The sequence below is a fragment of the Carcharhinus amblyrhynchos genome, chromosome 7 (genome assembly GCF_965287045.1).
Source record: "Carcharhinus amblyrhynchos chromosome 7, sCarAmb.v2.hapA, whole genome shotgun sequence".
Classification (NCBI taxonomy): Eukaryota; Metazoa; Chordata; class Chondrichthyes; order Carcharhiniformes; family Carcharhinidae; genus Carcharhinus; species Carcharhinus amblyrhynchos.
In genome coordinates, this window is record NC_137330.1 from 56,532,310 (window position 1) to 56,673,992 (window position 141,683).

Here is a 141,683-nt window from a genome sequence, read left to right on the forward strand (position 1 = left end):
CTCAAAATGTTAACACTGTTTCTCTCTCCACACAAGCTGCCACACCCATGGAGTTTTTCCCGCAGTTTCTGTTTCAATTTCAAATTTCCAGCATTCACATTGTTTTTGCTTTTTTGATTTGCAATATGTTGGGTAGATCGAAGCATGCAATGATGGCTTCCAACTATCCAGGTATTTTAAAGAATCTAATTAATTGTACAATTCTAAGCACCTTAATGCTATATGATCATACCTGAAAATTGCAAAGTAGTATAAAAAGTAAAAATCCATATTTCTGAATAGAAAAAAAACAAAGTCACCTCCACCAGCATTAGTCATGGGTTAAAGGAAATGTGTAATAATTGAAGGGAGGTTAAGGATAGTGCATTTATTTTTTCAGTGGCTGGTACATTAAAGTATTAGGATCAAGTACAGAATTCCCAGTCTCCACAAATTTAGAAGAATAGTGTGAAGTTGCAGGACTAAGAGTGCTTGTAACACTGTAAGTGATCCCAGGCATAACTGCCATAACTTCTGCAACCTTCTGTTTGAGTTCTTCAATTTCCTGATCTTGTTGGATTATATGTCCTAACAAAAAACAGATAAAAAGAATGATGTTAAATCTTTGACAGGTCTTATATACCCTCTCATGCACTAAACCCTTAGGCCTGGAAAGACATCACGATCGGGAGCCTCATCATAATGGCGAAAATGGCAGATGCACCCAAGATACCGTAAATCCCACCACCAAAAACGGCAATTCCCACTTTCACAGGGGTGGGAATGGGGCGTGGGGTGCATTTCACACATGTGTGGTTCACAGAGACCTCTAGCTATTTGAGGCATCAGCTGCCTCCAAATCAAATCAGATTTTGGTAGTCTTTGGAGTGTGGCATGGGACAGTTGAGCCCATTTGTACGCTGCAGCTTCACTATGTGATGTTCTATCAATAAAAATGTATGGCAAAAAGGGTCATGAACCATTCAAGTTACTATTCTCTCACTCACTTTTGTATGCTTACACACACTAATCATTTTCCACACATCATGAAATATTACTATTTGTGGTCTGGTGGAGCGAATGGTTCTGCACAAGTGCCTGGTGCAACGGACACTGTGGCTGTCACTTCAAGGTAGCATGCTTTGTTCCCCAATCACTGACAGGCCTACTTCTTTTCCTGTTATGCCGTGACAGTGTGCAGGTGTGAAGGGCCTGATCAACATGTTGATAGACGGGTAGCAAGAAGGTAAATGAATGGGAAATTAGCATGGCACCGTTCAACATTCATCCACTGACCCCTGACAGCTAACTATATCACTGTAGAACATCTGGGAAGACAATGTCATCTCTGTGGCTATGTCTTGAGAATCCACCCAGTGCTTTCAGTGCTTCAGCGGAGTGCACTTTGAACTGGCAACAACAATGGCAATTCTTCCAAAGGGAAAGCCCAAGATGGGCCATCTGTTCCAAGGCTATCTAACAGCTGGACAAAGTTTACAATATTCACACTCACCTGACAAGGTAATGGTATCTCCTCTGAGACACATGAAGGTATCCATGGACTTCCAACTTCTCAATTGAGCCTATCGGGCAGCCCACATTTTATCTGCACCCGAATCGCCCAGCCTGCACCGGGCCTGCCTCCCAACCCACATACATTTGGGCTTACCCACCCCAACTCTTAATGTAACCCGCCACCCTGGACCAAAAATCAGACCAGCAGCAGGCAGATATTTTTAAAAGTGGGGTTTGTAGAGCCTGGACAAGAAGGAAGGAGCTGGCAAGATGAAACAAATTGTTTGCAATTTCTTTATATCCATTCAGAATGAATAGGCAAGTTGGGTTTCTATACTACAGTCAGTAAATAACTTCAGTGCAGAAATATAAACAATTGTTTTACTTTCACAATGTGCGAATCCCAAGTTTAAAAAATAGGCTGTCCCAGAGGTTGAAAAGGATCAGTGGGGGTGAATCTTTGTGCCATAAATTGCACAATCTTATTGCCAATGGAAAAATATTTTGCCAGCTGGTGGTCTGCAAAAGTGCTGGAGAAGAACATACAAGAAGCAATCTAATGGTGGAAAAGCAGTGGAACTTACTTATCTGATTTATCTGCCACAAAAATATACTTACCTTGATTAAGCACTGGAAATACATCACAAAGCTCACAGAAATTCATGCTCACTGGGCAATAACAATGCAGATTTATAAATACCATTGCCAACCTTGTGCAATCTCTAGTTGTCGCCTGGCATCTCCAAGAGCAGAGAACAGGTCCAGTTTAATCCTAGTCTCTGCACTAAGATTGATTTCTAAGTGTTGGGTTTTGTCCTGCATGGCTGTAAGTGCTGCCATCAGCATTTCAGTGTCCTGTTCATTCTCTTTATATTTACAAAGCTCCTGCAGAAAATTGAAACAAAGGGAAAGACTCAAGCAAATCTACCAGTTGAAAAACATTCAGTGTTACTCCATTAAGCATTAAGATTTTCTCTGGTCCAAGGTTCATCTTAATTTAGAAATTAAAATTATGTTGAATGATAGTTAAGGATTCTAAAAGTTTAATTTCTTGTGTTTTGGTCCTTAAACTTAGAATCATCAACAGGTATTTTATCGCCTCGCCTACCTGAGGCCAACGGAGAATGCCATTCCGCGAGCTTCACCCACCCCGATTCTGAGCAGGCAAGGTGGTAAAATTCCAGCCATAGAGTCATCAAGCAATACATCATGGAAACAGGCCCTTTGGCCCAACTGGTCCATGCCGATCATAGTGCCCATTCAGCTAGTTCCAACTGCCCGCACTTGGCCCATATTCCTCTAATCTTTTTCCACCCATGTACTTGTCGAAATGCTTTTTTAAATGTTGCTATTGTACCTGCCTCAACCACCTTCTGTGGCAGCTCATTCCATGAGCTTTCATCATTTAGGAGCTTCCACAATAGACCTAAAAGGGTTAACTTCTGTATAGCAAATTCTTTATTTCTTTTCTACAGGTGCTGATTCTTCCTGAGCTATGTGAGCTAACCAGCTGTAATACTGCAAGGAATTGCCAGCATTCCCATTGCTTCGGATTGGATAATAAATGCTATTAAGCTATTTGGCAAGGGGAGACATCACAATTGGGCATATTCTGTCATTAACCAAAAAGCACAGATGTACTTTTCAGCAGGCATCATTAGCAACTAATTAAAAAGGGTTACCATGGCCAATTATTCCCCTTCATGAGCCCAGACACACACTGATTTTACATGAAAGTTAATTTTGTCCCAATTTTTCATTTTCAGAACACTTATCAGCTGCAGCAAAAACCAGTTGTGACAGTTTTGTTATTTAATGTAAGAAGTTAAGCCAGCAATGCAAACATATTGCGCTGGTCATGGTGATAATAATGGCAAGGACTTTGGACTTCTCATTCCCAGTTTTAGGATTAAACACCTGCTAAAAGAGCTCAGTTTAGTTAAAAGTGAAGTTCAACAAAAGAAAGATTAAAATGACCAGCTAGGAAGGTTGACATTGTTTGAAAAGTCTTATTCAGTAAACTGTCTGCAGTGAGACAGATAAATCTGTGAGAAGCTGTTGTCAACATCAGGAGCTGCAGCTGCATCAATTTGTTTTAAACCATTGAGAAGTGTGGAGCGTTACCAACGGTGTGCTTCTGCCAAACTCTCTGCAAGGCATTAATAGGTTATTTATTTATGTATCTTTGTATTCATATTATACAAGTGGTGAACACCACTTTTCCACTGCCTCAGTAAAGCAGCCAGCATAATCAAGGACCCTATGCACCCCAGACGTTCTCTCTTCCACCTTCTTCCTTTGGGAAAAAGATACAAAAGTCTGAGGTCACGTATCAACCGCCTCAAGAACAGCTCCTTTCCTGCTGCTGTCAGACTTTTGAATGGACTTATCTTGCATTAAGTTGATCTTTCTCTACACCCTAGCTATGACTGTGATACTATATTCTGCTCACTCTCTCCTTTCTTTCTCTATGCTCTGTCTGTATGGCACACAGAAAACAATGCTTTTCACTGTATCTCAATACATGTGACAATAATAAATCAAATCAAATCAAAACCATTTCAATTCCATGGGATGCTCCTGATCCCTCTGCTGTAATTGTCACAGGAAATCTCTGGAATCACACAGAAATTCAGAGCCTGTATGTGGAACGTTCACTCCCAGTCCATCATATTTCAGATGTCCCACTCTGACCTTGGGACTCTGCTCACCAATCACTCACACATCCTTTGCACCACTGTTTCTCCTGATGGAACTCACTCTGCTACTGCTGCCACAACACCAGGTTAAAGTCCAACACGTTTATTTGGTAGCCACCAAATAAACCTGTTGGATTTTAACGGGTGTTATGAGACTTCTTACTGTGCCTACCCCAGTCCAACGCCGACATCTCCACATCGTGACTGCAGCCACTGAACCAGCTAAAGAACCACAGCGCCATCCAGTAGCCAATCAATGCTATTACACCCAGCCAAAGAACATTTCCCCAATAGCACAGGCATTAAACCTCGGAATCATCCAGCACTCTGAAGCTACCTCTAATGTCAGCACTGGTGATCAACACTGCAGCTTTTGTTCCAATTGTTAAAAAAGATGTGAAATATTTACCTGTACCTCCCGTTCTACTTTTCTTAGGTGTTCATCCTTTATTTTGAGTTCTGTTTGCAGCTGTTTATATTCTGCATCCAATTCTTTCATTTTGTTCTTTAGGGTCTCTGTACATTCTCCCCTGGAAGCAGTAAGCCATAAGAGTGAAAATATTCCGGAATAACAGAAAACACAGAAGTTGAGTCATCCTGATGCCATGGGTTCAAATCCTGGTATCTTCTAATTAACTTACACCAGTACCAAACAGTGTTTCTCAAGTTATTTTCAACATGAAAATAAAATATTTTAGCACTTGAAAATTAACATGATCCCAAATGCCAACAAAAAGAAAATAACAAATAAAACAGTATAGTGACAACGCCCAGTTTTTATAAAAGGTCAATAGATATATATATGAAAATCTGTGCCTTAATGTACTATTAAGAATTTTATATTTTCCTAATATATTTTTAATTTAAATTTGCTAAATTTTGCAACCACACAATCTCTTGGAGTAAACTGACGCTGGGAGGAAAACCATGAAACTTTGTCTCCTTTCAGACAGGATTGTGTCATAATTAGAAAGTTTACTCCCCCATGAACTTTCAGCAGGGGACCCACACATTCTCCACTTCCACCCACATATTCATCAATGTAAGAACTGACACCTTCCCAAGCTCCAGTTAATTTTTTCAGAGAAATCAGTTTCTTAATGAATCTTCCTATTTCTTAGCGCACACAACTCTTCGATATGGGCCAAAAGAACAGGAACTCCCCATGTGTTGAGAAGATTGCACAAGACTTTTTTAAAGTGGTCTTAAGAAGAAGCAAGGAGTCCAGGTGTCAGTACAGAGATCAGATCTAGGGGAAAGACTCAATAGAGAAGAGTGAAATGGAAGAGGAGAAAACCAATAACTCACGTATCAAACTTAATGGTTGTTCATAATATCAACATCAGAAGACTAAGGAAATTTGGCATGTCAGCTTCTACTCTCACCAACTTTTATAGGTCTACCATAGAAGGCATCCTTTCTGGTTGTATCACAGCTTGGTATGGCTCCTGCTCTGCCCAAAACTGCAACCGTGAACGAAGCCCAATCCATCACGCAAACCAGCCTCCCACCCATTGACTCTGTGTACACTTCCTGCTACCTCAGAAAAGCAGCCAGCATAATTAGGGACCCCACGTAGCCCTGACGTACTTTTTCCCACCATTTTCCATTGGGAAATTGGAAAAAAATTCAAAAGTCTGAGCAAATGTTGCAACCGACTCAAGAATAGCTTCTTCCCTGCTGCCATCAGACTTTTGAATGGATCTACCATGCATTATTCGGATTGGCGGATGGTGACTAGTGGAGTGCCCCAGGGGTCGGTGCTGGGACCTCAGCTATTTACCATTTATATAGATGATCTGGAGGAGGGAACCGAGTGTAGGGTGTCAAAATTTGCTGATGACACCAAAATTGGTGGAAAGGCAAATTGTGCGGAGGGTGGGGAGAGTCTACAGAAGAATCTAGATAGGCTGGGCGAATGGGCCAGGAAATGGCAAATGGAATTTAATGTTGGCAAGTGCGAGGTGGTCCACTTTGGTAGGAATAATGGTAGGAAGGATTATTACTTACGTGGAGAAAAACTGCAGCAGGCGACGGTGCAGAGGGACCTCGGGGTCCTTGTGCATGAGTCGCAAAAACCCAGCTTGCAGGTGCAGCAGGTGGTCAGGAAGGCGAATGGGATGCTGGCCTTCATCGCGAGGGGGATTGAATATAAAAGTAGGGAGGTCTTGCTGCGGCTGTATAGGGCATTGGTGAGGCCGCAGCTGGAGTACTGTGTGCAGTTTTGGGCGCCGTACTTACGCAAGGATATTTTGGCCTTGGAGGGAGTGCAGAGGAGGTTTACTAGGCTGATGCCGGAGTTGAGGGGGTTGAGCTATGAGGAGAGGCTGAATAAATTAGGCTTGTACACGTTAGAGTTTAGAAGAATGAGGGGAGATCTCATTGAGACGTATAAGATGATGAATGGGATGGATAGGATAGAGGTGGAGAGACTCTTCCCGCTCAGAAAGGATAGCAGGACTAGGGGGCACAGCCTCAAGATAAAGGGGGGAGCGGTTTAGAACAGAGTTGAGGAGGAACTTCTTCACTCAAAGGGTGGTGAATCTCTGGAATTCTCTGCCCGTTGAAGTGGTGGAGGCTACCTCGCTAAATATTTTTAAGACGCGGGTTGATGGGTTTTTGATAAGAGAGGGGATTAAGGGTTATGGGGAGAGGGCGGGAATGTGGAACTGAGCCACGACAGATCAGCCATGATCTTATTGAATGGCGGGGCAGGCTCGAAGGGCTAGTTGGCCTACTCCTGCTCCTATTTCTTATGTTCTTATGTTCTTATTAAGTTGATCTTTCTCTACACCCTAGCTATGACTGTAGCACTACATTCTGCACTTCTTCTTTCTTTCTCTTTGTATTGTATGCTTGGTCTGTATAGCGCACAAGAAACAATACTTTTCACTGTATGTTAATACATGTGAAAAAAATCAAATCAAATCAAAATCAAAACAAATGGAGTGGTGTTACACTCAGATCAGCCATGATCTGATTGAATGGCAGAGCAGGCTTGAAGGGTCAAATGGCCTACTCCTGTGCCTAATTCATATGTTTGTATGTACGTATGTTCGTATGATCTTAACCCTGCCTGCCCAGACAGTTCTGGCCTGTAATCCCACCTTGTACCTCGTCCAACCAGTATCCAACAATTTTCTATCACTTCCTCCCCCAAATTCCCAGCTGGAGCAGCAAGTCAGAATTTGAATGAGGCTTACAAGTTAAAGTGACTTTAATTTCTGAGCTGCGGTAAGATTCTAACTCACTGTGGTTTATTCACTGAAACTAGCCCACAGTTAAAATCAAACTTCAAATTAGACTATCTCTTGGCTTGGAGTTAATTAATTACGGGATGACAATCCAGGCCAAGCTTATGCTTAGTTTGACTGAAGTATCTATAGATAATATAGTTCAACCAAAGTTCAACCAAATATGAATCCACATCTCATTTTCTTCTTGACTTGGGAGAGATAGATGGTATAATAATGCTACTGCTGACTAGGACTGATCCATACATCTCATATATAGCCAGTACAATATACAAGTCATACACAATACCTGATGGATGCATTGAGTGAGATGGCCCGTGCTATAACTGAGGTTTCATCTGTTTTCCTCCTCTTTGTGTCCATTAGCTGCTTCTCCAGCAGGGCTCGACTCTCCAGTTCTGTTCTAAGCTTTTTCTCTAAGTAGGCAATGTTCTGTTTGTCTTTCTGTTTTGCTTGCAAAGCACAATGCATTCTTAAAGTAAAGTGAAACACAACCATTACACCAATATTGCATCATGCTTACAGTTGTCTACTTAGTCTGAGAAAGACTGCCAACCTTTTAGCATTGTGCATTGACATCACTCATACCTTGTCTGTAAAAGCTCATTCTCCTGTCGAAGCTGGACAAGTTCAGAACGTATTTTCTGTTTGCTGTTGGACAATACATTAACCTGACTGCGGAGCTCCTGCTCACATTGCCTTGAGGTTTGTAAATCTGCCTTTAGCTTCTTTATGTCATTCTCCAACCTAGAGGGAAAAAATATATCCATGATTAACATTGTGGAAAGATTAACTTGTGTTAACATTACTACAGTGAGCCATACAAGTGCCTCAATAACAACCCTGTAACCTTGGACCACACCTATTACAGGAAAACCAATGGAAAATGAAACACATCCTCTCTTCTGCACCATAAACTATTATGCACTCACTGAACACATTTTCACCAGATATTGTTCTGTTTCTTTTTTGCTACAAAATCAGCATATGTTATAGCCTTGTAAATCTTGAATCAAATGTTTCTGGAAAGGAGCAGGTGCCAGTGATAGGTTTTATGACTGATGTCGGCCCAAACTGAGAAAAGCAAAGTCAGTAAAATAAACGAAGTGCTGGCTCTGCCATTGAAGACATTATGCATCAGCAAGAAGGGGTGAGAATAACTCACATTTCTTGCAGTTTTAAAGGCTATAGTGTTTGTCTTGATCTTGGACAATCTTGTTGGAGCCTCTCCTGGGATTACATTCTGCCTGCACCTCTGCAAGGGCAGCTATCATCACCAGGACCTGAAACAAAGCTATGCTCTCTGTCAGAGAGGCCAAGAAGCCGAGGATGAAGAGGGTGTTGCGAGCAGTGTGGGAGCTGCATCCTCCTCTGGCACATCCTCAGGCTTTGTCAGACATTCTTGTTGGCTGGCCAAGTCTGCTGATGGCAGTCAAGAGTCAACCACTTTGCTGAATCGGGTTGGAGCTATAGATAGGCCAGGCCAAGTAAGGATGCAGCTTACTTTCCCTAAGAGACATTAAACCAGATATGTTTGTAACAACCAGCTGTCCATTCAAGAGCTGGAATTCTACTGGCATGTCTGCCCCGATTAAGAGCATGGTCGAGGCTCAGAGAACAGCATTCTCCATTGGCCTCGGGCGGGATCGTACGAACCTCGGGTAGATGTACCAGTAAAATTCCACCCAAGGAATCAGAGTTGCTGTGATGGTAGAGGCTTTCTGTTACATGATATTTCTCCTGCTTTTTCCACATGCCATGGACACATGTTAGAAGGATTTACAAGTTGATACTCGCATACTTGGCAAGGTTATGAACACAACACAAAGCACAAAAGAGATTTTTTTGTTAGTGGCTGTTGTTGTAACTTACAATTTCGAATCAGCATGTCCATAATTGTTTATTTACCGTACCTGGTTGCAATGTGCAATGTAATTTTTATATCAATATTTACAGTAGAACTTCTGCATTGGAATAAATGACTGCGCACTTCATATTGTGCATTGCTTTTTTCCTACAAAGCATTTTGACTCAGTTTGTGCATATGAACAGCAATGCACAGTTCATACCTGGATAGGATTATACGTTTCTTAATGGGTTGAGTAGGAGGTCTTTGTGGTGCAATGGATATTATCACTGCCTCTGAGACAAAAGCTGCAGGTTCAAATCCCACTCCAGGAGCTGCTGGCCAAGGAAGGTGTATTTATAAACTTGCCAAACGGGTTGAGTATCAATTCGTAAATCCTTCTAACATGTGTCCATGGTATGTGGAAAGAGCAGGAGAAATGTCATGTAATAGAAAGGCTCTACCATCACAGCAACTCCAACTCCTTGCTTGGTTGTTATGAACGTATCTGGTTTAATGTCTTTTAGGGAAGGTAATCCATTGCTCTTACTTGGCCTCGCCTATCTATAACTCCAATCCTTTACAGCAAATTAGTTGAGTCTTGACTGCCCTCTGAAATGGCCTAGCAAGCCACTCAGCTGTATTTGAGAAAGTGGTTCACCAGCACCTTTTCAAGGGCAACTAAAGACAGACAACATATGCTGGCCTTAACCAGTGATGCCCATTTCCCTAGAATAAAGGCTAAGTTAGATTCAGAGAAGTTTTGTAATGAATGACTTTGCAAAACACGAAGGTGTAATATATTGAAAAACATTTGCACTGGTTTTGTTAATCTTGTTAAGCCTATATGTTGACAGATTGATTTGATTTGTAACAGTTGTATTTGGCTATTAACCATTTTGTCAGAAACCCTTTTTAATCAAGTTCATCTCATTGACACTTTGCACATTTCTATGGAAGGATATCTTACCTTAACACAGCCTCTGGTTTGCTGTTATGATTGTTCAAAGAGCCATTCTCAAAGATTCCTTTCCGTGTACTTGTGTTCTTGCTTGAACATTTTTGCTTCTTCTCATTCTTGGCAAAGATCATATTGCCATTGGATGCACCGTGTGCCTTTGGTGATACATGCTTGCAAACTTTTAAGGATTCTGCACATATATCATCTTGGGGTAGGTTTTCTGTACTTCCAAATGATTCGTATTCTATAGTCTTGTTGAAATGATTTTCCACACATTCTGTTTCACTCATTCTAGAGTCAGTTGCTTGTAAACAGTTATTTGCTGTAACAGCTTGTTTTGTCACTTCCTTCTCTTTCTCTTTGCTCTTTTCTTTAAACTCTAGTTCTGGTAAGGCTAAAGTGTATTTCTTCCCAGTTGACATGGCTCTAGGTGGATGCTGGTATTGAGAGCACAGCGGAAGCCCTTTAAATGCTAAAAAGAACAGAAATAAACATTTTGTAACATGAGGGTGCCCTGGAATTAGACATCAGGTCCATTAACATCCGTGAGGAGAAAAGGCAGATGTGTAGTTTCAGTATTCACCCTTCAAAAGGAGATGTTTTGATGAAGAATTGTATCTAAATGGTTACATACCTTTATTCCTTCCAGGTGCTAATGGTTTAGACTATCAAATTGGATGACTAAGCTAGTTTATACTCTTTAAATAAAGCCTGGGTTTGGGGGGCGGGGGGCAATGTCATTTAGCTCAGTTGGTTACATTGCCAGAGTGTGGTGCAGCATGGTTCAATCTCCATACCAATGCTGGTAGTGCAGGGAAGCCAGCATCTTTGCCTTGGTGTACGAGTGGGGCCCCTCAAGTTGTACAACCACTTGCGAGAGAGGCCTACAGTCGCTCATCGACAATGGCTAATTAGTTTAACCTACCTCTTTGAATAAAAGAATCCAGTTTGGAACAATGTAGATATGATGATGATTGTTCTTTAACATAACCTGACATCAACAGCAATTCGAAGCTTTTTGCTTTTTAAATTCTTTTTATTCTAATGGGAAGGCTGAATAGTTGTCTGCCCGATGGGTCTAAAGGTCTCTGATAATTGGTTACTCAATTATGGTGGACTGATAAAGAGTTGCGTGCACAAGGTTTACAAGAGACTTTGGGGTGAGTACAACACCACCATAGTACTGTGCTGCTCCTGATACACTGTACACCACTCTGCCGGGCTTACCGCTTCCTGTCCTCCATCTCCATGCTGAGTTGGCCTTCACGGACAGCACCATGCTGCTGAACCCATGGAACCTCTTGCATCACTGAATCAGATCAGTGCTGTGCCTGCAATTGCGGGAGGATAGTGATCTCCTTGCCCCTGGTGCCATACAGCAGTGTCTATCTGGACAGCACTGTGCTATGGGACTCATGCAGCCACAGTAACAGAGGTCCAAAATTTGACTGGGGTGGAGCACGAGGTGAAGCTGGGAGAGCGGGTGTTGGGAAGAATGGTCAGTTGAAGACAAGGGGGGCATTGTGGAAGGAAGGCTGTGAAAGGAGTGTGGGCAAAGGGGAGAGCTCATGATGGCAGACAGAGGGGCAGAGAAGTGGATGGAGAAGACAATCAATGGAAGGCAGATGGTAGACCAAGGGGAGGGAAGCTGGGTCCCGACATGGCTGCATGAAAAGCTCACAAACAAGGAAGTCAAAGGGATACCACATTGGTTACTGGAAGAGGATACACAGAGACTCTGGATGGGATAGATAGAGGTCCAAGTAGGGCATAAACATCTCGGAGGTAATGGGCTCAGTGGAGTGTGGTTGAACTGAGGAACAAACTGCTGTTTGAGGCTGCTATCCTTTTCCCTCTGACATCCTGCATAGTCTGGTGAAGACAGGGGCTGCAATTTTCTGGCTGTTCCCATCCTGTTGCCAGCGAGAATGGAGAATTTGGCGTTCAGTTAAATCTCTGTTCACTGCAGTGGGATTGGAGAATCTTAGTTGTAGATGAGGTTGGAGAATCCAGTCCTGTTGGGTTGGAGTGCGCGATATGAGTGTGTTGGACAAGTATCTAAATAAGGCACCAGGACCACTGAACACGCCAGCTGATGGCAGACTAACCAACTGACTGCCGGCCTGTCAGAGAATTTGGATGGAGCTTGTCTGTGCATAATTAATGAGGTTCTAAAATAGAATGTGGTCCGGAATCCCGGTATTCCAGTCAGCAGGAGAGGTGCTGCCGGAACCGCCGACTTGGTCTCAAATTGGGAGAATCCCACCCATAGTCCTAGCTGAACAAATATATAACAATGATGAAGGCAGTACTAAAGTAAAACAGCAATGAAGGCTGGAATATCTGTTTCAAATACCTTCTTCCAAACTGCAGTCCTGTCTTGTTTGCAGTTGTTGTTCTGAGGGTAAGGCCTGCCGAAGAAGCTGCATGAAGAACTCATTCTGTTTCTGAACTTCTTTTTGTTTCCTTAATTTGAATTTGTAGCAAATGTAACTTTTAAATTCAAAACCTAAAGACACCACTGGATATCCTATGCTAAAATAAGAAAACAAATATTGCTTAATGAAAGGAAGAAAAATAATTGCAACATATATCACCTGAGGTGAAAAAACCATCCCAAGCATTTTACCTCCAAAGAATTACTTATGAAGTGTAGTGTAGGAAAATGTAACAACTAGCTGCACACCATAAGCAATTAAATAAGCGATCAACTAATCTTTTTTTAACAATGAAATTTGAAGGTTAGGCCTTAGCACTTATAATAATAAAATCTGAAAAGGTTTTGAAATAATCGGTGTCCCTTCATGATGAAAAATATTGTTTCTTGCACGCTTTCCAGGCATGCACGCAGAAATCCATGCTGGATGGGCAGGCCTGACAAAAATCTGTGGTCACCATCAAGAAACGTGGAGGAATTTGACGTCAACCTTGCACAGGACTTTGTGCACAGCCTGGAGCCCATCCTTTCTGCCATGGACATGGTGACCAACTGCATAAGGATGCTGGACAGTAAAGGGTTAACTCTAAGAGCCCACTGAGCATGTGCAATAGAGGCTATAAAACAGTTTGTCACACACTGAGGGAGGATGTCTGAGTAGCTTGTCAGAGGGCTGCTCTCATTATATGTTAGTCTTTAACCTTTGCAAATAGTTGGCATGTAAATAAATGCTTTTTGAACACAGACATTGCCTTCAGCGAGTTCCCTTCTAGAATAAAAAGCTAACAAATCCCGAGACAAACCAATCTTAACACAAGTACTTGCACACCCAACCATGGTGCAACACCTGATGGCACTGTCTTAACTTCTAATGAACAGGCAGAAACCCACCGTGTGTCTGAGTGCTACAGTGGAAACATACTGAAAACATGCAAGCTCAACTTGCTGCCACAGATTCAGATTGCTGCTATTATTACTTCAGATATTAGTGCTCAAAGGGTCTTGCAGGATTTCACTGCAGTCAGTAAATCAGCCTTCCAACAGATTACTAGAAACACTGAGATGTTACCCCAGGGAACTGACAATGCATTCATGGAGCACAGGCTGGTTTTCCTCGCCTAGTCTTTGTTCTCACACACACTGCTGGGTGCCCTTGCTGTGACCTGTTATCAGCTAGACCAGACTGCTGTCGCCAGGAAAAGGTGTTGCAATCCAAAATGAGATTGTCTCCTCCACTGAATGTCAGCGGCCATGTTGCAATCGCTGGGGTAGTATTGTTAGCCCAGGAAACGGTACACAGAAGACAGGCACTAAGGTGATTCACTGACTTTTCTATGGATTATTAGATGGTTTGTTTGGTAAGGTTGGTTTTGAATGTTTGGTTTGCTTTTATTTCAGCATTCTGATTAAAAAAATATTATGATAGTAGCAGAGGGAAGGCAAGTTATGTAACTCTTGTTGAATGGGGATTTTGGGGTGCGTACACCGATACCACAATCATGGACAATCCAGCAGATGAGGTGTTAATTAGCTCTTTGCTTTCTCCTCCCTTCTTCTCCTCCTCTGTAGCTGTTTACCACACACCTGTTGGCAAGGATGGCACTTAGGGTGAGGAGGTTGTATAGGATCCTCTAATGCAGTGGAAGAAATGCTCAAAGACCCCAGTGGTCTACTCAGTGGTAATTTGAGTGGCATGGCTTTCAATTTATGCATTCTACTGAATGCGTGTAAGTGTTTTATGACCGTCTTTGCCATGTGGACAATGGATAGCCCTCATGGTTACCCTCAGATCTCTCGTGATGGTTCAAATGCTAATGGTATAGCAGATTGGTGCAGAATAACAGCATCATGATTACTGCCAGGATACCAAGGATTGACAAGCTTGATGTTCTGAGCAGAGTCATATATCAAATGGACACTGGGGAATGGAGTCTTTTGAGGTTGCAGCAGATCCCTGAATATACATGGGGTGCTCGCAAAGCAACATGTGCAGATTTAGTAATGCCATGGAGAAGTCTGCTATCCTGTGAAGCTGTCGGCATGGTCCACCTGCTTCTCTCTGGAATGATTAAAGTGATGCAAAGGAAAGCAGGCAATATAAAGTGGCACAACATTCGAGATCGTCCTTAATTGTCTCACCTATGTCTCATTTAACACACTGGATGGTTTTTTGTATTTCTATCTGCAGCATGATAATGTTACCTTAGCAATAGCATTAAAACAGATCTATTTTTCAAAGCAGATATTAAGTTTAATATAGCTCAAATTAAAAATGCACTTAATTATTTTTAATTGACCAAGTTAATATTAAGAAAAATATATAGTGACATTAATTCCCCTACATGAGCTGCAGGCAATTAATTTAGTTTTAGGCCAATTCATTTTTAAAATAATCCCAATTACAAAACGCATCTGTGGAGTTTGATATAATTTTATCTGTGAAACAGTAAAGCTGGCACGGTAAAGAGAGCTTTATATTTTTATAGGTTTTTTTGATACCTTGGGCAGATGGAGTACTGGGATACTTGCTGAATGGATTTAGCCTCTTTATTTGGTTTTACCGCTCCTAAGTGTTTCAGTTTGGCAGGATGAGAAAAACGTTGTCTGTAGTTACCCCATTTCCATTAAAACAGTAGGTGAAATAGACGTAAAGGTACATAGAGATGATTGATTGAAAATAGGGTGGAGGTGGAGGGGGAGAAGCTAATCTGAGGAGAAGAAAGAGGAACTTGCAACCACTGAAATGGTTTGAAGTGGTTGTAGAAATGGAAGCAATATCAGAGGACTTATGGATAGCCAATGTGATTCCAATGCAAAAACGAACAAAGAGCATTCCCATGGAACAATAAATCAAACAATCTAACACTGGTGAAAGAGAAGATAATGGGATTTTCGCTCAAGATACAATAGGAAAATATCCACAAACAGAAAGTGCAACAAGAAGTAGCACTGACTCCAAAGAGAATGGTCATGCTTGATAATCCTTAATTAATTTTTTGAAGTAATAGAAAAGTTAGATGAGGATAATTCGAAAGACACAATACATTTGGATTCCCAAAAAGCCTCTGATAAGGTACCACATAATCTTCTCATTAGGTCAGAGCATAGGGCTCGGGGATAAGTTGCAGAATGAACTGCAAACTGGCTACAAAGCAGAAAAGAGGGAAAGAGTTCCTCCAGTTGGCAAATGCAGAGAAGTGGGATTTCACAAGGATTGGAAATGTTCACCATAGACACAGTGTGAACTTGTGGATTGGAAGCACCATTTCAAAGTGTCACTGACACCGATTTGAGGGGTATGGTTAATACAGAGGATTGCAACAAATAAAAGGAAGACATAGCAGAATTGGCATGTAATTAGCAAATGAATAGCTCAGTGTGACCTCATATATCTTGGTTGGAAGAATAATGAAGCCACATACTCTCCTGCAAGATAAGCAGATCTATAATCAAAACCAAAGAACAAACAGTGGCAGAGGATGTCTGATCTCAAGACTGCCACCCCTGTTGATAAAGACGCCCTACAGATTTCAAGGGAACAGGGAGGCCAATCCATTGCTGATGGTCAGGCTGGAGTAGCAAGGCATCAGAGTGCGAATACGTCCAACTTGGTGCTACCATAATGAGCACTCAGGACCACGCCAAGCATTGTGCTCTGCTCATAGACCCTGTGAAAAATTAACATGTTTCCTTTTGTTCTCCTTTACAGGTGCCCACAATCCAAACCTCAGGCCTCAGCCACGTCAAGTTACCAAATATTCCACCTCTAACACAATGACACCAGTGGCACCTTTCTCTCCCGCACCCTCCACCAGTTCAGGTACATTCTCCTGGTTCACAGAGGGAACAATGTAGAATTGGGGCTACATTCTGGTGAGTATAGTAGACAGGGTCCAGCAACTGAGAAAAGCTGTGACAACTGAGGTTCCAGATGCTACAGGACTGTTAAAGATCAGACTCCAACTGATTCCACCTGGAGCAGTTTCTATCTACAGGGGCAGCATTTTGCCAGTTGATGGACAGCCACCAATGAGATAGAAACCCCATTCTTCCTACAGACTTAAACCCCATCCCTGCTCACCTTCACCATCTACTCAACCCCCTCACCTGGCCACCAACCCCTCTCCAACCTGTCCATACTCTCTCTGTCCCGCACCCCAGACTTACCTGTTGTCAGGTAGCCAGGGGCTTCTTTCCTCATCCTCCCGCAGTCCCAGCAGTGTCCACTCGTGTGCTCTTGGCGCTGCTGGGACTGATGGAGTTGTCAATGAACGAGATTGGCCAGGAGCTCCCAAGCGCAGGGTTTCCTCCCCGTTGAGAGTTGAAAGTCCCGCTTGGCCCTCTTTTAGCCTGCCTGCAGAATGTTATGGCTGCAGGGTGGGCTGGCATGGAACAGATGAGCTCCACACTGAGTTTGCTTCCTGAAAGTGGAAAGTCATCCTCGCTCCAGTAATATTTAGCCCTGGATTTTAGCAGCGAATGCATAAGTTATACCATAATTCTCAGTGAATAGTCATTTGGATTTTTCTATTTCAATCTGCAAACGTTGACATTGATCAACCAACGTGGGTTAAAGAAAGAATTGGGCAGCACTGAAAACAATTGTCCAGATTTTGTCATCAGTGCTGAAGTAAGGGCTCTCACTGCTGACCTCAAAATAAAGCTGCACTGATAAATTTAGTGATCTAGAATCATAGAATCCTACAGTGCAGAAGGAGGCCATTTGGCCCATCAAACCTGCACCAACTACAACCAGCCCAGAGCCCTATCCCCATAACCCCATGTATTTAACCTGGCTAGTCCCCCTGACACTAAGGGGCAATTTAGTGTCAGGGGGACAATCCACTTAACCCGCACATCTTTGGACTGTGGGAGGAAACCAGAGCACCCAGAGGAAACCCACGCAGATAGAGGGAGAATATTCAGACTCCACACAGACCGTGCCATCCCCTGATGTCTGTGATGGGATTATTAACTCATTTGATGTGTAACCAATTGCAGCACATTTTAATGGGGATTCCCAGCATGGAGCTGCAGTGATGCCAACAAGTTGTTCAAGCAGTCAATCACATTTCACAATTCTTATAGACAGCCAACCAGGAAATGGAAAGCACCAGTAATCAAATAACCTTTAAACAATTTTATAAAGCGTGCAATAAATATAAGGATGTATGTAGGGAGATAAGGTAGGAGCTGAGCCAAAATAAAGGATAAAAAAACAGAAACAATGAAAATTTAAAATCTGGTAACTAATCATAACAGAGAAATGTAACAACAATCCATAAATATTTCTTTTTAGGCTCGTTTTGGTTGTTCAGCTATTATTCAGGTTGTCATTGAATAAGGCTTAACTTCTACAGGGTTTCTAATTGTGATGTGTGAGTGGAAAACAGGAAGATCTTGCCAAATCAATCGATTTTGTACATTGTAGCTCGGGGGAGCAGGGTCCACAGTGCAGCTTATTGTGGAGCAATAAATGACAAAGCATAACTTAAGCATTCCCCCCTTACTTTGTGCTTGCATTGTATTCTAAAGTTGTGGTCAAATTCAGAGGGGCAACAAGAGCAAATTCTGTCAGTTCACCATCAAAATCCCCACTAATTTGAGGCCTACATTGTCAAAGGAGACCTGAACTGTTGCATAAGTCCCAATTCCTGCCATCGGATAAATCCATGGGGAAGTTGCCAGCCCACATCTTTTCAATTCCTTCGAGCAGCAAGAACAGCAGCGCAGGAGAATGAAACCAGCAGAGGGAATACGCAAATTTTAAAACCAAATTCATCTTGTCTAATAAATTCCAAAACTTATTAGATTCTCTGACTTACCAGTGCGCTGCAAATGGGCGACAAAGATCTACATTGAAATTTCTTAAATCCTTAAATCTAATTGTTGCTTCTATATAAATAAAAAGTATCCAAAGAGACAAAGTAGACAAGCAACCACCTTTATCTGCAGAAAAGAAACAGAAAGACAAAGCATTAGAAATCTAAAGAAAGGATTAGAAAGTCTAAGAATTGGGTTGATTGGCCCTGCGAAATTGACTTTACTATCAGGAGGATTAGCAGGATAAATGTGTGGGGTTATGGGAATAGGGTCTGGGTGGGATTGTGGTTGGTACAGACTTGCTGGGCTGAATGGCCTCCTTCTACACTGCAGGGATTCTATGATTCTATGAAATTATAACATTGTTAAGCAGATCTGATCTTATGCAGTTTACAGGAATAATTACAATTGATAGGTAAATTTAGAGCTTGTGGTGACCTTTACTGTGGTGGATCAGAACATTACCTGTGGCACCATTATCCAAAATGTGAACCAATTACCGAGCTAATTTCTAAAATGATTATGTCGAAAGTGACAACTTTTACTGATAATTCACTGGCATTTTTCGAGTCAGGTGCAGCTTCAAATGTTGCTTTTTTTCTACTAAAACCATAAAAACTCCTACCACTGTCTATCCAATCAATCAAAAACAATATCAATTAGTAATTCAAAGAAACTGCTGAAGATCAAGGTTGCATGAGAGGCTTTCATAGAATCTACAATGCTGAAGGAGGCCATTTGGCTCATTGAGCCTGCACCAACAATGATCCCACTCAGGTACTGTCCTACTCCCGTAATCCTACATATTTACCCTCCTGATCCCCCTGACATTAAGGGGCAATTTATCATGGCCAATCAGCCTAACCCACATATCTTTGGATGTGACAAAGAAGAAGTGTGATCAATATTCATGTAGGTTAACCCCCCCGAAAAGGGATAGAAATGCTTCATTTTAGCCAGTAGTGCTGGTAGCTTGTCTGCATTGGCAAAGGTTTGAGCTTCAAGGAAGGATTGGGAAAACAGGGGCTTTAACACCTGGTAGTGGTACACAACATAGTGAACAGTATGGAAAGATAAGTCTGAAATCACTACATTTCAGGCTAGGGTAAGAACTGAGCAGTATTTGGAGTAAATTTCCAGATACAGGCTTGAAATTCCACAGCTATGGAAAGCTCAGCCAAAATGGTGTCAGAGCCCTGACTCTCTACGCCCCTCCCCAGCAAACTTGATACCCTCCATTTCACCAGCGGACAGGTTGTGGTTTATACATCCGCGATTCACAGCTTTGAAACAGATTCAATTTTTGTTATTGGGGTGTCTAAAACACGACTCGTAGACTTCAGGCCTTCGAAGAAGGGTCAGTAGGCCCAACTCCCGACAGAGAATCTGAAGATTCCAGGCATTCTTTTCTGATTTGGGTTTGTGGCATTGGGTATTTTCCTGACTCTGCACTCCAGACTGTTTTTTAAAGTTTATTTATTAGTATCACAAGTAGGCTTGCATTAACACTGTTCAGGCACACTGAGGGAGAATTTAGCATGGCCAATGCACCTAACCAGCACATCTTTTGGTCTGTGGGAGGAAACCAGAGCACCCAGAGAAAACCCAGGCAGATGCAGGGAAAGGAATCGAACCCGGGTTCCTGGCACTGTGAGGCAGCAGTGCTAATCACTGCGCCATTGTGCCATGAAAGTTCAGGCCGGAGTTGGGGAAGTGAAAATCCTGGAATTATTTAAGAAGTAATTACAATGGAAATTTTGTAGGGGCTAAAATGGGCCAATTGATCTTCCTACTCTGTAATTACTGGACTCCACCGTGCAATCCTGTATGATATGGAAACAATATCAGGAAGATTAAAAAGTAGAAAAAATATGAGCTGATAGCATTTGAAATTTTTTTTAAAAATGCCTATTCTGAGAGTATCATAGGGTGATAGAAATCAAGCCGCAGTTAATTCAATCATATACTGTGTGTCTCAATTTTAAAGAACCACTTGTCTTGTTGCCACTGAGCCAGGAATTGGACTCAGCGAACCACCCCAGCATTAATCATTTAATTTGCGACTGGTATGGTATTAGTTAAACACAACTCCCATGTAACGTGGGAGTATCAGCGTGGGAGGTGGGTGGGGTGGGGCGGGGTGATGTTGTAGTGCAGGGGTTTGGGCGGGGGTAGAGATTACAGCTGTAGCTTTTTCACAGCTTTTGGCTGAAGATATGCAGCAGCACAGGGGGTGGGGCAATGGAAGCTTAAGCATCAAATGCTTTGAAGGACTGAGCTAACTGACATCTAAGATTTTGTGGATCTTAAAAAAGATGCCTCCGACTGGAAGGGTTTGCAGAGGTTCCCAATGGAGGGAATGCTGGATTGGAAGGAAACATCAATGAAGAGATGGAAATTTTCATGAAGATGATCTCAGGCATTCTTGCAGAAATGACAGCAAAGAAGAGAAATGTCTCTACTGGAAGAAACTCAGAAAAGTGTTTTGTGTGCCAAGTGGAGCGAGATGCCATTTCTCTCATCACCAGAGCTGCAGACTTGATGACAGAAGGCATGATAACAAACAGATCATTGTACTTTTTAAAAATATTGAGGCACCATGCGAACTAACACACTGCACTTAGGCACTCCCCTTAGGCTCTGCCCCTTGGCACTGTACAGTGCCTAGTGGGCAGTGTCAGGCTGGTGGTGCCAGGGTGTTCAGTGGGCAGTGCCAGGATGACCATCATGGAGGCTTCAATGGCCTCTGGTCCTACTGGCGAGGCCATCACATCAAGTCCCCAGTGATGAGGACCATCTGTAATCCTCGCCGACGAGGATCTTCAACAGTGAGGCCGTTAAGACAGTGAGCCGGAACAATTCAGTTCTAGGCTCACTAATAATATTCAAATTTAAATAATGAAATCAGCCTTGTACCCTTTCTGGGAACAAGGTAGATCAAATCCAGGGCCGGTAAAATTATAAGAAGCGAGAACTGATTTTTTTGCCTATTGTGCCACCTGAGCAGCTCGTCCCACTCATCAACTGGCAGGATGAGCTAGTAAGATTGCCCCCATCGTTGCTTATTGCCACTAATGGTGTGTGGCAGCTTCTGTAATAAAATTATCCCTCGTAAAGCATTAGGTGACCGTCACCTGCACAAAGTATAGACTGCAGTGGGGGACAGCACCCTCTGTGCTGTCCTTTTGTAACTAGGGATTGGATTTTCAGAGTGTTGGGAAGACTATGAACCTTTAAAAATGGTGGGTGTGACCTGGATGTGGAAGTCCTGGTCATTTCGACAGTTCCAATGATCAGATCATCTGTTTCACGTGGTAATGATTACAGGATCAATGTTGTCTCATTCAAAGGACTGCATCATGACATTAGAACACACCCTCAGATCCCTGTATCAGTATTACACTGATCCATAGGCAAAAACCACTGAACCAAGTCTGAGTCCTTTAAAGCCCTGATGGTTCACCGAATGATAATCCTAGTAGAAGCTGAACGCCCAAGGATGACTAAGATAAGTACATTTCTTGCAAATCTGTCATTGATTCAAAGGATTCTCTACACATGTCTGCACCTCATCTGGGTACGCAACGAGTGACACCCTCCTCTATTAAGGAAGCTGATGGGGTTAGCAGGAGATGCTCACAGTGCTATGCGCATACCTTCTATTGCACCAAGAATCAGATCATCTGTTTTGACTAGTGATGGTTACAGGATCGAATCTGTCCAATACACTGTCTCATTCAAAGGACTGCACCATGACATTACAGCATACCCTGTATCGCTGTATTACACTAGTCCATGATTATATGTTGATCCCTTGAAGTTTAAACCCACAGTATTCTGATTCACAAGCAGAATTCAGCCACTGAGTAACACTATCACCTTTTCTGCCTCACTGCAAAAAAGTTGGAAATCACTTCCACAACAACATTGATGTTGGTTCGATTGGGAACTTTTGATCTGAGATTGTAAGTTTTCAGTTGAAACCAAGGTGTTAAGGGATTACGGAGCAAGGAAGTATTGTGTGTTCATGTTATTTCTAGTGTTTCCTCACTAGCAGTTTTTCAGTGGAACAAGGGCACTTTAGGAGACCGATCACTTGATATCCCTGATGACATTGTTGGCCACTTGCATGGGCAAATGGGCAGTCTATGTTAACAGCCTGTAGTGTTAGCATCCTTTCAATAAAGCTCTTCATTCGTTTGAACATTTGGGGCCTGTGGTCCAGTTTTTAAAGCCATCACAAGAAGTTGGGCCTAGATCAGCCAGGACCTCATTGAATGGTAATGGAACAGTCACAGATGGCTAAGTTCTTATGCTACGATGAAGATATCAGTCATTCCTCCAATAAACCGTTGCCTTTTTACATTTCATGTCGGTGAAATGACCTGGAATGTTTTTTCTATGTTAAAATGTTATTTTTAATGCACCCTGTCCCCTAACTTCGCTATAAAGCACATCAGCTATCTGATGTCAACCTGGATGATATTTTGTCGATCACCTGCAGTTTCTTGAAACAAGTAGTGACATAGAAATGATACAAAGCTTCACAGCTATGGGAGATCGGTCCAGACAGATGAATTTTATGGCTTGTAAATTATATAAAAGGAATATCGTGAAGACTATGTCCTCTTCATATATTTTTTCTCTCCTTTCCTCCAACCTATAAGGTTCTTCTCTTCCATTAGAACTGTATGTCAAACTTACAAAAATGAAGATCCAAGACTGACTGGCCAAACAATCTTGTTTATACAGTCATAGTATAAGTTTTACAATCATTGTGGTGTGAGGGTCTGGCATATATAGGGTTTACATGGGACTGAATACAGTACCACCCATATAATGATCTCAGGGAATGCATGGCCCACACCTAGGAACCAGTCTAGCGTTGGACAGAGCTGTGTGCACAAGCAAACATGGAGAGATATGCTCAGTTGAGCCCTTCACTGTTTCTATGTAATCTATGTAGTTAATAACTACAAGAATTAACTAGTTAGGGGCAGCGTGATGGCACAGTGGTTACCATTGCTGCTTCACAGTGTCAGGTTCAATTCCAGCCTTGGGTCAATGCCTGTGTGGAGTTTGCACATTCTCCCAATGTTTGTGTGAGTTTCCTCAGGGTGCTCTGGTTTCCTCCCACAGTCCAAAGATGTGTGGGTTAGGTTGGTTGCCCATGCTAAATTAGCAGGGCAAATATAAGGGATTGTGGGAATAGGGCCTGGGTGGGATTGAGGTCAGTGCTGACTTGATGGGCCGAATGGCCTCCTTCTGCACTGTAGGGATTCTATGATTAAATGCATATAGTTTACCTACTTAAGACTGCAAAGACATCCTACATTGGTAAGACCTACCAATCGGTGTCCAACACGCTACAGCATGGTGGCAGCAAATGGAAAAACCTAAAATCTCACAAAAGATGCAGAGAAAAACTAAAATCCTACAAAGCTAAAAAAAAATTCAAAGAAGTTTCAGATCTGAAGAAAAGCTCAAATCATATTGGGGGGAGTTTTCCCAGATCATGCAAAGGTCCGTTGACCCCGGGTGGGATTTACCGGATTTTGGGGGCAAACACAGCCGGAAAATCCCATCCAATGTATCAGAACCATGGCCTGAAAACAGCCATGACCTCAGCAGGTGGTTCTTGTCCCCCATGAGCCATCCTGGCAGCCTGGGCTGGTCTTCAAAGAGCCCAGGAATGTCTGATCACCTCAGCACATAGCCATATGATTAGCCGATGGTCACGGAGAGTCTGCAAGTTCAGAGACTGGAACCCTTTTCTGTTAATGGTTACCCTTCACCTCGCAGGACCACAAGTCCCATCCACTGTCCCCTGGATATGGGGCATCCTGGCAATGGCAGCGAAGCCTACAGCCCAGACCTCCTGCTGACCCTGACCAACATCAAAACAGATGTATTGACCTGCCCGGACGAACAGCGCATCTGTCACCTGGTGAACACATTTGTGGACTGAGGCCTGTGAGAACCTACAAAGGTCGCCACTGGGTGCCTGAAATGACCCTCTCGCATAGAAATTCAGCGCTGTCATGACCTTAACTTTTACTAGCAGTCCCTGCCCTCAGGTGCCAGGTGTATGAGCACCTCACAGAAGTGCCGGACCATGACCATGGATAGGCAGAGCCAGCGACAGCACATGACCTCCAACAGCCTCTTGAATGATATTTTGGTCTGGTACTGCCTCGGCCTCTGCATCCTGCTTCTCCTGCCCATCTTTTCAGGAGACTGCTCTCCTACCTCATGGCCAACAGTGGCAGCCCCCTGCCCTCCTTCCTGAGGGCCTGCCAGTGGCGTTCACTTCCTGAGCCGCCTTCTCCTCTTCAGCCGCCACCATGATGGCCGGCTCTAGATCAATAAGACTGAGATCCATTCTGCACAGTGGAGGTTAGAGAGAGAGAGATTGATAGATACGTGTCATTACTTGCTACTACCCCAGCACCATGCATGCCCCCCCACAATTCCTCACTGGGACCAGTACCCTCACTTGTGGATGCTGGCAACACAATACAATCTGTGGTGCCATTTGTCACCTGATTAGGTTTCCTGCCTTTGGCACTGTTAACATGGCTGGCTGGGAGAGCATACAGGTTGGTATATGATCATGACCATTGTGTTCCCTTGAGTCATTGCTATGATACAACTGCAGCATTCCCTTCCAGGCATGTGTTGCAGGTCAGGGGCACAAGGCAGGGACAGACTCTTTTTATCACAAGGTGGGTTCCCATTTACTGCAGAGTACATGTAGTATGAGTTTCTATGTTAACCTGAGCACTGCCTGAAATGATGAGCCCTCAAGCAGCACATGGTGCACTTCCGCCCCACCTCCCTAACACCCGCGCACTCAGTGCAGTCCCTCACCACAGCCCACAACACTGGAACAGCCCAGTGGCTGCAGACAGCAGCCTGACCGGCACTCAGTAAAAGAGCACACCCCACCCCACAGAGACAACACGGAACATCCCTGGGCCTGGGGATAGCACTTCCAGCTCTCCAGGAACTCCTCACAGCAAGCAGAAAATTCCCAGGCCTTGCCTCCAACCTCCCCTGTACTCCAGGAGCTGCTGCTCCATAAAATTTACCTTTGTACTCAATGCTACCACACCAACTCCTAACTTTTATACAGCAGTTATAATCCCACCCAGTATAATGTCATGCCACTGTGTGTGTGGGGGGGTGGGGGGGGGGGCGCTAGCAGGGATGGAGATTCTGGTGGTGGATCAACTAATTAGATGATAAGATATAGAACATAGAACATAGAACACTACAGCACAAACAGGCCCTTCGGCCCACGAGTTGCGCCGATCACATCAACACCTACCAACCTACAGACCTATCTATAACCCTCAATCCCATAAAACCCCATATACTCATCCAGAAGTCTTTTAAAAGACCCCAGCGAGTTCGCCTCCACCACCACTGACGGCAGCCGATTCCATTCACTCACCACCCTCTGAGTGAAAAACTTACCCCTAACATCACTTCTGAACTTCCCTCCCCGCACCTTAAATCTGTGTCCTCTCGTAGCGACCATTTCAACCCGGGGAAATAGCCTCTGAGAGTCCACCCTATCTATTCCTCTCAACATTTTGTAAACCTCTATCAGGTCGCCTCTCAACCTTCGTCTCTCCAGGGAAAAGAGTCCCAGCTCCCTCAACCTAACCTATGTAAATACATACTAAAGTCCGTTGTGCTGATTTTCCGTTGACGCCAAAAAATTTAGGCTGGGAGATACACTTAGGATCGGACGCTCACCGTGAATCAGCTGCTGCTTAACTCTCCCGGCCCACTGCACTAAAAAATCAGGGCATCGAGATAGGAGATTCATCCCCCTGAAGTGGGGATATGAGGTACCAATAATGGTGTAAGTACATGGAGTAAACTAGAAAATTTAGAATACATTGAATAAAGATTTGGGGGAGGTGTAGTATAAGGACCTGGCACGTATAAGTTAATGCATATAGTACAGGCCACACAGTGATGTAAGAAAGCACATGACCCACACCTAGGGGTCAGTTTGGTGTTGGACACAGCCATATACACAAGCAAGTATGGAGACAGCTCCTAGTTTGGATCTTGACTGTATCTATGTGTATACTTCTTGTACTTAATAACTACATTGAGTTAACCCATAAAAACCTCATTAAGACCAACTGAAGGGTATCCAACACCCTACATCACATGCATTCCTTCCCTGCAGCTATACGGTCCCATCAGGCCAGTTTAAAAAAGAAATACTAACTTTCAAATAAATTCCATGAAACCACATTGTCTAGATGACACAATTCTCAAGGATCACCTACCCTCTGTTCATGGATATGTTGGCCACTCTCAGGAATTTATTCAGCTCTTTTCTGAATGTTCACAATAAACATACAATCACTGAACCTGCCAGCAACTTATTCCAGAGGTTGATGACTTTCTGTAAAAAGTATCTTTGAACATCTACCTATTTCTATGCTGATGTAATTAGGAACCAGAATTTTGTCCCCAAGTCAGCGATTTCCTTGCTCTGAAAATCGGAACTTTCAAAATGTCCACCTGCAGGTCAGAGTTTTAGTTGGTGGGGATCAACTGACACAGGAGTTGGGATGGACGATCCCAGAATTAATAAGCAGGCTTCCCGGTACGGAGGCGGGCTGGTTGCAAGACCTGCCTGTGTGTTCAGGGGATGTATTGAAATAAAATAAATAAAAGTAAAAAACAATCCTCAGCCCTCACTCTTCACTCTCTTCACCACTCACTGTCTATGGCCCACGCATGCCAACCTATGCTAACTCATTCTCCCGCTCACTAAATGTTTATGCTAACTTAGTGCCCCTCTACCCACACCCATTGCTCCTGTACCCCCTATGCAAATTTAGTGTCAACTCTTGCCAACGCATGTTTCCACCCATCACTATTTATCCCTACCCTCCCCATGCCAATTCACTTTGTATCCTTGCTCCTTTCCTGGAAAACCTTGACAGGTTTGAGACTTCTTTGATATGTTTGACAGCTGAAGAGCTCCTTAACATTTCCTTGTCAGCAGAAAAGTTCTTAATAGCTGAGCAATTCCTTGTCAGCTGAACAGCTCTTTGACAGTATGACTATTCCAATTACCTTTTACGTAGAAAGGGATACATATTCATTTTTAACAATTGCAAAGGTGCCTTACCTCTCCTAGAAGAGTCCCAGGACCTTATTCAAGGAAGTATCTGGACAAATGTGAGGTAATGCGTTTTGGAAGGTCTAATACAGATAGGAAATATACAGTAAATGGCAGAACCTTTAAGAGTATTGCTAGGCAAAGGGATCTGGGTGTACAGGCACTCAGGTCATTGAAAGAGGCAATGTAGATGGAGAAGGTAGTTAAGAAGGCATACGGCATGCTTGCCTTCATCGGCCGGGGTACTGAGTTTAAAAGTTGGCAAATCATGTTGCAGTTTTGTAGAACCTTAGTAAGGCCATATTTGGAATATAGTGTTCATTTCTGTTCGCCACACTACCAGAAGGATGTGGAGGGTGCAGAAAAGATTTACCAGGATGTTGCCTGGTATGGAGGGCATTAGTTATGAGGAGAGGTTGGAGAAACTTGGTTTGTTCTCACTGGAGCGACAGGTTGAGGGGAGACCTGATAGAAGTCTACTAAATTATGAGAGCATGGACAGAGTGGATAGTCAGAGGCTTTTTCCCAGGATGGAAGAATCAATCACTAGGGGGCATAGGTTTAAGGTGCGAGGGGCAAAGTTTAAAGGAGATGTAAGAGGCAGATTTTTTACACAGAGAGTAGTGGGTGCCTGCAACGCGTTGTCAGGGGAGGTAGTGGAAGCAGATATGGTAGTGACTTTTAAAGGCGTCTTGACAAGTACATGAATAGGATGGGAATAGAGGGATATGGTCCCTGGGAGGATAGGGGTTTTAGTTAAGTTGGGCAGCACGGTTGGTGCAGGCTTGGAGGGCTGAAGGGCCTGTTCCTGTGTTGTAATTTTCTTTGTTCTTTGTATCCCAGTTGTCCAAATACACCCACCAAGTTTAGACACCCTCTTGCCTGATCTAGTCTACATACTCCAGAGTCCACACTCCTGGTCTTCCAAAATCCCACTTCAGTGGATGCAGCTGGTAATTTAAATGGCTAGCTGCCTCTGAAAATTACGCATGCGTGAAACCCTGGCTTGGACCCAGTTCCACCCCATGAAGGTGGGAAATGCTGTGCTTGGAGACGGGACTTAGAATTTTTTTACATTTTTGGGATTTTTGCCATGATGGCGAGGTTCTCCACAATGGCAAAAACCCAGGCCTAAGGAGTAAGCCATTCGACCCCTCGAGTCTGCTCTGCCATTCAATAAGACCACAGCAACCTGAACTTTTCTAACCTAGCCAACTTAAATAATGTATCCTTGTAATTGACTAATCCTTTTAAACCTGAATAGAATCTCTGAAAAGATTCTTCAAACTGAAGGAGCACCCATACTTGGTACACAGATCCCCTTACTTTGTTTCAGGAACATGGTCTCACAGGATCTCAGACTTTTCTTGTTATTTGGGTTAGCTCGAACCATATACATGGTCAATAAAAAAATGCTTCTTAAACTTTCAATCTCTTCATGCTACAGGCACTTCCAACACTCAGTTGATGCTGACACCAATTCTATTTTTTTTATCATGGAACATGGGCCTCACTGGCAAGGTCAGCATTTATTGCCCATCGCTAATTACCCTTGTTGGAGCCACTGGCTTTCTGAACTCAAAAGCCATTTCACCATAGCATTTATTCTAATGGTCCTCCAGTAGCAAGTTAAAATGGGATGCTGGGACCACGATGGAAACCACAGCAATGTCTTTGTGGTGGTTCAACTGGCAAACATGGATGCCACCATAGAAATGCTGGGACGCCCATTTTAAAGGCCAAATCTTGTCAGAAACTCAGACTCTGCAAATTCAGTTTTCTGCTTTATAAATCTGCACAATACATTATGCATTTATAAAATGGAAGTAACTGCTCCAGTGGCTGCATTGTAAATGCATTGCCTTGTGTGGAAATGAACTGCACAGACCAGGAGAGTTCAACGTTCAATGTCTGCTCTTTGCTGAAGTAACTAATCTCCAGTTGTGATGGTAGTAGCGGTGCTAAAATGACCCTCAGTCCTCCAGGTAATGAATGAACAATCCTGCTACTTATGGATATCTTAAATGAGATCGTCTGTGAACACATTGGGAGGCTTAGCTGTGAAGCCTCCACAAAGCTGTTAGCCTGCCTATGCTCATTGTTTAGACAGCTATGAAAAGAATATCCAACACAGAATTATTGAATTGTTACAGCGCAGGAGGAGGCCATTTGGCCCATCCTTTCTGCACCAGCTCTCCAAAGGAGCATTATGACTTAGTGCCATTGCACTAACTTTTCCCTGCACATTGTTTCTATTCAAGGAATCATCTAATGCCCTCTTGAATGCCTTGACTGAACCTGCCTCTACCAAACTTCCAGGCAGTGTATTCCAGGCTTGAACCACTCACTATATGAAGAAGTATTTTCTCATATCACAGTTGCTTTTTTGCAAATCATATTAAATCTGTACTGTCCCATTCTTGATCCTTTTATGAGATGGAACAGTGGGCGGCACGGTAGCACAGTGGTTAGCACTGCTGCTTCACAGCTCCAGGGACTGGGTTTGATTCCCGGCTTGGGTCACTGTCTGTGTGGAGTTTGCACATTCTCCTTATGTCTGCATGGGTTTCCTCCGGGTGCTCCGGTTTCGTCCCACAGTCCAAAGACGTGAGGGTTAGGTTGACTGGTCAAGCTAAAATTGCCCCGTTGTGTCTTGAGATGCGTGGGTTAGAGAGATTAATAGGTAAATATGTAGGGATATGGGGATACGGCCTGGGAGGGATTGTGGTCGGTGCAGACGCAATGGGCTGAATGGCCTCTTTCTGTCCTGTAGTGTTTCTATGTTTCTAAAAGAAGTTTCCTCCATCTACTCTGCCCAGCCCCTTTATGATTTTGAACATCTGTATTAAATCTCCTTTTAGCCTCCTTTTTTCCAAGGACAACAGTTTCAACCTCTCAGTGGCACAGTGGTTAGCACTGCTTGCCTCACAGCATCAGGGATCTGGATTCAATTCCAGCCTTGGGCGACTGTGTGGAGTTTGCACATTCTCCCTGTGTCTGCATGGGTTTCCTCTCGGTGCACCTCCCAGAGCCCAGGGATGTGTGGGTTAGAATGATTGGGCATGATAAATTGTCCCTTAGTGTCAGGGAGATTAGCAGGGTAAATACATGGAGTTACAGGGTTCAGGCCTGGGTGAGATTGTTGTCATTGCAGACTCAATGGACCAAATGGGCTCTTTCTTCATTGTAGGGATTCTATGATGATTTTTTCTAATCCATCCTCACAACTGAACTTATAACAGCAAGATAACAAAGGATCGCTGTTACTCAGGGCGCTGTGTGCTGGCATGAATCAGTGCCTCAAGGTCAAAAGGAAAACTTTGGTGAAAGTGAAACGAATTTAAAAAAAATCACACTTAGATTTGTCTCATTCAAGTACTTGTGCATGACAATTGATAATAAACCAACAAGAAAGAAACAAAATCTGCAGAAACCTCACTCTGGTACCAGACATAGTGCCGCCACTAAATGATTTAAATGTACAAATATCCTTTACAGATTGCAGATAAAGTTAGGCCAAACACTAGTTTTGTCAGTTATTTTGTACGGGGTCTCCTCTTCCCTCTTTAAAATCTAAACCATATAATATTCCCAAATGATCCTATAACAGAAAAGTACCCTGCCATACTTCATGAGATTTTCCTTTTAGCCAATTTAAGATATTCATCAGGGTGAGTCTAGATTCAAAGCCTGACAGGGAAAACATTCCTTTAGCTAAATGTGAGTTCAAACATTAGTTTCAAGAGAAAGGTCACTGTAAATCAACACAACAGAATCAGTAGTGTTTTTTAATGATTCTAAAATTAAGCGCATTTCTGAAACAAGCATTACACTTCTGAAATAAACGTGAAATACTGCAGAATCTGAAAACCTGAAATTACACTTTTAATGGACTGCTTATTTTGGACTCACAAATGCAAGATACAAACATAGACACAGAAGAATAATGAAACTGGTCTGTATAATAGAATTGGTAATTAGATGTGTAAGGTATACATTCATGCATATCCTAATACATTAGCAATGATAAGCAAGACTTTCCTTTGGCTTAGTGCCCATTTTCCCATGTTATTCAGGTTGATGCAGGGTAAATAATTAAATATTAAACTGGATTACCAGGTCTTTGCCTATCCTGCCCATTTGTGCAGCAAATATTAATCTTCTGAACAGCATTGTAAAGCGAATTCATTCCTGCATCCAGGTCACCTGAGATGACAGAGGACAAGGTCAAGAAAAGTCCCAGCATAGGAATGTCCTCCCCCAAACCAGACTCTAATGACCATTTGTGTGACAACCAAGCATTCTACCAAAATCAGCCTGAATTCTTGCTCCTCCTGGCTCCATATCAATTGTAAAAGAACCCTACATTTTTTGCTAGTTGGCAGCAACTTTCTGGACTACAATCATTCCTCAGAAATCTGAGCAGACAGGCTCAATACCTGTCGGCTTAGGGCAGCCCAACTGCCCTAACAAGTCTTTTAAAAATACATCTGGCCCCTGTATAGTGTATGTGAGGAGCCTATTGCATGTTTTAGGTAATCACCCAATAACTCAATCCAGTATTGATTTGGATGTTTCTCAGATGTCATTGAGGAGCAGTACATTGATCCCATAAAAGAATGTGGATCAGTTTCTGTGCCTCAAACTTTAGTTTTGTGACTCGACTTTAGTAAGAACTAAGCAAAATAATCAACACTACTATTGAACTTAGGATTGTCTGCATTATAACAAAAATTATATTTGGAGGCTTTGATTAAAATCTGCAATTTTATTTATGTTATAAATACAAGGAGTGGTTATTTTTACAAATCAAGGTCTAAAATATTTAATTGGATATTGCCATTGCCAACTACCCTACTTTCCTTTCATTGTTTAATCTCAACGCAAATATATTTTGTCCTCCATTGGATGGAGACAAAATTTCAAGAGGGGAATCTTGTAGCCTTATCTTTTGTGTGAATGATAGGATGATTTCTGGTTTGGAAACGTACACACATAAGAAATAAGTCTTCCAGTTGCACTTTCCAATTAGAAGCCTGCTTCTAGGACCCCTGTTGAAGTGGGATGGCAGGCAGCATGAGGAGTGGGAATCATGATTGAGCATCAACAGCTCTTCCCAGTGGCTGCATAGACACTTGTGCTGTGGTGATTTGGAGGAACTACTTCTGAAGAAAATGGAAGGGAGACAGAGAAAGTCTGCAGCCCCACTGAGTTGTGAAAGTCTCCTGCAGTAATTGCCAGCAGTTTTCTTACCAAGACCACTATCGTCACCCTTAGCCACAACAACCTGCTTCTGTCATTGTATGGTTGACCTTAGGCTTGCGCCTTTCCCTCTTTGTATTGAGTGCTTGTCAGTTGTAGGCTTCAATGACTTCTCATTGGGCCTCCTCTAAACTATTGTTATCCAGATGCTGCGTACAACACATTCACTATTGACAAATTGTCACTGCAGTCACAAAATATGTCTCAATTGTGTACTTATAGACTTTAATTACCTTCCTATCACTGCTGCATGGGTTGAAGACAAATGAAAGACAGAAAGAGGTGGGAAGATATCAGAATATTGTCCCAGTGGCTTTCTTCCCAATTTTCCCAGTACTCTTGCCTGCTAAATCTGTTTCTAACAGTTTGGAAAAATTTACCCTGAACATTCTGCCACCTCCAGCAAACACGTTAATACTTTTTCCTGGTCAGTCCAGCAGGTGTCATACTTTTGTAAATTACAGAGTAATTTTTCTTAAATGTGAGAACCTTGTCCTAAACTTGTAATAGTGCAAAGAGATAGATGATGTGTGTGTATATGTGTAAGTGTGCATGTATTATATGCAAATATATATATAATACATATAAAGAGATGAGACATATTTCAAGATCTATATGACAATCACACTCATATATATTAAATATATATAACACATGTAGGATTGTAGGTATGTTCAATTCTACATCTGGCTTCGATATATTTTATATTTTTAATTGAAGTACTCCATGTATTATTTAAATCCTAATGAAAGCTGAAATTCTTCTTTGACCATTAGGATTGTGGTTGACATTATTCTTGGAGTCAATCAGTTTAACACTGAGGAGGGCACCTGATTGTTTTTCCTTTCCATTTTAAATCCAAACAATTTTCTATGTGACTTTCTATGCTGGTTGTGATTGGCTGAGATGTGGTTGCTGAGACATTTGTATCTATAAACAATAACTGGTTTATTGGATACGACAGAACAATCTACAAATGTACATGGCTATAGATGTTACCCTACTAAATAAACTAAGGCTATAATTAGAGCTTTAATGTGATTTAGATAAATTGTGTGAGTGGGCAAATACATGGCAGATGCAGCATAATAGTTATCCACTTCGGATGGAGAAACAGAAAAGCAAGGTATTATTTAAATGTGATAGATTCGGAAATGCTGAAGTACAAAGAGACCTGGGTGTCACTGAAAGCAAGCATGCAGGTACAGCAAGCAGTTAGGAAGGCAAATGGTATGTTGGCCTTCATTGCAAGAAATGTTACTGCAGCTCTACAGGAGCTCAGTGAGACTATACCTGGAACACTGTGCGCAGTTTTGGTTTCTATATCTAAGAAAGGATATACTTGCCATACAGGGAGTACAGCAAAGGTTCACCAGTCTGATTCCCGTGATGGCAAGATTGTCGAGTGATTAGTTGGACTGGGCCTATATTCATTGGAATTTAGAAGAATGAGAGGGCATCTCATTGAAATGTATAAAATTCTGACAGGGATGGATAGACTGGATGCAGGGATATATTGTCCTGTAGGGATCTAGAACAAGGAGTCAGAGTCTCAGAGTATGGGATAGGCCATTTAGGACTGGGATGAGGTGAAGCTTCTAAATTTTTAAATAGGAAATAGATAGATTTCTAGTCTCTAAAGATGTCAGGGGAATGGGGAGAAATTGGAGTATGGTGTTAAGATAAATGATCAGCCATGATCATATTGAATGGTGGATGGGCCCATTCCTGCTCTTATTTTCTATATTTTTAAAAGCAATCTCTCTTTCGGCTCTTGGCCATGTGTCCCTTAGATCATCACATAGATGGTACTATTTTCACAGTCCCGCACATTAACCCTTTCAGCCCTAATATTACAGTGAATTATTGTGAAATATTATTCTGCATTTGTTCCTAATCCCTGGTTTAGAATATTTCACCAGTTTCTAACCTGCCGTTTGTGTTGCAAGTATGCTAATTTGATCTTTGGATATGACACTTGCTTCCAGAGCCTTCCTTTACAAATTGTACTGCCATTCCATTGTTAATAGCAATTTGCAATTCGGCTGAAATTCAACTTGTGTGACATTAGTGTACCTTTAAGAGTTTTTTTTTAAATTATGTTTTCTGCAGTTGTAAACAGACCTCTTCGGCTTCAGTTGTTTTTTCATTATGGCACCGGTTTGTTTAGAGGAGTCTTTTTATTGCTGCTTAAACTAGGGATGGGGAGAGAGTTGTTTATTTTTCCTGGGATTTTCATGACTTTGCATTGTCAGGAAAAAATTTGGTTGGCAGGTCAGGTGATAGGATTTTCTTCGTTTTCACTTTCGAGCTGCTAGGTTTAGTTTTAGAAGTGACAGCAAGCTGAAAAGAAGTTTTTCTCTCCCCCTGTTTTATTTGGAAATTCTGCTGGTCATCTGAAAGCAAGGTCTTGCCTTTCTGTAGGAGGGGAATCTGCCTCTGGCAGCTTGCCTATAGTCCCTGCTGTTTTGGAAGCTATATTGACTTCAAACTGTTCGGAGTCTATCCAGAGAACTGCAGACTTCATTCAAAGGACTCAATTCCAGTATCACACAAGCATTAGTCTATATTGTGTTGGACCTATTTAAAGGGTTTTGTCTATGGCAAGGGTTTTGTTTGATTGGGACAGCTCCTATATTTGTTAAGGGTTATACATTATCATGGTTATTTTGTGTTCTTTGTAATTAATAGAAGTTATTCCCAATATTCTTATTTTACATGTTAAGCATATTTTTAAATAAACTTTGTTTGATAAAAGTTACTTATTGGGTCATTTGTATCATACCTGAAGTGAAACCTATCATGCCTATGCTAGCAAAATTCAAGATGCAAAGCAGGCTCCATGAAACACTTTGGAGTTTCTGACCAGAACCATAACACTTGCAACATTAACTGAGTGATTTTGACACAGCAGACTGAGAGCTGTTGCAGTCAATTTATATGTCCATAAAATGTATTAGGAAGATAGACATATTTCTCAACACAAATTATTTTGACAAAGTAGATTCCAAAGAGTTAGGTGACTGATTTTGCGGTTTCTGTACAGACACAGGGTCAGCCATATCTTGATGTATCTCTGGGAGGTTACTTAAAATGTAAATGGTCTTCCCATGTGTTGATGATTGCTGCTGTCCATTTCAACTAAAGAAACTTAAAGTAACAATGACTGCTGGAGTTGCTGGCTCCATGAAGATTCCAAGTCAGGACTTTTTAGAGGCAATGCATGGCTGACGTGTTGATGATATTCCAAATATCCTCCATTGTAATGACAAAGAGTTTAACAAAACAGTCCATTTTGTGGGCAATGGAAAACATTGAAATCATTGTCAAATGACAGAAACAGGTTTGATATAACAAATATCTTATTAATCTCAGAACAGCCCAGAAGAGTCAGCCTGGTACCAAGACCTCAGAGGGAAGACATCTTGCCCAGAAAAGGGAGTGAACCATGGCTCAAAAAAGTCACCTCAGTGCAGCTTTCTTGTACCTGTGATTTCTAACTCTGACTACAGGGACTTGACCATACTTTTTGATGGAAAAGTCAGAAACTTGCTATGGAGCGCCAATGCGAATTCATCATCAGAGATCCCCAGCTTTTATTTTTTCCTTCAGTGAACTGAAAGAGTTTGCAGGCTTACACCATTTTTGGTGACCATCTTGATGAAATAAGTATTGAGCCTCAGGATTATTTATGCATACTACATCTTTAGAACACATCTTTTCTTTACCTGCGTGTATGTCTGTGTGTGTGTGTGTTTGTGTGTGTGTATATGTGTGTGTCAGTCTGTGTGTATGTCTGTGTATATGTGTGTGTGAATGTGTGTGTGTGTGTAGGTCTGTGTGTATGTCTGTGTATATGTGTGTATGAATGTCTGTGTGTATGTGTGTGTGTGTGTGTGTGTGTGTGTATATGTGTGTGTGTAGGTCTGTGTGTGTGTGTTAATGTCTGTGTGTGTGTGTGTGTGTGTGTGAGTAGATGTTTGTTGTGATTACATTTTGGGTGTTGTGAAAATAAGCATTTACAGGTATCTCTTTAAACTTACAAGAAAGCGTGTTTCATGTCTATTATTAAAGGTCACAGCACTCAAAGGGTTAAAACACTTTCTCGTAAAGAGGTCTTTTCGTAGTGAGTTGAGAGGCGGGGAAAAGGATAAATTATCCCACATCTCTCCTTGTCCATAACAGAGCTAGTAATTGAGAACTGCTGAGAGTGAACTGGAAGATTAAGATCTAAGAACAAATATAGAATTACGTTTCAAAATGGAAGAGTAGAACAGAAAATCATTTGGATGTAAAAAATTTACAAGAGAAATACTGACAAAGAAACCCAGTCACCCATCATCAAATAATTCTGCAACACTAATATAACATTTGATTCTGAACAAAGAGGCCAACTTCACTCTCTCATTCACTAATGTCTCTAATCTTAGATCTATCTCACATGGTAAACACTAGAGAATGAATATTTAAAAGAAAAACAATTGATTATATACTGGTAACATGTTCCACTATAATCATGTTAGAATTAGTATTAGGGGGTAATTGTGAAAACACAGAGTACAATTTCCTTCCATTGTGATTTCCTGGCATATATTCCCCGTAAGAACGGCACAGTGGCATAGTGGCACCATGGTGGCACAGTGATTAGTACTGCTGCCTCACAGCACCAGGGATCTGGGTTCAATTCTGGCCTCAGGTGACTGTGTGGAGTTTGCACATTCGCCCCTTGTCTTCGCATGTTCTGATTTCTTCCCACACTCTAACAATGAGAGGGTTAGGTGGATTAGCCATGCTAAATTGCTCCTAAGCGTCAGGGAGATTAGCAGGGTAAATATATGGGGTTATGGGGATGGGGCCTGGGTGGGTGTTGTTGGTGCAGACTCGATTGGCTGAATGCTCTATGAAAATGCTATAATTTTATAACGATTTTCACTGAGATTATCGGGTCATGGAATCATGATACAGTTTCAAACTTCAATTTGAATATTGTTTCCAGGTCTAACTTCATGACATGCCCTTAAAACAAAGGTTAGGGACAGGAGGGAGTGTAATTTTCAGGCAGTTCCGTATTGGCATTTATCTTAATGAACTGACTTTCTACTGCTCAGGTATTGAGCTGAGGAAATGTTCTGTTGTTTTGATAGTTAAACATCCAGATAATTTCAATTAGTTTCCCAGGAATGTAATTTAATTAATGGGTCATAGTCTTGCACATGGACTGGTACTGTAATAACACATTTTACCTTGAATTTATATAGGAACGTAGGAGGAAGACTGGATCATTGTGACCCTCAAACCTTTTCTGCAATTCAGTTAGACTTTAGTTGATCTGTGTCTCAACATCTATTTACCTGCTTTTGATCCTGATCCCTTGATACTGTGATCTTACAAACACTTATTGATCTCAGCCTTGAAAGATCAATTGACCCAGCATTCATGATCTCTTGGGAGATTGAATTTCACATTTTCACTATGCCTCGGATAAAAATGTTCTTGATTTCACTTCAATGGCCCGCTCTAATTTTAGAATTGTTCCCAGGTTCCCCCAGCAGACAAAATAGTTTCTCTGTGTCAGATCCTTTTTCTCATTTACACACCTCTCTTGGATTGCTCATTGACCTTTGGAATTCGAGTCCAAATTTACACAGCCTATCAATATAATTTAACACTTTAAGGGACCCTATAATTCTGACGAATCTGCACCATTCTCAGTGTAATCAATATTTAACAAATTATTAAGAACACAGAGTAATATTAATTAAAGTCTGGAAATACAGTCGAGCAGTACATTTCCCACATTGAAATGGTAATCCTTTTGTGATAGTTGTTGCCGGAACTTTTAAAAAATGTCATAAGAGGGAAGAATAAGAACTTTGGACATTCAACCCATTTTACTCATTTTGGTATTATGATACATGTATAAAGCAGGCCTTCTTTTTAATCTCTCTCTTACCTTCGATTTACTTTACTTTGAATCAGTCAACTGCTCATTTCTATTTTAAATACTTTATCTCATGCAAATGGCATCCAGCTCTGGGTACTCCACTTTTGGAAGGATTAGAGAGATTTATAGGAATAGTTCGAGCAATGAGAAACTTCAGTTACGTAGAAAGAATGGAGAAGTTGGGACTGCTCTCCTTGAAGGAGAGAAAGTTGAGAAGAGATTTGATAGAGATTTTCAAAATCATGAGGACCTAGACAGTGTTGATAGGGAGAAACTGGTCCTATTGATTGAGAACCAGAGGGCACATATTTAAGGAAATTGGCAAAAGAAGTAATAGCGACAGGAGGAAAATCTTTTCCATGCAGTGAGTGTTTAAGATCTGGACTGCACTGTCTGAGAATAAATTGAGACCTTCCAATGGGAATTGGATCATTACCTAAAAGAAAGAAAGTGAAGGGTTTCAGGGAAAAGACAGAGGAATGGCACCTTCTGAAGGCCAGCACAGACATGACAGCCTCTCTTCATGTTGTAACCATACTATGATTCACTTCTTTGCCCAGTTTATTCCAAAAATTATGAAGGTTAATTGACGTGTGATGCAATGGTTGCTCAAGTTACATTTAGTCATTACAAAGTGCAGCACAAAAAGAGACCTTTCAACCCAAAAGGTGTTAATGCTCCACAGAAGCATTTGCCTAGCCTGTAATCAAGGCGACTGGTTTACAAAAAAGAGCAAAGAACAAAGAAAAGTACATATGTGGAGATGCTGGTGTTGGACTGGGGTGGACACAGTAAGAAGTCTCACAACACCAGGTTAAAGTCCAATTATTTATTTAGAATCACAAGTTTTCGGAGTGCTGCTCCTTCATCAGGTGAATGGAGAGATTGGTTTCACAAACACGGCATATATAGACAAATTGCAAGATAATGGTTGGAATGCGAGTCTTTTCAGTAATCAAGTCTTTACAGATACAGACAATGCAAGTGGAGAGAATGATAATCACAGGCTAAAGAGGTGTGAATTGTCTCAAGCCAGGACAGTTAGTATTATTTTGCAAGCCTAAGCCAAATGATGAGGATTACATGTAATGTGACATGAACCCAAGGGCCAGAATTTTACCACCACACCCATCCCAAAATCGGGACAGGCACAGCTCATAGAACAAAATTCCCAATCAGCCTCAGTCATAATCCTCACTTATGACCAAGCGAGGTCATAAAATACCATCGAAAATCCTGGTTGAGACAGTCCTGATAGTGCTGGGAATGATGTGGAGATGCCGGCGTTGGACTGGGATAAACACAGTAAGAAATCTCACTACACCAGGTTCAAGTCCAACAAATTTATTTGTAGCAAACACCACTAGCTTTCGGAACTGGCCGTTCCTTTGTCAGGTGGGTGGGAGTTCTGATCACAAACCGGGTATATAAAGACACAAACTTAATTTACATGAATAATGATTGGAATGTGAGTCTTTATAGCTAATGAAGTCTTAAAGGTACAGACAATGTGAGTGGAGAGAGCATTAAGCACAGATTAAAATGATGGGTATTGTTTCCAGACAGGGAAGTCAGTGAGATTTTGCAAGTCCAAGCAAGTTGTGGAGTTACAAATAGTGTGACATGAAATCAAGATCCCAGTTGAGGCTGTCCTCATGTATGCGGAATTTGGCTATCAGTCTCTGCTCAGCGACTCTGCGCTGTCATGTGTCGGGAAGGCCGCCTTGGAGAATGCTTACCCGAAGATCAGAGGCCTGTGACCACTGAAGTGTTCCCCAACAGGAAGGGAACCACTGTCTTGTCTGCTGATTATCGAATGGTGTTCATTCATCCGTTGTCGTAGCGTCAGCATGGTCTCCCCAATGGACCATGCCTCGGGACATCCTTTCCTGCAGCATATCAGGTTGACAACGTTGGCCGAGTTGCAAGAGTATGTTCCACGTTCCTGGTGGATGGTGTTCTCACGTGAAATGATGGCATCTGCATCGATGATCCGGCACGTCTTGCAGAGGTTGCTGTGGCAGGGTTGTGTGGTGCCGTAGTCATTGTTCTCCTGAAGGCTGGGTAGTTAGCTGTGGACAATGGTCTGTTTGAGATTATGCGATTGTTTGAAGGTAAGAAGTGGGGGTGTGGGGATGGCCTTGGTGAGATGTTCGTCTTCAGCAATGACATGTTGAAGGCTCCGGAGAAGATGTCATAGCCCTCATAAGAACAGGATATACGCTCAACTCATTGATCGACAGTTCTGATGCTCTATAGCCAAAAACCGCACCGACCTCCTCAGAAGACAAACACAGGACACGGTGGACAGAGTACCCTTCATCGTCCAGTACTTCCCCGGAGCAGAGAGGCCACCAGGCAAGATTGTTCGCTTCCTGTTGGAGAACATTTCAGCGGTCATGGGCATTCGGCCTCTGATCTTCGGGTAAGTGTTCTCCAAGGCAGCCTTCACGACAGCGCAGGGTCACTGAGCAGAGACTGATAGCCAAGTTCCACACACATGAGGACGGCCTCATGTGTGTGGGATCCTGGGTTCATGTCACGCTATCTGTAATCCCCACAAATTGCTTGAACTTGCAAAATCTCACTAACTTTCCTGTCTGGATACAATACACATCTCTTTAACCTGTACTTAATGCTCTTTCGGCTCACATTGTCTGTACCTTTAAGACTTCATTAGCTGGAAAGACTCACATTCTAATCATTGTTCATGTAAATTGAGTTTGTGTCTTTACATGCCCTGTTTGTGATCAGAACTCCCACCCACATGACAAAGGAACAGCCAGTTCCGAAAGCTAGTGGCATTTGCTACAAATAATTCTGTTGGACTTTAACCTGGTGTTGCGAGACTTCTTACAGTGCTGGGAATTATCAGATGATACAATAAGATATAGATAGATTGGAGACTTGGGCACAGAAATGTCAGATAGAACTTAATCTGGGCAAATGCAAGCTGATCAAATTTAGGTTTGAATTATAAAGCACAGGAATAGGCCCTTCAGCCCTCCAAGACTGTGCTGATAATGATGCCCTAACTAAATTAAAAAAAACCTTCTGCCTTACTCAGTCTGAATCCCTCTATTCCCTTGTTGTTCATGTACCCATCCAGATGCCTTTTAAATGTTGCTAATGTGCCTGCTTCCACCACTCCTCTGGCAGTGCGTTCCAGGCATCCACCACTCTGCATGAAAAACTTCCTCGCACATCTTCCCTAAACTTTCCCCCTCTCACCTTGAACCTGTGTCCCCTTCTAATTGGTACTTCCACCCTAGGAAAAAGACCCTGTCTATAATTATGTAGACCTCTATCAGGTCTCCCCTCAGCCTCCGTCTTTCTAGCGAAAACAATCCTAGTTTATTCAATCTCTCCTAATAGTCAACACCCTCAAGGCAGGCAACATCCTGGTGAACATTCTTTGCACTCTCTCCAAATCCTCCATGTCCTTCTGGTCATGTGATGACCAGAACTGCACGCAATACTCCAAATGCAACATAACCAACATTTTATATAGCTGCAACATGATTTCCCAACTCTTGTACTCAATGCCCCAGCTGATGAAGGCAAGCATGCCATATGCTTTCTTAATCACGTTGGCTACCTGTTTTGCCACTTGTAGGAAACTATGGACCTCCATGCCCAGATCCCTCTGTATGTTAATGTTCCTAAGGGGTCTGCCATTTACAGTATCATTCACACCTAAGTTTGATCCTCCAAAATGCCACACCTCACATTTGACCAGATTAAATTCCATCTGCCATTTCTGTGCCCAAGCAATGGTCCAGAGGACTGGTGAATGGCCAATGTTGTTCCCTTGTTTAAGAAAGAGAGCAGGGGTAATCTAGGAAATTATAGGCTGGTGAGCCTGACATCGGTGGTGGGGAAGCTTTTGGAGAAGATATCGAGAGACAGGATATATGCACATTTGGAAGAAAATGAACTAGTTAGTGACAGGCAGCATGGTTTTGACATTTGACCAGATTAAATTCCATCTGCCATTTCTGTGTCCAAGTCTCCAATCTATCTATATCTTGTTGTATCCTTTGACGATCCCCGGCATCATCAGCAACCTCACTAATCTTCAGATCATCTGCAAACTTACTAATGAGGCCACCCACATTTTCCTCCAGGTGATTAGTATATACAATAAACAACAGAGGACCCAGCACTGATCCCCATGGGACACCACTACTACAGATGTCCTTTCTGAAAAACATCCTGCCACCACTATTTTCTGTCTTCTATAACTAAACCAGTTCTGAATCCATTTAAGGACATAAGAACATAAGAAATAGGAGCAGGAGTAGGCCATCTAGCCCTTCGAGCCTGCCCTGCCATTCAATAAGATCATGGCTGATCTGTTGTGTCTCAGTTCCACATTCCCGCCCTCTCCCCATAACCCTTAATCCCCTTGCCTATCAAAAACCTATCAACCCGCGTCTTAAATATATTTAGCGAGGCAGCCTCCGCCACTTCAATGGGCAGAGAATTCCAGAGATTCACCACCCTTTGAGTGAAGAAGTTCCTCCTCAACTCCGTTCTAAACCGCCCTCTCTTTATCTTGAGGCTGTGCCAGCACACCCTGAATTCCATGTGATTTTAGTTTTTGTACCAGTCTGTCATGTGGGACCTTGTCAAGCACCTTACTAAAGTCCATATAAACTACATCCACAGCCTTTCCCTTCATCAATTTTCTTTGTCACCTCTTCAAAACACTCAATCAAGCTGGTGAGACTTGATCTAACCCATACAAAACCATGCTGCCTGTCACTAACTAGTTCATTTTCTTCCAAATGTGCATATATCCTGTCTCTTGGTATCTTCTCCAAAAGCTTCCCCACCACCGAAGTCAGGCTCACCAGCCTATAATTTCCTAGATTACCCCTGCTCTCTTTCTTAAACAAGGGAACAACATTGGCTATTCACCAGTCCTCTGGACCATTGCTTGTGGTCACAGAGGATGTGAAGATATCTGTTAAGGCCTCAGCTATTTCTCCCCTCGTCTCCTGCAGTAGCTTGTGTTAGATCCCATATGGCCCCAGGGACTTTTCTACTTTAATGCAATTTATGATACTCAACACTTGCTCCTTCAAAATACTGACATTCTCTAGAACATTCACACACCTATCGCTGACCCCAAATCCATCATGTCCTTCTCCTTGGTAAATACCGATATAAAATACTCATTAAGGATCTCACCCACTCCCTGTGGCTCCATGTACAACTTCTCTCCATTGCCCTTGAGTGGGCCTACTCTTTCTCTTGTTACCATCCTACTCCTAATATATGCATAAGAAGTCTTGGGATTCTCCTTGACCCTGAAGACATTTCAAGCCCCTTTCAGCCCTCCTAATTCTGCATTTAAGTTCCTTCCTACTTTCACTGTACTCCTCAAGGGCTTCATCAGATGCTTAGACCTTTTGTATGCTTCCTTTTGCCTTTTGACTAAGCTTACAATTTACCTTGCCATCCATGGTTCATGAATCTTGACACTTCTATTCTTTAATCAAAGGCCTTTATAAGCCTCTCACATGCCAGATGTGGATTTGCCCTCAAATAGTCACTCCCATTCAACATTCCCTAGTTCCTGTCTAATTTGGATGTAATTGGCCCTCGCCCAATAAAGCACCCTCTCCCGAAGGCCACTCTTGTTAATCCATGATTACCTGAAATCTTATGGAATTATGATTGCTAAACCCAAAATGCTCCCCCACTGAAACATCAATCTTCTGGTCTGGCTTATTCCCCAGTATGAAGTCTGGTAGTTTTTGTCATTCTGATATATTTTAACTAAATTCCAACAAATATAAACAGGATTATTCTTAAATGTTAACTTCTCAACTACTTTAAACTTAGTAATTGCCTCATAAATAGTGAAATTATCATCACTAACAAGAGAGACTAACCATCTCCCCTTGACATTCAATGGCATTACCAAATACCACAACATCAATCAGCTTCGGAATTACCAATGACTTGAATTTCAACTGGACAAGCCATATCAATAACATACCTCCAAGAGCAGGTCAGAAGCTCTGCAATAAATGGCTCACCTCCTAATTCCAAAGTCACTGTATCACCAATAATCCACAAATCAGCTACACAAGGGATTACTCTCCACTTGTCTCAATAGCATCCAGGGCTAAGCAGCTGCTCAACTAGCACTATCTATCTCCTACAATCACCAGAGTACTATGACTGTAAATTGTACTTTCTACATGATGTGCAGAAACTTGCTAAGACACCTTCAATGGCATGTTTCAATCCCATGACCTCCATCACCCAGAAAGGCAAGGACAGATTGGGAACACCACCAAGCTCCTTGTGTCCTTCCAAGCCATACGCTCTCCTGACTTGAACATATAACACCAGTCTTTCATCATCACTGGGGCAAAAATTCTGGAACTTTCTACCTCATAGAATTGTGTAAGCTTCTCCACTATACAGTTCAGGTAAAAGGCCAACCATCACTATCCCAATGGCAAATAAGGATGGGCAATAAATGCCAGCCTTGTCAATGATGCCTATATCCTGAGAATGAGTTAAAAATAACCCTTTTATACATGGAATCATGACTGAACCTTTCTGATTGGCATCTAATTCTTCCTGTTGCAGCTGTCATTCTTAAGCAAGGAGGAAATGCACAACAGATCTTTTGTACATTAGGTTATGAGGCAACACATGCAATGCAACATATTCTTAATGAATGTCAAAATTTTGAAGAACATGAGCTGCCAAAAGTATATTAACAAACCCAATATAATTACATGCAGGAAAGTTGCTATTAGTCTCAAGGACAGCTGCTTTAGGCATGTCAGACAATAATGATGGGGTGCTGTGTGAAAATTAGAAGAGCGTTCAATGGATAAACTTTATCATCTGAGTTGGCAAACAAGAAAATCAGGTAACACGCTAGAGAAAAATGTTTATACAGAAATATTGTTATTATTCCTATAGTTCCATGACTTATTAACCCGTAACTACTTTCAAATGATCTTTCACAAATGCTCTAGAACTCAGCACTCTATTTCTCCAATACGTGGAATATAACTATGGGAATAACTTGGTTAGCATTGAATTCTAGAGAACAAAAAGACAATGGGTGAGATTTTCCCAGGAATCAGCACAGGCTAATAGCAATTGCGCAATGTGGCATTGAAGCCACCAACAGCAACAGCAGCTTTCTCTGCTGTACAGGCCAGCACTTTGGAAACAAAATCAAGGAGCAGGTCCCAAGACATATCGCTTACTATCTCTGATTTGCCCACCCCACCAGCAACTTAGTCTCTCGAGAATTGGGCTGCCATTTTAAAGCCTGCCCCAGCAAAAAGGATTTCACCTTGGAACCACCCTGTACCCCTCTTGGCACTTCCCCCAGCACTGCTTCCTGACACAACCCAGGCACTTGCCCAGAACTACCTAGTCACTGTCCAGGCAGTGTTGCAGTCAGTTCTCCAGCAGTGCTGGATCAGTACCAGGGGAAGGTGCTGGGCATGTTAAAACAGTGCCTCAGTAGGGCCAGGGACCATGTCCTGGCATTGTTGGGGGCAGTGCCTGGGCAATGCTGGGGCAGTGCCGGGGACAGCACTTGTCATGTCAGGGCAATGCCTGGGTGGTGCCAGGGGCTATGTCCTGGCAGTATCAGGGCAATGCCTGGTCAATGCTGAGGCAGCGTGAGCAGACACTGCTTGGCATATCAGGACAATGCCTAGGTAGTGCCAGTGCTACATCCTGCAGTGTCATGGGGAAGTGCCAGGGAAGTGTCAGGGGGCAGTCCCAGGGTAAACTCCTTTGTGCTGAGGCAGTCTTTAAAATTCCCCCTGGTACTACCTGAGCACCGCCCTGGCATGACCTTCTTCCCCTTAAAATTCTGCCCCCACCCCAATTGCAATCAGACAGAAATTACTAAATGGTTGAGAACTTACACAGTTGCTTCACTGTAAAAACCCTTCAATAAATTACACCTTGTTCAATAAAATATGCCTGGGCTTTTAATGACTGTTATAAAATCATGTTTTATATTAGAAATGACTTGGAAGATCCTGAGGGGTCTTGACAAGGTGGATGTGGAGAGGATGTTTCCTCTCATGGGAGAATGTAAAACTAGGGGAGTCACTGATTAAAATTAAGAGGTCCCCCATTAAAATGGAGGTGAAGTGAAATATTTTCACTCAAAGGGTCATGAATCTTTGGAACTCTCTTCCTGAAAAAGTGGTGGAAGCAGAGCCTTTGATTATATTTAAGACAGAGGTGGATAAATATTTGGTAAACCAGGAGTTGATAGTCATTGGGGATAGGCAGGTTGCAGATTTGAGGTTACTATCAGAATAGCCATGATCATATTAAATGGCGAAGCAGGCGCGAAGGACTGAATAACCTACTCCTGCTCCTTGCTCATATGACTTTATTTATTGAGTAGGTTGAAATCACTGAATACGTTTCATAAGACTGAATAACAGCATGGCCGATCATTCACATAGCTGTACCTACCAAATTACAAAGCCATCAGCAAGGTGTCGGGCTGTCTAGAAGTGGTCCACCAGAGACAATCAACTTAGACAGGTGTGAATGACCAATTTTCAGAACCATTCACAAAACATCCAGGCATAACTTATGTATTCAGTTGGGTGTGGACCAAACCATTAGATTCAATCACTTTGGGCAATCAACTCCAACTGAGAAGGGAACTTTACCAGCCATAATCTAATAATTTTTAAACAGTGGACTTGAATCAACTTGCTATGACCATATTTGGGTAACTGCCTAGCTTGTGAGAGGAGATCATGCGATGAGCAAGCTAGCCATCTTTGTGTTTTTAGAAACTGCTTTTCTCCTGGTCAGTCAGAAATGATGTAGAGATGCTGGCATTGAACTGGGATAAACACAGTACTTCAGTCCATCAGAAAGAAGCCAGAAAGGCCCTGAGTTGGCATTCTCCCTCTACAACTATCCTGCAAGTTTTGTGCCCTGCCAGTTTCTTTTTGACCAGCCAGACATCAGAGGCAGCATTTTAAATATTAAGCCAACAGATGCTGCCTCCAGAAGAGGGGAATCAGCCATCAATGTCTTTAAATCATTTCAATGCAGAATCCAAAACAGTCCAAAACCAGTGGTGTCATCCATCTACAGGATCTGTCTATAATTGAATGTTTTTGAACTCTTAAACAAATTAATCTCGTGTGTGTGTGTGTGTGTGTGTGTGTGTGTGTGTGTGTGTGTGTGTGTGTGTGTGTGTGTGTGTGTGTGTGTGTTTGTGTGTGTGTGTGTCCTTAAATGCATGTCTGAGTGAGAGTTGGAGCGTCTTTATTCTTATTTAGATCAGGTGTTATATACAATATATGCTATTCTCATATTTCTAAAACTTACAAGATAATCTGTCTGCTTACAGTCACAACACTTAAAAAGTTAAATGCTATCACTGCGCCACAAGATCTCCCTCCCAGCAGCTCTATACATCATAAGTCTGTCACAGCAATAGAATCACAAAGCATCCAGGCTCCTGGTCAACCTCTGAAGACACAACAAGTTGAAAACCAAGTAATGAAAGTCTGTGCCTCTTTAAAAGAAGTAGTTGCATTATGGGAGGAAAAGGATGAGAAGGGCTGGCAGTGCATCAACTTCTGTGTCTGTTGCAGAAGTGGGTTCCATTAAATTGAGGCATGGTGATCTGAAAAATGAATGAGTTGGAGGCACAAACAACCTGGATTGAGTTGGGAATTCATATTTTAAAAGTTAAAGTCATAGTTCAGATAACCGTATGTTGCTCTCCCCTTCGAGGGTGAGATCTGACGGGTGGTGATTCAACCTGAGGATCACCACACCTCAGGCAAGGGGCAAGATTGAGAAGGTGAGGTTTTCATGAATAATCTCAGCCAGGAAATTGAATCTGCGCATTTGGCATCACTCTACATCACAAACCAGCAATCCAGCTAACTGAGCTGCCAAAATGAGGCAGAACACCATCATACTTTGCCATTTCAATGCTGCTGCCGGTTCGTTTATTGTCACTGTGTCCATTGATTTCTGCTCATTAGATCCCAAACCGCCATGGACATCAATGAAACCCCGGGAAAGATGTGAACTGCAGTAGGTTGAGTGTTCATCAGAGGTAAAAGTCTGACATTACAATTTCTACAGTGGCTGGCTATCAAAGCTCAGGCTTTCAAACCAACTTTTCCACAGAAAAGAAAATCATTTCTCACCTTCAATTATGTCTTCAAAATAAAATGTTTTCTCCCAAGTTGTAAAAAGGTTCCTAGACAAAAGTGTTTAATATGCTAAATGGAAGTTATATGCTGAGAGACAAAATAAAGCAATTTGCCTGATTATTCTGGTAATCACCCAAGACAGACCTCTGGGTGAAATCTTACTGATTTTCATTTTTGTTTCAAAATTGAAGAGTGTTTGGATTGGTCTCCAAATCCATTGTATTTCCTGAATTAACTGATGAGAAATCTTGCAAGACAGGTGAACTTAACGCAAATTAAATTTCTGCCATTTGAATACAGTATTTTAACATATTCATTTTATTCTAATATTTTAGTTTAACAATGAATCATTAATATAAAACGTTGATTTTGTAAAGTTTAAAAAAGAGTAATTTAAATTGAAGTGAAGTAGAGTTTGTTTTCTGCAGACAGCAATGGATTTTTGACATCTGGGGAAAAGCCAATCTGCTCAAAGTTTGGTGTCTTTTTTTTAAAGAGTAAAATGGCCTACCTGAGTTCCAGAGGTACTGAATCCATACGTATGTACTGGCTACAAAGAAAAGCCAGTGCAATGGTATGAAGATAAAACAGAACACATCTGAGGTAAATGCTGCACATACAAAAAGTATGGAAAAAGCCTGTGAAGGAAAAATAAACATTATATCAGAACAGCTTGGCCATGAGAATAGACAGCCATTCCACTATACCTCCATTATACCTTTAGAAGATGTATATAGGAACAGCTGAAGCCAGACCTGGTCTAACATGCAACCTAGTCCAACCTCAAAACAGCTATCCCTCTCCCTCATTGCCTCCAAGTTAGTATCTTGACCATGATGTGAACGTGATGTGCTCTGTCATGACTCTGCAGGTCCCATGGATTGGTTATATCTCCTTTTAATAGCTGAGTGCAGGTTAATTAGAAGAGTCATGTGTACGGAAGATGGCATTGTTTCTAAGTAGCTAGCCTCTGTCACATTGAATCAGGTCAAACAATGGTAGACTGGCACACTATGTGTGGGTCATGGCAACTGTCAGGAAATGGGGCACAAACCTGCATAACCTTGGCAATAATAATCAGTCACCAGATGAAAATTAACACAATGATATATTTTCCTCTTCATGAAGACTGCTGGTTTATTGAGGGGCTATGGATGGGGATGTGGTGCAGTGCGCGTTGATGGCTACATAGGTGCAGTCAATGACAGCTTATTTTTGTGGGGGCCTTGCTATGGCACCAAAACCTGCTGCCCTGTCTTGCTGATTGCTGCTATCCACAGGGAATGTCATCTAATAGTTGGATCTGGCAAAGAGAGCACCTATGACCTGTTAAAGCTTTGAATGAGATTGAAGCACAAAAATTACACATAATTGTCAGTTTGACTGCCACAGAGAAAACACAATCAGTTGGGTCAGTGAATGACATCTCATTACAGGAGGATGTACAGAGTTGCGATGGTATCTCTGGAGAAGCGTAGCCTGCAGATGCTCTGCTCATTGGGGAAGCAGAGGTAACAGACACTGGGATTCAGCTACCCTCTCTTCCCCTGTGTATTCTGCTCAGATCCCCAGCCACAGCTGCTTGAGGTTCCCTGCCCTAGAGTTCCTCCTGCTAATCCTCATCTTCCAATCACCAAGATGATTCCCACCAGGTACTTCTGAATATCCAGCTATGGGAGCCAAAGATCTGAATGTGTGTTATAGAGTCAGACAGCACTAAAAGAAGCCCTTTGGCCCATCATGTCCGTGCTAGCCATCAAGCACCTATTAATTCTAATCCCATTTTCCAACACTTGGTGCATAGCCACATGGCATTTCAAGTGCTCATCTAAATGTTTCTTAAATGTGAGAATTTACCACACTTGCAGGCAGAATTCCCAATTCCCACCACTTTCTGGGTGAAAAAGCTTCTCTTCAAATCCTCTCTAAATCTTCTGTCCCTTAATTTAAATCTACGTCCCCTAGTTATTGACCCCTCTACTGAGGTGAAACGTTTCTTCCTAGCTATCTTATCTATGTCTTTCATAATATTGTAGGCCTCAATCAGGTCCCCCCTTAGCCGTCTCTGCTCTATGGAGAACTAACCCCAGCCTATCCAGCCTCCACCATAATCTCCCTGCTCTTATATTCCATGCCTTGACTAATAAAGATAGAATCCCATACGCCTTTTTAACCGCCTTATCTACCTGTCCTGCTGCCTTCAGTGACCTATGGACATGCATCCCATTCTGGTCCTCTGTAGTACCGAGTGTTGTACCATTCATTGCCTATTCCCCTGCCTTGTCATTCCTCCAAATATGCATCATCTCAGACTCTTCAAGGTTAAATTCCATTTGCCACTGCTATGCCCATCTGACCAGCCCATCTATGTCACTCTGTAATCTAAGACTTTCCTCCTTGCTATTTATGGCAGTTAAGTGCCTCTTTAAATATTAGTTCCGAATTCTATTTTGTGTCTGCGCTGCATAGTGGGAATTCTCCCATCTGGGAACTAGGTTTCGTGGTGGAGATGGGAACATAGGGTGTTTCCCGCTGTGGATCTGGCAGGAAAACACAGTAAATCTTCTGGCCCTGACCTTATTAATTATGCACTCAGGGAATTTGCACTGTATAATATGGCTGGGCAGGTCTGATGCCACATAGTCCATCATTGTATCTGGATGCCATATTGAAAAGACACTTATCATCAATGACCCACTACTGAAGAAAGAAGATGCACCCCCTGGAAGTAGTGAAGATGGATCACCAGGAGCACTCTGAGGCCAGACGGTGGACTTCCTAAGAAAGACGATGAATCTCCAAGAACATCTTGAGGCTAGAAGATGAACCCACTCCAAGATACTGAATCTGTAAGATCCAACTGTAGATGATCCACCCACTCACCGCTCACTCACAATGGTGTTCTTGAGTCCAGAGATGTTCGTGGCCTCCATCCTGAGCTCCAGAGGCAGAATCAGGCATTTTTCAGGTGAGTCCCGACTTCTGCACACCACATTGTTCCAGGCATGTTTTGCACTGTTGTGTTTCCCCATTGGCATCACAGAGAATTGGGTGTGGTGGAAGGTTCTGATTGGACCTTCATCTGCATCTCATTAACGAGGTGCAAAACTGCTTCACAATGGCCTCCAGCAGGTTTCCTAATCCTCTATGGCAGGCACCAGTAGAAGACCCCCATGGGATATTCACACTGGCATAAAACTGACTTTTCAGTTTCCCGCTGAATTCTCCCCCGGCTACCAGTCAACCTGCTAGTGGGGGCATGTAGGTAAACGCCACTTTAAATACTGGTTCTAAAGTTTACTTCATGCCTGTGCTGTACAGTGGGCCAGAATGGATCCAATGCTGTGTGGCTTTATTCATTCAAACAATGCTTGGATCCTATTGACTTGATTTATTTGCATATGGAATGAGATTCCCGTTTTTGGGCAGATTCTGGGCTGCCCTTGTGAAGATCTTGAACAAATTTAGTGACGTGCAGGAATTCTGAAAAAATTGTAGCATTTTGACAATAATTCAACAATTGGTGACATTCAAGGGTTATACTGGGGAAAAAGTTGAGATGTCAAAATAATAATGAAATCTGAAAGGAAACTACCCATCAAGGAAATGTAGGGACCAAAATTCTTTTACAAACAGGACATGACTGATTCGTCCTTCATCTCTACCATCGCTTTCTTCTGCCAGTTTATTGATAATAGATCATTAATAATATTGATACAAAGCTGAGCCATGCACTGAACAGAGAAATGCAGTTGTGTTCATTTTGAAATATTTTTGACACTGTGCATTGTAACCATGAGAAGTGGTTTGTTGGCCAATATCACAATAGCACAGCATCAATTTTGACAGTCACAGTTCAATTTTGAAATATATCCATTTAGAATCTACATTCTATGTATAAATGTCGAAATATAAATTATACTTACAAGGCCCTGATATCGAGAAGAATTATAAACCCTCTTCGCAAACAGCCAACCTGGCCATAAATATTCAAATCGAAGCTCAAGGATGAAATCTGCCAAAAGTATCAGTATCCAGACCATAACGAATTTCAGAAACGTGAACACACTATAAAATCACAAAAGAATTAATTATGCATAAAACGTCAAGTATAATTTCTACTGTTATTTACAACCATGCACACAAAGCAAGAGTAGAGGTCATTATTTTTTGGTTTTGTCCCTGTTGGGTCCTGGACATATCTGCCCCAAAGATTATCTGAGTGAATGAACAGCAAATTATAACAGGGCAACAGGTGGCATCACTTTGACAATGGGGACACAGAAAGGAGGCACATTGCCTTTCACTGAGCAGCAACCACAGGATCAGACCTGGCAGGCTATATATTAGGAGCAGGTCTCTCCCACCGCACGGTTAAATCTGAGTGATGAAAAGGTGAGGCACTTAAATGTATATTAATTGCCTAAGGGCCACCTGACAACTTCCCCCATCACCTAGGAAATCACAGCAAGGTAGAGGAAGATTTTTTTCCAGGTCCACCCATCTACAGGAACTCTCCAAGGCTCTTTAGACAGCACTTTCCAAACCCATGCCTGCAACCATCACGAAGGACAAGAGCAACAGACACACAGAATCAGAGAATCGTACAGTGCAGAAGGAGGCTGTTTGGCCCATCAAGTCTGCACTAATCACAACCCCACCCAGGCTCTACCCCCATAACCCATGCATTTATCCTAGCTAGTTCCCCTGACACTAAGGAGTAATTTAGCATAGCCAATCCACTTAACCCACAAAACTTTGGACTGTGGGGGGAAACTGGAGCACCCAGAGGAAACCCTGCAGACATAGGAAGAGTGTGCAATCTCCACACAGACTGTGACCAAGCTGGGAATCCAACCCAGGTCCCAGTGCTGTGCGGCGGCAATGCTGACCACTATGCCATCCTGGGAACACCATGGGAACACTCCCATCTGAGCCACTCACCATCGTGACTTGGTAACATATCGCCATTCCTTCATTGTTGCTGGGTCAAAGTCCTGGAACTCTCTCCCTAAAGGCACCTACACCACATATACTGCAGTGGTTCAAAAAGGCAGCTCACCAACATCTTCTCAAGAGAAATAAAGAATGGGCAATAAATGTTGCCCTAACCAACGGTATCTACATCCCATGAATGAATAAAAAGAGAGAAATATATTGAGAAAATAAAAATATATCAATGAATAGTCAGCATGGATTTCAAAAGAGAAAATCTAGCTTGATCAGCATTATTTACTTTTTAAGGGATGAGAGAGTAGGCAATGGTAACATAGTATCTGGATTTTCAAAAGCCCTTTGACAAGGCGCCCCCATAACAAACTAATGAGGTCAGAGAGTCATTGAGTCATACAGCACAGAATACAGCAAGTTCTGTGCTGATCTGATACAGAATGTGCAATCTAACTCATCCAATAAGTAACTATTGGGAGTAAACCAATGGAAAACTGTACAGAGATAGAACTACTTTTCAGTTACCTTCCTGCACACCTCATGCATTTCAACAGAATCCAATACTGACTTGGAATCAGTGCTTGAACCCGTGATGGGTTATAGTTCTGTCAACACTGACATAGCTAACTGAAGTCTCTGATAACACACACCACCAACCTCCTGGAGCTTAAGTCAAATCAGAAGCAAGTACGGAAATAATATGCTGAATGAGAAAATTCAATAAACAACAAGTTGTCACTCAAATGTTAAGCTTCTGTTCTCGCAGCTGAGCAACACTGGATATCAGGATACTATTTTTGTTTTTTTTGTAGATTTATTATTTGACTGTCGGAAATGTATGTATCTAAGCAATATGTTTCCGAGATAGGTGTTTGAGATGATAAAAGTCTCCTATTCACTGAATGAACAATGAAGTCAGAAGATAATATTTAATGTAAGGAACAACTAGAGAGAAGGCACAGATCCTTGCTTCACCTGCTTTTGCGAAAGTCTGTCCAATTAAGTGCTAAGTAGGTGATAGGGGTGAGCCTTCACTGGGATCAAGAACTTCATGGCAGAAATCCAACCCACAACCCACCCAATCAGAGGCCAGCAGCTTTGTGTTGTTTGATCACACCGTGGCGGGCTGGGTGGGTAGGAGTGTTACCGGGTGGGAGAGGGCTACAGAGGCCACTGCCCATAGAACATTACAGCGCAGTGCAGGCCCTTAGGCCCTCGATGTTGCACTGACCAGTGAAACCAATCTAATGACCGTCTCACCTTAACCATTCCAATATTATCCATATGCCTATCCAATGACCATTTGAATGCCCTTAAAGTTGGCGAGTCCACAACTGATGCAGGGAGGGCATTCCATGCCCTTACTACCCTCTGAGTGAAGAACTTACCTCTGACATGGCCATAATGCACCCATCCGAGCGAGACCCAGGATGGTCGAGTCCCCAAGGACACAGATGAGTGATACCTGGAGGGGTAATCATGGGTAGGGGTTGTGGGGATCGAGGTGGATCTCAGCAGGCCCCAGCATTATTGATGTGGGCCCCTTGATCAGGCACTGAGTGCCTGACAACAAGAGACACTCGATGGAATCCCGCAAGCAATCCTGACAGGGTTTGCTTTCTGGATTTCATGCTAGCGGCAGTAGGATGAGGCCCTTAATTGGACATTAATTACCCACTCAAGGGCGTAAATCGGTAGCAGGGCAGGAAGTCCTCCCATGAGCCTTCTTGGTCTGGACTCAATTGGAGCAGAGGTGGGAAGGCCACAGCAACCCTGCCCAGCACATTCCCACGCAATTAAATGCCCCCTGCTACTGAACATGCCTTGGCGAGAACATTAAATTCCACCCATGATGTGAGACATTTATACAAATGTATGAAATAGGAGAGATCAAGGCCATTTGGCCCCTTAAGCCAATTCCAGGTTTCAATTTCAATTTCAATTTCAATTTCTTCACTCAAAGGGTGGTGAATCTCTGGAATTCTCTGCCCATTGAAGTGGTGGAGGCTGCCTCGCTAAACATTTTTAAGACGCGGGTTGATGGGTTTTTGATAAGAGAGGGGATTAAGGGTTATGGGGAGAGGGCGGGAAAGTGGAACTAAGCAGCGACAGATAAGCCATGATCTTATTGAATGGCGGGGCATGCTCGAAGGGCTAGATGGCCTACTCCTGCTCCTATTTCTTATGTTCTTATGTTCTTAATAAGATCATGGTTGATCTATTTGTGTTGAGTTCTACGTTGCCCTTCTACCCCCAATAACTTTTGAGTCCCTTGCCTACAAGAATCTATCTACCTTTACCTTAAAAATATTCAGTGACCCTGCTTCCACTACTTTCTGCGACAGAGAGTTCCAAAGTTGCACAGGTCTGAGAGAAGAAAACTTCTCCTCATCTCTGCCCAATAAGGACATCCCTTAAATAGTGCCTCCTAGTTCTGGACCCACCTACAAGAAGAAGCATCCTTTCAACATCCACCTTGTCAATACCGTTCAGGGTCTTATAGACATCAATTAACTCACCCCTCATTCGTCTAAACTTTAGTGGAAACAAGCCCAACTTTCTCAACCTATCCTCATAAGACAACTTGTTCATTCTAGATATCGATCTAGTAAACCTCCTCTGAACTGCCTCCAACAAATTTACATCTTTTCTTAAATAAGGACACCAAAACTGCACACAGTATTTGAGATGTGATCTCACCAATGCCCTGTATAACTGAAGCATAACATCCTTTCTTTCATGTTCAGTTCTCTTGTAATAAAGGATAGCATTCTATTAGCCTCCTTGATTATATGTTGCACCCCATATCAACTTTTTGTGATTCATGCAATAGAATGCCTAAAATCCTCTGCACCTCAGAATTCTGCAGTCCTTCTCCATTTAAGTAATACTCCACTTATTTATTCTTCCTGCCAAGGTAAACAACTGCTCGCATTCCTACAATATACTTCTTTTGCCAGATTTTTGCCCATTCACTCAATCTATCTATATCCATCTGCTTATGTCTACTTCACAACATACTTACCTACCTACCTTTGTGTTTCTGCCAACTTAGCAACCATGCCTTTGCTCCCCTCATCTCAGTCTAAAATGAGCCATTTCAGTTGAGCAAATCAGTAACTTAATTAATTGCATGGTATGACTTTAGCTTTGCGTTTTTGGTTGAATTTTTTAAAAAAAATGTTAATTTTGGCTGGTGTTTTTAACAGTGTCAGCTATGGAGAACTTAATGAAAGCATTGATTTTATAAACAGTATTAAAATATTAAAAGCTTGTTTAAATAAAGATGTATACTTCAAAATTATAAAACAGCAATCTAACTGAAATAAAGACTGGAAACCTTAGAAATGCACAGCATACCTATCAGCAACCAACGAGAAGAAACATAAACCAAGGGTTTGTGTAGAAGTCTTCAGCTCAAACGTTTAATTATCTTTTCCTTTTCAGATATTGTTGGATTATCTGCACAGTCCCAATACTTCCCATTGTAATTTCAGATTGATCAGCATTTTTAATTTTTCTTTTCAGGATTGTTGCAACAAAATTAGCCAACATGAATTTTTTGATGAATGCCACTCTGCAATTCAACTTCAGGCTGCCAATGTACTTCTTGAATAAAATACCATTATTAAACACTAAAACTTTTCCTCTGGGATCTGCTGTCATCCTTTTAAATGAAGAATGGGATTAACAAAAGCTTTGAGAAGATCTGATGGTCATGTACTTAATATCTAGATATAAACTTGGCCCAAATTATAACAATGACAAATTGCCAGAATATCTGTTCAGACACATCTTCAGTAATTGAGGTAATTTAACAGTTTATCAAACTGTTAGGTTTGAATTAATTCTCTGCTATTTGAAACGTTCTGCTTTTTACAACCTTAACATTCACTTTTCGTACCATTTGGCAAACATACCTTTCCTACGTTCTTGGCATTTACAATCCATGTAAGTATTGTATATGTTTTCCAGAGTCCTGCACACCAATTATGGATAATAATTTTCTCTAGTCATCATCTATTAGCAACATTGGGCGAAATCGAGCCAAAAAATAGCAGAGTGTTGGTTCCTGTGTAGAAAATGGAATGATTCTCGCACTGGTGTGATTTTGGACCTAATCTTATGCCTCATTAGTAATAATTTTTATGCCCACACAGGTATGGCGTATTCCCTCTGATTTTCCCACCCTGCAACAAACTTAACTGCTGCAATCACTGGGGAGCCCCATTTAAATGGCTCACCAGCACTTGTTCCAACATGGCTGCAGGGGATGACAGTCAAGAAGGCAGCACCACACTTTTTGGAGGGAGCCCCCATCAGGATGCTGGATGGCATGGCATAGAGGTGGGATTCACTCTGTCCATGCTCCAAGAGAAGGTTTTCCAGTAAGGTCACCCACCCCACCTGGGATGCAGTGGCTGCCCTAGTGGCTGCTCTAGTGAGTGCCAACTTACTCCAGAAGATGATGGGACAACACTGTCGGAAGAAGATGAATGATCTTCTTTGCCAAGGCTGCGTAAGTGAACCACCCCAGGTGGTCCCTTGGATCCCCCCCACACCCCTCGCACCCTCAACCCCATGTTTCACTCAGCGACCTTGGAGGTTGCCAACACCAGGCACTAAGCCACCCCTTCCTCTCAAAAATCACCATGTTCCTCCAGTAGCTGTCATGCTCCTCACACTCCAGCTCTGATGCCTGTCACACCTCATCACCATCTTCAATTTCATCACTCCTGCCTACACGCTCCCTATCAGTGACATTGCAGAACAAACTCAATCACAACAAGTGTCAGTGGCCACAGCCAGTTGGGGTCATGCCTGAACTCAGAACTCTCACATCTTTTGAGAAGCGAGTCCTCGAGCTGGCCAGGCAGGATGAAGACCGTGCCTGCGATGCTGGTGAAGTGGGGGCAGCTGACAAACATGAGAATTCTCATGACATGCCGTCAATACCCAAGTCTCAACTGAATATTCACTGTTCCCTCGTATACCATCCAATGCATTGATGCCACATCCCTTCTCTGCAGGCCAACCAGCGGAACAGGCCGGACTATCCTCGCACCCCCCAAAACATCGGACACTAGCTCAGAGCAGGACTTCCCACCCCACCACGGAAGAAGTGTCACAGCTGTCACCCCCACCCAGCACCAGCCCAGATACACACACCTCGGCACAATCACTAAACAGGCTACTGGGTCACTCAGCTCCACAGCAGGCACAGGCAGGGATTTCCCAGGGAAAAGGCACTCGGAGGGATGCCGGAGCCTAGGACTCTGCTGAGTACCTGGTTGATAAAGTACCCCAGGGCCCAGTCATCCCACGGTTGCTGGAGTTGCAAAGGCAGAATTGGAAATATCAGGAAGGGATGACAGCAGCCCTCCTCGGTGTGTAAAGCCAAATGTAGGAGTCCCATTGCCTTCTGTTCAAAAAGATGGTGCTGACATTCAGCACAACGAGACCAATACTGCGAGAGTGGTTATCACAGTAGAGTCTTAGTGCAGTACATGCACTCCATGCCAGAAGATGTCTGTACCATGGTTCAAGGCTCCAACCGCAAGGTGCAGGCACTGGTGGGAATCCATGAGTGTCAGCGCCAGGGATGTTGGTGCTTCTGGATCTCATTCCAGCTGTCCTCCATCCCATGGAGGAGCATAGGGGCCCCAGGGAATCCGAAGGGAAGATGATCAGCAAAAGTACACTCTGGAGCCCTCCATTCGGGGGACCCGAGGCGTCTCTAGCCCATCTGATACCCACCTCCCTATGAATGACACACCTCCAGTCCCTGACACCAAGGAGGGAAGGAGTCAAACATTATTCTGCCCAAAGGTAGGAGTGGACCTCCCAAGCCCACCTCGATCATCTCAGGCAAAAGGGTGTAGAGGTCAGGTGGCTGCCTCAGCCTCAGCTATGGATCCTGAGGATAGAGCTAAATGTAGTGGTAGGGTCAGGCAGATTAAAAAACTGTAGGCACTTAGTGGGCACAGGTAAACATAGGCACTAGTGTGTAGATAGATCATCATTATACTGTATGTTTTCCACACTGCAGAGGGTGCTAGTTGCCTGAAACTCATCTCCAAAATCTACTCAGAACTGAAGGCGCCAGGTTCATCTTTATGTAGAGTTGTTGTAAATGGGGCTGATGTGATGCCACTCTGGCATCCACTGAATATCTGGCAGGTGGAGGTGAGGGGGGATCCAGAAAGACTGCTCACTCATGACACTGTAATGTATTAAAATGAGCTTCCTGGGGTCCTGCGACGTGTTGCTTGCTATCCCAGGTCTCTCCTAATTTTCAGCGTGCACCACCATTCCCAAGGACATAAAGTGCAAGTTCAAAATTGCCCCCTCAGTATGACAGGAATTTTCCCCAATTTCTCTTCTGACAAAATTGTGAATGGTGCTTTTATGATTTCACAATGAAGATTCATTTGCTAACAATTATTTGTGAACAGATGCACAGAATTAACTGTAATTTGGGCAAATGGCAATCATTTCAACAGACTGTAGTGGCCATCTTCAGCTCTGTGTATCTGCTTCAACAGCACACCCTATAAACCTTCTATCGTGAATGCCAGGGGCATTTTAGCATTGCAATTTCTCATAGTGCCACTAATGTTATTCAGAAATTTAAATTGTGTGTGCGTCTTCTCCATGGATTGCCACCTTGGCATTGTGGTGAGGTTTGTGTGTTGTGGTGATCTCTTGAGCAATGGCTGCTGGGAGCATCCTGCTCTTGTGCGCACCACTCTTGGTGGCAAAATCGGAGGCTGGTGCCAGACAAAGTGCGGTCCAAAAACTCCTCAATGGCAGAATGGGTGAAGGAAGATGGTGTGTCTTATCATCTGGGAAAACGGAAAGAGCTCCAAGTCCCAGTTTTGAGTCAGCACGTGAATGCAGCATGCATGTCCACATCACAGTGCTACACGAGGACCAGTGAAATTTTATGGGCCTTATTTCAAAGTTGGAGATGAGCTTTCCTCATAAATCCATTGGGAACAGTGCCCATCATGAAGGTAAGTAGTAGGGCAGGGGATTCAGATGTACATGATGATCAGGGATGGGGGTGAAAGTTGCCAGGTCCATGGTTTTGATAAAAATATGAGAAACATTTTATTAAATTACTTTTCACCACTTCTTCTAGCCATCAGGTTTCTCTGGTAGCTCTAGAACCAGTGAAGACTAGTTGAGATGGGAGGGAAGTACTCTGTCCCTATTAACTCCCACTCCCATTCTCAACAGGGGGTGCGGAGGGTGATGAGTGGGAATCTCATTCATCCATTCATGCACATCACTAATTAAATGGCAAGGCATTTGGTTATTTTGAAATACTCCTGCAAGTGCAATATCCAAGCTTTACGCTGCTCATGGTTGTTTCGAAACCTCGAACATTACCGCAGTCCTAAGGCTGGGCCGTACCAATCTTAATTGCCTATATTCATATGGGTTTCCTCTGGGAGCTCCAGTTTCCTCCCACAGTCTGAAGATGTGCAGGTTAGGTGAATTGACCATGCACTTTACTGTCAGAGGGATTAGCAGGGTAAATACTTAGGATTACGGGGATAGGGGCTGGGTGGGATTATTGTTGTTGCAGGCTTGATGGGCCAAATGGCCTCCTTCTGCACTGTACGGATTCTATGATTCCATTCTATGATATTTCACTGTATTTGTGAAGTGCGGGTCATTCATCAGTTTCACAGTCACATAAACAAACCTGGCAAGTGTAATATATATGAAGTGACTGTAATTCATTTTTGTTTTAACTGTGACCCACTTTGCTATACTCTTGGTTTATTACTAAAAATTAATAAACATATAAGTGTTTATAAAAATGGCTTCTCAAGCTGGGTCACCTTTACTGATCATAAATGTCACTCTGATAAATCTGACTGATGTTGATAACTGCATGCTGCTTCAGCAGAAATACACAGTAGGTCCATCAATATCGTTACTGTGATAATTGGTCTTCCTCTTTTTAGTTGTTGATGAGTCTGCTGTGTATTGCCATCCAATTTTGTTTCATTTAAGATCTTTGACAGTTCTAGTTGCTTCTTTTCATCTGCATTGCTGACTCAGTTGTACAATTGTTTATTGAACACTTGTTTTTACTTAATCATTGATACAAATTGTAGCAAATTTGGGATTTAATTGTTAAAATGAATGGACCCTGACAGATTTATCTGATGAACCCTGTTTGGTTTTAAAAAAATACAATTTACAAATTGAGGCCTGAATTCTCCTGTCTCAGGGTAGCCTTGCTGTGAGTAGAAGGTACCCTGAAGAGGACCGCTCCATCAGAAATGCTGCTGCTCAAAAATACCTCTGCCCCACTACAGGCATCCAACAACTATTACACCTCTGTAACCTGTGCACAGATTATTAACTAGGGCTCCCAAATTCACAGCCCTATCCCTGTCATCAATCCTCTATCACCACAGATGGACCCTGGTATAAGCCTGGATTTGACCTTCTTTTACGTAGGAACGTGAGAGTGTCATCATTGCCCACATAATATTGCAGGCTGGTAATCTGATTCCAATGACATCTCAAACTACAATGACCAGGGTCAACTTACTGCTGCAACCTCCTTCCATTTTCCCAGATGATAAGACATACCGTCTTCCTTCACCCACTCTGCCATTAAGGAGTTTTTTGGACCGCACTTTGTCTGGCACCAGCCTCCGATTTTGCCACCAAGAGTGGTGTTCACAAGAGCAAGAAGCTCCCAACAGCCATCGCTCAAGAGATCGCCACAACACACAAACCTCACCACAATGCCAAGGTGGCAATCCACGGAGAAGACACACACACAATTTAAATTTCTGAATAACATTAGTGGCGCTTTGAGAAATTGCAATGCTAAAACGTCCCTGGCATTCACGATAGAAGGTTTATAGGGTGTGCTGTTGAAGCAGATACACAGAGCTGAAGGTCTCACCCATAACTGCAGAAATCACACTTCTTCTACAGGGCCACCTTGGACACAGCATTTGAAAAATTAGCTTGATACTCAAGCTACTCAACATAATGGACCCTTTCTCCTATTTTGAATTATTAATCTAATTATATTACTGAATTACTATTCCCATTGTTAGGCTTAGATTTGGACAGCTAATAAGCATATTGTGAAATATCTATTTTCTTTGCAGCCTATTACTATTAATCTCATTACATTGAAAATCTGTAATAAAGGGCAGCTGCACTCAAGGGCTTGTCTAACATTATAATCCATAAGCATAAGAACTAATTCTTCCCTCAGTGCCATTAATTGGAAAATGCTTTGCTTGGCAGTTTCATATTACCAGCAAGGACAGCGGATTGCAGAAGATAATGTGTGATACAAGATGAAAAACCGCTTTGGAAACAGCTACGTAGAAGCGATTGCTAACTGCAAAGTATATAACACTGAGCTATCATCTGATGGAATGGACATCCTGCAGTTACAGCACCTCTTAGATTTTCATTCCAATGAAAATTATTCCAATTGATTCATATCACTTGCTTCTTGCTTCAGTGAACCAGGTTTTGGCTGTGTGACGGAGGCAGATGGGTCTACATGAGCCGAAAGGCGCACCAGTTTGCAAGCTTGTTTCTATCTCAGAGGAAAGATGCTGGTTGGGTAGTGGGGGAAGAGGGGAGTGATGGCTACTCACCTGCAAGCAAAGAATAGTTAGCTATGCCCCTGAAAGGGCCTATTAAAGCATTGGTGCATGCGTGATAACATTTATTTATTAGTCACAAGTAGGCTTACATTAACACGGCAATAAAGTTTCCGTGAAAATCCCCTAGTCGCCACATTCCAGCACCCATTCGGGCACACAGGGAGAATTTAGCATAGCCAATCCATCTAACCAGCATGTCTTTTGGTCTGTGGGAGGAAACTGGAGCATCTGGAGGAAACCCACGCAGACATGGGGAGAACGTGCAAATTCCACACAGTGGAATCGAACCTGGGTCCCTGGTACTGTGAAGAAGCAGTGCTAATTTTCCAGTCACCAGTTGACCCCTGCTGAGGCCGATGAACGGAGGCAGCTTCCCGGGTAGCAGACTTAAGACACCAACACTGCATCCTGCTTTCTTACTCCGACTCGCTAACAGCACCATGCTGGTGATTGCAATGATTACTGCTGCCCCCGACTTCCCTCTGGAGGGCTCCCTCTCCACATTGACAGCTACTTCTTATTTGACCTTTTGAAAATGTCTATGGAAGACACCCCTACTTTGAGGCACCCTCTCTCTTTCATCTATCAACATTGGCTACTCCCATCTCTGACAATAAGCCTGCCCATCTACCAGTGCTGTGGAGCCTCCTGTTGACCCTATTTCACAAGCAGTGATGTGAGAATGATCAGATAATCTTTTAGTATTGGTGATTGAGTGACGAATATTGAAGGATATTGGGGAGAATTTTCCTGCTTCTTTTCCTAGCAGGCTATGTTACATCCACCTTAGATGGCAAATGGGGCCTTGGTTTAACTTTGCATCAAAAAGGTGGCAGCTCCAATAGTGCAGCACTCCCTCAGTACTATGTGCTAGCGTCAGCATACATTTTTCTGTTTAACCCAGTACTTCTGACTCAGAGGCAAGACTGCTATCAACAGAGCCATAGCTGACATCAATGGGACAGAAGTCAGCTGGCTCTTACAATACCAGTACCGCAGTATTATGCTAGGTTCGAGGTTCTAGTTTTGGGTTCTATTCCCACGAAATTCATCTCCAAACTCCATGGCGTGGGCCTCGGCTCCTCCCTCTGCGACTGGATTCTGAACATCCAAACTCGCAGACCACAATCAGTAAGGATAGGCAACAACACTGCCTCCACGATCATCCAACATTGGTGCCCCACAAGGCTATGTTCTCAGTCACTACTATATTCCTCATACACTTATGACTGTGTGGCCAAATTCCCCTCCCATTCAATTTTCAAGTTTGCTGACTACACCACTGTAACGGGACAGATTTCAAACAATAACGAGACAGAGTACAGGAATCAGATAGAGAACATGGTGAACCGGTGTGGCGACAATAATCTCTCCCTCAATGTCAACAAAACAAAGGAGATTATCATCAACTTCAGAAAGCACAGAGGAGAACATGCCCCCATCTGCATCAACGAGGATGAAGTAGGACGGGTCGAGAGCTTCAAATATTTAGGTGTCCAGATCACCAACAACCTGTCCTGGTCCCCTCATGCTGACATTATAGTTAAGAAAACCTACTAATGCCTCTATTTTCTCAGAAGACTAAGGAAATTTGGCATGTTAGCGATGACTCTCACCAACTTTTACAGATGTACCATAGAAAACATTCACAGCTTGGTATGTCTCCTGCTCTGCCCAAGACTGCAAGAAACTCCAAAAGGCTGCAAATGTAGCCCAATCCATCAAGCAAACCAGCCTCCCATCCATTGACTCTGTCTACACTTCCTGCTGCCTCGGCAAAGCAACCAACATAATTAAGGACCTGATGCACCTCGGACATTCTTTCTTTTTCATTGGGAAAAAGATACAAAAGTCTGAGGTCACGTACCAACCGACTTATGAACAGCTTCTTCCCTGCTACTGTCAGACATTTGAATAGACTTTCTCTACAATCTCTCTAATCTTTCTCTACACCCTAGCTATGATTGTAACACTACATAGAGCACTCTCTCATTTCCTTCTTTATGAACGGTATGCTTTGTCTGTTTAGCGTGCAAGAAGCAATATTTTTCACTATATGTTAATACAGGTAACAATAATAAATCAAATCAAATGAAGGCAGAGCTTGGGAATGGGAGGCCTGTCACCCAATTCAAGCATTGAGCTTTTTCTGTTCAACTACTGGAGATTTACCAGAAATGGAGAAAGAGAAACCTGAGTCCCAGATAGAATCCCAATGTTCCTTCTCGAGCTCTGGAATATAACACCCTATCAGATGGATACCTGCATGGAGTGGGATTTTCTGGTCTGCCGTGGTGGATGCAGTGAGCCAACCATTAACTTCATAGAGTCATAGAGGTTTGCAGCATGGAAACAGGCCCTTCAGCCCAACATGACTATGCCGCCCTTTTTTTAAACCACTAAGCCGGTCCCAATTGCCCACATTTGTCGATATCCCTCTATACCCATCCTATAAACGTAACTGCCTAAATGCTTTTTAAAAGACAAAATTGTACCCGCCTCTACTACTACCTCTGGCAGCTTGTTCCAGACACTCACCACCTTCTGTGTGAAAAATTTCCCCTCTGGACCCTCCCCTCTTATCTTAAACCTATGCCATCTAGTTTTAGTCTCCCCTACCTTTGGGAAAAGATATTGATTATCAGCTGATCTATGCTCCTCATTATTTTATAGACCTCTGTAAGATCACCCCTGAGCCCCCTATGCTCCAGGGAAAGAAGTCCCAGCCTATCCAGCCTCTCCTTATAACTCAAGCCATTGAGTCCCAGTAGCATCCTAGTAATTTTTTTCTGCACTCTTTTTGGTTTAATAATATCCTTTCCATAATAGGCTGACCAGAAACCAGAACTGTACACAGTATTCTAAGTGTGGTCTTACCAATGTCTTCTATGACATCAACAAGACGTCCTAACTCCTGTATTCAGTGTTCTGACCAATGAAACTAAGTATGCCGAATGCCTTCTTTACCACTCTGTCCACAGTGGGATTGGGAAATCCTGCCGGCAGTGGGACTAGTCTTTGCAGGGACATTGGAGATGTGAAGTGCTTGCTTGTGTCTGGTTTCAATGATCATTCCAAGTTTATTTTTTTTATTCCTCACTCTCTTTTTCCATCCTTTTGCAAGAATTCCTCAGCTTTTCTTTTAGGTTGAGCTGCCACAGTTCAGATCAGCTCTAATCAGTGGCTAGAGTTAACAATGTACAACTGAACTCTACTCATTGCATTCACTTTTTTCTTTCTTCATCTTTCACTCTCCCACTAATTTCTAAGTACTTTCGTAGATCAGATGAATTGTCTATGTCAGCATTACAGGTCACGCTCCAGCAGATTAATGGTTTTGTGCTTCATCCACTATAGCTGATGATATTACAGAGCTTTGCATCTTAGAATAATATAACACCTTCAGCAACTCTAGGTATGCCGGCCAACAGCAATATTTTCTCGGTAAGTTACATATATTTATACTGAGTGAATCCGCCAGCATGCCTGACAGCCTTCAGGCCAATGGCACACTATCATGTTGATGAACAATGTAATTAATCATAAAAGGTGCTTACAAATATTGTTGAATCAAGTTTTTCATTTATCCAAAAATAATTGCAATATACAGCATAGCACGAAGGCATGATTTGCCACAATTTGCTTTCATTAAGCACGACAGCACATACAATCTATGTGAGAATGAGTTTTAGCATTTGCTGTTCAGAAGTTTTGAAAATTTCTTACTGTTTCCTATGGCACACATGCTCAACCAAACTTTTATAAAAATTAATCCAAGAACTTATCCAAGGTTACATATAAAGAAATTTTCCATAGTCTAATTTTTAGTTTCTTAAAAGAATTTGAATCAAAGTTTCCCCAGACTAGAATTCTACATACCGATGAAGTAATGCGAAGAATGATCCTCATGATATATGTGATATCTTTCAAAGCAACTGAACTACTTAAAATATTTGGGTCTTGAAATCTGATAGCACTGTGCCAGTTTCACACAAATGAAACAGGTGTTTTAGAGTCTAATATGGCAATGGATAGCTTGTGGGTGTGTTCATTCTGTGCTAGATGTATTCATTCGTGCCAAATGTGTACCTTAATTGAATCCAGCAGAGGTGCTCTTCCTGGGTCGCTGTTGTCCACTGCTCGTTACCCCGTTCCACCTATTTCTCTCACCCCTCCCAGATTATCTCGAAACCCTGGACATCTGAGCCAGCTGACCCTGCTGCCCATCCACAACTGGTGAGCTTCCTCAGGGGCCCCCAATGTTGCAGCAGTTCACCATAATATCCCTACATGGCAGAACAATTTGCTGTGGCCAACCGTGGGCCTCATGAGGCACATGCACTGAGCTGGGATGTTTTTAATTTGGGGACGATCTGTTTTTTAGGCCAAAGGTGTTTTGCAAGAAGTTATATTCAAAGAGGAAAACAATGGTAAAGAAAATCCTAAATCTAAAAATCCAGAATTTTAAAGCTTTTACCAATTTTGTAACATTTTTTGTGACAGGTCATCTGTGGAGTAAATGCCAATTTTGTAAAGTGTGTAAGTCTGGACTTATAAATAGGGATCATAATGTGATGTAAGCTACATCTTAAATGAACATTTTGATGTTAATTATTTTGGGGTTCAATAAGAAAATGATTAAAGTTGGGGATACTGACACCATTTTAATATTACAGTTCTAATGATGGCAAAACTGTCAGTTCTCGCATTGTGGTAAATCAAACTGACAGCAATGCTTGACATGCACACATTTGGAAACCACAGGTTTTCCCTTCAGGGTGAGCTGTTGTTGTTTTTATAGATATAATCAATAGCAGATCAGTGATTTAACACGAACTTGAACTTTTGCACACACCATTGAAATGAGGTGCAACTGAGTGTTTGACAGTACACCAAAACATAATGCTGTTAAAAATCCTTGCAGGCCCTGAGAAGCTGATTTTACATGCTGGGAGTCTCATTTTCACCTTTTCATGTTAAAAATTATATGATTTAAAAAATATATACTTTTTAAAAGTTTGTTCTTGACGTTTCAGCTTCTACTTTAATTGTACGTGTATATCCAATTTTGGTTGTGCTTTCTACAAAATGATTAAAAAGTGGATCATAGTCTGTGCTTTTCACTTCCTGCTTTACTGTCATTGAGAATTCTTCAATCTAACTGGTTACTCAACCTGCTTGATGAAGTCATTGTTGCTGGACGCCACTAATCTCCTACAAGTAGGGCAGATGGAAAACCATTCAGAAAAAGGTAGAGATTATTTTGCTCTTTTTGGAGTGCCTTAAAGGCAGTGAAGAAATGCTGCTGTACTTTCCTTCCCTGCCAGTGAGCACAAAGGTTTCAATGTGCCATCAGGAGCAGGAATCACATTTCCCATCCAAATTTAATCCCTCTGTCAAATGTCCGAATGAGTGATCATGAAATTGATCTTAATTGTTTGGCCAGTGGGAAATGGGCAGGAATCTATTAGTCATCTATTTCCACCTTATCCAATTTTCCTTTCAACTGAAGTCAATAACGTGACAGTTAAGATTGTGGCCGTGATTTCTCCTGAAAAATGCAAAATCCAGTATCGAGCATGAAAAACGGCGTTCAAACTGCCGGCCACAATGGAGGGATTTTGAGTCATATTGTATAATTCAAACATCATTAAATATTCATCCATGGGGATCACATCATATCACTGGTGGACAGCCTCTGATTCACCCACCAGACTTTCACTGTGACCACTGTGCTCCTCAACTCAGGGGGGCCATAGTTAAATGGCACCCCTGCACACAGTATGCAGTCTCCATCCCTTATAACAGCTACACTCACCACCCACACAAACAGACATCCTTCCCATGTTCCCTCATATGCATCTTGCTCACACTTTCTCCACTTGTCTTCATGCAGACATGTGCCTCACAGAAAGAGAGATCCCATACTGGCAGAGGAGTCTTCGAGACCAAGGTTCTCATGAACTTTGAAAACATTGACCTGGCCAGAGTGGACACAGGCCATATCCATGATGATGATAAGGTTGGTGGCGTACACCCAGTGAAGATCCTGCATTGCAATATCCATCAGACAACCATACTGTGAGTGATGTCTCCTGCTTCACAGTCCCCTGCCATGCACTAATTACCTCTCCTTTCCTTTCCAGGCACCTCTAGAAAGCGGCCGAGGGCAACAAGGAGCCAGGCCCTCAAATGCACGCCCAACGACACCTTAGATGAGGAAACCAAGCACAACGCCTTCGCAGACCTGACACAGCACTTACCCGCACCTTCCATCGGCAAAGAGATAAACACTTTGGTTGGACCTAGTCCTAGAGTAGCATTGGGCTCACAATCTGATGAACACAGCACACAATCTGATTCACAGCAGGCAGAAGCAACAACATCCCAGGTTGCCAGCCCTCGGAGATTTGCTGGGGGCCAGGAATTTGCTGAGTCCAAGTCTGATGATGAGCCTCTGGGCTCAGCCCTAAATTAGTCAGTAGCTCTGCAAAGCCAAACTCAGGAACGTCAGGAAGGGACGTCAGCCACACTCCTCAGATTACAATGCACAATGTCTAAGCTTCAGTCTGAGCTTATAGTGTCAGCACACTAATGCACTGAGGTCAACACTGATAGGATGTGTCATGAAGACCTTGGCCAGGACATCAGTCTTGCACTGGTGCAGAAGTTGTACTCCATTGATTTAGCTGTGGTGGTATCCATCAATGTCAAAACAAGAAAGGAAGGCAGCAACTCGATCTCAATAAAACTTTCCCTTTTCCACAGTAAATCAGCCAGGGGCTGTCAGGCACCCATAGGGAGGAAGACCAGCAGCTCAACACTCCGAGGCCATCCACCCAGATGACTGCTGGAGGATCTCGATGGTCCGAATCCCCTTTTCCTGTAATCCCACCACAGCTCCACATGCCAAGGAGGGCACACCTGCCCCATAGCAGGACATCCAAATCACTGAAACCATAAAACTGTAAGACACAGGAGCAGAATGAGGTCACTCAGCCAATTGAGTCTGCTCCGCCAGTCAATAATGGCTGATATTTTTCTCATCCCCATTCTCCTGCCTTTTCCCCACAACCCCTGATCCCCTTATTAATCAAGAACCTATCTATCTCTATCTTAAAGACATTCAGTGACTTGGCCTCCACAGGCTTCTGCGGCAAAGAGTTCCACAGAATTACTACTCTTGGGCTGAAGAAATTCCTCCTCATCTCTATCTTAAAGAGTCATCCCTTTAGCCTGAGGTTGTGCCCTCTGGTTCTAGTTTTTCCGACTAGTGGAAACATCTTCTCCACGTCCATTCTGTCCCAGCCTGGCAATATCCTGTAAGTTTCAATACGATTCTGCTCCCCCCCCCCACCCCCAGTTGAACCCATTGAAAACCTATTGAAACTGCAGAACAATTTGACACAGGGCCAGAAGGGAGGGAGAATTCTGGTGAGTCAATGTCATAAAGACATACTAAAGAGTGCTAATGATGTTCACGAAGTTCGGTGGCAGGAAATGTGGTCCACCACTGATGGGTGAAACACACAAGCACTGCCTCCTTTTCTGTCATCGAAAATCCTGTTTTGGGCCTTCTCATGAGATTTCATTCCTGCCACAATGCCCACACCAACCAGGAGTGGAAAATCCTGGCCAGTGTTTCTGAACAAAAGTTCAGACCCTTGATTACAATTATGCCAATTTCTCTTGAAGAAAATAAACTCAAAAGGCAGACATGCACAGTAATGTGTATATGAACTGCAATTTTAATGATGTTACTTTAGTGGTAAACAGACAGATTGCCCATTCACTAGAGAATCTATCCAATTTTGGTTTCCATTAATTTTGGCCCTTTTGAGGCACCTTTCCATCCTTCCAGCTGTCAATCTGTTTAAGTGTGAACTGTGCTGTCATTCTTTAATGTATGCAGTGAAGCTGTTCACACAGCTATGTTAAATTAGAAGGTTGGTATCATGATTCTAAACAAACAAAGGTTTATGCAATTAGTCTACTTTCTTACTGAAAAGATTTCAAAATTTAAGCTGTTTCACTTTTATTTTGATAAATGAAAAATGATCCCGACAATCAACTCGCTAATATTAAGCAGGAAAAAATGCCCGTTTCATAAGAATATTATTTTCCTCTATCTATCTACCATATCCTTTCTCAACTGGTAAGTAGGTATTGTGCAAAGGTTTAAGTATGCTACATTACCTGAATGTAAATTTCACAAGTAATTTTCAAGCATTTTGAAACACAGGTACCCTTTCACACAATGAGGATGCGCATCTTGCTTTTTCTAAATCTAACAGGAATCTTAACAATGCTCGGTGGGAAATCTTGAAAATGGCACATGGTTAAACCATATAAGTCTTAATATTATGGGGGGAGGGGGGGAAAGGGTTAAATGTCCCAGGTCATAATTTTCTATCACAGGGCATTAAACACATCTGCTATCAATTAGACTTACTCTCTCATTTTTAGGTTTTCAAACCTTCTGTTGAGTAGGTTGCCGAAAGTACAAGCTGATAGCGTCACAGTGAAGGAATCCCGGTTCCTGTGACTTTAGGCAACAAAGCAAGGAAATGAGTATCTCCTCAACCAATCAGATTGGAGGTTTATGAAATTAGCCACATGAGGATGGAGAAGGAAGCTTAAATTCAAAAGGGTGGATTCATGGCCCAGTATGTTTTCCCCACATAGCAGTAAAGTCAGAAATCACAGTCTATGTTGGAAGAAAGGCATTAAATGGGAAAAATGTTGAGAATATGCAGCCAGATTTACAGGAACCTCACCACTGTCATCCAGCTAGGAGGGACTGCTCTCACCTGGTCCCATTCTTATCTACTTAATTGGAGCCAGTGTGTGACTTGCAATGGCTTCTTTTCCTATTCCTGCATTGATACTTCTGGTGTCCCTTAAGAATCTGTGCTTGGCCTCTTCCTACTTCTCATTAACATGAATGAGGTTGCCTAGGGACAGTATAAGTGCAGTATCAGGTTTCACATGCACACTGATGCCATCCAATCGACTTCATCACCACTGCTCTTGACTCCTCCTCTTGGTAAATTATCACGTAGCTTGTCAAACTTCAACGACTGAAAGAGCAAAAATATCTTCCATTTGGGAAGAGTGAACTGATTATCACTGGTACCTAATCCCACACCCCCAAAACTTCATTCCCTAGTTACCAACTCTATCCCTCTCCCTGACAACAGCCTGAGACAAAACCAATCTGTTTAGCAGCCTTGCTGTCATATTTAACTCTGAGATGAGTATCCAACCGCACACTCATGCCATCACTAAGACCACCTCCTTCCACATTCAAAACATTATCCAGTTCCATACCTTTCTCCACCTGCAGCTCCCCCTCCCTCCAACCCACCACTCCCCCACCCCTCACCTCAGATAATTTAGGGTCAAAATTCTCATTCATGTCTTTGTCACCTCTAGGCTTGATTATTGAAATGAACTGACATAACTTATTATTGTCACATGGATGGGGATACAGTGAAAAGTATTGTTTCCTGTAAGCTATACAGACAAAGCATACCATTCATAGAATACATAGGGGAGAAGGAAAAGATAGGGTGAAGAATATAGTGTTGCAATTACTGATAGGGTGAAGAGAAAGATCAGTTTAATATGTGATAGGATCATTCAAAAGTCTGATGGCAGCAGGGAAGAAGCTGTTCCTGAGTCGAATGGAACATGTTTTAAGCCTTTTGTATCTTTTTCCCGACAGAAGAAGGTGGAAGAGAATATATCCGGGGTGTGTGGGGTCCTTGATTATGCTGGCTGTTTCCCAAGGCAGCATTCACAGCTCTTCGTAGTTTCTTGTGGTCTTGGTCAGACCAGGAGCCATACAAAGCTGTGACGCAATCAGAAAGAATGCTTTCTATAGGGCATCTGTAAAAATTGGTGAGAGTCGTAGTGGACATGGCGAATTTTCTTAGCCTCCTGAGAAAGTAGAGGCATTAACGGACTTTCTTAACTATAGCACTGACGTGGGGGGACCAGGACAGGTTGATACTAATCTGAACACCTAGAAACTTGAAGCTCTCAACCATCTCTACATCATCTTTGATGTAGACAGAGGCATGTCCGCCACTACACGTTTTGAAGTCAATGACAATCTCCTTCGTTTTTCTAACATTGAAGGTGAGGTTATTGTCATGGCACCATTTCACCAGATTCTCTATCTCTTTCCTGTACTCTGGCTCCTCATTGTTTGAGATCTGACCCACTGTACTGGTGTCATCTGCAAACTTGAAAATGGAGTTGGAGCAGAATTTGGCCATGCAGTCATAAGTGTACAGTATAGTATAAGGAGTATAGTAAGGGGCTGAGGACATTGTCTTGTGTGGCACTGGTGTTGAGGATAATTGTGGAGGCGGTGTCATTACTTATCCTTACTAATTGCGGTCTGTGGGTTAGGAAGTCTAGGATCCAATGGCAGAGGGAGGTGCCGAGCCCTAGGCCATGGAGTTTGGAGATGGGATTTGTTGGGATAATGATAATGTAATGCACTCTTGGCTGGTCTCCCACATTCTACTTTTTGTTACCTTAGGTTCATCCAAAACTGTGCTGCTAGTGTCTTAACTCACATCTAATCACTGGCTTACATTGACACCTGATCAAGTAACATCTTGATTTTAAAATTCTTATTCTTGTTTTCAAATCCCTCCATGCCTCCATCCCACCCTTACTTTCCTCTGAGATATCTACACTCACCTGAATCTAGTCTTTTGACCATCCCCAATTTTAATCACTTCACCATTGGTGGCCATTCCTTCGAGTGCCTGGGTCCTGGCTAAGAGGAAACATTTGCAAGGTTGCAGAGAAAAGGAAAGGGAATGGGACGAAATGGATAGCTTTTCCAAAGAGCTGGAAGAAGCCCAGTAACGTGACCTCTTTTAGCATGACCTGTGATAAACACAGATGATGTGCAGCCTTCTTTAATGAGTAGACTGCTGTGTAAACTGCTTTGTCGTTCATTTGTATTTGCTAACAATGGTCCTGGCTTCACTTTATTCTGTGCCCTCTCCTTTCCTACTCGATGCACAGTATGCTTTGTCTGTATAGCACACAAGAAACAATATTTTTCACTGTATACTAATATATGTGCCAATAATAAATCAAATCAAAATACCAAAAAGACAGAAAACTCCCCAAGAACAAAAGAAAAATTCAGCAACGAAGCATGACCGAGTACACGATTCTAATGAGATGCCCTTGAACATTATTTCCACTTGGCTCATGTCACTCAGAAATGTTTCATAAGAACATAAGAAATAGGAGCAGGAGTAGGCCACCTAGCCCTTCGCGCCTGCCCCGCCATTCAATAAGATCATGGCTGATCTGAAGTGGATCAGTTCCACTTTCCCGCTTTCTCTCCATAACCCTTAATTCCCTTGTCTGTCAGAAATCTATCTACCCATGACTTAAATATATTCAATGAGGTAGCCTCCACCACATCAATGGGCAGAGATTCACCACCCTTTGAGTGAAGAAATTCCTCCTCAACTCTGTTCTAAACTGCACCCCCCCCACCCCTCTAATTTTGAGGCTGTGCCCTCTAGTTCTGTTTTCCTTTCTAAGTGGAAAGAATCTCCTGACCTCTACTCTATCTAGCCCCTTCATTATCTTGTAAGTCTCTATAAGATTCCCCCTCAGCCTTCTAAACTCTAACGAGTACAGGCCCAGTCTATTTAATCTCTCCTCATAGGCTAACCCCCTCATTTCCGGTATCAGCCTGGTGAACCTTCTCTGTACTCCCTCCAAGGCCAATATATCCTTTCGCAAATAAAGAGACCAAAACTGCACACAATACTCCGGCTGCGGCCTCACCAGTGCCTTGTACAGTTGCAGCAAGACCTCCCTACTTTTATACTCTAACCCCCTCGCTATAAAGGCCAACATTCCATTTGCCTTCTTGATCACCTGCTGCACCTGCAGGCTGAGTTTTTGCGATTCGTGCACAAGGACCCCCAGGTTCCTCTGCACAGTAGCATGCTGCAGCTTTTCACCCTTTAAATAATATTCCCTCCTCCTATTATTTCTATCAAAGTGGATAACCTCACATTTGCTAACGTTATACCCCATCTACCAGGTCCTCGCCCACTCACAGCCTATCCAGGTCTCTCTGCAGACTTTCCACGCCCTCCACGCAATTCACTTTTCCACTCATCTTCGTGTCATCAGCAAATTTTGTTACCCTACACTCAGCGCCCTCCTCCAGATCGTCTACTCAGACGATGGTAAACAGTTGAGGCCCCAGCACCGATCCCTGTGGCATGCCACTAGTCACCAACTGCCAACTGGAAAAGCATCCATTGATTCCAACTCTCTGCTTCCTGTTAGATGACCAATCCTCAATCCACGCTAACACTTTACCCCCAACTCTGTGTACCCTAACCTTCTGCAGAAACCTTTTGTGAGGCACCTTATCGAATACCTTCTGGAAATCTAAAAACACCACATCCACCGGTTCCCCTCTGTCTACCGCACTAGTCACATCTTCATAGAAATCCAGTAAACTTGTTAAACATGACTTCCCCTTCACAAATCCGTGCTGCGTCTGCTTGATCAAACCATTCTTTTCTAGGTGTCCTGCTATTTCTTCTTTGATGATGGATTCTAGCATTTTTCCAACTACAGATGTTAAGCTAACCGGCCTATAATTCCCTGCCTTTTGTCTGCTACCTTTTTTAAACAGCAGCGTAACATTAGCTGTTTTCCAATCCTCCGGCACTTCCCCGGAGTCCAGCGAATTTTGATTAATAATTACTAAGGCATCTGCTATTACTTCTGCCATTCCGGGGACTTGTCTACCTTCAGTCCCGTTAGTCTACCAAGCACTACCTGTTTAGTAACAGTAATTGTATTAAGGACCTCATCTCCTACCATCCCTCTATCTATAATATAAGCTATTTGTGTCCTCCTCCGTGAAGACCGACACAAAAAGCTTATTTAAAGTCTCAGCCATTTCCTCGTTTCCCACTGTTAAATCCCCCCTCTTGTCCTCCAAGGGTCCAACATTCACTCTAGCCAGTCTCTTCTTCTTTATATATTTGTAAAAATTTTTACTGTCATTTTTTATATTTAGAGCTAGTTTAGCTTCATACTCTATCTTTCCTTTCTTCATCGCTTTCTTAGTCATTCTTTGTTGTTTTTTAAATCTTTCCCAATCTTCTAATTCCCCACTATTTTTAGCCGCTCTGTACGCATCGGTTTTTAATTTAATACTCTATTTCCTGATAACCACAGTTGGTTATCCCTTTTCTTACAGTCCTTCTTTACCATTGGAATATATTTCTGCTGAGTACTGAAAAAGATCTCCTTAAAAATCCTCCACTGTTCCTCAGTTGTCTTACCAACCAATCTGCGCCCCCAATCTACATTAGTCAATTCCATCCTCATTTTATCATTCTCCCCTCCGTTCAGACAGAGGACACTGGTTTGGGACCCTACTTTCTCACCCTCCATCTGCATCAGAAATTCAACCATACTATGATCACTCGTCCCAAGAGGATCCCTCACAAGAAGATCCCTAATTCTATCTGCCTCGTTACACAGTATAGACGTATTTCCTTTGTACAGACGTCAATTCTTGTTCTTTTTGAGTTGGACCCAGATGGTATAAGTGGAATACCTATTGTTGGATATCAGTGCCTCATTCAAGTTCCAAATTTACATGGAGCAGGAGAGGCGACAGCGAATACTGCCAGCCACCCATATCTTCAGCTGAGGGGAAGGGTAACAGAGGTTTTGACTTGTGGGAAATTGGTACTAGGTTTCCCTAAACTACCTTCCTCCACTATTTATCATTAGTCCGCAATAAAATGGGCCGTTAATAAGAGAGTACCAGTAGATGGTTATGTCATACATTTGTATTTGTTGTTATAGGTTGAGAGATTAAGGTGGAGGGGTGTTCTTGTTTTGTTTAGAGAGGGTATGACAACTCTGGAGGAAATAACAATGACAGGTATTACCACTGCTTCAATGATTCAGGAGAATGATGGCATGATTTTTTTTTATGCACATCACTGTATTTAAATGAAGGATGAGGTGTGGTAATGATACCATTCCTCCAGTTTCCTCCCACAGTCCCAAGATGTGCAAGTTAAGTGGATAGGCCATGGTTAGTGTCAGGGGGATTAGCAGGGTAAATATGTGGGGTTGCAGGAATAGGGCCTGGGTGGGATTGTGTTCAGTGCAGACCCAATGGATCAAATGGCCTCCTTCTGCATTGTAGTAATTCTATGATTCTAATTCTATTCTATGATTAATGGTGGCCTTGGTAGGGTAACTCGATGAGGGATTTTTTAAAATAAGTAAATTTCCTAATTTCAAACTATTTGTGATGGTGTTCTAAATGTTGCAAATTCAATTTGTAAGGCAAGTGGAAGTCATGGAAATACTGTTACACAGCAGATTTCCTACTGATACAGGCTGCAGAGGAAAGAGATGCAAACTCAAGTAAAACATTTTTCTGAGGTATTTCCTCAATCCCCAGGGTGTCAGAAATACTGAAGGGTGATGCAAAGCACCAGATGGCTTCCCTAAGGAGTACAGTAAGCAGCATTTAAATATATATATATATATATATATATGCAACTGCAGCATTCTCTGTATTAAATTTTAACCGTCTTGCAATATTTTGCATGTTTTACCCCTTTCTTGGTGCATTTCACCCAAGTGGCCATTCTTCATGACCTTTGATAACAAATGTTGTCTGGGTATTTGATTGTCTCCTTACTGCTGCTCTACTGAGATTAGCTGACTTGGCATAGATTGGAACTACTGTGAACTAAATGTCAACTGTTATGATCCCCACAGAGACCTGTAAATGTTAAAGAAATATGAGTTTCCCAGCATCTGATAGAAATCGCATAACATGATTTCACATTTTAAGACTTTTATTGTAACAAACTAAAATTAGCACCAATTAAATGTAATAATGGATACACTAAACTATAGAAAAGGTATATACCCCATTAACTAACACAAACAAAAAATATACACATTTAAACATGGGCCTGCCTGAGGTGAGAACCACAGCCCTTGATATCAAGGCAGCATTTGATTGAGTATGGCATCAAAGCCCCCTAGATAGAGTCAAGGGGAAACATAGGAGAAGTACTCCATTGGTTGGAGCTATACATGATGCAAAGAAAGATGGTTGTGCTTGTTGGAGGTCAATAATCACAATCCCAAGATATCACTGCAGGAGTTCCACATAGTAGTATCTTAGTCTCAAACATCTTCAGCTGAAAACAAAATAGAAAGCATCTTTTCTGGATTATTACAGCTTGGTATGGCTCTTGCTCTGAGCAAACACCGCAAGGGTTGTGAACAAAGCCCAGTCCATCATGCAAACCAGCCTCCCATCCATTGACTCTGTCTACACTTCCTGCTGCCTCAGAAAAGCAGCCAGCATAATTAAGGACCCCACGCACCCCGACATTCTCTCTTCCACCTTCTTCCATCAGGAAAAAGATACAAAAGTCTGAGGTCATGTACCAATCAACTCAAGAACAGTTTTTTCCCTGCTGTAATCAGAATTTTGAATGGATCTCCTTTATATTAAGTTGATTTTTCTCTACAGCCTAGCTAAGACTAACTCCTTTTTTTGAGTTAAGAAATATGTTCCCAATGTCAATGCAAAACATAGTTGGCTCTGGACTGGTGAATGTGAATTTTCAAAATTTGGAATCAATATGTGTGTAGAGTTTGAAATGGGCATGAGTTTAACGTGATTTTAAAAATTATCTGTGAGATTCCCACATTTAGGATTTTAATACAAAATCATGTGATGCAGAAAATTGGCCTATTTAATGTGGAAGCCTCAACATTCTGTTATATTCAACCATTTGGGTGGGATTGTGGTCGAAAGGGGTGGCCTCCCTCTGCACTGTAGGGATTCTATGATTCTATACTTTGGAAAGTTGCTGCCAATTTGCTTACATATATGTGATGGAGATTCCTTTATTACCATGTAGAAACGCTGTATAGAATAATGTCATCCATATTCACAAGTACATCAATGGGGAAGTGTAACCATTGATGAGAAGGAAATGTTTTATAAACCAGAAGCAGTGGATTAGCTCTATCTGGGAGAACAACGTTTTTTTTTATTCATTCGTGGGACATGGGCATGGCTGGTTGGCCAAGATTTATTACCCATTCCTTGTCCTTGAGTGGTGGTGAACCGCCTTCTTGAAACGCTGCAGTCCATATGCTGTGGACTGATTCACAGTGTCGTTAAGGAGAGAATTCCAGGATTTTGAGCCAGTGACTGTGAAGGAATGGTGATATATTTGCAAGTAAGTGGTTGTGAGGAGAACTTGCAGGTGGTAGTGTCTTTGTCCTTCTAGATGGAAGTTGTCGTGGTTTGGAAGGTGATGTCTATGGATCTTTGGTGAATTGCCGCAGTACATCTTATAGATAGTACACAGTGCTGCTACTGAACATCAGTGGGTGGGGGGGGGGATTGAATGTTTGTAGATGTAGTGCTAATTAAGCAGGCTGCTTTGTCCTCGATGGTCTCAAGCTCCTTGAGTGTTGTTGGAGCCGCACCCATCCAGGCAAGTGGGGAGTATTCCAGCACACTCCTGACTTGTGCCTTGTAGATGGTGGACAGGATTTGTTCAGCTCTCCTTGTGTGATTCTGCAAATAATATTTTTGTGCCCTTTAGATTTATATAAATGATTATAAATAATTATATAAATAATTACTTTTATTTATGATACAATAAAATAAAGTTGCTAAAAATGGGTCACAAGAAATGAGTCAAGGCAGCAAGATTGGCCAAAAATTTCTGTTTGTGTTAATCATTTGCTGGTGCGAGGCTCCCTTCTGTGTTACAGAGGCATTCATTTCTTTCATTTAAATGTTAAAATTGCACACAAAACAATATCACACAAACAAATTAATTCTTTGTCTCCATTTGTTGCCAAAAGTTTTTAAAACAGAAAATGTTTGAAAAGCACATCAAGATGATCAGCATTTAAAGCAGGAAATGACAGGTTGGAACCCTTTTTACATCCACCTGCTGTGATTCAGGTAAAGATAAGGTAAAGTCGCCATAGTCCCAGAGTGACCATAAACTGCTCTCCCCTTTGAGGGGAAGAGCTGACAGGCGATGATTTAACCTGAGGATCAGTCAGAAGCGGACAGTGTAATTTTGAAAGGGAGCGATGTATCAGGAGATGTCTATTGCGAATCTGCTGAGGCAGGCAAAGAAAGAGAAGTGAGTCATGGCCATCCCAGAGCATAATTCTGGTCTCACAAGAGATGATGTGGAGATGCTGGCGTTGGACACAGTAAGAAGTCTCACAACACAAGGTTAAAGTCCAACAGATTTATTTGGTAGCACAAGCCACTAGCTTTCAGAGCACTGCCCCTTCGTCAGGTAAGTGAGAGTTCTGTTCACAAACAGGGCATATAAAGACACAAACTCAATTTACAAAATAATGGTTGGGATGTGAGTCTTTACAGGTATTCAAGTCTTAAAGGCACAGACAATGTGAGTGGAGAGAGGGTTAAGCACAGGTTAAAGAGATGTGTGTTGTCTCCAGCCAGGACAGTTAGTGAGATTTTGCAAGCCCAGGCAAGTTGTGGGGGTTGCAGATAGTGTGACATGAACCCAAGATCCCAGTTGAGGCTGTCCTTATGTATGTGGAACTTGGCTATCAGTCTCTGCTCAGTGACTGTGCGTTGTCGTGTGTCAACGAAGGCTACCTTGGAGAACGCTTACCCGAAGATCAGAGGCCAAATGTCCGTGACCGCTGAAGTGTTCCCCAACAGGAAGAGAACATTCTTCCCTGCTGATTGTTGAGCGGCATTCATTCATCCATTGTCGTAGCATCAGCATGGTCTCCCTAATGTACCATGCCTCAGGACATCCTTTCCTGCAGCATTTCAGGTAGACAGCGTTGGCCGAGTTTCAAGTGTATGTACCGTGTACCTGGTGGATGGTGTTCTCACATGAGATGAAGGCATCCGTGTCGATGATCCGGCACATCTTGCGGAGGTTGCTGTGGCAGGGTTCTGTGGTGTTGTGGGCTTGTCTGGGCTTGCAGAATCTCACTAACTGTCCTGGTTGGAGACAATACACATCTCTTTAACCTGTGCTTAACCTTTTCTCCACTCACATTGTCTGTACCTTTAAGACTTGATTATCTGTGAAGACTCGCATTCCAACCATTATTTTGTAAATTGAGTTTGTCTGTCTTTATATGCCCTGTTTGTGAACAGAACTCCCACTTACCTGATGAAGGAGCAGCACTCCAAAAGTTAGTGGTTTGTGTTACCAAATAAGCTGGCCAGTGCTGTAAAAAATGGTGCAACATTTGGCAAGGAGGTACCATTTTTGGGTTATTTTTGTAAATAGTTACTTATCTGTTGTGTATATAATTCGAAACTTAAAAGGGGGAGGGATTTGGTTGTGGTAGCCCTTTAAGGACCATGGCCCTGAAAGGGTCACATGACCCACTGGTCCAATTGGGGGCCAATTTGGGTACTTACTCAAACTTGTCTGGATTTTTTCCAGGATTCAGAGTTTTGGGCCTTTTTCTTTGTTCTGTAATGTGTATAGTTACTGTATTAGTTCACTGACCTAACCTCACAGACAGCAATTGTACATAAAAGTAAGGATGTTATGCTTCAGTTATAGACAACATCACTGAGACCACACCTGAATAATGTGTATAGTTTTGGTCTCCTTAGTTAAAGAAAGATGTAAACGTGTTAGAGATGGTTCAGAAAATGTTTACTCTATTGATACCTGGAATGAGCATATTGTCTTATGAGGAAAGGTTAGACAGACTGGACTTGTTTCCACTGGAGTTTAAAAGAGTGAAGGGTGACTAAATAGCACTTTATAAGATCCTGAACAGTATTGTGAAGGTGGACATGGAAAGGATGTTCCTTCTTGTGGATGAGTATAGAATTAGGGGACACTGATTTAAAATTAGAGCCCATTCTTTTGGGGCAGAGAAGAGGAGAATATTTTTTTCTCAAGGGTTGTGCAAATTTGGAACTTCTGACCTCAGAAGATGTGGGAGGCGGAGTAAATTAATATTTTTAGGTGGCAGTAGATGAATTCTTGTTAGGCAAGGGAATCAAAGGTTATCAGGGGTAGGTGGGAATGTGGAATTTGAAACACAGCAGATCAGCAATGATCTCATTAAATGGCAGAGCAGACTTGAAGGGCCGAATGGCTCCTATTTTGTATGTATGTATTTCGGTTCCATGCAATGAGTAGGCAATGGTATCCACAAGAAGATGGGACTCCAAACAGCAAGAGTAAAGGAGAGGGAAAAGAACGACAAAAAGCAATGAGGCCACACTCTCAACACAAGATCTACTGCCAAAAGTGAAATTACTGGATAATGACTGAACGCAATTGTCACAGGAAACTGTTGTTCTACAGGCAGATAGTCCCAAACATCTGTGACCTCACTGTCAAAGAGCTCACAGCTTTAGCTGTCAGTAGCTATCAAAGTCACTGTGACAGTAAATGTCTTCACTTCTGCCTCTTTTTTTTGGACCTTAGTGGTACCTTGCAAGTGGCAGCACATCACCGCATCTCACAGATTACTGATGCCCTTTTAGTCACAGCTGGATGCTACGTTCATTTCATAATAGACATAGTCTGACATGGAGGGCATTTAGATTTTACTTCCATCACTGAACATCCCAGGTACAGAATATCATTGATCGCAATTAGAAGACCATCAAGGCATTCAGCAACAGGCCAGTGAGATCCATCAACAGAAAATACATTCACACCCTCAACATCCATCTGGATTGAGACCACAAGAGAAACATAAGAAATAGGAGCAGGAGTAGGCCATCTAGCCCTTCGAGCATGCCCCGCCATTCAATAAGATCATGGCTGATCTGTCGTGGCTCAGTTCCACATTCCCGCCCTCTCCCCATAACCCTTAATCCCCTCGCTTATCAAAAACCCATCAACCCGCGTCTTAAAAATATTTAGCGAGGCAGCCTCCACCACCTCAACGGGCAGAGAATTCCAGAGATTCACCACCCTTTGAGTGAAGAAGTTCCTCCTCAACTCCATTCTAAACCGCCCCCCCTTTATCTTGAGGCTGTGCCCCCTAGTCCTACTGTCCTTTCTGAGCGGGAAGAGTCTCTCCACCTCTATCCTATCCATCCCATTCATCATCTTATATGTCTCAAGGAGATCACCCCTCATTCTTCTAAACTCTAATGAGTACAAGCCTAATTTATTCAGCCTCTCCTCATAGCTCAACCCCCTCAAATCCGGCATCAGCCTAGTAAACCTCCTCTGCACACCCTCCAAGGTCAAAATATCCTTGCGTAAGTACGGCGACCAAAACTGCACACAGTACTCCAGCTGCGGCCTCACCAATGCCCTATACAGCCGCAGCAAGACCTCCCTACTTTTATATTCAATTCCCCTCGCTATGAAGGCCAGCATCCCATTAGCCTTCCTGACCACCTGCTGCACCTGCAGGCTGGGTTTTTGCGACTCATGCACAAGGACCCCAAGGTCCCTCTGCACCGTCGCCTGCTGCAGTTTTTCGCCATGTAGGTAATAGTCCTTCCTACCATTATTCCTACCAAAGTGGACCACCTCGCACTTGCCAACATTAAATTCCATTTGCCAGTTCCTGGCCCATTCGCCCAGCCTATCTAGATCCTTCTGCAGATTCTCCACACCCTCCGCGCAATTTGCCGTTCCACCAATCTTGGTGTCATCAGCAAATTTCGACACCATACACTCGGTTCCCTCCTCCAGATCATCTATATAAATGGTAAATAGCTGAGGCCCCAGCACCGACCCCTGGGGCACTCCACTAGTCACCAACCGCCAATCCGAATAGCACCCATTAACCCCCACTCTCTGCCTCCTATTTGACAACCAATCCTCTATCCATGCTAACACCCTACCCCCAACTCCATGCCCCCTTACCTTCTGCAATAACCTCTTGTGAGGTGCCTTGTCAAACGCCTTCTGAAAATCAAGAAAGACCACATCCACTGGCTCTCCTATATCCACCGCCCTAGACACATCCTCATAGAACTCTGTTTTTGATAAGCAAGGGGACTAAGGGTTATGGGGAGAGGGCGGGAATGTGGAACTGAGCCACGACAGATCAGCCATGATCTTATTGAATGGCGGGGCAGGCTCGAAGGGCTAGATGGCCTACTCCTGCTCCTATTTCTTATGTTCTTATGTTCTTAATAAATTTGTCAGACACGACTTCCCCTTAACGAAACCGTGCTGCGTCTGCTCTATCAAGCAATTCCCCTCAAGATGCCTCGCTATTTCCACCTTGATGACGGATTCTAACATTTTACCTACAACAGACGTTAAACTAACCAGCCTATAATTCCCTGCCTTTTACCTGGCACCCTTCTTAAACAACGGCGTAACATTAGCCGTTTTCCAATCTTCTGGCACTTCCCCGGAATCCAGCGACGTTTGGAAAATAACCATCAAGGCATCCACTATCACCTCCGCCATTTCTTTCAGAACCCTCGGATGCATTCCATCCAGTCCTGGGGACTTGTCCACAATCAGTCCCTCCAGTCTGTCGAGCACCGCCTCTCTAGTAACAATAATGTCATTGAGACCCTCCAGTCCTACCACCTTTCCATCGCTAACACCCGGCAAATTATTCACGTCTTCCTCCGTGAAGACCGAAACAAAAAAGTTATTCAAGACCTCAGCCATTTCCCCATCCCCTACCACTAAGTCCCCCCTCTCATCCTCTAAGGGTCCAACGTTCACCCTAGCCAGCCTCTTCCTTTTTATATATTTATAAAAACTCTTGCTATCCTTTTTTATATTAAGCGCAAGCCCAGCTTCATTGTTTCTCCTACCCTTCTTTATCAACTTCTTTGCCAATCTTTGTTGACATTTAAACCTCTCCCAATCCTCTTCTCGCCCACTACTCTTAGCTACTCTAAACGCCTCCGCTTTTAATTTAACACTTTCCTTCACCTCCTTCATTATCCACGGCTTATTACCTCTCCTCCTACGGTCCTTTTTAACCATTCATGCCTTCACTTTCTTGGCAGATGCATGACTCCTTCCTCTTCTGACAGTCCAATCTGCCTCAGATCTTCAATCTAACCACTAAAATGACGGTATTAAAAAGGGTGAGAGCCTCGGGACGACACTGGAAATGTAATATTACATGTTAATGTTTTGTCTCTTTTAATCCACAGGTGTTGGTCCACCTTGTTGTCAAACGAGGGGCATGCACACGGTGGGTCGTGCGTGGGCTGCTCTTGGAGGTTTCGAGAGTGGTCTAGTACTTCGTGTCGTTGTGTGTGCTTAAACCTGGACCAGCAAACGGGCACCACAACAGCTCAGTGACTATCACTGCTAGCTGTGCAGATACATGGATTTGGGCCTGTGTCTGTGGGAGTTTGCGCATTCTCCCTTTGGTTGCGTGGGTTTCCTCCGGGTGCTCCGGTTTCCTCCCACACCTCAAAGATGTGCTCTTAGGCTGACTGGCCCTACACTATTCTCCCCTGAATCTGGCTACATTAGGGGTACTGTTCACATACACACAGGGCAGAGTAGGTGTAGGAAAATGCTTTGTTGAAATGGCGGCATGGGCTCGTTGGGCTGAAGGGCCTGTTTCCCGTGCTGGGTTGTTCTTTGTTGTTTGTTCTTTTAAAATGTGTGGATGGATCATAGGGGACGAAGGATGTCTCTTCAATAGTTGACTACTAACCCTTCTACAGGAGCACCAAACAGGGCACGAGGTAATATAACCAATCCCACGTTCACTAGGACAATATCTGAGCAGGCATTGAGCTTCTGAAGACATGATTCTGATGCCTGGCTGGTTGAGCGTTGTGCTCGAATACCCCCCTGCAAAGGTCCCAGCCATTGTGGCGGTCTGCTGCACTCTCTATAACATGGCCCTGCAGAGAGCTTGAGGACAATGAGGCCTGACAAGGATTACTCAATGGGAGAGCAGCAGGAGCAGTAGATGGGAGAGGAGGAGGGAGGGAGGCTGAAGGAGATGGCACTTAACAGAGAGGTGCCCCTCCTGCGCAATGAGGTGGTCTCCTCCTGTAACCTACAGGAAGAGGATCTCCCTCCTCTCCTACAGTGCCTCCAGCATTAGATCCATGTCAGTATCGATGAAGTGAAGGGCAACCCAGCTTTGTGTCAGGACTGTGACATCCCACTTCCCTCTGGCACTGTGAAAAGCTTTGGCACAATCAGCAGATTTTTGCCTTAAGACAAAAGGCAACTTCAGTGATGGCTGCCACAGGGATTCTAAATCAGTCCCAAACTTCATCTGATCCACCTCTATTCCCATCCCATATTGGCTCTGAGTAGACAGGAATCCCACCTCCATACCAATTAAGGGCTTCCCCAAGTAAAAATATGAACCTTAATAAATTTCCTTCCAGACACGGGCTTCCGACATGGAAACAAACCAGTTTTTGTCTCCATGGTGAAACTTCAACCCAATGACTCAATGTTATCCCTCCTGAAGTTATTTAAAATAAAAATTGTTTATTTAACATTGTTAAACGTGCAAACCCTAAAACCAGCTTATCCTCTGTCCAATTCTTGGTTGTTAAGAAATGTGATTTGTTCGTGAGCCTATTACGCTGCAGGGTGAGATTACTGAAGGTGTATACAATAAAAGATTTCAATTCAATAGTCAACAGGAACTGGAGTTAGATTCTGAAATAAAGGAATTGGAATCCTGTAAAGCTGTGTCAAAGTCCCTGTAAAATATTTACATTGTCTTTTGATATCTGTAAAGCTTTTGAAATCAATTATTGAGTTTGAAAATTTACAATAGAATCTAAATTGGCAGAAATGGCAACATGTAAAGTATCAGAAATCTACATATTCTGATGGTCATATGATCCTCTGAAGCCTCATTATAAAATGACAATGAACTTGGTTTACTCAGGGTGAAAATGCATGGTCTACCAGAATATTTCAGTTTTGAATCTTTGACAGGTTGAATTGCACCTTTAAAACTATGAGAACAAACACTACAACTACTTTATAAAGTGCTTCAAAAGCATTTTTCCAACATACAGTAGCGACTTTTAAGGGGCAAATACATGAATAGGGATGAGAATAGGACGATATGGTCCCTGGAAGGATAGGGGATTTTAGTTAAGTTGGGCAGCATAGTCGGTGCAGTCTTGAAGGGCCAAAGGGCCTGTTCCTGTGCTATAATTTTCTTTGTTCTTTGTACAGTTATGATATAACAGAGTGCAAAGTATGAGTTTCCTTATGAACACAGTTCTTACAATAACTTCTTACATTTTAACTAGCAGAGTTGATCAGATTCAGACATGATTATAAAGCCCTCTCTAATTATTTCAAAGCTGTTCAAAAATAGCATTTTGATAACCATTGATATCCATTGTGAGTGTTTAATGAGGAAATTTGTTCAACCAAAGACTAGCAACAATTGAAAATCACAGAGACGTATGCCTGAATTCATTACTGCTATTGAATTCTGTATTTCATTCATAGATAGGCAAGTGAAAATTAATTACCATTCAAAAATATAAATATTTTAAATCATCTAACCATAATGTATAGAACCATTTCCTTTCAAATTGACTTTAAACTTAAAATGACAGACATCAAATCTTTACGGAGAATTGAACAAAAGACGCAATTATTACAGCAAATCAATATTCTGTGTAAGTGCACCAGCAGCTTTGCAATTTTGTGACAACCAATAGAAGCACTGATAGTGATCCCATTGTAACCTAACGTGGGTTTTTACAATGACTCTCAACCATTCAAAGCCATTGTTTAAAACACTTACATTCCCGCTAAGCTGCAAGGTTGCACATGTTGATTCCATTATGTGTGTAGTAGCACAAAATTTAAAAGGCTCACATTATTAAACAAGCTGCCCAAACACTACAAAAAGAATAGAGGCTACATCATTTGTAACCTAAATCACATACAAGACAAAGTTATTCTTTCTGCGGGACATTCTGAATCTAAAGATTAGTAGAATTCGCAAAGCAAAGCCATCAGGTAATTTATGTAGTTAGTCTGCAATGTTCCAAATATCCTGACTGATCTTAGATTCAGAACTCATTAAGTTATTAAAGGTTTGGTTTATCAAATAGAGTAAAAAAAAGGAGCTGGGAGCTTTTGGCCTATAATGCTGACTGCTTTGTGGAGAGCTTATTGTTTTCTGGATAACAACCATGCGTCAATTGGAGAACGAATACTACTACTGCAGTATTTAAATCCACTTTGCAAGTATCCAGTAATCACAGTTGCATCAAATGTGTACAGTATCCTGAAAGAATTGCAATAATTCTGCAATGCATTGACTCCTTTTCTCTCTGTGTTTATTTCTCTAATACTGACAGTTTTTCTCTTTGCATTTATGCTATTCACTCCCTGTATGAATATAATTCTCCATTTTTATCTTCAATTTTCTATTCATCTTCATCTGTTTCTCTATCCATGCTTCCATTCCTCACTAAGTTGCCTCATTTTCCACTTTGTCTCCCAGTTTCTTGCTGTTAATTGGCACAGTATTTCTGCTACTTTTTTTTAACCTTGCTCTAGCTCTTTATTCTCTTTTTGTCTGCTTGTATTTTGTGATTTCTAGCGTTTCCCCCTATTATCTATATGCCTCTCAGCACTGTCTGTGAAGGACCCAGTGAGCCTACTCCTGAGCAAAGCAGGTGCCCTATATTCCTTGCTCAGTTAATAACTGACCCGCCTGCTTGGCTTATTAATGAGGTCCAGAGTGGAAGACATGGGATTTGTCCCACTTAGTTCCACATAATTGTACAATCCAAAAGGCTAATGGCTTGGGTATGGTCCAGGCTGGACAAGAGCAAGAGGTTTTTCTGTGTTGTGTGCTGGTAATCAACAGTTTTACGGTTTAAACCCCAGCATTACACACATGCACATTTAGGATCCTACAATGTGTTTGGCTCAATGAACCTAAATTCCATGGAAATAATCTAAGTCCCTGTGGGGAGATGGTGTGAACTCGCTATCAATTATATTTCTATCACTGCTTCTCTTTCTGGACAGAAAGTCTGGCAGTGTGAATTCTTCAATGGCCTGGTCAAATACTCTTTTAAACTTGGTGAGTGTTTTTCAAATCTGGCTCTGTAACTGTTTTCTTATCTCTCCATTTTTATCTGTCACAAACTTATTGCCTTAGTACTTCTTCTGTTACTCCAGTGATCTTTATCAACAGTGTGTTTTTTGTACAGGGCCTAGCAACCGCTGTACTTACATTCAGGCACTCAGAACCATGGCACCAGAGACCGAGCTGAAGTGCAGGGCTGTGAGAGGGTGTGAACTATCAGCCAGAGAAAGAAGACAGAAAAACAATGTAACTGGATGGTGAGATTTGGACATTTTTACTCAAGTTTTCTTTAGACAGTTACATGGGTAAGATGGGTATAGAGGGATGTGGGCCAAATACGGGCAATTGGGACTAGCTTCAAGGTTTAAAAAAAGGGTGGCATGGACAAGTTGGGCCAGAGGGCCTGTTCCAATGCTGTAAACTTCAATGATTCTAAGCTAACTTTTTTTTTCTATATTAACCAGAGGACTGTCCCTGGCATTATTCAGGGTAAATCTACTGATATGGTACTATATAATGGCATGAACCTGAACCACTAGTGAACAATTTACAGCTAATTGTGAAGCTATATTCAATTGATCTGGCCCTTTAAGACCACAAATAGTTATTACTGTGAATAGGTATTTTTTTGTCAATTAGTGGCTAATTGATGTCAACCAATGGAGGTTTTCAGATTGGCACCAATTTATATGCGTCCAGCTCCAGATCAGAAGAAATCAGTGAAATAATTGTTCTTTTTATTATTTCTTCTCTACTTTGAAGTGACACCCAAAATGCAAAAAGGGGATGTCAGAATTATGATGAGTGTTTGTTGGAAAATAATATACATTCATAGTAAAGTTTCTTTATAAATGGATATCATAGGTTGGGATGAGGAACTATGGCATGATTTTTTCCGATCAGCTGGATTCGTTTGGCTGCATTTTTTGGCTGGAAAACAGTTTTAAGAGATAAATATTATAAAAGTAACAGTTTGGAAAAATACAAATGAATTGGAGTTACAAAATCCAATATTAAGAAACAAAAATTTCAGATTTATATAAAATTCCACCCTCCGGAGCTTTAATAGAGACATTGGGCTTGATATTCCCAGACTTCAGGACCCCAATGTCAAGAGCAAATGGTAACCCCCAGCCTGCACGTGCCAGCAGCAGGACAAGCTCAGTAATTCTCCCAGAGAGGCTCTGCTAGTTGGCCTCCTCCAGGTTTACCAGCTAATTAAGGATGGCCATGATGTAGGTGTTGCTGACTCAATCAGAAGCCTAGCAGCTCTACAGCTATGGCAGCCTCGCCAAGAGAAGTGGGCACTCTAAAGGCAAATTGAGATCCAGATGGTACCTCAACCTTCAAACAAGCAAATGAAAAATTAAATATCAGAGGGTCTAGGCCGAAAGAAAAGCATCTTCACATCACCTTCTGGGGGCAAAATACAGCCTCCTTTCCTGTGCTCCCCTCTCTGGGGCAGGTGGTCTCCCCAGAGGGCCTCTGGGAGAAGGGTACTATGAAGTTGCAATTCTCCCGACAAAGAACCACTCCTCCCAAGTATTTAAACTGGATGTCTGCTCATCTTGGCTGACAGACAATCATATCCAATCTCAATGCTGGAAAATTTCCCCCTTGGCAGGATGGCTCCCCACTATTTCCCTTGCTTCCTACCTCCAAGCCTGCCACTTGGACTGGGAAAATTCTGTCCATTAACTTGTTTATAATTATTTGAAAAAGATCAATGCTTCTGTTAAAATGGCAAAGGAAGATTCTACAATGCAATTTCAAAGTACATGATGCTACTGAGTAAATATCTGAAACAAAGGTGTTTATTTTATATCCTTCAACAGCAATACTCTGATCTTTCTACGCATCAAAGAACTTAAAAGGGGTAAGCAGGAAGCCTTAATGCATACATTGTTTGTCCCTATCGAATTGTTATTATGTCTGACCTCTGTTTAGGTTAACCTAAGCAACAGCTGTTCCTTGTTAGAATTCAGAAGGTCCCTGATGTATTGCATGGCATAGTATATGCAACTAACATAAGGATAGGAATCCTTGTCCTGTGAGCCAATGTGACATACTCGTTTGTTAACATTACTTGTGGGAAAGAAGATTTTTGGTGAATTATTACTTACGGTAAAGTTGCAAACACAATTATAAGGGCAATGTTTATGATTTCAAACAGTGAACAAAGGAAACCTTCCTTGAGGTAAGGTTTTATATGCAAGTGGGTTGAAATTCTGTAGTGGCTCCCCCAGTTCTCCTCTCTAACTTCAGCAAAGGGCTGTTTACAATTCAACAATTTCTATGACTACAAGTAACTGGCCACTGTATCCAGTGAATAATTTGAAGGTAACTGCAGCATGTTTGACAAAAGTGAATACAAAACCTAAACTGATAAACGAGTTATGTTGCGCATACGTGATTTAGTAGACTCCATGCTTAATTAGAAAGGATTATTAGACAAAAAATGTACAAAGTACAGAATTCACCAGAACCTATCTTATTCCAGAGTGAAGCCCACTGATTTTCACTGCACACATTAATTCTTTATTTAGATTAAATCTTTCCTTTATAGTTAGGAAATTCACTCTGCTGCCTCAGCTGTCGTAAAGCATTTTCTAAGAAATCTACCAAGAAATGTGTTCCTACTGCAATTTATTATATTATTTTGAAGCTTTAAGTAGGTGGAGATTGAATACTTATGCCACCAACTCTGCCTCTAAATCCCTGTCAGTCGCACAGCCAGAAACCACAGCCAAAAACACAATATGCAAATTTTTGAGCTAATTTTCACTATAAAGCTTGAAGGGATCAATCTTTATGACAAATGACACTAAGAAGGAAAAAATGTACTCTTGAGTGTTGCAGAATTACACCATTGTTAATATTCTTTGCAGAAATTTTTTTTTTATCTGATCCCTGTAAGAAAATTGAAAATGCAAGCAGAAGTGACATGTTTATAATTTCATTGCAAAGAGGGAACAAAGGGAATGTTCTTTTTGTTGAGTTGGAGCTTAAAATACAAAGGGAAGTGGAGCAGTACAATGCCCACTAAAGCATTTCAGAGTGGAAAGTGGCCTATTTCAGTTCTCAGAACATGATGTGCCTTATGGAATATTGTTTTTGAGGAAAACCTGGAAATTAAAGGCCGATTAGCTTAAAGTAAGTAGCTTAAAATTGCTAGAGTTTATAATTAAGGAAAGTGACTGAATACCTTAAAAATTTTCAATTTATCAGAGAGACCCAGTGTGGATTTGTAAAGAATATCTGATTGATTCAAGGGAGAGATGCTTAAAGTAAACCATGAGGGCCTTTACAGGCATTATTTAGATAGGCTTCCAGAAGGCATGTGATAAAGCCCCTCATAAGAGACTGTTGTCTAACATTGTTATTCACCACATTGAATACTGACCTGGTTAGGAAATTGGTTGAGTAGAAGGAAACAGAATATTGAGATAATGAGCAGGTAACATAATTGGCAAGATGTGATTAGGCCTCAACTGTTCACTGTACTCATTAATATTTAGATGATGGATAGAGAGCCATATAGCCAATTTACTGTTAAGACAAACATAGGCAGTATTGTAAGTAGTGTTGATGAAAGTGTAAAATTATAAAGGAATATTAATTGGCTGTGCATAGGGAAAACTGACAAATAGATGTCAACATAGGCAAATATAATTCACCTTTCATTTTTAAAGGATACAATGATGAAAATCTCAGTCCAACAGAGGTCCAAATAGGCTTGGGAGTCTTGACATAAAGATCTTTAATACCTCATGAACAAGTATAGAAAAGAATCAAAAATGTCAGTGGAATTCTTGGCTTTTTATCCAAAGCACTAGAATACAAGGAAGTAGAAGTCATGCTTCAGCAAAACAAGAACTTGGTTAGACCACATTTGCAATATTATGAGAGAGTCTGGGCACCAGACTTAGGAAGGATATATCTCTCTTAGAAGGAGTGTAGTATAAATTTACTAGAATGATACATGGGTTCTGAGGGTTCAGCCATGTGGAGAGATTCCATATTCATGGTGTTAAGTAGAGTAGGTAGGATAGAATTGCTCTAGTTGGGGAGTCTAGAATGAGAGAACATAATCTAAAAATTACAGCCAGACCTTTGTGAGTAAAGTTTGGAAAAACGTCTTCATGCAAAGGACAGTAGAAGTTTGGACCGCTTCTGCAAAAGGCATTTGGTGCTGGATCAATTGTTAACATTGACACTGAGTCTGATAATGTATATTGTATATTGGCTAAAGGTATTCAGCGATATGGGGCTAAGTCAGGTATATGAAGATCGGTCACAGATCAGCCATGATCTCAAATGGCAGAACAGGTACAAACGTAAGCTAAATATCTTATGGAACAGGTACAGGCTAAATGATCTACTCCTGTTCCTATATTCCTATCTGTGCATTATAATGTTGATCATTTCAACCATTATATCTTTGATTTTAAGGTTATTTTTATTATTCATCATAAATCATAAAATCTTATCACAATAACTGATTTTGCCTAGGTATAAATAACTGATTAATGCAGACTCAAAACTAAATGTTGCAGCATTGAATAATTATTAGGTTGGTGAAAGTGAGGTAGAAAAGCACATCTAAATTTAAAAATATGTTTAAATATCTATTTGAAAGCCTTGGATACAGCATACACTTCCAATAAGCATTGCATTTACTTTACCTTATACGTTACCTGTTGCACTGTGTTGATGACACCCTTATTGTTACAGAATGATATATCCTCTGATACAAAGTGGGTAATATCATAGGAGTATATAGAATAAAGATTTTATTTGTAATACGCATGCTTTCTGAATGCCGGAAGGCCACAGCATGTTATTTCCACTGCAAACAGGTGACAACCCTGAATGTTAAGTTTCTGCTATTAAACTTGCATTTCCTGACACATTAACCATTTGTACAGTGCTAATTTTCATCACTAAGTAAATGATGCTGTGTCGCAATACCCACTTCATGCTGTTTTTTTCACTAATCCTAATGTTGATCTGGAGTGCTGACTGATTTCTTGTCACCTCCAAATGCTGAGTTGGATACCTTGTCCCTCCTCTACCCCCACTTACAACCCAGATGTCAATCTACAGCCTGGTCAGATGACTCCCCTTTCTCATCAAGCTGCAGCCTAACAAGCCTATATTCCTTAATAAATCTCTCCTCTGATTAGTGTACTTAAGCTACCACCAGACAAAAAAAACACTTCTATTCACCAACCACTAACCTTACCTGTATGCCACAATCCACAATAAAACACCAGCTGCAGTTCTGCCTGAATCTTTCCCCAACCAACTGTACAAAGCATACCACAAATCACCACTCAGCTGACAGAAAAAAAGAATGAGAGAGACTGGAGTATTAAAGGACAGAGATAGAAGTAGAAAAGAGGAGCTGAGGAGGAAATAGTGAGAGGTAGGAGCAGAGAGAATGAATAAAATGAGAGTGGGAGGGAAATTAGAAGAGGAGCATAGCTACAGTACAGGGATGGCAGAGAGTGCTGAGAGAAAGTAGGCCAAAATCTGCCCAGGTATTGGCAAATAAGGTGTCAAGGTGTACCATATCTACTTGTTAATAGCCTAAATTGTCATTGATATTTGCAGGACTACCTGATTTAAAGTACTGCTAGACTTAGGGTAAAGCATGCAAACTTCAGCAGTGGAGGCACAAAGCCTAGTCGGTCATCCTCTTCCTCAAAATGTGCATCTGCTCACTCATCAAGTTGTCAACCTAGGCTCAGTAGTGGCACTCACCCCTCTTGAGTTTCTGCTCCATTGCTGAAACTTGTGAACATTTTCTTGGATCAGAATCCCTACAATGCCAAAGGAGGCCTTTTGGCCCATCGAGCCTGCACCAACAACAATCCCACCCTGGTCCTATCCCCATAACACATGTTTACCTTACTAATCCTCCAAGACTAAGGAGCAATTTAACATGGCTAATTAACCTAACCCGCGCATTTTTGCACTGTGGGAGGAAGCCGGAGCACCCAGAGGAAACCCAAGCAGATGCTGGAAGAATGTGCAAACTCCACACAGAGTTTGACTATAGCTGGGAAGCAAACCTGGGTCCCTGGCGCTGTGAGCTAACCACTGTATCACTGTGCCACCCCAGGCAAGGTGTACCATTTTCTAGGCTGACACTTCAATCTAGTAGTCAGGGGTTTCTGCATTGTCAGAAATACTTTCTTTCTAATAAAACTAAACAGTTAGTATAGACATAAAAACAAAGATTATGCAACAATCTCCTGTGTTGTGATTAAACCTTGTTGAAACGTTGGGTTGAAAGAGAGAGGTGACCCTACTTCAGTTGGCGATGGAACCTGGGCAGTATATTATGGGTGGCAGCCAATTAACAGGCCATTATTGTGCCTGCTATCCAATTAAAATCTTCCCCCCAAGAACTGTCAACCCAATCAGAGGGCAACAGCCTCAACTTATCACCACTAGCGGTCACTGGGGAGAGGGTTCCTGAGGAGGCAGGAAATGCCCCTTAACTGGACACACAAATGGTTCAATTGGTCTCCACCACTAGGCATCCAAGACACTAACCTTTCCACTGCTGGCAAAATGAGATGACAGCAGGAAGACCTCAGGCAACCCTGACTTTGCCAGTCTTCCCCTCTCCCAGCAGATCCCAAATTACTCAGAACACTCTAGTCATGAAGCCTATTGGAGTGTAAGTCCCCATTATTCAGCAAGCACACATAGGATCAATGACTATAGTCACAGTTAGACTAAATTCACAGGACATTGCCTTAAAAGCAGTTTCTGAGAAAATGAAATTTTTTCATAGATCTTCTCTATTTTCTCTTGATACCTCTCATTCACCATGTTTCATCATGTAAGCAAATAGACACCCTAATTAATGCCTTTGCTAAACAGACTCTGGAACTACCACCCAAAGGTGCATGGAAAAGGTCCAGAGATATACATAGGTGGACATAAAAGGCTATGGAACATTTTGGTGAGGGGTAGGAGGTTCAGGGAGGATATGAGGAAAACCTTTTTGCCCAAAGGGTACCGATGGTCTGGAATGAGCTGTTTGGGAGAGTGGTAGAGGCGGGTTACCTCACATCCTTTAAAAAGTACATGGATGAACACCTGGCACATCATAACATTCAAAACTATGAGTCAAGTGTTGGTAAATGGGATTAGGTGGGAGTTCAGGTGTTTCTCAAGTGCCAGTGCAGAGGCAATGGGCCAAAAGGCTTCTTCTGCACAATATGATTATATTCTGATTCTATGAACTGCATCAGTTCTCCTGCATGACACAATCCCTTGACCAACACCATCAAAATCATTCATCCCATACTATTTATGAAACTTTGCTGTGTCCAAACCTGTTGTTAGCATTGCCAATAAAACATTTCAGAAGTAATTCACTGGCTGGAGGATACGTATAAACCCATCTATTTTTCTTATCTTGTGAATTAAGGGCAAATGATTCTGCTTGTCTAATACAAATTTCAAGGTGTCTGCATTTTCTGATGAAATGCACAAAATCAGCATTTATTATTTACTCATGACAACCGTTTAATTACAGTATTAATCCTTCAAGAATGCCGACATGTAGCACTTAAATATTACAAATATCTGAATGAAACTTTAATTACACTGTATACATTCTAATTTTTATATTGTTGGATTGATGCACAGTACTATTCTAACAGTCAAGAGAGAATAGGGGTGTGATTTTACCAGGAATAACTTGATCAAAAACCATATCTTATCACAGCAAACGATATCTCACATCAGTCACTAGGTTTACTGTTTCCCTGACAACTAGCATGTTAGCAATGCAAATATGTCCTCCTGTTGTGTAATTGTCAATATCACGTGCTTAAAATACAGACCTAACACAATGTAAAACTTAGATAAAATGTCACTAATTCAGAGAGCTGGCACTTCAGCTTGTACCTTCTCTGGAGTGTGAAATGAGTAATGTCTATATTCTGAGTAGAGGGAAACTTTACCAATTGAAAGTGTATTCAAGGATTATTCTCTTTTTGTTCGCATTTGTCCTACCTTTCCATCTTTTCTTTGTACCAATTTATCCCCCTTTCATTCTCTGTCACGCAGTAGATTAATCGCCCGTTCATAGTCAATGGACAGAAAATCTAGAATCATTTAAGAATGAGCAGCGTTACTGGTGGACCTTCTCACGATGAATGATGGTATAATGAAAAAATTATCTTCAGGGTCTGGGTGTGGGGGGCTGAGGTACCATGCTGATGCCTCGCAACCTGCATATTGTTTATTATCTGGCTGTGCTGTGAGTAAGGAGCAGATTCCCCCGTGTCTAGATGCAGATCACTGGGGAAGAGGTTGGAGACTTTGGTTTCGTGTTGATTTCCCCGGGTTAATTGCCGGGGGAGGGGGGGATCGGCCCGTCGCTCCTGGCCCGCAGCCACTGTGAATGGTAGAGGCTGCCTGATGTCTTAATCAAAGCAGAAGGAACATGAGACATCCCAAACGGCGGTCTGAATGAATCAGTCAGACAAAGAGAGTTAGAGAAAGGATGTGGCTGAATGAATCACTCCTGAATGATCCCTGGCATGATGCCACCTTGCCGCTGCAGGTGGAGGTAACTTCTGTTTGACAAGTTCAATTGCAAAAGGGGCAATTTCTATATCCACATTTAAAATGCGAATAGATCTCCAATCAATGGGTATCCGTTTGGCTGCTTCGAGCGGGGAGAGGAAAGGTTGTTTCATTTTGTACAGATGTCTGTGCGCTGCTGGCTGCAGAGAGGCAGTGTGTAACCGGGAGTGATGTTCAGACAATAACCCGGTAGACGGTACAACACAAAGAGACAGATAGTGCAGCCCTTACCTTCCAGAGACTCCTTCCGCGATCTTGCTGCCTTTTAAGGGTCTCATCATCTCCGTCAGTCGCCCACTCAAATCGACCAGTTTGCTGCTGACGTTTGGAAATAAATATCGCGCCACAAAGAATGAAAACATAACCACATCAAGAGACTCCGATGCAAAGATTTAGATGCCAAAAAAACCCGCCCCAATGTCCCCGACGTACACGCACCCCCTCCCTCCCTCCCCCTTACCCTGGGCTGTGCTGTGTGTATATGCATTTCCGCAGCTTCCAGGCTCCTGAGCTGTTTGTACAAAAGATGCTCCAGCCTTTCATTCTCCTCCCCACCATTTATTTCAGCCTTGTGCAGCATTGGCTTCGGTAGCATTTAAAGCGCAATTAATCCAAGGTCATGTTTGGTTTGTGAAAATGCAGACATGTTATCTATTAAAGTGCACACAAGCGAAGCCACATATCACGGATTGCAATCATTAATGATTGATGGGCAGTCAAACCATATGCGCCGCTCTGTCCTGATAGTAAAAGCTTGGAGAAATATCAGATGTTATCGAGCAAATCTCAGTCAGGGCTCTTCGGCTGTTTGCATTTGTGCAATGAGTTCTGAGCCACCTCCAGAGCGATCGTTGGAAATGGTGATGAATATGCTCTTGGATAAACTGCTGTTTCTTAAAAATGCATTGTCGGATTACTATGTACACATATAAATATATAACTATAAGGAATATTCAGATTTATCAATTTGGTACATCAAGCGTCTCTAATAGGAAGAGTACAAATGTATTTGATGTTAAAGTGTGATAGCAATGATCATATTAGGGAACCTAAATACTTTGACCCTGGTAAATGCCGAGGAAATTTGTACAACAAAAAAAGGCCTGCGTGAGGACCAGGAACAGACCAGGTACTAAACAATTTCATCTGGATTCACAGATTCATAGAGATTACAGAATAGAAGACCATTCAGCTCATTACCTCTATACAGGTACTCGGCCTTTGCAAGGAGTCCAATGCTCTAAGCTCACTTCTCAGTCCTTTCCAATAATTCCTTTTCAATTGCTTACACCGTTCTGTGAGACTGTAAGGTGTTATCAAATCCAGAACCAATATTGTCTCTATGTCTTCTGCCTAGAATCTCACCAACCTAATATTGCTTTGTTTAATTCCTCCATTCTATGACTGGTATACTTCCCCTTCTCACTGTTCTTTATCTAAAAATGCCCCATTTATATTTTCCTTCATTTAACTGTATCTACCACCTACCCAGGTGCTTTATTAGCCTGCCTGTTGCTGTCCTGAATCCTACTGCAATGCTCTCATAATTGACCATTCCCACTAATCTGATGTTATAAACAAACTTTAATATCATTCATTTTGTGCCTATGTTCTGATAAATTCCTACAAATGGTCAGATGAATATTTCAGGATAGAGCTATGATTAGAAACAATTTGAAGAAAGCTGCACAGGATGAGGTAGGATATATGGTACAAAAATGGGTCACAAATGCAGAAAATGCTGGAAAGTCTCAATGAGTCTGATAGCATCTGTGGAGAGAGAATTGAGCCAACTCTTTGAGTCAGAATGACCCTTCATCAAAGCTAAAAACAAAATAGGACAAGATTTATACTATAAGGGTGGGGTGGGGGGTATGTGTAATTGACTGAGATTTTTTTTTGTTTACTTTATTCCAATCCAATCAAGTCAAATTAAAGCCAATTCAGAGTCCCAACAAGTTGGTACATTCCTGATCCAAGCTGACAAGACAGGGCTCTCACCTCCTGTCTTGGGCTTGATCTACATGATCCAAGCTGATTGGAGTGGGTGTAGCTCCGCCTCCAAGGCGTGATCTTATTTGCATCTTAGCCAAAAGGCCGAGATGCCACTTTAAAAAATTGCTTCAAATGAAGCTGAAATGTAACCTAATGACTTCAACCAAGTGCAGCATGTCGATACTACACTTGATCTTAACCAAAAGGCCGAGAATTTTCACATGTTTCAGTGTTAGTTTAAAACAGATACTACACTTGATCTGACAAATGGACAATTGAATGTGGGTGGTTTGTACATTTGTCTGCGACATATTCATCTATTACAACACCATCCCCACCTTTATCTCATCCTGTTTTCTTTGTCATTAGTTCTGACAAAAGGTCATCCAGATTTGAAATGTTGGGGGTATTCTCTCTCCACAGATGTCATCAGACTCATTGAGATTTTCCAGCATTTTCTGTTTTGCTTCAGATTCCAGCATTTGCAGTATTTGCTTTCATGCATAAATAGGTCATTTGGCATAAAAAGTCCCTGCCAATATTTATGCTCCATTCCAACTTACTCCATCTTTCCTGACCTAAATATACGACCTTAATCATGAGAGGTCATATGATGCCAGGTTATAGTCCAGCAGGTTTATTTAAAATCACAAGCTTTTGGAGTTCTGCTCCTTCATCTTCTGAAGAAAGAGCAGTGCTGCAAAAGCTTGTGATTACAGATAAACCTGTTGGACTATAACCTGATGTCATGTGACCTCTCATCTTGTCCACCCCAGTCCAACACCGACATCTCCACATCATGGTCACCTTAATCACCAAGCCCCACGATTTGGTGTATATTTTACTTGCATTCTATTGAACACTAGTTTAAATGTTTTCAATTGTTATTCTACATTATTTTTGTCAACATTGTTGCTCATATTATTTTCTCAAGTTCTATTCTCAGTCCCCCAAAATCTCCAATTTATTAATTTAGTTTGCAACATACTTATGTCCTTCTCTGTCATCATCTTAAAGCATAGCTAGATATGATTGAAATAAATTTAGTTTATAAAAATAGGTGAAACTATCAAGTGTATTTGCAACACTATCTGATGCACTGTGCTCAGCTTTGCTAGCTGTAATTTCTGACCTTATCATCACCTGTGTTGTCAGTCATGACATCTATCTTCAGTGCCCAGCTAACTTGACAGGCTGGCTGCAATGTACAAGATGCTTGATGTGATTTGATTTGTTATTGCCATATGAATTAGCATACAGTGAAAAGTATTGTTTCTTGTGTGCTACACAGACAAAGCATACCATATACAGAGAAGAAAGGAGAGAGTGCAAAATGTAGTGTTATAGTCATAGCTAGGATGTAGAGAAAGAGTAACAACATGAGAAAGATCCATTCGAAAGTCTGATGGCAGCAGAGAAGAAACCGTTCTTGAGTCAGTTGGTACGTGTCCTCAGACTTTTGTACCTTTCTCCTGACAGAAGAAGGTGGAAGAGATAATATCCGGGGATGTGAGGTCCTTAATTATTTTGGCTATTTTTCCGAGGCAGTGGGAAGTGTAGACAGTATCAATGAGTGGGAACCTGGTTTGAGTGATGAACTGGGCTTTGTTCACGACTACCCTTTATAGTTTCTTACGGTCCTGGACAGAGCAGGAACTGTACCCAGCTGTGCTACAACTGGAAAGAATGCTTTCTTTGACGCATCTGTAAAGGTTGGTGACAGTCATAGTGGACGTGCCAAATTTCCTTAGTCTTCTGAGAAAGTAGAGGCATTGGCGAGCTTTCTTAACAGTAGCATTTGCATGAGGGGCCCGGACAGGTTGTGGGTGATCGGGACACCTAAAAACTTGAAGTTCGCGACCATTTCTGCTTCGTCCCCATTGATGTAGATAGGGGCGTGTCTTCTGCTATGCTTCCTGAAGTCAGTGATCATCTCTTTTGTTTTGTTGACACTGAGGGAGAGATTATTGTCGTCGCACCAGTTCACCAGATTCACCAGATGCTGGTATATTTCATTTACAGGACAAGTCTACATTCTCAGCAAAATAAGGCATTAATGTGGCAATGTTCTGCACGCACATGCTAAATTATCCTGTCACTCACAGGACTCATCAGTGCTTTTCTTTTCTGAGATATACAGTATTCATAAGGGAAAAGTACAAAAATGGAACATGTTTCAAACTTGAAAAAGAACAAAAGATGCTGAAAATATACAGCAGCACTTCCAAAATCCAGGACAGTTAATGACCTGAATGTAGATGTTTTGCAAAACTGAAAACCAAGAAAGCTTTTAAAAACATTGAACAAGAAACAGGAATCCAGCCACAAGAATGGTCTCTCCTGTCAGATAGAGGAGCAAGTAATGGGTTGAATGTTACACCAGCAAGATTTTTGCAAAGCTAAAAATAAGTGAAAGTAAGTGGTCAAGGATATCTCAGCAAGACACTGAAAAGAACAAAGTAGCTTTGAAATAGTTATGTATAACAGTGATTCACGTCCTCCTCCGGTCTTCACGGAGGAGGACGTGAATAGTTTGCCGGGTGTTAGCGATGGAAAGATGGTAGGAGTGGAGGGCCTGAATGACATTATTGTTACTAGAGAGGCAGTGCTAGACAGACTGGAGGGACTGATTGTGGACAAGTCCCCAGGACCGGATGGAATGCATCCAAGGGTTCTAAAAGAAATGGCGGAGGTGATAGTGGATGCCTTGATGATTATTTTCCAAAACTCGCTGGATTCCGGGGAAGTGCCGGAAGATTGGAAAATGGCTAATGTTACGCAGTTGTTTAAAAAGGGTGGCAGGCAAAAGGCAGGGAATTATAGGCCGGTTAGTTTAACGTCTGTTGTAGGTAAAATGCTAGAATCCATGATCAAGGAAAATATAGCGAGGCATCTTGAGGAGAATTGTTTGATAGAGCAGACACAGCATGGTTTTGTTAAGGGGAAGTCGTGTCTGACGAATTTATTGGAGTTCTATGAGGATGTGTCTAGGGCGGTGGATAGAGGAGAGCCGGTAGATGTGGTGTCTCTTGATTTTCAGAAGGCGTTTGATAAGGTGCGGCACAAGAGGTTATTGCAGAAGGTTAGGGGGCATGGAGTTGGGGGTAGGGTGTTAGCGTGGATAGGGGATTGACTGTCAAATAGGAGGCAGAGAGTGGGGGTCAATGGGTGCTATTTGCGTTGGCGGTTGGTGACTAGTGGAGTGCCCCAGGGATCGGTGCTGGGGCCTCAGCTATTTACCATTTATATAGATGATCTGGAGGAGGGAACCGAGTGTATGGTGTCGAAATTTGCTGATGACACCAAGATTGGTGGAACGGCAAATTGTGCGGAGGGTGTGGAAAGTCTGCAGAAGGATCTAGATAGGCTGGGCGAATGGGCCAGGAACTGGCAAATGGAATTTAATGTTGGCAAGTGTGAAGTTGTCCACTTTGGTATGAATAATGGTAGGAAGGACCATTACTTACATGGCGAAAAACTGCAGCATGCAACGGTGAAGAGGGACCTCGGGGTCCTTGTGCATGAGTCGCAAAAACCCAGCCTGCAGGTGCAGCAGGTGATCAGGAAGGTGAATGGGATGCTGGCCTTCATAGCGAGGGGGATTGAATATAAAAGTAGGGAGGTCTTGCTGCAACTGTACAGGGCACTGGTGAGGCCGCCGCTGGAGTACTGTGTGCAGTTTTGGTTGCCGCACTTACGCAAGGATATTTGGCCTTGGAGAGAGTGCAGAAGAGGTTTACTAGGCTGATACCGGAGTTGAGGGGGTTGAACTATGAGGAGAGGCTGAATAAACTAGGCTTGTACTCGTTAGAGTTTAGAAGAATGAGGGGAGGTCTCATTGAGACATATAAGATGATGAACGGGATGGATAGGATAGAGGTGGAGAGGCTCTTCCCGCTCAGAAAGGACAGTAGGACTAGAGGGCACAGCCTCAAGATAAGGGGGGGGGGCAGTTTAGAATGGAGTTGAGGAGGAACTTCTTCACTCAAAGGGTGGTGAATCTCTGGAATTCTCTGCCCGTTGAAGTGGTGGAGGCTGCCTCGCTAAATATATTTAAGATGCGGGTTGATGGGGTTTTGATAGGCAAGGGGATTAAGGGTTATGGGGAGAGGGCAGGAAAGTGGAACTGAGCCACGACAGATCAGCCATGATCTTATTGAATGGCGGAGCAGGCTCGAAGGGCGAGATGGCCTACTCCTGCTCCTATTTCTTATGTTCTTATGATTTGATGAAAAATTTTTAAAAAAGTAATTCCAAATAGAAGGCAAATGAAAAAAGCAGGTGGCAGGGAAAACTTAAACAAAAATTACAAATGTTAGAACTCTGAAAGGATATCTAATTTCTTTACTGCACAAGTGTTGCCTTCCACAATGGGTGGATATTACAGGATTTAAACTCTATAATCTGTCACATGAGTTATAGTAGAGGTGGCAGAAAGCAGTCATAAGCACTTACCCTGAAGGTGCCAGGAATTGTTCCTGGACATCATCCTTCCTCCTCTCCACTGCCCAGAGACTCCAATTTGTTACTTGCTTTGGAACATTCTCTTTCTGATTTTGTTTTCTCCTTTATGAATACTATTTTTTGCAGTAAAGAAAAGCACTGATGATTCCTATGACTGACAGGATAATTTAGCAAATGCATGTAGAACTGTGACATGTTAATGCCTATTATGCCGATATCATGCTGGAATAGCTAAGTGCAATGTGTCATTTGTGAGATGTAGGGAAACGAGGGTCAGAGTAGTGATGAGTGTGAGGTGAAGGAGGTATAGTGACTTGTGGGTGCAGTGATTATTGGAGATTGATGGGAGAAGAAGAAGGAAAATATTATGGGAGTTATGATTATAGTGAGTAAGGAAATTGTATGTGGAAATTTGAACAGAGAGTAAGAGAGAAGTATTCTTGCCTTGACAACTTTAGTGAGATCATTGAACTTACCCAGTATCGTCATTAAGTTGCCTTGTGACCTCTGCCCACTATCCCCTGTGTTGGTTCATGGACATTGTGCTGCCTTCTACCTGTCCACTCCCCAGAGACTCCAAAAAGTATTATGAGTACCTTCATACCTTCTTAGTATTTGCTGAAAACATTTCATTCTATCAAGCATTTTCTTCATTTTTTATCTAGTCAGTAAGCTCTGTCCTCACTAATCTGTATTTAAAAAGCGTAAAACAGGCACAGTGATCCACCAAGATCAGCTGCCAACTTAATTACCTTAATGCTATACTGAATATCTTCAGCAATAGGTTACACTGCCAGCACAAATTCCTATTAATAAAAATGATAAGAAGCCATGGGAGAAACGTTTCTTTAAAATCAAATATAATTTATTCATGCACAAAAAAATTTTACTTTCAAAATACAGTACAAAGAATATGCCAAGAAGCTATCAACAGTCATCATCAAAAACTCTGGTGAATCTCAAATACAGATAGCAGTGTCACAAGTGACATGATAACTACTGATGTCTCCTTGAAGTAACTTGCAATTGAGCAATAACTCCAAGGGCCTGGTCTTTAGCAGAAGCAGGGCATGAAATCACTTAAATACATGTAGGAGTTTTCTAACTTAAATATATGTAGGGGTTTTTCTGCCTCTTCTGTCTCATTTGTATTTCAAGTAACAGCAATATGAAACCTACAGCAATTTTCAATAGTTTAGTTTGCTCTTGTAATAAAACTAGAAAATGTTAATCCTGCCATTCACACCTCCTGTAGATACATCTCTTGTTTCTTTACTTGTCCCATTACCACTCCCTTTGGCATTGCACCAATAAACCTATTGTCATTTAATGTCTCTTGTCTTCCACCCTATCACAGACCTCCCCTAATGTTCTTTTCCCCACCCTTGCTCAAATCCTAATACATTTCTAACATTTTGCAGTTCTGTTGAATGGTCACAGGCATGAAACATGAACCACACTTTGTGATTGCAAGATGACCATGGCTGGGACATAAATATTCAAGGGTATTTGACATTTCAGAAGGACGGGAAGCTAGGAAATAGTGACAAGGTACTTCTGTTAATTAAGGATGACAGTACAGTCATGAGGGATGACTTTAGAATCAGTTTGGGCAGAGATAATAATTAGCAAAAGTAGGAAGTCACTTATGGGAGTAGTTTATAGGTCCCCAAACAGTAGCTACAATTAGGACAGAGTCTACAGGAAGAAATAATGGAGGCTTGTAAGAAAGGCACTGCAATAATCATGGGCGATTTTAATCTTCATAAGGCTCGAATGAATCAGTTTAACAAAGGTAGCCAAGAAGATTAGCTCTTAGAGAATAAACAGAACAATTTCGAAGAGCTGGAAGTTCTAGTGCCAATGAAGGAGCAGGTTATTTTACATCTGGCAATGTGGCATGAGACACGTTAGTGAGCTCATAGTAAATGAGCCATTAGGCAAAAGTAATCAGACAAGATAAGGAAAGGTGGGTCCCCAAAGTCTGTGGAGGGAAGGAGAGGGGGGTCCCCGAAGTCTGTGGAGGGAAGGAGAGGGGATCCACAAAGTCTGTGGAGGGAAGGAGGGAGGTCCTCAATTTCAATTTGAGATTGGGGCTCCCTTTAAAAATGGCGCTTGATGTCTGTGAAGCAAGGCTTACTAGTGTGTTTAGGCCCGGCCTCTCTCAGGACCAATGTAAAGCTCACCACTCTCCCAAAAAGTGAGTCAGTGTTGCAAATGTGAACCACACTGGTTTTCTTGCCAGAACTGAGACTTGGGGGTAGATTTTCTAGTCCCATCCGTTGTAGGAATCGTTGTAGCTGGGACACAGTATTTGGCAGACCATGACACACCAGTGTGGAGTTTGCACATTCTCCCTGTGTTAGTGTGGGTTGCCTCCACTTTCTTACCACAGTCCAAAAATGTGCAGGTTAGGTTGATTGGCCATAGTAAATTGACTCTAGAGTCAGAGGGATTAGCAAAGTAAATCTATGGGGGTTACAGGAATAGGACTTGGGTGTGATTGTGGTTAGTGCAGACTTGACAGGCCAAATGGCCTCCTTCTGCAATGTAGGGATTCTATTCTATTTAAATAAAAGTAAATTACTGCAGATCCTGGAATCTGAAAACAAAAGAGAAAACACTGGAAAATCTCAACAGGCCTGGCAGCATATGTAAAGAGAGAAAAGAGCTGACGTTTTGAGTCCAGATGACCCTTTGTCTCTGCCCAAATTGATTCTAAAGTCATCCCTCATGACTGTACTGTCATCCTTAATTAACAGAACTACCTTGTCACTATTTCCTAACTTCCCGTCCTTCTGAAATGTCAAATACCCTTGAATATTTACGTCCCAGCCATGGTCATCTTGCAATCACAAAGTGTGGTTCATGTTTCAGCTAAAAGGCATAGAAAGTGGGAGATATTTATACTGCAGGGTAAAGGAATGGAAGATGAGTCATAGCCACAGAAAACAGGGGAAAAGACTGCTAATAGCTGTCCACAGAGAGAATAAAGAGTGTGAATGGCCAAATGGCAGAGAAGCTGTAAGCTGTGACAGATGAAGATGTTGGGGAAGTGGGGGGAGGAAAGATGAAACAAAGGTAGAATGAAGAAAAGGGGAAGTCTGGGGGAGAAAGGGTAAGGGAAAGGGAACAACACCTGTCCCTTTACCTCTTCTATGCTTACCATCCAAGGTACAAAATATTCATTCCAGGTTTAGCAATGTTTCACTTGCACCTCTTTCATTTTGGTGTATTGTATTCGTTGCTCCCAATGTGGTCTCCTCTATATTGGAGAGACAAAGCATAGACTGGGTGATCACTTTGTTGAGCACCTTCGGTCTGTGCGCAATCAGGACCCTGACCTTTTGGTTGTTTGCTATTTTAACACAGATCGTGTTCCCATGCCCAAATGTCTGTCCTTGGCTTACTGCAATGTTCCAGTGAAGCTCAACTCAAACTGGAGGATCAGTATCTCATTTTCCAGATAGGCACTTTACAGCCTTCTGGTCTCAACATCGAATTCAGCAACTTCAGATGATTTGCTCTACCCCATGTTGGCCCCCTTTGAGTTCATTCTATTCTTTTTTGAAAGTTTTTTTATTGTTCTCTACCTTTTATTTCTTTATGGTCTTCCTTCATTTTTCTTCCTTCCCTGCTTTATCCCACTACCCTTACCTTTTTTCCCCTGGTTTCCCTTTTCTACATTCTACCGCTGTCCCATCTCCCCCCCACACACCCCCAACATCTCCATCTATCACAGCTTACAGCTTCTCTGCCATTTGGCCATTCACACCCTTTGTTCTCTCTGTGGACATCCATGAGCAGTCTTTCCCCCTGGTTTCTATAGCTATGACTCATCTTTCATTCCCCCACCCTGCAGTATAAATATGTCCCACTTTCTATGCCTTTTAGCTTTGACAAAGTGTCGTCTGGACTCAAAGCGTCAGCTCTTTTGTCTCCTTACAGATGCTGCCAGACCTTCTGAGAATTTCCAGCATTTCCTCTCTTCTATTTAAAGATTTGTTGACCTCAGACAGGGATTTCTGATCTTGGTGTGCACATGACTGGAAAATCCGCCTTAGTTATTTTTTGGGGAAATTCCGCCCTTTGTGTCTGCCTTCCCGATATATGGCACAACAAAAACATAAGAATACTTCAAAAGCAAGAGGCAAAAGGGAGGGAGAGATTTAAAACAATCACCAAAAAAAGGTACTGGGAAAACTGTTAGAAATAAAAGCTGACATGTCCCGTTGATTAGATGACCTGCAACTTTGGGTCTGAAAAGAAATGGCTGCAGCAATTTTAGAAAAATTGGCTGTGACTTTCCAAAATTCCCTAATTCTGGAAAGGTCCCAATAGTTTGGAAAATTGCAAATGTGACACCTCTGTTCAAAAAAGGAGGGTGTCAGAAAGCAGGAAACTATAAGCCAGTTGCCCTAACCTCTGTCATACAAAAATTGCTAGAATCCCTTGCCAAGGTGGTTATAGCAGGATATTTCGAAAGTCATACCACAATCGGGCAGAGTCGACATGGTTTTGTGACAGATAAACCACGTTTGACTAATTTATTAGAGTTCTCTGAGGGAGTACCAAACAATACAAATGAAAAGGAACCTGGTGGAGTACTGGGATTTCTAACACGGTGCCACATTGAAGTTTACTATACAAACATGAGCTCATGGTATGGGGGCACAATATTAGCATGGATAAAGCATGTGTTAGCTAATAGGAAATAGACAATAGGGATAAATGGGCCATTTTTGAGTTGGCAAGCTGTTACAAGTAAACTGGTGTTGTGAAACTTCTTACTAGTAAACTGTCACAGGCAGTTGGGTTGGATGAAGGGATCGAATGTATGGTAGCTCAATTTGCTGAAGACACAAAGGTTGGTGAGAAAGTAAGTTGTCAAAAGTTCATTAAAGGGTTAAATGGCTTTCCTATTTTCTCTCTTCATGTTTGAAGGGAACAGGTTTTTTTAAAAGTACAGATGTACTTGCCAATTCTGTGTCGAGGAGTGTATGTGCTGGGAACATGAAAGACCTGATCAGACAGGTTTTCTTAAATTTAAGAAAAAGGGTAGTTTTATCCTACTTAACCTGATCTAATTAGAATAATAAAAGTACTCCGACTTTCACAGAAAAATGGATTGCAGTGTGGGATGGATAGATTAAATAATTTGGAATCCAGTAAAAGTAAAGAGCATACAGCTTTAGAAGATAATTTACCCAGTGAGCTTCAGGCCAAATTCAGTGGTCATGCTGCTTTCCTTTGGTGGTCCTGCTGCTCTCAGCATTGAGGCAGTTTAAAATTCATTTGTTCTTATAGAGACAACCGTGCTAGGTTGAGTTCTTTAAAAAAAAATCTGTTTGCTGCATCTGGACAGTCAGAATCAGCAGACAAACTTCAAAAAGTGCAAATTGCATAGTGAGAGAGAAAGAGAGGCAAGGAACCCACTCCGTGTCTTGTTGCATCTTTGGAGTGTGGGAGGAAATCAAAACACTTGGAGGAAACCCATGCAGACACAGGGAGAATGTGCAAACTCCACACAGACAGTAACCCAAAGCTGGAATTGAACCCAGGTCCCTGGTGCTGTGAGGCAGCAGTGCTAACTATTATGCCACCCATGGACTTATGGACAAAACGTGCCATGGTAATGAATAAGAATCATTATCAGTTATATATGACTATGACTGTTAATTATTCTGCATTATTATAATATGTTTGGCTATCAATTATCTTGGATTGTGAGAGATTCATTTCCAAGGAGGTTGGAGGTGACTGACATATTTGATTAAGTAGTCACACAGAGCGGCATCATTAACATAAATTTAACAGGGAACGGAATACAAAAAGAGGCTACTGACATTAAGAACTATATTACAACACGCTGAGATGTTGAAAAACATTAGTTCCTAACACAAAAGTCTGATTTTCTAACTTTAGTTAATATAATACACCATAAATCTACATAAAACAAATAGGATGTAAAGTTGTACAAAATTATGTTTCTAATAATACATGCTGCAATTTTCTTTGTGAAAGACAAATTCTGAGGGCAGCTTTGTGCCAGAATTGTTGGTGACATAGAAATAAAATCCCCACTGTGCAGCGCTCACAGCGTTTGAAGTAGGTGCTGATCCATACAGGTTGAGTGGGAATTCAATCTCAGGGTCGGAATACCAATGCCATGTTCATTTCCAGCTCTTGACCATATATTGCATCGACAACATGAACATGTTTTGATTTTAGTTGAGAAAGTCCCTAATTGATCAAGTATCATGTTCACACCAAGTAAGCAGCGATGAGTGTAGGAAGAAGGCAACACACTGGGAGACAAGTGGGCCAGGTATAAAGGGGGAGCAGCAGCCAGTAACTAAAAAATCAATATTGCTAAGAAAGAGATTTTGTCAAAGCTTTTTGTCTGGTGCTTATCAGGATAATCACAAGAACACCAATGTTGGTTAAAAACAACTTCACCCTGAATGAGAAGAGGGTGCTGATTGGTTAGTAAGTGGAATCTGATGGGTAAAGACATTGCCATTGAGAATGCACCAATTGATGGTGACTGCCAGTTAATTGTGACAAACCATGTGTGGCATCCTTACTGTAAATACAAGCACAGCATACTGGCATTCATGGAATGTCTGCTGCAGTCTGTAGCATTCATTGGTCAATGGCACTAATAGTGCAAAGAAGCCTGGAATGAATGCCAGCTGCACTCCTTTCCCACTTGAACATAACATTTGCTATTTCTGTGATGCAATGATGTGCTGCTGCGTGCAAGATGCCACCAATGCCTGCTGCTGCCCTTTGGAAAGACTGACTGCAAAAATGTGCAAAGTTTTTACTTTTGCAACCATGAGAATTTCATGGCAGTGAACCATTGGATGATCCATATCAAGGGTACAAAATTCAGCAACCATCTGCTTGGTCAGACACAGCCTGCCATAGCACTGACAATCTGAAATGTTCAGTATGCTTCTCCTTTTGTGGTAGACCATGTGCTGAAGGCATCGTGTTTGTTGCTTTATTGCCCTATGCTTGTCACCCTCCTCCCCTGTTGCCCAGCGTTCTGCCTCTACTCCTGCAGATATTATTAGTTTCAAAGATGCCAATCCGATCTCACAGTAACTTAATCCCATTTCCGAACCTCTTCTCTTTAATGGTGCATCTTGCCTCTTCCTATTTGCTCCCCTTGCGTTTCTGCCTACTCTTCCTCTCGAAACTGGCCCTTAAAGGTTGACAGGCTTGGTAAATACTTGAATTAGTCTTTGATTGATCTCAGGTAGGTTGCCTCAATTTTAATTGAGGTTGCCTCAATTTTAAACATTGAGCATGACAGTTTTATACTAGGAAACTGGCACACCAACTAATGGGTCCTCTAGTTCCTGCCCAATCATTTAAATAAAACTTCTACTCAGTGTGTTACTCATTACTGGTGAGTAAGGGGCTGAGGTTGTATATATTTATGGCATGGAGCTTTCATAGAGTCATAGAAACCTCTACAATACAGAAAGAGGTCCATCGAGCCTGCACCAACAACAATCCCACTCCTATCCTTGCAAACCCACATATTTACCCTGTCAATCTCCCTGATGTTTAGGGGCAATTTACCACGGCCAATCCACCTAACCTGAACATCCTTAGACTGTGGGAGGAAAGTGGAGCACCCAGAGGAAACCCATACAGACATGGGGAGAATGTCCACACAGATAGTCACCCAAGGCTGGAATTGAACCCAAGTCCCTGATGCTGTGAGGAAGCAGTGCTAACCACTGTGCCGCCGTGCCGCCCAGCTTTCGAGATCAGAATTCAAACTTTCAATTCACCCCATGATTGTTCAGCCATTCTTCTTAACAGAGGAAGAATCATGGATGTGGTAAAGATAAAATATGACCCCAAAATGTACACAAACGCTTAGCACACAAAAGGCAGCCAGAGGGAAGTGACACTATGTACTCAAACAATTTTGCAGTCATTCGGCATCCTTTCTGAATAGTTACAGGCCATCCAGATTGTTAAAAAAAACTCTGCTTCATCTAAAGAAAAGAACCAAGCAGTAGATGAGAGTCACCAGCAGATGGTATTACTGTGTAACGTTTATATATTTCGGTAAATGTCCACAAATATATCAATACTTGGCCATTGCCACCAGGAAGAAAAGGAAATGTATCCAGTTTGTGGATTTTAAATATTTAACTGACCACCTGCCACCGGGCTGGCAGGATGCAAGACATAATTGGGAGTATTTGCAGTACGAAAGAAGGGATCGAAAATCCATGAGCATTTTCAAGTGGATTGAAGTCAAAGATGTGGACCTTCCCTTTAACCATCAAGTTTCTGGTTATTTCCCTGAAGTGATAGCTCATTAAAAACAGAAGAATTGAAATCATTTCACATCACAGTTGTTTCATCTTCACCAATTTATTTACATAAAATTCCCCTGTTCACTTCTAGGATACGTATTCCCCAAGGAGAAAATGATCCACAGGACAAAATGGATAAAGCCATTTCTGCTGTAGATTACAATTGAGCCACAACCTTGTGAGTGCACAGCAAGCTTCTAACTACACAGCTTGCACGAAGGGTGAAATTTCAGAATGCTGTTAAAGCAATTTAAAGGCACCAGCATCATGGTGCAGTTTTCTTCTGTTAACCACACACAGAGGTAAAGCTATGGAGTTTTAAATAAAGGATTAATCAGTAGATTGTATGAAACAGTACATCTGGGTGCAGAACTTTTGCATATCAGAAGCATATTGGATGCCTGAGAGGCCAATGTGCTCTGCGTGATATTTCATCCATTCCTCTGATGGGTGGTATGAAAGATAAAGATAACATCAATATAAGGAAAGCAAAATTGTGTATGTGCCGGAAATCTGCATTAAAAATGTTGGAAAAACCCAGTGGTCTGGAAGTGAGGAACAGAGCTAAAGAGTGGGATTTTACAGCCTCACTCGAGGTCAATGGACATTTCCATTGTCCACCCTCATCTGCTCCAATTCATGGCGGGCAAGGCAGTAGACTCCCAATGAATGTTTCAAATCTATATGTCTCTTTTTTAGAGCTAAATGGAGGGAGAAATGTGATGGATTTTAGACAGTATTAGGGTTGGAGCAGATGAGGCAATATCAAAGGTCAGTGCTAGATGTGAGCGAGGAGAAATTGCACAAAGGTGTTTATGGCACAAGGCAAAGTGTTTAAGGGTGATAGTGGCATAAGTGCAATGTGTCAATGGAGAGCAAAGGCAAGTAATAAGTGAAAACAAAACATAAGAACGCTAACCCTATGGGGGTGGAGGGGTTGCGTTTGGATGAAAACTTTTGGATTAAACAAAAGGGGTCAAGATGGGGGAGAAAGTTCAGTGATCAAAACTGTTGACCTCAATGTTGAGAATAGAAGGCTTTAAAGTGTCCAATCAGAAGATTAAATGTTGTTCCTCCAATTGGGTGGCATAATGGAACGGTGGTTAGCACTGCTGCCTCACACCTCTAGATTTTTTCCCGGGTTCAATTCTGGCTTTGGGTGACCGTCTGTGTGGAGTTTGCATGTTTTCCTGTGTTGGAACGGGTTCCTCTGAATGTTCGTTAATGCCCTTTAGGGAAGGAAATCTGTCGTCTTTACCTAGTCTGGCCTACATGTGACTCCAGACACAGCCCAATGTGGTTGTCCCTTAACTGCCCTTGGAAATAGTGTGGCAAGCCACTCAGTTCAGGGCAATTGGGAATGGGCAACAAATTCTGGCACAGCCAATGATGCCCACATCCGACGAAAGAATATATTTTTTAAATCAATTGGTGCCTTGATTGTGAGCTTGTTGTTCACCTAGGCCCATCATACAGAATACATCTGCACGGCGATAAAGTCAGGACTATAAAAGAATGCATGAAACTTGTATTAAATAATGCCTTTGTACTGCAGTGTAAGTCATTTCTCAAAGTTTCCTTGTGACTTTGCCACTTAAGTCATACACGAGGAACCACAGGTTTGTGCTGATTCTGCTGGGATGTGAGTATTGCTGCTACAACTGGCTTTGCTAACCCTGCACCAAAGAGGGGAATATTGGCAACAGTTCCCATTCCTTGCGATACAGTGACCTCAATGGCAGTGTTTGTGTAAGGACGTCGTGTGGTGACAGCATCAACTTGTGATGCCTCATGTGCTGCCTACACCCAATATCTGCTGACATGCACAAAAAGTAATGATTTGAAAGAGGTTCTGGAGATTGACTGGTTACAGTGGAGCTGTGTCTGACACAAATCAATATCTCAAAGAGGACAAAGTTCACACAGGAAAAGGAGTAAACAAAAACGTATACTCTGGTCAACAAAATTTAAAATCCAACTTTTTCAGTCCATTCTCTGTGAATTGTTTTAAAAACTGCAATGTTTAAAACCATTTGAAATTTAATGAGCATTTTCTAGTGAGTATGTAATGGAATTTACAACACAAAAGCAAGTTATTCAAGGTGTAACTGAAAAAATGTCCTCCATTCTGGTTGTTGTGATTTTATGCAGTTTTCCTGGCACCTATTACATACATGCACATATCTTTAACTACTTAATTTCTATCTAGAATCATAGAATCTGTACAGTGCAGAAGGAGGCCATTTGGTCCATTGAGTCTGCACCAACTCTCTAACAGAGTATCTTACCCAAGCCCTATCCCTGTAACCCCACATGTTTAGTGGTTCCCCTCATCTATTTATTTTGGGTGCTCAGGAGCAATTTAGTACATCTTTGGACTGTGGGAGGAAACCGAAGCACCCAGGGGAAACCCACGAAGACACAGGGAGAGTGTAAAAATTCCACACAGTCACCAAACATCGGAATTGAATCTGGGTCCCTGGCTAACCACTGTGCCACCGTGTGTTCACTGGTGTCTCCCTGCCAACAGATTGGCTGCAGGCTATTACCAATTATGAGGAGACAAGTTTTACCCGATATGTTAGCCTCAGCAGTGTAGAATCACTCCCACTTCTGCATCAAAATGTCATGGGCTCAAATGCTATCCGAAGTACTTATCGACATAACCTTTGTCAATACTTCAATGTAGTAATGACAGAGTGCCACAGAATTGGAGATGCTGTTCCCCAACTGAGACATCAAACTGAAGTTTCATCTGTTCTCTCAGGTGGATGTGAAGGATCACATGACACAATTTGAATAAAACCCATTGTATTCTGCCCAACATCACTAAGCAGGTGATCTAATCATGTATTTCATTGTTGTTTGATGAATCTTTGCTGTCACGTTGTACATTATAACAGTGAATGAAACAGAAATTCTCAAGGTTATATGTGGGTTTGTGATACTTGACTTGTGCATCATATTCACTGATGTATTGTTAGTCATTTTCACTGCCATAATCCACAAATTCTCTCCCTACACAGTATCTTCATTGTCTAAGGGTCATGGCTCAATGATATTGCAACAGAAACAAGTAGACGAGGTAGGCCCCAAGAACTATTTAACTGGTGTAGGGATTGATTGCGTACTGTCAGCCTTATCAACATCATGCATGAACCAACTCAGCTAACCAGCCACGCAAAAGCCAAGTTTCACCACATTAACTTCCCATCACAGAGTAGAACTACATCATGGTTCAACCTCAAAACTGTTCAGAATGTGTAGCTTTGAGAATTTTTAGTTCACCTGCCCACATTCCACTTAAACAACTAGAAATTGATACTTTCAGCTCAATGACACAAATACTTAATCCTACAGTGAAAAATATAAAGTAGCAGTCTGTCAAATCCAACTTCACAGAAATATTTTTATTGTTTACCTTTTTTCAAAAAAATAACTGGGCTGTGTAAGAAACTACACTGCAAATGTATAACGAGTTAGTTCAAAAGTAAATGTCAAAACAGACAGGAAAGCAATTAGTTACTTCACATGCATGTTTTCTGATTCTTCTTAAAGAGCAGTGCTGATTTTGAATTTTGCAAGTGACATCCTTTTTGATGTTTTCAAAGGGTGAACCAGTCGAGGGAAGGTCAGATTGTGACTTGAATATTTATGGTTTTCCAAATTCTTGTTAACACACAAACTAACGTATCTGTAGTCAGATGAAAGTCTGAAAAGCACTCGCGTCACTTTGACCTTTCATAAGAGGAATGTGCCTTTTCTTTTTAATTGGCAACGGATAACTGATCCCTGTTTCATAGTGATAAAGGTTTCCTGTCTCGGCCCTCCCATATCTTGAAATACCATTTGCATGTCCCTCATGTTGGGCAGCAGATCAAATCTAATTATGTAACTCAAGGGTGCAACAAAGTAACACGTTCATAAGGTTTCATTGCTTAAAAAACAAAGGTCTGAGAAATACTGAACCATTTCTAAATTCAACAATTATAGATTCCACTTAGATGTGCATCAGCTTGAAATTAATTGCATACAAGACTCTTGCATATTTTCCCACAGGTGAACTACCAGAAACGAAATGTAAATATGTAATTTCCTAAGAGTGCCAAAACACAATGAAAGCGAAATTAGAAAATGGCCAATAGAGAACCCAAAATTTATTTTACACACATCAATAAAAATAAAGATTAGACCGGTGTAAAATAGACTGTCAATTCTTTATCATCCATTTTGCAGTATCTTTGAAAACCACTATTACTTCCAGTAATTTTTTTAAAAATTAATTTTCTCCTGTTCTCTCCTCTCCTGAAGGTATGAGTTCCCCTCAAATTGCAACATTTATGATGATCTGGTACTTCGTAGTTGAGCTTTGACAGTGAGTGCCCACAAGATATCTACTGTGGAGGGCAGCAGAGACAAACCGTCATTTAATGTGTTCATGAGTGGAGATTTAACTGAGAAAAATCCTAAATGAAAACGTTAGGCTGAATACTCAGCTCTGAACTCTAAGTTCATTGGTGTGTGGAGAAGTTGGATTTTGACTGGGCAGAGGAATGGCTAAACACAAGCAATCTTGTGTTGTTCAGCTCATTAATTATGCATCTATGTGGAGCACTGCCAATTACAATGCAGGACAGGCAAAAAGTCGCTTGTACTGCCGTTACATCATGGGTTCGAAGGTCCAGACACTATATTTGAAAGTCTCCTGGACAGCCATGCACTCACAGTAGGCCAAGGAACTAATATAATCCAAGATGTTGAAGAGGCAAAAGCAACCTGCAGCCCCAGAGGTTAGCAGTGACATCCTAGAGAGTCTCCTTCAGACCATTCAGGCAAGGCGCCAGGTCCTGTCTCTCCAGAATGGGAACAGTGTGATCGGCTCTTAAATGCCTTTTCAAATGGCCTAGCAAGCCAATCAGTTGTATAAAGCTGCTATGAAGCCTGAAAGAAATCAAAGAATCAAACCAGATGGCCCACTGGGCATCAATCTAAACACCAGAAATGATAACAGCAAACTCAGCCGTGTTGACCATGCAAATCCTCCTGCCGATCTTCTAGAAGTTTGTGCCAAAATTGAGAGAGCTGTCTCACGGAGTAGTCAAGCAACAGCCTGACACAGTTGCACTCACGGAATCATACCTTAGTGCTAATGTCCCAGACACTATCATTACCATTCCTGGGGGCATGTTCTGTTCCGTTGACAGAGGAGGCAGCACAGTGCTATACAGTCAAGAGGCAATTGTTCTTGGAGTCATCAACATCAACTCTGGATCCCACGAGGCCTCATGTTATCAGATCAGACATGGGGCAAGGAACCCTCCTGCTGATTGCCATTTACTTCTCCCCTTTAACTGTTGAATCAATACTCCTCCATGTTGACCAACACTTGGAGGAAGTACTGAGGGTGATAAGGGGTCAGAATGTATTCAGGGGCACTTCAAAGTCCAACACCAAGAGTGGCTCGGGTAGTACCGCAATAGACCGAGCTGGCTATCGTAAAGGACATAGCTGCTAGACTGGGCCTGAAGCAACTGGTGAGGGAACCAACAAGTGAAAAAAATAGCCTCACCAATCTGCCTGCCCATAACATTATCAGCAGGAGTGACCACTGTACAGATCTTATGGACACGAAGGTCCGACTGCACATTGAGGATATCCCACATGATGTTCTTTAGCATTACAACTTTTGTAAATGGGATAGATTTCGAACAGATGTCAGAACTCAAGACTGGGCAGCCATGAGATGCTGGGGATCAATCAGAGCAGCAAAACTATTTTCCAATCTCATTGTACACTCCAAGTTTGGACAATCAATCTTTGGTATATTTAAATGTTGAATTGCCTGGTTTGTTGTTGGAGCAGTGTTAAAGATGATTATTGGAGAGGTTGTAATTCTTTGTTCCTATTAAAGAAACCGCAATCTCAGGGATGTGGCTTTGAAAATTATGTTCCTGATTTTGTTAATTGTTGATTAATGTCTACAACATTAGACAATAAAAGCGTAAGGCCCTTCATCCACAAGGTAAAGGAAGGAATAGTTAAAACAGCAAAACAGTATGATATTTTTAGCCAGAAAAACTGAAAACTCTGAAAGTACTTGGCAACTAAGCTACACAAGCACAAAACAGTGCAGTGTCTTGAAAAGTACAGTGTAGTAAGAAATTACAAAGAGTTGTGAACGAAGCCCAGTCCATGATGTAAACCAGTCTCCCATCCATTGACTCTTATAATACTTCCCATTGCCTTGAAAAAGCAGCCAGCATAATCTAGGACCCCACATACCCTGGACATACTCTCTTCCACCTTCTTTCATCATGCCGATTCAAGAACAGCTTCTTCACTGCTACTATCAGACTTTTGAATGGACCTACCTTATATTAAGTTGATCTTTCCCTGCACTCTAGCTGTGACTTTAACATTACATTCTGCACCCTCTCCTTTCCTTCTCCCCTATCTACTCTGTGAATGGTATGCTTTGTCTGTATAGTGCACAAGAAACAATACTTTTCATTGTACCCCAATATAATAATAAATCAAATCAAAGTTTGTTCTGGAATAAGTAACTGTATGCAGCTGGGCAACAATTTTTAAAGGGGCAGCGTATAAAAAAAAACACAGCAACTAAAAGGAGTGTTACTCGGCACGTCAGGAAGCATCTGTAGAGGGAGAAATAGAGTTAATGCACAGATCAGAATTTTGTATTTTAACCAATTCTGTTCAGTCAGTTCTGTAGAATAGACAGTCCTGCAGAATAGAATGGATTTTTTTTATTGGGAATGCAGTATTATGCTTTGCACATAATGGAAGACATACTGCTGTGACCGCTGGGGTTTCTGGGAACGATTGGTTGTTGTTTTCATATTTCCTTGCGATTACATTCAATTGCTTGTTGTTCTTATCTAATCACACACAATTGAAAATAGGGCAGTTCTTCCTAGTTCCTTTGTTTCAAATATTGACAGCTTTGGGTTTGATTTTCATCTCGCTGCAGAAAAAATATTAACAAATATTTTCCAAGTAATGCAATTCCAAAATGTAGTCCTATGTGGGGCCATGTTATTACCAATTTTGCTTAAAAGTTACCACTGGCAATAATCCAACACCTGTATTTTTAAATATCCACAAGTTCCGAACCGAGCCTTAACAGAAAAGCACAAGCTAACTGAAATACCAAATAAGAATGTATTGGGAGAGACTATTCTTTTGTTCTTTTGTGAGAGGTGAGCGTCACTAGCAAGTCCAGCATTTGTTCCCCATCCCTAATTGCTCTTTGAATTATGTGTCTCACCAGGCTATTTCAGAGGGTAGAGTCAACCCCACTTTTGTGTGGGTCTAGACTCATGTAGGCCAGACCAGATGAGGATGGCAGATTTCCGCCCCTGAAGGACATTAGTTAACCAAATTGGTTTTCACAGTTGTAATAACACGGGAAGCCTGACTGGAAAGGAATGGTATTCATTGTAAAACATAAAATAAAACCACCACTCCATCCGTATGTACACAAGTCCCACCCAGGATAACAGCTCTGCAGACTCCTCCTGGTGTCTGCCTTGTAAAGGGCTCAGGTGATGAGTTCTCTATGGGCAAGCCATTGGCTGTTAGCAAGGAAACTCACACTCAACAAGCCCCACAGGGAGATCAATTAAAGATTCCCCATGGAACTCATGGAGGTTATTACACTCCTCCCCCTCCAAATTCAAGAGTTCCCCCTTGCTCCAATGGTAATGGGGCCATTTTTGGCATTTGGCGTTTGTCCTCTGGCCTCATTTCTGTCATTTCAACGGTATAGTCAGGGGGCCTATACTGAGTGGGCGAACAACATTTCCTAGTGGAATGTCGAAGGGCCACTGTAGGTGGGCTCATCCTCAGTGGCAATCTCTGACTGTGACTGCACTGACTCTGTCTCTATTTCTGAAGCTGAGTCCTTGTAGGCCTCTCTTTTGCTTTCTGGGGATGGATTTCCCTGTCAGCAGGCCGGTGTATAAGGTGCTAATAGTGGCATATCTGATGCAGTACTTGCTCTCTCTGGAGGGTTCACAATGGCGGAAGTGGTTGACTTGTTTTTTTTGTAGTTTTCTCCCTAGTCTTTACTGTGTATGACATTGGTCCCATTTTTGAGAGGACAACTCCTGAGATCCATGGGAAGCCACCTCCAAAATACCATTCTTGGATGGTGTCTCCTGATTTGAAGGTCCTATCAGGCTTATGTTAAAATTGTGGCTTCTTGTTTTTCTTCGATTTTGCTGCCAAGGTTTGGGAAAGTGGTCCGAACGTGTCGGCCATGGTGAAATTTGAATGCATGCCCCAGAGCATTAGCCTGAGTTTCTGTAATACTCTTATACATATCACCCACTCCTTCACCTCGATTCGCTCAATTCACCTCGATTCCGCCCTTCCCCCAGACTGCTACCTCCATGGGGACTTACAGCAAAATGCTGGTGAGACTTCAAAGTATTTCCTAATTAGGGTTTTAACCATGTTAATTGGCCTGTCTCCATTAAGTGGACAGCCATCCCATTTTCCAGACCACCCTTGGGAAATCTTCCCAGCAGTGGGAATGGGTTGGGGAGTTATCCCAAAGTGGCTCCTTCCTATTTTCCAAGCTCTCTCCCCTGCAACCCCTCACTCCCTTCCCCACCCCCCAACCCCATCCCCACCCCACTCCACCTCCAAACTCACATTCATAGGGCCAGGGAAATACAGCCCTTTATTTCTAGTCAATAGCAAATTGAATGTTTAAAAAAACGTTGTCAGGTAAATTATCAGCGCAGAACGCTGCCAGAAGATGTTGGAGATAATCAGTGCCCTAGGAGACTAACTGTTGATAGAAATCTCTGTTTAAGTCAAGTCCAAAGATATGCATTGCAGATGGCCTTACAGTGACCTGTGGCTTAATCTAACAGGAGGAAAATCAAATGCTGCAAAAACTGCAACACTGAAATCTGATTTTTAGAATTGAATACGGATATTTTTAAAGATGTTGTGAATAACTTTCCAGGTCTAGGCCTGTTGGCGGGAGCAGGAAGTTGGAAAGACTTCCACTGGAGAGCAGAGTGGGTGAGCACAATGAATCATGCACTGCTCACCTGATTAATTCACCAGCACAAGGCCAACCCAACCCACCACAATGTCCAGGGAGGAGGTTGCCAGGATGGCCAGTGACGTTGGGCGCTCTGCAGTACAGGAAATATTAGCATGATTTAATCCGTGCCACCAGTGTACATAAACCCTATATTCTCTATACTCACCTCAACAATTTCTGAATCTGTCATGGGACTTGGGCATCAATGACAAAGCATCTGTATAGCTCATTCATAAAAGCCCTTCAGAAAGTGCTTATTGCCCCACTGCAGACCATATGGGAAGCAACTGCTGTCCCAACCACACTGAAGGCACGTCCGTTGTGGGGGGTGTAGGGAGGAGATTGGAGTAGAAGGCAACTTTCCGAAGCTGCTGATCCTATGCCTCCTCTGCCCTCGTCCTTCCAACTGCTAGAGCCCGGAGGTCTGGAAGGAGCTGCCAAAAAAGGCCTGATCTCGCAGTAGTGCATCTTTCGCATTTCACGCACATCTGCCAATGGTTGTGGAGGGATTTGCCGTTGATGGTGCTGGATGGGGTGCCAAACAAGTGGCCTGCTCAATCCTCCAGTTTCCTGAATGTTGTGGTTCTGCAGGTGAGTGGACGGTATTCCCTCAAACACCTCACATATGTCTGGTACACAGTGAACAGACATGGGGAAATCATAATATCACATTTCAGTCACAGAACTAACAGCACCTGACCTGCTCCGACATCAGAATTGCTCACAAAAGATTCCAATTTGCATAAAAGCAGTACACAGCAGGCAAGAGAGGGAGAAGACAGGAGAGGGCATGTCTGTCCTCATACAATTTGAGGAGGAGGCTGCTGAGCTGATTGTGGAGGATTGTGACTGGGCTTGTGCTGAGGGTCAGATCAGCCTCCCCCAGCCATCCATTGATGTAGTATGGTCGCATTGGCCTTCTACTGCCAGTACCCAGGGTTTGTCCCTTCCCACAAGATTCCAGCATTAACACCACTGAGCCCTCCCTCTGAACTTTCCACCATTTTCAAGACTCCCTGATTTCTCCCCCCACACTCTCCCAACAACCCATGTCTTCTGACTATTTACCTCCCCATATCTTTCGGCAACCTCCAATTTCATCCTGTCTACCCACCTTCCCAACCGTGCTTTCTAGCACGCATCCCACCCTATCCCGATCATTTCCTTGGCATATGCCATACCTGGGGCTATGCGGTCCTCCAGTGCTCCAGGCCTCAGTTTTCAGGTAAGTGCTCTCTCGCTATGTGAAACTCTCAGTTGTCTGGCCATGAATCAGACCAACATGAATTCCCAGTGGAGGGTATGACTGCAGGGGCAGTGGTTGGGGATCATTCCGGATTGTTGCTGCTTTAAATAACATTAAGCACATGCAATCCAGTTCCCAACAATGATCAGTGGGAATGGCAATCTGCCATTATTCCACCATGACAGTTGTGACTGCAAGTTCCCGTCGTAATTTCTCACCTTCGGGAAATGATCCTTTTCCCTTTCGGTCACATTCTCCAATCCACCCATGATGAACACTGCCAATGTCAGGAAGGGGAAAATTCCAGCTTTTAGAACTGAACAGAAGTATGTGTATTTGTTCATGTACAAAGGAAGGGTTTGGTTTTTATTATTCTCCAAGGTTTATTCATGTGAAAACTTTGGAATGACAACATTATGAAGCCTGGTCCTTGTGGGGAATATTTCAGTTGGGTAATGTTCAGCTGATACAGAAGTGATTCTTGCTGCTCAGTTCAAATATATTTTGTAAAACTTTTCATTCTTGGGTTTTTGTTTGTGGCATCAGATGAAGATTATTCACTGTGATAGGAAAAGTCTCCAGAAATGAGATTGCACAATATTCAAGGAGTGCCCATACTATTAACATGAAGTTTTTTTTTGCAAATATAGAATATTCATCAGACTACACTATTCAGTACTTTTCTATTTGTTTTTGGATGTCAGTGACATGGAAAAGCCTTCACTGATTTTTCATTTCTAATTCTGCAAGAAGTTGGTGATGATTCCCCAATGATAATAGTGTGTGAGGGGGGTAGAAGATTTAGGAAATTGACCCAAAGATGAAGAGTGAACTGCTATATTTGTCAAAGTTGGCATGGCGCTTAACTCACAGGGGAAATTGAAGGGTAACTTGTTCCCACAACATTGTTATTCTTCTCAGTGGTAAAGATCATGAGACCTGTTGGAGGACGGAAAAATTGAACATTAATGGCCTCAAAAACTGCAGAAGGAATCTGCTCTTTTAATACACTAGATGCTCAGCAGCAGATGGAATGTATTATACCGAGAAGTGATTTAAATTACCGTATGCACAATATTAATACTGGGAAAAGACAACAGGTGTCAGCATGTGATCTAGTATGATTTGACATTACAATGCTTTTCCCTGTTGTTTTAAACAGGAACTTCCTCTGCTTACCATAACTGCACATAATGCATAGAGCAAAGCTTCTGATTTATGGGCCTCTTCCCCATTTCCTCATCACAATGTTCTAAACAGGAATGCATACAGGGCTAAAATAAGAACTGTGCACAATGGGAATGAAATTCAACATCAGGTGGGGTGAAAAATGGATGGTAGCAAATCCATAATACATTTTGCCTGATTCTCCATATCATTGACTCCAGCCCTCCATCTTTCCATGTCACCCCTGCTCCTCTACCATCCCTCAGATGTTACCCACATGTCTGTTAGCCCAGGTGTGTCATCCTGAAAATCCTTCCAACACACCACTGGTTGGTGGTAATAGTACGAAAGACTCCTGATCAGCTGCTCTTGATGTGGAGAGGTGCCCTTCAAACTATAAACCCCCGGTGATAGACCTGTTCCAGGAATTACTACCTATGGAATCAGACAAAAGTCTGCCTTAGTGCACCACTGGTTGCGGGAGGAGAATTGAAACATCTGTAAGCCCCTTCTTAAGGAGACAAAAAGATTCTTCATGGGATTTTCCAGCCGTGCTTGCTCTAAAACTGGAAAATCTTGTCTGAAGTTAACAGAACTTTGCATGGTCTGCCTCTTGCTCGCTACGATTCCCAAGGCAGGCCCGATGGGAAAACTTCTCCCACAATCTTTAATATCTTTAAGGATGCAAGGTCATGAACCAGTGTACTTGCTTTCACTCCGTGTCCCAGCTCAGTACCCATCTATCTGGTGAAAAACCATTCAGTTTTGGGGATTAGATTCTTCCCAACCACTCCCTTTACAGTGCTGTCCTTGTTGGAGGCAGGTGGAGGCTTCGTTCTGAAGGAGATCCAGCAGGAACTGCTGTAGAAGATAGGGACCCAATACATTCAGGTTCCAGGATATGACTGATTCTTCTGGCTAACTTCTGCCAGAGTTAGGGCAGGAAAATCCAAAGTTTTCTTTAATAACAACACTATTCCCATGGAGATGGCTGGGTAATTCTACCAACTTGTCTGGAGCTAGCATTTCTATATCTGACTGGGATTGGTGTTTTTTTTCTTTAAGGATATGAGTGTCATTGGCACAACCAGCATTTATTGCCCATCACTAAATACTGTTGAGAAGGTGACGATGAGCTACCTTGAAAAGTTGCTACCCATGTGGACTAAATAGATCCAGAGTGCTATTAGGTAGGGATTTCCAGGTTTTAATCCAGCAGCAGTGAAGGAACAATGATTTTGTTCCAAGTCAAGGTGTTGTGTAACTTAAAGGGGAACTTGCAGGTGATGGTGTTCCCATCTAGTTTTGTCCTTCTAAGCTTTAAAATTTGGAAGATACTGTTGAGGGAGTGTTGGTGGCCAGAATTTTATAGCTGTTCATGTCTGATCCTGCTGACGGCACACCAGGGGTGTGGGGTGCAGTCAATAGGAAATCCATTGACAGCTGTGAAGCCAGAAGATCCTGCCGCCAGTGAATGGCATGTCATCTTCCCTATCGGTGGCATGGTGGCGCAATGGTTAGCACTGCGCCAGGGACCTGGGTTTGATTCCCAGATTGGGTCACTGTCTGTGCGGAGTCTGCAAGTTCTCCCCATGTCCGCATGTGTTTCCTCCCACAGTCTGAAAGACATGTTGGTTAGATGCATTGGCAACGCCAAATTCTCCCTCAGTGTACCTGGAAAGGTGTCAGAGTATGGCGACTAGGGGATTTTCACAGTGATTTCACTGCAGTGTTAATGTCAGTCTGCTTGTGGCACTAATAAATAAACTTTAAACTTAAATAGCATGAGAACATGCTGTGGGGAGGCCAGAAAATCCACCCTGTGAGTTACTGCTGTGCATTGTTATAGGCACATAACTTATAGTAAGTAACTTCTTCACTCATTGAATTTTGCTAATGAAATTATAAATAAGTATTTTTCATTTGGTGCATTTTGTCATATAGACAAATAGATTGCCTTTGTATCATTCATCTCTACATCACTGGCTTTTATCAGAAGAAGTTGCTGCTGCTTTGGCCATCGAATCATACAGTCACGCAGCATAGGGAACCTATTGTGCCTTTGCCAATTGTTTGAATTAATCCCATTCCCCTGTTCTTTCCTCACAATTCAGTGTTTTTTCTTCTCTCTTTCGTGCATGAGTTCTGTTTGCTTTAGCTCATGCAGACTCTTTTTAAAATAGTTCTTTTTTGTTTTACAGTAAGTCTAGTCATAAGTCCCATTCCTCCTCCAATTCATGGGCTGACACAGTGGTGTCAAAAGGCACTCAAAACTTTGGGTTTTTGATACTTTAATAATGAACACCAGTGCTTCTTCTGAACATCAAGTCCACAAATTCACCCCCACAATCGTTTATCTATAGATGATTCACTTCTCTTACATTATTCAGCTTTCAACAAATATAATGCATATCTGAGTTTCAAATCCTGAGGAACAATGGATCGTTAGCAAGGCCTGTGAAGCGCAGAACATTGGCTTGGCAACATGTAAAATGACAAGGCTTCAATGAGAAGATATTTGATTTTGGAGGGGATAGAACAGGTAGATTAAAAGAGCCACACATCACCAAACTGCCAGTGGAAACGAGGTAAATGTTTTTAAAAACGCCTTTGTTTAAAAAAACAGCCAATGAACTGTTAATATATTAATAAACTTGGTACAAATATATCTCTGCATGATTTCGGGTTCTGTGTATATCTAAACATAAACAGCTGCAACATTCGTAAGCAAAGCATTATCTATACATTCTATGTTCTTTTCTGTGTTATCTCAAATTGCAAGAATCTCCTGGAAAAACACTGTATAGAAAAGATATAATAGAAAAATCCTGTGCTCCACCCACAAAATATGATGCTGCTGGGATCTTTCATATTTTTTATTCATTTTTGGGATAAGGGTGTCACTGGCAAGGCCAATATACTATCCATCCTTAACTGCCCTTGAGAAAGTATAATGAGCTCCTCATTGAACTGCAGTCTCTGTGATCCAAGTATTCCCACAACAGGATTTTGGATTCTTTCAGTGACTATGAAAAAACACTGAAAAAGTTCCAAGTCAGGATGGTGTGTGACTTGGAGGGGAATTTGTGGTGTCCCCACATGACTGCTACCCTTATTTTTGTAAGTAAAGGTTTGGCTGTTGCTGTCAATTATGAAGCTTGATATAATGTATATCTAATTAAGAAGCCTTGGTAAGGTGCTGCCATGCTTCTTGTAGATGGTACACCATGTAGCCACAGTCTAATGATGGATGGGGGGAGTAAATGTTGACGGGGGTGGATGGGATGCAAATCAAGTGGGTTGCTTTGTCCTGGATGGTGTTGGCCTTCGTAAGTGTTGTTAGAACTGCATTTATACAGGCAAGTGTACTGTATTCCCTTGGGCCTTGTAGATGATGTAATGGCTTTCGGAGTTAGGGGATGCATCACTCACCAGAATTCTAGGTCTCTGACCTGCTCGTATAGCCACAGTATTGCATGGTTGGTCTATATGTTTTAGGTCATCCATTTTGGTAGGAATCGCAGCAAAATGGACTATTATTTAAATGGTAAAACTTTGCAGCATGCTGCTGTGCAGAGGGCCCTGGGTGTCCTTGTGCAGGAATCTCAAGGAGTTGGTTTGCAGGTGCAGCAGGTAATTAAGAAGGCAAATGGAATTGTGTCCTTCATCACTAGAGGGATGGAGTTTAAAAACAGAGAGGTTATATTGCAGCTGTTTAAGGTGCCTAGTTGAACTAGTTTTGACATATAACTTTTCCTTTAAATCTATTCACTTCCTCCAGACAAAACATGATGCAGTGGAAACTCAGATGGGTTTTATCTAGCCTGAACACTTTCTGTTCCAGTTCATCGCAGGTCCCCTCCCTCACCTCTATTTTTTTTCTTTCTATCAATCATGCTTCAGTGCTGCTTCCTGATTTTACCTAATCTAGAGAAAAATACTAATTTCCTTGACATTTTCATTCATATCTTATCCTTACGTAGTTTATCCCTCACTCTTATCTTCCCTTCAAGGACATCCCAGTCTAAGGGCAGGATTCTCCAATCTTGTTCATCCTGCCATTACAGCCAGCAAGAATGGAGAAGTTAGCGCTCGGCCAAAACTCATTCACTGTCGTGACGCTGGAGAATGTCAGCCACAGGCGATGTGGGGGATTTCCAGGATTTATTTTTTGAGATTGGCTTTCCACAGAGCTTTCAGGAATGTCCACGCTTTTCCCAGTGTTCCCCACCATTGTAGTAGACAAGCGTCTTGACAGGAGTTATCCAATTTCCATGGCTTCTACTGCCAACCTTCTTCACCCAACAATAGTAATAGAGGCCAAACTTTTTCTGACCAGCCACCCATGGGAATCGGAGCAGGCAAGGGCTGAAACATGAGAAGGTCCATTGATCTCAGGTAGGATCTTATGGTTTTGAGACAAGCAAGGCTGCAAAATCCCACCCAGAGTGTCCCTTACTTCCACATCCAACACATCAATTTCTACTATTTCTACCATTTCAAACATGATCACATCACCAAAAAGATTTTCTACTCCCATCGTCTTTCAACATTTCAAAGGGACATATTGGCCCACCTTCCCATTACCCATATCACCAGCTTTCTTTCACTTAGCACGTTTGCAATAGACCCATATTCCAAACATTCCTTCTTTGTGAGGAAGCAATTTATGCATACTTCCAGTTGTACTATATTCTTGGTTCTGTCTGCTCTACATTGGGGCAATTAAATGCATATTTTTAGACATGGACATGGCTCACATGATGGTTTTTATTGTTTCTCCTTCAATGTTGTGGCCCATGTGGTACTGTTTTCATTACTAAGTGGCTTGACTACTTTAGAGAACACACAAGAGTGGATCTGGGGTTGGATATAAACTAGACTGAGTAAGGAGGGCAGGTTTCCCTCCCACAAGCACATTGGGATTTCCTGAAAATTTGACTCTGAGCATCGGCTGCATTGAACTGGAAAGGTTTGGATGCCAGTCAGACATTCCAAAGCAGCTCACTGGACAGGGCTACAGGAAAGTCAGCTGGCTCCAATACCCAGTCAGCTTGCAGGAAGTCCTTGAACTTAATGTGAGATGATGAACCAAAGAGGAATGGGCTGACATCCTGGGTTAGTTGCATCCTTCATTGAAAAAAGCTTGACCTTTCACTGAACTGGCTAAGCATGCTCTGTTCAGGTTATGCCACATTTTGCAGCAGGGTTTTTAAAGAGGTATTAGGTTTTAGGACACTGAATAGCATTTTGAAGATGCCTAGAATCTGTTTCATGGGGGTGCCCTTGGCTTGAAAAGTAGTGAGCTTCCACTTCAGTAGTTGTCAAACAAGTTGGTTAAATGATGACAAATTTCCCCCCAAAATTACTCAAGGAACAGGTACAACGGGGACAATTTGTGCCTGCCTAAATCTTCTACTTAATGTACAAAAAAACACACAAAAATCAGCTGCTTTGGGCCTGTTGTAATCTCCCTTTGTTGTATTCCATGTAAATAAGCTATTGCTGTCATAATGGTTTTACTGCTAACAAACCAGAAATCCTTGCACAAATCATGGAAATTGCTTTTTGTTTCTTCACAGTAGGAGGCCATCAGAATTTCAGTTATTGCCAGGAATGAAACAAGTACACAGAGATTTAATATGCAATTATTTGCAATGTCAGGTATTATTACCATGGGTATGCATCTCTTTTTAATGTCTTTCAGTTATTTGCTGTTTTGGAACTGTAATATAGCACAGCACAGATGGAGGCCAATCAGCCCATCAAATCTACACCCAGATCTTTAAGAGCAATTATTTGGCCTTCATCCCCTGATTTTTCTCTTTCTCCTTGGAACCTTTTTCTTCTTCCAGTAATTTTCAATCCCATTTTGAAGGTAACTATTGAATCTTTATCTACAATGCTTTAAGACAGCATATTCCAAATCTCTCATATCACCTCTGGTTCTTTTACCAGTTTCCCTAAATCTCTGCACCAGGACATTGACCCTTCAGACAATGGAAACAGGTTTTTTTTCTTTATTCAATCCATCTCATTCCATCATGATTTTAAATACTTCTACCAAATCTCTTCTCAACCTTCTCTACTCTATGGAGAACGTTTTCTGAGGGAGAAAATGCTGGAAAAACTCAGTAGGTCTGGCAGCATCTGTAAGGAGAGAAAAGAGCTGACATTTTGAGTTCAGATGACCCTTTGTCAAAGCTGAGAGGCATAGAAAGTGGAAGATAAATGGACAAAAAGGACTGTCCTGGTAAGCCCATTGTGTTAGCATGCTCCTGCCTCACTGAACTTATTTCCTCTTAAGCTTGACTCCATCCTCAACCCCTGGTCCATTCCCTCCCCACCTATATCTGGGATTCCTCTGATGTCCTGTGTCATATTGACAGTTCCAGTTCACAGGCCGTAATCACCATCTATTCACCATGGATGTGCAATCTCTCTACATCTCCAACCCACACCAGGATGGCTGAGCACTCTTCACTTCTTTCTTGAAAAGGGGCCTGAACAATTCCCATCTGCCACCACTCTCCTCTGCCTGGCTGAATTTGTTCTATTTTTCAACAACTTTTCCTTTAATTCATTCCACTTTCTCCAAATTAAAGGAGTAGCAATGGGTACCTGCATGGGTTCTAGCTATGCTTGTCTTTGTATGGGATGTGTGGAACATTCCTTGTTCCGAGCCGACCCAGGTCCCCTCCCACTACTCCTTTGTCTGATGACTATTTTGATGCCGCTTCATGCTCTCGTCCAGACCGTGAAAAATTCATCAACTTCGCTTCCAGTTTCCACCCCTCCATCACATTCACCTCGTCTACCTTAGACACTTCCCTTCCCTTCCTTAACCTTCCTGTCTCCATTTCTGACAATAGACTATCTACCAATATCCATTACAAGCCCACTGACTCTCACAGCTATCTAGGCTACAACTTTTCACACCCCACATTCTGAAAGGACTCCATCCCTTTGTCTCAGCTCCTTCACCTCTGTTGCATTTGTTCCAATGATGCCATTTTCCAAAGTGGTGCTTCTAATATGTGCTCCTTTTTCCTCAACTGCGGATTCCCATCTACAGTTGTTGACTGTCAACAGCATTCAGTCCATCTCCTGCGCCATGGCCCTCACCCCTTCCTGTCCCTCCCAGAACAAGGATAGAGCCCCCCTAGTTCTCACATTTCACCATACCAGCCTCCTCATGCAAAGCATAATCCTCCACCATTTTTGCTAACTCCAGTGTGATGTCACCACCAAACACATCTTCCCTTCACTTCTTCTGTCAGCATTCCGCAGAGACAGTTCCCTCTGGGATAACTGCGTCCATTCCTCCAATATACCCAACATCTTTCCTGTCATTCATGGCACCTTCCTATGCAATCACAGAATGTGTAACACCTGTCCCTTTACCTCTTCTATGCTCATTATCCAAGGTCCAAAACATTCAATCCAGATTAAGCAGCGTTTCACTTGCATCTCTTTCAATTTGACCTATTCCATTTGTTGCTCCCAATGTGACCTCCTCTATATCGGAGAGACCAAGTATAGACTAGGTGATGACTTCGCTGAGCATCTTCGGTCTGTGCGCAGTCAGGACCCTGACCTTCCGGTTGCCTGCCACCTTAACACAATCCATACCCATATTCCGTCCTTGGCTTGCTGCAATGTTCCAATGAAGCTCAACGCAAACTGGAGGAACAGCGTCTCATCTTCCAGCTGGGCACTTTACAGCCTTCCAGTCTCAACATCGAATTCAGCAACTTCAGATGATTTGCTCTACCCCACCTCAGCCCCCTTTGTTTTCATTTTATTTTATTTAATTTTTTACTGTTCTCTACCTTTTATTTCTTTATGGTCTTTCTTAATTTTTCTTCTCTCCTCCCCCCCCCATTCTTTCCTTCCCCTACTTCATCCTCCTTCCCTTACCTTTTCTACCCTGCCCCCCACTTACCCTTTTCTACATTCTATCTCTGTCCGATTAGCCCCCTCTCCCAACATCTTCATCTGTCACAGCTTACAGCTTCTCTACCGTTTGGCCATTCACATCTTTTATTCTCTCTGTGGACAGCTATTAGCAGTCTTTTCCCCTGGTTTCTATGGATATGACTCATCTTTCATTCCCTCCCCCTATATCTCCCACTTTCTAAGCCTTTTAGCTTTGACAAAGGGTCATCTCGACTTGAAATGTCAGCTCTTTTCTCTCCTTACAGATGCTGCCAGACCTGCTAAGATTTTCCAGCGTTTTCTCTTTTGGTCTCAAATTCCAGCATCATCATTAATTTGCTTTTATGACTCAGTTTCTGGTTGGGCAGGGTCTAAAACAGGGAGGTCCCATAATGCATTCAAGAGGAAGGAGGGGTGCCAACCAGCTTTCCTAGGAGCATCCTCAGGGCACTTCCACAGTTAACATCTTCTCCTCATTCCACCTCCCCCTCCCCCTCCACACACTGCTGGTGACCCCAGATACTCCAGTAGGCAAAGCCAAGGAGGCTGCCATGGCACCCTAAGAGGCATAGAAAGTGGGAGATCTCCAAAGCCTCAGGCCAACAGAGGAAGGTTCCCAACATATAAAATTTATTGTTTTCAGCATTCTGCTTCCTGCTCAGCTGCTGATGTCAGAGTCATACCAAAAAAGAAACAAAAATGTTCGGACTTTATGAGGGCACACTGATGGCATGAGTGTTCAGACTGCGTAAAATTATACACACATTTAATATATATATTTGTATGTCACTACTGCATGAATCTTCCAGACAGTGACAATGACAAGCAATTTGTGACTGAGCTTATAAATTCCCCCAGCTTGATGCTGCTGTGAGTTTCTTCCTGCTTTCACAGAAATACACAGCACAGTGTTTCTTGGGGGAGCTGTGTCGGAGTGGAACGGAGTCAGAGGAAGACAGGACATGGTCCCTTTTTAACAGCTCTAGCTGCCACGTGAAAAGTTTAAAAGTCCAGTTTTTTGAGTTTGAGTGAATGGATGAGTGGGTAGGTGGGAAGATGAGTAGGTGAGTAAGTGGATAGGGTCTAAGGAGGATGAGATGGGTTAAATGCGAAGGGTGGGCATGTGAGTCGATTGATAAGGTGCATAGGTGGGTTTGTGGGTGAGGTGCATAGGTTGGTTAGTGGGTGAGGCAGGTGGGTTAGGTGGGTTGGTGAATGAGTGGGTAGTCAAGACGGGTCAGCTCATGGGGTAGACAGGTAATTGGGAGGGGACGTTAGGTAGTCAAGAGGGGTTACAAATCGTCGTTGTTGTCATGTTAAGTCAAGGGTGATTGGTCAGGTTAGGATGGGGGCTAATTGAGTCAAGGGGGGGTACCCAGATTGTTGGAGGGGCAGCAGTTTTATTGGCTTAAGTGGGTGGTCAGCTTGGGTCAGGGAATGCATCACGCAGTTGGAGTTTAGTTAGGTCTGGGAATAGTTGGGTCAGAGGGTTAGTCAGGTGGTTGGGGTGCGTCAAGAATCAGGTCATCGAGGACAATTGGATTAGGGAGTGGTCAGGTCAGGGGGCCAGTTGGGTGGCTGGATGTATCAGATTAGCGATAGAAGCTAGTGGAGCTGAGGGTTAGCCAGGGGTTCAGGGGAATAGTCATGATGTGGAGATGCCAGCGTTGGACTGGGGTAAACACAGTAAGTCACAGTAAGAAGTCTCACAACACCAGGTTAAAGTCCAATCAATTTATTTGATTGTAAACTCACAAGCTTTCAGGGTTTACCCCTTCATCCAGTGAATGGAGAGTTCATAAGTAAAGGAATGGAGAGTTCATAAGTAAAGTAATGGACTTTAACCTGGTGTTGTGAGACTTCTTACTGTGTTCAGGGGAATAGTCAGGAGTGTCAGAGGATAGTCGGGGGTAAATGGAGGAAGGGGGTCAATGTGAGTGAGTGGGGAGGCAGACAAGAGCATGGGAACTCCGCCACCTGCAAGTTCACCTCCAAGTCATTCACTGTCTTGACTTGGAGATATATCATTGTTCCTTTATTGTCATGTGGTCAAAATACTTAAAATCCCTCCCTAACACCATTCTGAGTATACCTACACCATGTGGATTGCAGCAGTTCAAGAAGGCAGCTCAACACCGTTTTCTCGAGGGCAGTTAGTATGGTCAATCAATGCTGACTTAGCCAGCGATGCCCACATCCTGTGAAAGAATAAACAAACTCTGCTGCTGCATGAGGAAAACTGAACCAATTTGTGCACCTAAATGGAAATCAGAACCATGTACATCTACGCTAACTATCTCCTCATCAACCACAACATCTTTAATTCTATGGGAATCAAATTATTATTTAAATTACATTGGGAATTCAAAGGTGCTGCTGAAACACCGAGGATTCCCTTTGCAGTTAAAGCTAATCCTGACAGATACAGACAATCACAAGCACCATTATCAAGCATACCACAAGGATTTGGAAGAACAATCAGTGTCGCTTTGAATAGTCGGTATACTGCCAAGATTTTCCAGCATTTTGTGTTTTTGTTTCAGATTCCAGCATCAGCAGGATTTTGCTTTTATAAGACCTCCTTGGAATTCGAATCTGGACTCTGGAATCCATGTGAAACAATAATTATTTTCTCTGTGGAATTCTTTATTTCCTCTATTCCTTTACTCCCTGGATGCAAGAGATGTTGTGAACCCTCATTTGCACTTTGAGTATGTGCAAATAAACTAACCCTTTGAGTTCATCCTATATCAAGTCTGTTGTGAGGTTATTAATAGAAAATTGGATTGCACCAAAGCCAAGGGGCTGGGAAATAGACTACCATTTAAAAAGGGGGAAACAAATCAAAACCCCTTTCTGTTTACAGATGGGTGATGAGAGGAGAAATTTGGAATGTTTGAATTTACCCCCCCTTGTTTTAATTGTTTCTACACATAGGCTTTTCTCTTCCATGGCCTAATTGCAGTGGCAGGCAGGAAAAGCAACCTTTTCCCCACTGACCACAATGACACATATTTCTGCCCAATTGTCTGCCTCAATAAATGTGCATCAATGGAAACTTAATGCTTAGCCTTTGGGCAGACTGTGATTCACCTGCCCTGCTGAGGTTGCAGCAGTGGGAGACTCCGGGGACATCCACCCAGGTGATTCCAGGAATAGTAGTCATGATGTGGGAATGCCGGCGTTGGACTGGCGTAAACACAGTAAAAAGTCTGACAACACCAGGTTTTAGTCCAACCGATTTATTTGATAATACTCACAAGCTTTCGAGGAAGAGGGAAACCTCGAAAGCTTGTGAATATTATCAAATAAATCGGTTGGACTAAAACCTGGTGTTGTCAGACTTTTTACTGTATTCCAGGAATATGCAGCCAATTTCAATCTCCTCCGCCTGTAACCTCATCTCCTCCAGCTCCACAGGCCGAGGAGGGTGCACCTGCCCTACACCTGGATACCTGCCCTACATCTGGATACTCCAATTCTCGGCCCTCCAGAGGACACCCGCCAAACTCATCACAGACAGCAGGGCATCACAGTCAGCCACTGCCTCCACCTCCACAATGGATGTCGGGGATTCACCAAGTTGTAATGGTAAGGCTAAGAAGTAAAGAAATATTAGGAGCACAATAGTGACATGGGTGTTCACCACATGTATATACCTTCCAGTAGTGTGAATCGAATCTCACCCATTAACACATCTATTGTTTATGCCTTCTCGGTATGCTGAGTTGTGTTGTGTTTGATCAGATGTCACACTATATTTCTCCTCACTCTTATTGCTGATTTTTCATCATGTGCCTCAGGTCGGTGTGGTTGCAGGCTCCTCATCACAGTATATGTCCCTTCTCAGTTGATTATTGACATCAGTGATGCCTCAGCCACATTGTAAAATGTGCTTGTGCAAGACATGTATTGCATGTTTAAGTGACGTTCACTCTTGACTGTGTAAGATGGAGAGGTAAAGGTGTAGTGTTGAAGGAGAGATGTAGATGCCACGTATAGAAGAGTAATCTTTTCTTGTACTCCATTTTCTTGTACTCCTGCAAGATTGGGGGAAAGGCAAATTGTGCGGAGGGTGTGGAGAGTCTGCAGAAGGATCTAGATAGGCTGGGCGAATGGGCCAGGAAATGGCAAATGGAATTTAATGTTGGCAAGTGTGAGGTGGTCCACTTTGGTAGGAAGAATGGTAGGAAGGACTATTACTTACGTGGCGAAAAACTGCAGCAGGCGACGGTGCAGAGGGACCTCGGGGTCCTTGTGCATGAGTCGCAAAAACCCAGCTTGCAGGTGCAGCAGGTGGTCAGGAAGGCGAATGGGATGCTGGCCTTCATAGCAAGGGGGATTGAATATAAAAGTAGGGAGGTCTTGCTGCAGCTGTATAGGGCATTGGTGAGGCCGCAGCTGGAGTACTGTGTGCAGTTTTGGGTGCCGCACCTGCGCAAGGATATTTTGGCCCTGGAGGGAGTGCAGAGGAGGTTTACTAGGCTGATACCGGAGTTGAGGGGATTGAGCTATGAGGAGAGGCTGAATAAACTAGGCTTGTACTCGTTAGAGTTTAGAAGAATGAGGGGAGATCTCATTGAGACGTATAAGATGATGAATGGGATGGATAGGATAGAGGTGGAGAGACTCTTCCCGCTCAAAAAAGACAGTAGGACTAGGGGGCACAGCCTCAAGATAAAGGGGAGGCGGTTTAGAACGGAGTTGAGGAGGAACTTCTTCACTCAAAGGGTGGTGAATCTCTGGAATTCTCTGCCCGTTGAAGTGGTGGAGGCTGCCTCGCTAAATATTTTTAAGAAGCGGGTTGATGGGTTCTTGATAAGAGAGGGGATTAAGGGTTATGGGGAGAGGGCGGGAAAGTGGAACTGAGCCACAACAGATCAGCCATGATCTTATTGAATGGCAGGGCAGGCTCGAAGGGCTAGATGGCCTACTCCTGCTCCTATTTCTTATTAAAAACAACATCCCAAAATCAGGATTCCCAGCATTGCTGGTTTTCTCTGGCCCTGTCCTGCCAGCCTGATGGTGTGGGCCACACCTGCAAATTTTTTTTGCACCAAGTGCTGGATTATCTGGTGAGAAAAGCCGGCTGTGCAGCCGGTGAGCTGCACATTGCTTTTCTCTCCCCAGCCAGTGCTTGGTCCAAAAATAGGAAATCCCGTCCTTGGTATTGAGAAGCACCAAAATGCAGCATTTCCATGAGCCTCATCGCCTCCCCACAACCCCCACCCCCCCCCCCCCCCCCACCCCGGGGTCCAGGGTCTATTGCCCTTTGGTGGTCAGAATGAAGCTCGTTCCTTTACTGAGCCTGGCACTGGGGGAATCAAAGCTGGTCTGGGAATAAAACCTGAGGACCAGCATCTTGGAATCTCAAGTAATGGAGCAGCAGGAAGTGAAACTATGAAAACATACTGTTGGAGAGGCAGTTTTGGCTTCTGGAAAGAGCAGATCACAGTCCTACAGTCGGAGGTGGATGGTGATTAAATGCATACTTGTATTATCACATGAGGAGGAGTGCAAATCTGAGACATGTCAGTAATTAATAGGGGTAGTCTGGAGTTGCACATAATAACCATATACATGTGTTCCAATCATCAATCTCCCTGCAATAACTCACTGTGCTAATTCACAGTGTGATAATGATTCCAAAAACAGATAGCCCCTCCTGCTTGCATGTGATGATGCAGGTACATTAAATTCACCCTCCATCTTCCTGAAAGTGTCCTTTCTGCAGAAACATTGAAAGAAACACATGGCTAAGCATCAGTCTCCATGGTTTTTATTCTGTCGCTGACTCCTGTGTGATTGTGGATTCAAAGGCTTGGTTACAACCTAGGCAGCTATTAGCCAATACAATTCTACCCATCATGAAGACCGAGCTCAGCGTCACAGTATATTTCCTCCCTCCACCTTATGCCTATGGACCTACTGGTTTGAGGTAGGTCCATAGGCATTTGGATGCCCCACATTTATTTGAGGTGCTAAATTACACACTCAGTGGGCTCTATGATTACATCCATTGGAATGCATAGGGGGACACATGCTCTGTGAGGGATGAGATTCTTTTAGGGGATCTGGAAGTTTCCATCTCTGACCTTGGCAGCTGCAAAGGTTTGAGGTGGGGTTTCCAAGATGCTTCTCCTGTTTGTCCAGGTGTCCACCTGTTTTTGGAGCCATTATTACACACTGTGGAATTAGCACAATTGGTACAATGAGTTATTGCAGGGAGATTGATGATTGAAACACATTGGAATTAATCTCACATGTGTATGGCTATTATGTGCGACTCCAGACTATCCCTATTAGTTACTGACATGTCCCAGGTGTGCACTCCTCCTCATGTGATAATACAAGTGTGCATTTGCCTTCTGTGCCCTCTGGGCATCGCAAGGGCTGAGGTGCATTATAGGCCCCGACAATCACATTTTGATTCGATGTGTCTTAAATTTCCTTTGTGCTTTTGTTTTTGCTCGAGCTGTTCCCCTTCCTTTTGGGGAGCTGCCCCTTTTACTTTGTCCTAATTTAATTTGAGTTTGTCTATTTGGTTTGACCTTGAAAGAGGACAAGTGTGCATTTAATCACCACCCACCCCCGACTGCAGGGCTTTGATCTGCTCCTACCAGAAGCCAAAACTTCCTCTCCAACAGCATGTTTTTGTAGTTTAAGTTCCTGCTGCTCCGTTGCTTGAGATCCCAAGATGGTGACCCTCAGGTTTTATTTTCAGACACTTCAATACACCCTCCCCCCCGCCCACCGTGGAAATCCTTCCCATCAGGGGCATAATGTATAGATTTCCCTCCTCTCATACTCGGTCCTCTCCCTGTGATACTTGATCCCATTATAATTGTGGTTGATTTCCCTGTGTTAACCCCTGAATTGTTTGAGGTGAATGTGCCTATGCTCCATGAGGACTTTACTCTTCCCTACCTTAAGGCCTACTGCATCATTATTGCAGGAGATATGGAGGCATGGGATTGAGGGTGATCAGAAATGGGCTAGCTGTAAGAAGACAGAGGGTGGTTGTTGATGGGAAATGTTCATCCTGGAGTTCAGTTACTAATGGTGTGCCACAAGGATCTGTTTTGGGGCCACTTCTGTTTGCCATTTTTATAAATAACCTGGATGAGGGTGTAGAAGGGTGGGTTAGTAAATTTGTGGATGACACTAAACTTGGTGGCGGTGTGGACAGTGCGGAAGGATGTTGCAGGTTACAAAAGAACATAGATAAGCTGCAGAGCTGGGCTGAGAGGTGGCAAATGGAGTTTAATGCAGAAAAGTGTGAAGTGATTCACTTTGGAAGGAGTAACAGGAATACAGAGTACTGGGCTAACGGTAAGTTACTTGGTAGTGTGGATGAGCAAAGAGATCTCGGTGTCCATGTGCATAGATCCCTGAAAGTTGGCACCCAGGTTGATAGGGTGGTTAAGAAGGCGTACGGTGTGTTAGCTTTTATTGATAGAGGGATTGAGTTTCAGAACCATGACGTCATGTTTCTGCTAAACAAAACTCTGGTGCGGCCGGACTTGAAGTATTGCGTACAGTTCTGGTCGCCGCATTATAGGAAGGATGTGGAAGCATAGGAAAGGGTGCAGAGGAGATTTACCAAGATGTTGCCTGGTATGGTGGAAAGGTCTTATGAGGAAAGGCTGAGGGACTTAACGAGGGACTTTCGTTAAAGAGAAGGTTAAGAGGTGACTTAATAGAGGGAAATAAGATGATCAGAGGATTAGATAGGGCGGACAGTGAGAGCCTTTTTCCTCAGATAGAGATGGCTAGCACGAGGTGACATAGCTTTAAATTGAGGGGTGATAGATATAGGGCAGATGTTAGAAGTAGGTTCTTTACTCAGAGAGTAGTAAGGGCGTGGAATGCCCTGCCTACATCAGTAGTGGACTCGCCAACTTTAAGGGCATTTAAATGGTCATTGGATAAAAATATGGATGATATTGGAATAGTGTAGATTAGATGGACTTTAGATTGGTTTCACAGGTTGGCGCAACATCAAGGGCCGAAGGGCCTGTACTGCACTGTAATGTTCTATGTTCTATCACATATAGGGACCACTCTACCCCAAGCCCCATGAGACCATTGAGTGCCTGTCTCTACACTATCTGCTCCCCATCACAAGATGCAGCTCTGCACACTATTATGAAATGATTTAATCATTAGGTAATCACTTTATTTACTATTCAGTCATGGGAAGCACAGTGGCACAATGGTCAGCAATGTTGCCTCACAGTGCCAGGGACCTGGGTTCAATTGCTTGGGTCATTGTCTGTGTGGAGTCTGCATGTTCTCCCCATGTCTGTGTGGATTTCCTCCGGGTGCTCTGGTTTCCTCCCCACAGTCTGAAAGACATGCTGGTTAGGTCCATTGACCTGAACAGGCGCCAGAGTGTGGCGATTAGGAGAATTCCAGTGCAGTGTTAATATAAGCCTTATTTGTGACTAATAAATAAACTTTCTTGAATGATTATAAAAAGTATAATCATAGAATCTGGTCAAACACTATTACACGAGGGTGTAAGCTAAGTATGTATGTATATATATTTTTACACATGTATATCCATATATGTGTAAAAATAGTCCAGCCCTCTGGGTTCAAAGGTAATTGGAAGAGGCAAAAAATATAAGGGACCCAAACTATGTCAACGGAAGCACCAGACAATAGGGTAAAGGTTACAGGATCTGAAACAGGAAATATTTAACTTGAGCTTTCTCTATCACAATGTTTTGGAAAATGCTGATAAAACAGACCTGTCAGTACATTTGTGCTCCAGGAATAGCTCCCTGCTGCTTCTATTTGTAGCTGCCCTTGCCGGGAGATCTGCTGTCATGGTATGTTACACTCGTCTATCTTGGGACAGCCCCACAAATCTATTATAGCTTGTCTGCAACAACGCTGTGACATCCATCATCTAACCTTGGTGATGTCGATCCCTCTTTCTTCTGCCCTCCACTTTTCTCTCTACAAGAGATCCATGTAGCTTTTCAGCTCTGGTCAAATGGTCAAAATACTCAC

At 42.4% G+C, this 141,683-nt stretch overlaps 1 protein-coding gene across 1 annotated transcript; it reads right to left on the reverse strand.

The window, feature by feature from the left end:
- Positions 1-319: 319 nt before the first annotated feature.
- On the reverse strand, positions 320-98,784 carry LOC145345465 (macoilin-like). Its single transcript, XM_080193283.1, has 11 exons — positions 98,654-98,784; positions 53,009-53,150; positions 49,594-49,720; positions 18,517-18,640; positions 12,611-12,789; positions 10,264-10,726; positions 8,036-8,194; positions 7,737-7,919; positions 4,603-4,723; positions 2,205-2,379; positions 320-567 (listed from the first exon to the last, which is right to left on the reverse strand). The coding sequence occupies exons 1-11, from the start codon at positions 98,782-98,784 to the stop codon at positions 368-370; spliced, it is 2,004 nt and encodes a 667-aa protein (XP_080049409.1). The 3' UTR covers positions 320-367.
- Positions 98,785-141,683: the final 42,899 nt, after the last annotated feature.

Coding starts and splice junctions, on each gene's coding strand:
- LOC145345465 (XM_080193283.1), bottom strand. CDS start 98,784: ATGTTTTCATTCTTTGTGGCGCGATATTTATTTCCAAACGTCAGCAGC. Junction 18,641..49,593: donor TCAGTACCTCTGGAACTCAG/GTAGGCCATTTT, acceptor TCTTTTCTGCAG/ATAAAGGTGGTTGCTTGTCT. Junction 2,380..4,602: donor AAGTAGAACGGGAGGTACAG/GTAAATATTTCA, acceptor AATTTTCTGCAG/GAGCTTTGTAAATATAAAGA.